At 49.8% G+C, this 114,458-nt stretch overlaps 2 protein-coding genes across 2 annotated transcripts; both read right to left on the bottom strand.

The window, feature by feature from the left end:
- Window positions 1–30,276: 30,276 nt before the first annotated feature.
- On the bottom strand, window positions 30,277–87,685 carry CAPN5 (calpain 5). The gene is made up of 13 exons (XM_086481643.1): window positions 87,646–87,685; window positions 69,978–70,154; window positions 50,944–51,075; window positions 39,884–40,092; window positions 39,287–39,479; window positions 38,443–38,636; window positions 37,652–37,729; window positions 36,366–36,561; window positions 35,233–35,355; window positions 34,519–34,715; window positions 34,027–34,148; window positions 30,842–30,978; window positions 30,277–30,513 (listed from the first exon to the last, which is right to left on the bottom strand). The coding sequence occupies exons 2-13, from the start codon at window positions 70,137–70,139 to the stop codon at window positions 30,331–30,333; spliced, it is 1,926 nt and encodes a 641-aa protein (XP_086337769.1). The 5' UTR covers window positions 70,140–70,154; window positions 87,646–87,685; the 3' UTR covers window positions 30,277–30,330.
- Window positions 45,274–45,753, bottom strand: OMP (olfactory marker protein). Its single transcript, XM_009957345.1, has one exon. The coding sequence runs from the start codon at window positions 45,751–45,753 to the stop codon at window positions 45,274–45,276; it is 480 nt and encodes a 159-aa protein (XP_009955647.1).
- Window positions 87,686–114,458: the final 26,773 nt, after the last annotated feature.

The raw sequence follows: 114,458 nt of genomic DNA, 5'->3' as shown, positions 1-114,458 counted from the left end.
TTTATTGAACCTTATTAGGTTCCTCTCTGCCCAGCTCTCCAGCCTGTCCAGGTCTCACTGAATGGCAGCACAGCCTTCTGGTGTGTCAGTTGCTCCTCTGAGTTTTGTATCATCACCAAAATTGCTGAGGGTACGCTCTGTCCCTTCATCCAGGTCACTGATGAATACATTGAGTAAGACTGGATCTAGTACTGACCCCTGGGGAACACCACTAGTTACAGGCTTCCAGCTGGACTCAGCATCATTGATCACAACCCTCTGAGCCAGTTCTCAATCCACAAATACCTTCAGAAGCCACAAATACCTTCAGAAAACACAGATATGGAGATATCAAGGACAGTCTCTTTCATGTAGGACTCATTTCGTGGGGTTTAAAGCTGTAATGCAGGTTTTATGCTCAAAGAAATGCCAGAGGTGGTACAGACTTTGCAGAACGGATGGCTACAAAGAAACTGTGAGGTTTTGGCATTGCCCCCAAAAGTCACTTCGTCAGGAGCACTGTCAAGCCAGGAGAGCAGATCTGAAGTCTCTGATCAAGCCTTGGCTCCTGCCAAGCTTCAGACTAGTTGGAGACACCTTCCTGGCTTTGGTGTGGAAGTGAAGACAGTTTCATAGCATGAGGTGTCCACAGTGCTTCATCCCTCAGGACCTTAATTTGGTTTCCTTTACCTGCTTAGCTCAGGTCTCTGCTGTTTCTTTTCACTGCTGTTTCTACTTCTCTCCCTATAACCTCAGGAGCAGATTGGGGGGCCACTAAGACTGGGAGAAACCCACCACAGCAGCAATGCTCCTCATGTGGACGGGATATGGTCAGGAGACCACAGCAATACAGATACAATCTTCTGCCAAGACTAGTTTAGTGTATGAGCTTTGTGGGATGCTTGGTCCTACACAAAATACTTAAATTTTGCCAGCATGCTTTACTCCCCAGCAGGTAAGTGGCTTTGATTTCTGTCAGTCTGGCCCAGCAGCTGGAAATTTGCAGCACTGGGAAACCCTGGGTTTAAGATTAGGTTATATGAGGGTTGCCTACATGAGCAAGAAGATGGAGTTGGCAAAAACAGCCATGTGGCAAGCAGCACACATTTATTTGCCACCAGGACAGCAGCGGCCTCAGCGAAGCCCTCCCCATGGGCCAGCAGTGTGCCCCTCGTTAGTCTGTGTGGTCATCTGCAGCCAGGGCCACCACACCTATCTGGTGTCCATTCTGGCTCTAAAACCATCTCTGCTTTAAATAAAAGACAGAACGTGTGGGAACGAGCTGCTGCTGTGCTGCGGAGCCAAACGAACTCGTCAGGCTGCCAAGGCAGGAATTTGGGAAGCCCTGCTTTTCCATCTTCCCTTTTTTTTGTGCAGGGAAATGGACTTGCCACAAGTAATTTGCTAGTGACTAAAGCTGATAAGTTTGGCTGCCTGCAGGCTCCTGCTGGGGAACAATATTGGCTTTTCTTCTGAATTACTGGGCGGAAGACACAGGGCGGGAGCTCTGTGTGTTTTCTCCTTGCTTGGAGCCGTGCACTGCCCTCTGCGCTCAGCTGCCCAGAGCAAACCTGTAAGGGAGATCCTACCACGAACTATTTCGATGGGAGAGTGGAAGGGGTGCAATGCCACGGGCTCATCTTCAAAATTCCTGGGTTTATGTCTGGGTAAGGACAGGAAAACCAAACTGTAGGGGCCAAAAGCGCTGCGCTGATCTATCCCGAGCGATGATTTGGATTCTGTTTCATTTTGTTGGCAAAAGTTTTCAGGGGAAAAGGGGTGGGAGGGGAGAACCGTAAGTATGTTGTGCACACTCAGAAATTTAAAAAAAAAAAAAAGAAAAAGAAAAAGAAAACTCATATATGTGTTTCTAAAATCTTACAGCAAAACTGAAGGATGCAAAATACATATAATGCTGTTACTTGCAATTAAGCACCAGCATAAGCAGCAGCTCTTTGGACCACAGAGAGCAAAGCGGTTCAAGTGTAACTCAGACTGGACCTTTAGGTGGGGTAAACTGGTATAAAGTGACCTCAGAAAGAGCCTCTATCTGCTAACAACTGGGGAACCTTATTTCATTATGGAGGGGTCCTTGCTCACCTTATCCATGCTGCAGAGAGACATTTGCAGTAAGCAACAAGTTCTACACAAACCTGTTTCCCTGATATTTGTCAGCACCTGCTCAGCATCTGAACCCACAGGGAGAGTTAGTCTCAGAACTATTGAGAACAGCAAAAAATGGAAGAGTTTTTTGAAAACTGTGGGTTATTTTAGGGGCCTAGGCTTTTTCTTGTTCAATAATTAGAAGATTTAATCCCAAAGTAATGTATCAAATAATGTTGATAAATCCTGGGAGTCCACTTTGAGATTCCTTATACACTTTCAACACTCAGTCCTTATGAACTAAAAGATGTTTGTATGGAAAACAACTGAGTATCTTCTGTAAAAAAACCTGTAGGAGATTGAACATGCACACTGCATGTTAAGGCTTTGCTGTTAAGGGTTCTTGTAGTACCTGCCTGGAGGCGATGGGCTTTGAACACTCGGGCAATACAAACACATCAATCACAAATGACTCCAGGTTTATTCTCCAGCATCCAGATTTCAGTACAGAAATACTGCTATGTTTTTCCTTCAATTGTAACATCTTAGAAATAACCCCCCATCTGCTAACATGAAGGCAGCATCACTCCTGCTCTGCTCCGGCTTTTCTGCTGTAACACTACGGAAACGAGAGGTAAAAGCCCAAGAATTCAGCCCCATTTTCATGCCAGACCAATCACATCCTGAGGTTTTAATAAGGACCCAAATCCCAGACTAGACCCTGGAACTGGCTAATTAGTGTCTAGATGGATGACATAAAGTGCCTTGATGATGTACCATCTACTTCTCCTCTTTGCTGTAAGTTATTTTCGTGATGGCAGAGGTGACAGAAGAAAAGAATGATGTCCCTGCACCACAGTTCTTCATTCACAGCTGGGTCCACCTAAGAGTCAAGCACCTAAGCTAGCCTTGCTTAGGACTGAGATAGACAAGGGAGAGAGACATGGAAAGGAGATCCACCCTACCCTAAGACAGGTGGGAAGGAAATTCAGAAGCTCCTGCCTAGACAAGACACCTTGTTTTTAGGTAATTAGGAAGATGGTCTGTTTGATTAAAGCTCTGCAAATGTTGAATTCAGACCGATGCAGAAGACTATGAACTTGTAGCTGAACCACAGAGGGGTAACCTCTAGCAGAGAGACATTACAGGCGGCCCGAAGTTATACCATCCTAGACAGAGTTGTTATAGGATATTTCTTAGAGTCACAACTGCTATTCTGAGCTTTCAAATTAGCAAATGAACTTACTTCATTTTAATTCCCACCCCATTTTCCTTGGCATCGCCAACCGCATCAGTCAGTGTTTGCGACATGGGGCCAACGCTTCTGAGTCTTTTGGAGGAAGGACCGAGCTCCTGATCACCCCTACCAAAGTGCAGCCTGTTCTTGTTGGGCCACAGCTCCTGATAGGTCAGGGCAACACTGTAAAGAGCATTTCAGTTGCTCCATGAGATCTTTGGCATTCCTTCCACTCCCAAAGCTATCCTCAGCAATTCTCGTCACTGGTATGAACTGGTACCATGTGGGCTTTGCATGCGGCTTCAAAGGTCCAGTGTTTTCTGCCCAGTTGCAGCCCAAAGCATATTTGCCGAGACAGACACAGAGCTGAATCCAAACTGTTGGGTAGATTTGCTCGATCACCTCAACGCTTGATTGCGTTGACATATTTGAGTCTCAATCTGCAACCCCAACCCAGGACATGTGGCAGTACTGTCAGTCCTCCCCAGATGAGACATGGCAATAAGTCAACCCAGAAGCTGAGAGTGAGAGAGACACGTTATGCCTAGACACAGGGAAAACGCTACAATTCAAAGCCCTAAATTATTCCAGAATATACACGAGACCTGCCATACAACTTGATTCTTCAATTCAATTTCTTTTTAAATGTGCAGAAGGACCTCATTTTTACAGAGCCAGAGCGGCACTGTTCCTGGAAACTGAAAATCTGTTCCTGACTAGATCATTCTTCAAGGCAGGCAGTAAGCTGTTTTAGTCTCCTGCATATCCAGGACTCACGTGCAGCTTCTGGGCCATCCCAGATGAGAAAATAGAAGTGGAACATTGCACGAGGTTAATCTGGACTACACACACACAGAGCAATGATTTCCTCTAAGCCAATCGAGGATTAAGGTTAATGAGTATCTCTGCATCTTGTAACAGTCCTTTTAGGGAAATAGAATAGGATAAAAATAGCCTGATTTGACCCTTTCCCCCCTCAAAAAAATACTTTTATTAGTGCTTGGGGTGATGGAGTAAAAGTAGAAGCGCTGAAGAGAGGAATGCTTCACTTACCTGTCGTAGAATGACCATGATTCCTATATAAACACATCAGCAATCACCAGGAATGGACCTAAACCAAAAGAAATCAGCAATTAATGAACTGACATCCTGACTCATAGACCCGAGCTCAGGGACTGTCCCAGCCCTAAAGGGACAGATGCAGCCCCTAGGTGTGGAAGAGGGCTAGGAGCACTTAAACGCCCAACACTTTTGTAATATTAATTCCAGACAGTGAAAGACAATCCTCTAATACATCCAGATTAATGCCTGCTCCGTGGTGAATGAGACTGGGACTGCAGGTTGCTTATGCAAGCAATATCTTGTAAACTGAGTCCTAGAAAGTTATCCAAGGATTAACCTAGCAAACAGGGTGATACTGATTTACTACAGGTGTCATCAGATCCCATGGTGCGAATTAAAGCACATGTAGAAGTGGAGCCCTGTCCTTACAGACCACAAGACTAGATGGCTTATCATCTTTCTCTCAAAACTGCTTTCAGGAGAGGAAAGAAAATACCAAGCCCTCCAGCATAGCTGCAACTAATACCTGGATTGGACTGAGCATCTCCACACAGCTCCTGCCTGTTGTGCAAATCGAACGTTTGTGGGATTCGCATGGGAAAGTCCCATGCTGCTCCTGGGTTTGTGCTGGCTGGTGTGTGGTGCCACTTCATGGTGCTCCCAGCATTAAATGGGTTTGGTGTATATGAGTGAAACATGCTTTCAAAGAATCAAATTTCTGCAGCGTTTAATCTCCAGGACATCCTTACTACACGGCAATCAGTAATTGCTACATTGATGATGTGAAACACTTTCCAGTGTGGTAAAAATACTCATGTCTTAAAAAGCAGGCAAAAGGGCACACTATCCAAGAGACACAGCTCCCATGAGACACTGGGGATGTGAAGGCTGATGAAGGATGATCTTGCAGGACATAGGACATTTCCCTTCACAGCGACAAAGCAGTCCAGTCTCATCATACAAACCTAAACATTTTGTTTCAGGTTTTAGCCATAATTTTTATTTTTGTGCTTTCCCCACTAAAAGGAGAACATTTCTTGAGGGGCCAGGAGGGAATAGTAAAGTCTTTCCATGCCCCCTCAACCACCTCCAGGTGTGATGTCCCAAAGAGACACAACATGGGACAAATTCAGTCTTGCAAAAAACAGGAGTGACAATGCCCTGGGCCAGTGTCCCAACACACTTTCCTCACAGCAAGCAGAGTGATCTCTCTTCCCCACCAGCAGCAGCTGCACTCGTCCCATTCAGTAATGCAAGTCTGTGGTGCTGATCCTGCTGGCTGAATAATCTGTAGCTTCTCAGCTGCAGTGGGAAACACTGATGTTCCCAACCTAGTTAGAGAAGCAAGATTTATCTCTATTACCTCCTGCAGGGACTGCAAAGGCTCAACAGCATTTCCAGCTATTCCCCTTTTCCTCATCACACTGCCTGCACCACCTCTACATTCTTACCGACCATGTATTTGAAGGAAGGTAACTACCTGTCACGGTTTGAGGCTGGGCCGGCCACTAACGAATGACAGACGCTCTCTACTAACCCCTCTCCCCTCCCAAAAGGGAAAAGGAGAGAGAACAAGGGAGAGAGAGACTTTACGGTTTGGAAAAGAAAACTAAAACAGTTTTAATGGAACAATAACAATAAAAGAAAAGATAATAATAAGAATAAGGAAAATAATGAAATATATACAGTATGTACAAATATATACAAAACCAATACCGAACCCAACTCCCTCCACCCTGATGACAATAAGTCACCACCACACCGCAGGTCTGGCACTGGGGCAGTCCCAGGCTGGACTCGGCAGCAGACAGGGACGGGATACAGGAGCTGGACTCAGGCACTGCATTCAGGGATGCACGGATCAGTCCTCCTCAGATGTTGGCCATCGAAGAAGAGAGGAAGAGACGAAGAGAGGCCAAGACCCTCGTGATCTCTCAGCTTTATACTGATTATGACGTCTATGGGATGGAACACTCTGTGGGTCAGGTTTGGGTCACCTGTCCAGTTCGCTCCTCCGTGCAGGTGCGATTCTTTTCACTCCTGGCACCCCAACACAGAGTACAAGATTTAGCAGTGACCTTGGTCGCCATAAGAACAAGTATAAGCAAGGGCCTCTCTGCATCCCATTCCTTGGTACGAACTATAAACACCAGGCCTTAGCACTGCTGGGAGCAGTCACTGTCTGGAAAAACAGGCTGCTGTTTCAGAAAATGCCGTTAGTTAGAGGAGACTTAACTGAAAAGTTAAAAGCACTAAAACAGAATTAGTTCTGATTTAGCCCAAACCAGGACACTACCCCACTGAAAGTTGTAGGAGTTTGCCATCTAAGTGCCTTCACCACCGTAATGAAAACATCCAGCTGCTGAAACCTTCTACATTGATCCCTCTGCATTGCCCAGAAAAGAAACTGGTGTCCTAAGAGCAGCCAAGTCATCACTGTTCATTAGGAAATACTCACTAGACACATTTTGGCCACAGACCATATTTAGTGAATTAATTTGGCTTTTTCTAGACAGTTGGTGGAAAATCATGTGCCCACTTTAATATCTGAAAGGCTGTGAGGCAATTTTCCTAATTCTCTGTTTGAATCTTCTCTGTAGCACATTAAATTATTCTTCTTCTCCTTAATTCATATGGCTTGAAAATACCTTCTAACCCTGCCAAGTAGCAAGCCCTGAGACAGACTGCCTAGGGATGCTGGTGAGTCTCCTCCACTGGGAATAGTCAGTGAAATCTTGGCTCGGCTCAGAGCAGGCACTCGGTGAGGTTCTCCAGAGGCTCTTCCCAGGTGTGTAACATGACGATCATAGGGGCAGTGTTGAACACTGGGTTGGGTGGCAGTTCGAGTTCCTTGGTTGAAGGACATCTGCTATGGACAAGTCATCTTATAGTTCCTTGCCTCAGTTTCCCTCTCTGAAAAACAGAGATCTCACCCAACAGGGCAGCTCCTAAGTACTCCAGTCATTATTGATTTGCATGCTAATGAGCCAAATGGCCTAGATGAGCTTGCCCCATTGGGTGTCCGTGTTGCAAAAGCCATGCATTGGGGAATCTCTTCCCACAGGCTGAGCTAGAGCCACAGATTCAGGTCTCAGAACAGCTCCTTCAGTCGCTTATCCTTCTGCTGATGAAGCAAAGCACTGTCCCATGGTTACCCTGGCTCCCAGCATAAAAACTGCCCTGTACGTGGGCATCCTGCTCAGCCCAGCCTGTGGTGATGCTGAATAGGTGTCGTGCCAGGTTTGGAAGAGTATTTACATACCTAACACAGTCTGCTTTTAAACAGGACTTTGGTACACAGGTTCTGCTGTGGTTTGATTTGGGTTTTTTTATCTTATTTTCTGAAGGTCTAGCCTTCAGCCCAAGCCACCAGGCTTGCTCTTGTCCAATGCTTTGTAAGCCCCATCATGATGCTGTTGCAAGGGAGGTTGTACACAGCGAGCAGCCAGCTTTCCCTATGGCTTGCTCAGCAGGGAAAACCCCAAAAGGGAAGGGCAGGGGGAGCAGCAGACTGCCTTCCCTGTTCTTCCCACACTGATCAGCAAGAAGGACTGGGCTTGTCTGGGCACCAGGGAGACCAGCTGCCTGCTAATTCACAGGAGCCCAGGTGGAACAAAATGTCCATCTGGACCCTCCAGCCCTCACTGGCAGGTGAGTGTAGGGCACTTCAAACCCACCTTCATCCCCTGTGTGAAGTTCTACAGCTGCTTGTGGTAAGAAAAATGGGCTGGGCTAAACAAAATGTCCCCAGCTCCCCTCCCAAATCACTCACACATAACAAGAACACAAAGACACCCCTCTGGGAAAGTGTCTTTTTCATAAATTTGGTTCATTTTGCAGCTTTCTGGGCATCATTAGTTGAGCATCGTCTGAACAGATCATCTGGGGAAGGCAGTAGGGTGAGTCTGAAGGGGCTTTAAACTACTTCTGGATGCAGAGTGGTGTGTGACATGAAACTATACATGCCACTTGCTTGCAAGCAGTGGTCAACAGAAGCCAAGGAGTGCTTCAGTAGAAGGTCTCCACCATGCGACCTCTGCCATGGCTTTCTTGGTTCTGAAGAGATCCCAATGCAAGAAGAACCTGACAGAGAGCAACTCTGGAGGAAGAAATTCTGAGGAACCTGGACGAAGCCATTATCCTGCAATTGCAAAGAAGGGGGTTGTTACTCTAATCTGTTTAACTGGCATTTCTGCGCTCCTTGTTGGCACTTCAGGACCGGAGTCCAACCACATGACTGGCCATACTGCCTGGGGGATCGCTCTGCAGTGCTAATCCTCCAGAGCACATGTTCACTAAGCATTGGTTAGGAGAAAATCAATTGTTTCATTCTAAGTGTAAATTCTGTTCCTTTTTCCTGAATTTCCATGTCCCACGCGATTTTCCTGTCTGCAAATGCAGTGAAGAAAATGAATAATTAATTTACAGAGTGTGTGCATTCACATTCAATGACAGCCTGTCCCCCTCTGCATGAGCTTGGTGTAGAGCTGCCTGTTGGAGAACACCCTGGGCACTTAATTGTGTGAAAACCCAAGAGAAGTTCATTTGCTTTAAGTCTACTTCACTCAACTGGCAGAATCGTAATGTATCACCTTAGCTGAGCAAAGAGATTTAACACACCGATGCTCTCTTCACACTGCTGCTTTCACCTCCTGCCCTCCAGCAAGGGATCTAAGAAGGATTAAAGATTTTTCAATGTATTTTACTGTTCATCTGAGAAATGGTGGAAAAAAAAGATCAGACCTACACCTTTGGAGACAAGCGCCTTTACAGAATCACAGAATGGCAGGGGTTGGAAGGGACCTCTGGAGATCATCTAGTCCAACCCTCCTGCCTACAGCAGGTCACACAGGAACGCATCCAGGAGGGTTTTGAATGTCTCCAGAGAAGGAGACTCCACAACCTCTCTGGGCAGCCTGTTCCTGTGCTCTGCCACCCTCAGAGTAAAGAAGTTCCTCCTCATGTTTAGATGGAACATCCTATGTTCAAGTTTGCGCCCATTACCTCTTGTCCTGTCACTGGGCACCTCTGAAAAAAGACGGAACCCATTCTCCTGACACCCACCATTTAAGTATTTATGAGGATTGATAAGATTCTCTCTCAGTCTTCTCTAGGCTTTGTCCTTACCAAAAGCAGGATCCAGATCAGGAAGAAAAACGACGGGTCTTGAATGAGGTTAAACTAACAACCCCCCCAATCTTTGGGCTCTCTGACCATTGAATGTGCATGACAGCGAGCACAGAAGGTGATGGCAATGTCTCTACATACCACTCCTCCTATTCTTTGCCCTGCTGGAAGTTGTCATGCTTGGGAAGCTATGACAGTTTGTATTTTTACATTCTTTCTGGAGCCCCGAATCAGAAACAGGGCTTTGGGGTCAGAAGAAATTAGTCTGAGTACAGCAGCCGTCCATCTTCTTGGCTAATAAGTGTCTTCCCTGCTAGCTTCATCAACAAGCGACCTCTCAGCAGAGACAATCCACTACTTCCCCAGGTAATTAGCTCCAAAGGTCAAATCATCCTTAGTGTTTAAAATTAAGTATCTTCTCCTCATGTGTATTTGCCTGCAGCTTCCTGACCAAAGCCAATCCTATCTTACCAACGATGACAGACCCCACAGACGGGCCCACATGGCAAGGTTTTGCCCCGCCACTGCACCTCCACTTCCCTCATGCCCTCGTGCACCACTTGGCTTGGAGCAGTGACCAGGGCATGGAGCAGAGGCAGGCCAGGATGATACACCGTGTCTGGGAAACTCTTCCCAAGAGGCATGTGCCCTTGCTTTCATATCATGCTGGGCCCTCTCTGTGGTATGTCTATTGGTTTGTTGGAGCTTCAGTGCCTGTGAAGGCACTTGCAGCCTACTCCCAACAGCTCTCACTCTGCTTTTCAACAAACTGAACACTCAGGCTCTCACAGTAAGAATTTCAGACCATCTGCTATGGTTTCTGAGCCCATCATGAGTGAATCTTAGATACTTCTGATCTCCTGACATCCAGTGCTGCCTGGGATATCCCTGTCCATTTCTCTTCCTTTTCTGCACAAAAGATGAGTACTCCCATCTGCTCAGGTTTGCCCTCAAAGCCCGTGTGAAGGTTGGCTGTCCAGGACTTGCTGAGAGGTGGGGAGCTTGAGTTAGACCCCCAACTTCATGAAGGAAAGCCCAGACTTTAAGTCTTGCTAGATGAGTGCTTTAGCTACTGGGGTGTTGCCTAAAACATCAGGATCTTCCCCATTCCCCCTGTCTAAGCTTTGGACTGAAACATTTGTGGTAATGGCCATTCACTTATACCTTCCCTTCCCGTGGCACAAGTATCTTCATCCTTGCAAGAAGAAATAATAATTTCTAACTCCTCCAGTGCAGATTGCATGTAGAGTAAAATTCAGTCTTCTGTGTTTGTTGCCAGTCATCTCTTTTAATGCAGAAAAAAGATGCATTCCCATCAAAAGCAACAACATTGCCCTGAATGCAACGGCAACAGGAATTCACCCAGAATATTTGCTGATTTTTTTTACGCACAGGACGGCACTCTCCAAGTTTTTACAAGTGAGCAGACAGTACGAGACTCTTGTGATGGAGATGTGGGGACACGGCGAGCATCACCTGGCCAGCACGCTGCCTGCCACCGTGCTGAGAAAGTTCCTTTGTTTATGTCTTAATTGCCGCCTCCGCACAGACGGATCAGCTTGAGGTCGAGCTGACAGGTGATGTGAGGAATGCGAGGAAGCTGTCACCTCAGCGAGGCAGGTCACAACAGCAATAAGCTGCAGAAGACATGAGAATTACCATTTCTCATGTGACCCGTGCATCCGTGACACAGCCTGCCTGCAGGCTCCGCGTGCCCTGGGAGGTGACCAGCACAGGGCGTGTTTTCCTGGAAAAACTCCGATCCACGTCCACTGAAAGTCAAGAAAATACTTTCTTACAGCCTTTGGGTCAGACCTTGAGTAGCCACTGGATTTCCAGTGAATGCTGGTATCAGGAGACAGAGGAATAACTGCTTTGAACAAGAGGTGAATTTTGGCGTAAAGAATCACGTCCCCATCAGCCATGGGTCTAGCTGCCTGAACAACTGAGGGGAAAAGAGAGATTCAAGAAGAGCTGCAAGCTGACATGTACAGGTATAGGTGACAGTGGGAGGTAAAGATCCATCATGAAGCCCTGGATCCTCAGAAAGGCTCCGCAGCGTCTAGTGACGGATGCAACACCATGCAGCTGAACAACAGCCTGCCAGGGCTGTTTTAGGGAACATGCAGATTCTTCTCCAGCTATTTCTGCAGCATTCAGCCTTACAGCATTAAGAACCACAGGATTAGATACTAATTAGATCTGAGGGTACTCCGATGGGGCTTCTCTTTCTGGTGGGCGGATGCTGTTCCCAGGGAAGACCTGGTAGTTTGTTGGTTGCTTTTTTTTTTTTTTTTTACAAAAAGGGATGTTCCAGTCATCCTGCAGACCTGGGATCTCCAAAGAGAAAATTTCAGCTACTTGAAGTAAAACCAACAAAAAACCACAGCCAACCTGCTAATCAATTAGCCAAATAACTAAAGGGAGAGAAGACTGCAGGCACCAAGGTGACTTACTGTAGTAAATCAGCCCAGGGTGGGAGCAGTCTTGATGCATTAGATACACAGGTACTTTGCATTTCTGAACATTCAAAGTTGTTTTTCGTGCAAGTAGCTCAAGGAAGACAGAGCAGCTCTGATGTACACTGTAGTCTGTCATGCTGCAAGTGCAACTGAAACCCAGGGAAATGATGCTCGTAACTGAAACCACCAACAAATCAGGTGTAATCTACTCAACATGAGCGACAGAGAGGTGTCAGGGGTTGTGCAGCAGGTAGAGTTTCCAGCCCAAGACTTCAGCACCCAAAATCAGGGCCTGATTTTCAACAGACCTCAGGTAGCACTGAAAGCATCTGAAAATCTGGCTTCTCCCTGAAAAAAAAAAAGCACTTAAACCATGTCCTGAGCTCTCTTCATTGGTCAGGTTGCCTATGGGTCAGCTGAAAATGTAAACACTGATGTTTCTTTTGACCCAGCTAAAAAACCCTCACTGGCCAGACCCTCAGCAGTATGAAATGTCTGGGACACAACTGACTTCAGTCCAACTGTGATGGTTTTCAGGACTCCATGAAATGCCAAGGTGGTGAGGCTGGGTGTGAAGGGTTTTACAAGACAGCAAGTGAAAGGAATGCGATCCTCTGTGCCTTCCTCCGCCAGGAGCTGCAGGCATTAATCACAGCCCACGATGACAGCTCCAGGCTGTGCCATCCTGTTCGCCTTTGCAAAGCATCGCACCGGTCAGTGAAAGGACCATGGAGACTCAGCTCCAGCTGCAGGATATCAGAGCTTGCTTGGTCCTCTGCGTGCCAGTACCAATCTCCTAACAGAGTTACCCAAACTCTTTCATATTTCAGATTAGGACAAGATAGACAATTCCCCAGTGAGGCTGGCACTGCCTGTGTGTTTAGCTATCCCGAGGGTGCAAGAGTGCAACACTCTGAGTTGACACTACGTCTTCATAGGACGTGTCTCATAGTATTAGAGGAAACAAAGCTAACCCCAAAACACTTCAGACATCAGGATGTGATTTTAAACAGAGCTCAAGACAAAAAGTTAAAGCTTCTGCAAAGCCAAGAGCCCATCCTGTGAGGCACTTACTCCCTAGGAATGGTGTGAAGCAATGCCTGAGCCTTTCCTTGCCTCCTCATGGCCACGGGCACAGATGAGAAGAGAGCTGGGAGCTAATATTTGCCACCAGTGTTTATCCACATGAGCCTGGGGACCTTGCAGTAAGATAGAAGCGTGCAAATCCTGGAATGGGATTCCATTAGTATATCTCTCTGCCGTGGCTTTCTGCACCAAATGGACACACATTGTCCCCTCCCCTGTGACAGTGCTGTCATTTAGATGCCTTTGTGATTCTCGATCTTTTCTTTGTTCTCCAAGTCCCATCTGACACCCAAAGTGAGACACTGCTCTTCATACGCAGACACTGCATTTGATCAAGTCAGCCAAGGTCACCTCCATGACTATGGGGACCAACAGGTTCTTCCAAGAACCAATTCACTCCATCTGTGGAAGTCAGCATTATTTCTGCCCATAAACTACAGAGGAAGCCTGAGGTGACTGGTTTAATTCGTATGTCCCCTCCTTTCTCCCATCCCTGTGCTCCCTGAGTGGCTGGGAATATGTCAAAAGACCACTTGGCTAACTCTGTAGGACTCATTTGGCCTTCAAACCTGTATTTGAAGGGTCTCGGTAGCAGCGCCACGGGGAGAGACACCTCAGCTGAATGAGTCCCAGCCAAAAAGGACACATCAAAGCAAGAAACCACAGAAAACTCCTTCCTCTGGAAAGGCAGGGAGAATCAATACACATCCTCTGTTCATCTGAGAGTAGTCAGGAAATGGGCATCAATTTTTAAGTCTCCAGCAGGAAGTTCAATAGATTCTCCCTGCATTCAATTCCCCTGAAGAGCCCGGCAGGTAGAGAAGCTGAACAAAAGACCTGACCTTTTCTTCCTCTCTGTGCTTTCACATAGCCAGAGCAGAACAATGGACCATGGCGGCATTTGATCCCAGCTCACCGCAGAGTGCTCAGCACAGCCTCCCAAGGAGGGCAATTTCCCTTTGTGCACCAGCCTCTACCGGCGATTGAGTGTTTTTCAACAGCCACAACAATTAATCAAATAAAGTATCCTTTTGCAAGGAGGTCAGGTGTAATTTCAGCATAATCCAGACCTAGCAGGCCGATCTCTGCAAAATGCTGCACTTGCAGATTGGCCAAACTGTTCGCAATCTGTTTTTAACTCTTCTTTATTCACAGATGAACTCCCAGTCTCGCCAGGGCCTACACATGACAGGAACAAATTAGGAGTAAAGCCTATATTTGAAGTCGAGGGTGATTTAGCACATGAACATGCTCTCAAGACTCTCCTCCTTGGAGCAGGGCTGTCCTGCACAGTGCTGGGCTGTACTGGAAGGCTCCTTGCTGGTCTGGAGCACACTAGGTTGTCTGCAAAGCACTGTGTCAAGATCAGAGCTCAGATCCTGCCCACCCATGCTCTGGGAACCCCAATTAGCCTGGGCTGAGCAGACCAACAATTGTCGGCGGGGTCACCATGGACCTGCTCCTTCATGAGCTGCTCAACCCCTTCCATTGACAGAGCAAGGTATACACACCGATATGGTAGTGGACTTCAGGCTGATGTGTTTTACAACAAACACATGAATTTGGGAGCAGGCTCATGTGTGACATGTCCTGTTTTGGGCCAGGCTCAGGAGGCAGCATTCTTCTCAGCCGTCCAGGCTCTGCCAGCCCTGCAGCTGAACCACAGCCGTTAGCCCTTAGCTCAGATTCAGGTTTAATCCTTTGGTTGTGTTGCTCAGGTAGCTACAAAGACTGCATCTATAATCTGAGAACAAGTCCATGAAGATGCAAGGGAAGATGTGTATAAATACCCTATATAGAATGAGATATATATATATATGATTGACATATATATGTATCTCCCCTAGATACACACTCTGGCCAATCCTCTATTACGGGCTCCAGTTAGGAACAACTGGGCCGTGTTATGAAGGAGATTGGACTGGATCATCTCCTTGGCCCTCCGAGCTTTCTGTCTCATGAATCTACAAGACCACAGGCCTTGCTCCGAGATGTAGGGCAGGAGAAGGAGCACTGCACCCATTGCAGGCTGGGACCAGGGCCCCAAAATAAAATTTCTGGGGTGTCAGGTGGCTTGTCCTATGGCACACTGGAGCTTGTTCCTGAAGTGGTTTCAGATGGATTTAGGTACTTGAGGTCTTTGTAAGTCCCATGAAGGGCTCCCTTTTAAAGCAGTCTCTAGATGATCTGCCGCCACCTAGACAATGTATGGCAGAGGTAAGATCCGAACACTGGACTAATTTCAGTCCAATAATTTAATTCATAACCCACTGCTGCTTTTTTTGCTATAGAAAGGTTCATTAAAGAGAGTCTTTACTACAGCCACTATTTTAGCAATCACTCCAGCGAGGTATTATGCTGTGTTATTCCCTCATGAATACCAGCCTATTTATGGAGGAGGGGATGATGCTATCCTCATTTCACACAGAGGGAAACTGAGGCATGGAGGGAGGACGTGACTGTCCCCAAGGTCATGCAGGAGAACCAGGAAGGTGCGATGTGCCTCTTGCAGACACCCAAGTCGGTGCCTATTGACTTCAGATCAAAATGCCTTTAATAAAGGTAGCTCCCCTGCTCTTCTCTGTCCTTAAATGGTCCTAATAAGTGACTGTCTCACCCTTTACTCTTGCTGGTCTGTAATGGTCTGGCCTCTGCTTTGTGGTCTCTTTCCTTTCAGTGCTATTAGTGTGGGCTGGAGCAGGGCTTCTGCAAGCTGTTATAATCCTGCAAGGTCGTTTTCTCAGCAGGAACCCCTTTGCTGGGATTTTCAGTGAAATCCTCCCTCCGCCAGCCCTGACACTATCCTCTTATCTCTCGGGGTCCTGGAGAAATTCAGGATGGCCCTTCAGAGAGGCTGAGGTCAGCCTCCAAATGCAGGAACTAGTAGGATTAAGTGGGTTCAAATCAGAAGATACCAACCTTGGTTTGTCCTGCTGAGACTCCTGATGACTCCAGAGGGTGTTTTGCTTGAACAGGGACTGTACAAATTAAGTAGAGACTCTGCTCTGCCCTTCCAGGGTGCCTTTGGTGCAATCATCATCACATCCCTCAGGGCAGCGTGAGGCCGTGTTGGGAGACATCACCCCTGTAATAGCCTGGACAAAAGGGGGACCGACGCTCCCTGACTCATTGGCTGCACATGCAAAACGTTACACTAATTTCCCAGCTGGGGAAACTGAGTCACAGGGGCTGTTTCCTGCTCCATCTACTGCTCTTCACTTTTCGGTGGCATATCGAGTTGCTAGGTGTGCTTCAGCACATGTGATGCTCCGCGGTCTCAAGGGCATCATCTGGCTGAGCTGAAGTCGTGATTATTTTTTTGCTTATCTTTGCCAAAGCGGAATTAGACTAAAGTGCATGTAAGAAGGTAGATTTAGATCAGATGTTAGGAAGAAATTCTTCCCCGTGATGGTGGTGAGACACTGGCACAGGTTGCCCAGAGAAGCTGTGGCTGCCCCCTCCCTGGCAGTGCTCAAGGCCAGGTTGGATGGGGCTCGGAGCAACCTGGTCTGGTGGAAGGTGTCCCTGCCCATGGCAGGGGGTTGGACTGGATGGTCTTTAAGGTGCCTTCCAACCCAAACCATTCTGTGATTTTATGCTATACTAGTTGTTGCACAGGCATAAGGTAAAAGTCAGTATGTCCCCAAGCAGCCTGGATGGATGAAAGAACTGGAGGCTCCAGGAGGTGATGTGACTTTGCTCCATGCCAAGTTCCCACCTGGTGAACAGCAGAGCCAGAAATAATGATTCTATGAGTCTATAAAACAAGGACAGAAGTCCTCTGCGAGCAGCAGAGCTAACAAAAGTCTTATTTACAACCATGAAACTCTAAACAACAAGATTTTATTACAGTCAATAGGGCATAGTCCCCCCAAGAAGCCTTTCCTGCGGGTAGGGAATCCAGGACAGCTTTCTCACCCTACCTGGGCGCTCTGGTGGCCGATGGGATTTGGCATCATGTTGCAAGCTGCTAGTTTTCTCCCATGCTTGCCTGCGTATTTTTATGAAGTGTCTAGGGATTTTGTTTCCCTGCTAGAGCTCTGTCAAATTTGGAGTGAACTTGGTCAACACACTACCATGATTTGGTGACACATCTAAAGAGACAGGTAGTGTGACCACACAAGCCTTGTCTCCTATGGAAATCAGACTAGATGAGCAAGTCAGCTTTAATCAGCTACTTAATTTATTCCAGTTTTAACAAGCTGCTCTGTTCCCATCCTTGTTTGCACTATTTTGAGATACTCCTCTGAGGAAAGGGGTGGCTGTTGCTATTTGTGATTTGCTCTCAGCTACACATGAAAAATGGGTGCTTCCTGGAGACGAGTCTCACTCCCTGGGCTGAGTTCAATATCACAGCGGCACCTGAAAAGCTTGAATTTTGTTCCAGCCCTTCTTAATTTAGTATCTTCCCTGACTGCTGAGCTCAGCGCTGGGAGGACAGGACCTGCTTTGCTACACTGAACAGTAGTCTGCTGTGCACAAAACCCCCAGATATTAACAGCACTGGGGAAGATGCAGAGGGTTATTCCCAAGAGCAATAAGGTTGCCCAAACAGCTTTTACCCTGTTACCCACCATCCTAATCTATACAGGTACAACTAACCCGAATGAACAGCAATCCTGATTTGCCCCATCATGGTATCCCAAGCTGACGCGGCTCTCACAGTGATATGGCCAAGATCACGGGGTGGTCTCTTGTCTCCCTCCTCCTGCTTTTGGGTGCGGGCATGACATTTAGCAGTGGAGGAAGCAGCATCTCAGTGCCTTGCTGGAGTAACACAGCTGCATTCTCAGAAACTCTCCTCCTCGTGGGACATTGGACCAGCTCCATCGCCCACAAGCACTGGTGGCCTCACCAGGCAAAGCTTCCCCATATTGTGCTGGAGAGGAGCAATTTCTTACATGAGAGGGATGGTGTCCTTGCAGTATACCCACTCTGAGAGACCTCCCTGGCATGACAGCAGATTGGGCTGACCTGCTCATTAATTGTTTATAAGTCTCCATGTAAAGCTTTACTGAATTACATGAAAGGTCTAATAGTTCCTGCCGTGGATCCTGATCTCTGGGAGGGCTGTTTCTCAGCACCCCAAGAGCTCAGAGATAGTTGATTCTGAAAGCCTGCAGAAACAAAAAGAAATCCTAAAGGACTGTTGGAGAGTTTTGTCCACCCTTTTTTTGGATCAAGGATGCTATAGCACCACCAGCCTGGCATGGGGGCATGTTTGGGAGGTGTATCGGTAACACTGTTGAGAGCTCATGGAGACTCAGTAATTCCCCCAATACGATGTTTTCTCATGTCTGTGCTACAGACCGCTCTGGACCCTTGCAGCTCTCTAGCATATAAAAACCCCCACATAAAGCCAGCTATGCCTGACCTTTTCCCGGGCTTTACTTCCAAAGACACACCACAGAGGCCCGGGTTATTCTGGCTCTGTTATTCCACCGGGATTAAAGGCAGCCAAGAAGCTGAACAGAGGAGCTGAGGAGCAAACTGGGATCGTTTTGCTCGCCCTGACAGCCCTCTGTGTGCACCTTCTCAAAGGGCTTGAGGAATGCATCTTGCATGAGGTCACAGATGAAATAACCACCCTCTCTATTTCTCCAGATAGACACCTTCTGCAGGCTGTAGGAGAGACGAACCCAGTGTGTGTGAGGTTTCTGGAGTTCATCTCAGCTCAGGGCAAATCTGCTGGCCTTGGTGGCGCTGAGCCAGCAAAGCTGAGGGATGAGAGGAAGCAGGACAGAAATAGCTGGGGCAGCACAAGGTAATGGCAACCACCGCTGATGCTGGAAAACACTCAGACGTAGGTGGCAGAAGTTTGATGCGCTCTAGCTAGGCTTGAAGGGCTCCTTCCAACTCACTGCGACATGCACTTGCTGTACCCCTCTGTCCTAATGCAGGAGGTTTGCACGTCACCCCGACAGCCTCAGCGGGGCAGGGGGACCCTATCTCTGATGATGGGAAGTGTTATGGTTTGTGGGTGTTCCTCCCCTTCCCTTTCAGCCCCACTGTAACTGTGAAGCTCTTTGGTCCCACATGAGCACCACGAGACCTTTGCCCAGACTGGGAACTCAGTGCCACCAGGAGGCAAAGCATTTTCTTCTCCCAGCCTCTCCTGTCGGCATGAATCCAAACTCCCCAACACCGACACACACTGGGCACATGGAAAACCGTCTTGCTGACTTGCGAAGCAAGCCTCGGCCTAACAACAGCATGGATCAGCACTGGGATTCATAGGAAAACCCCCGCAAACCCCAGGCTTTCTAACAGCGATCCAGCTGATCACCAGCTTTGTGGCAATTCCCTAAAGGCCTACAAGAGATCTGATACAGAACCTGCAAGAAAACCTATTAATCTTCTCTCTGTGTTGGCTGTCATGAAAGTATTTTCAATGGAAAAGGAAGAGAACAGGTTTTATTTTCCATGACCCACACGATACATGCCACTGCTACTAAAGCGATGAGGCTGACACCCTAACTTCTCCAAGTCAACTAAGTGCAGCGAGGTAAATATCTCAGAAAAATTATCTCAAGGAGGATTTCAGGGCATGAACAAGTCTTGGTGAGTGGAAGAATGAGCTCTACATGAAAAAAGCCCATACTGCATCCAGCTTGTGGGCTCCCCATCTATTGTATTTCTCTGAAATTGGACAACAGAGGGTGCCTAGGGAGCGGTATAAAACCGGGGTGAAGATTTAGTGGCACTGCTCCATAATACTCCCCCAGACACTAATAATTTGTAGCTCAAGAACTTCTAAACCCAAAGAAGGGAAGCTTTTGTCTTTTTTATATATATATATATATATTTTCTAGATTTTGAGTGGCTTTTCATCAACTAATTTGTCTGTCTTTTTAACCCTTCAATACTTTTAGGATCTACAGGGTCCTGCAGTAAGAAGTACCACAGATGCCAGGTTGTGTGAACTCTTTTTTGTTTTGAACCTCTTCTCTGTTAGCTTTAATTGCTGCTCTCTAATTTTTATATTATTTTATATTATATTATCCTTCCTTTCCCTGATTCCTCACCAGTTGACCTACACATTTTTCGGGATGGAGGGACCAGAACAGCACACTGTAGTCCAGTTGCAGGCACACCAGGGACTCGCAAAGGTGCAATGCTGTTTCACTCTTCATTCCCCTCCTAACATCTGTTTTGTCTTTTTTGTTTTGGATTACTTGAAATGAGATAAGTCAACAGAGGAGTAAAATGTGCTCTTTGGACAATGACAGATATCCTGGGGAAACACAAGGGCTTGAGCCCAAGACGTAGGTCGTGGTCCCAAGTCTAGCACAGCCCAGGTAGGGCTCAGAGCACCTTTTCCCTATGCCTCAGTGTGTTGGGCAGGTGAGTCTTGCTCAGCATTTGCTAAGCCCTCTCAGGTGGAAGGTATTTCACAGCTGCAACCTGCAAGCACTATGAGACTAAACCACAATATTCCTAAAAGCCTTTACATTTATATGGTGCTGTTGCCAGCTGCCTTCATCCAGGCGCTGTAGCTACCTGCCATTTTCTGTTTATCCTCTTTTGCCAGCCTTCAAGTTGTGCCCATCCCCTCTCCAGCTCTGTGATGATCACAGGTTGATGTTAGTGTTTCCAAAGTCGGGAACTGCTGCAGTGAGTGGCTTTGTCTCCCTCCCAGCACAGCTCCCACCGTACAACCCAGTGTCAGACGGGAACAGAGGACAAGACCAGCATTCGGAGAGGCTCAGTTCTCCCAAGACTCAGCATAACCTCTTGCAAATCTTCCTTCCTCCACACACCTTGAAGTTGGAGGCCAGGCTGCTTGTGCAGCGGTAGAAACCTCCACCCAAGGCAACCTGTGAGTCTATAATCAACCTAAAGTGTAAGTTTTAACTCCTTTCATGCATGTGGAAACTGTATTCAGGTCATCTGCGCCCCAGGCAAACACTAGGTTATTACACCAGGTTAAATGCAGGAAAGGGGATGGCAGCAGCTGAACCAACAAGCTGTGAAAGGAACTGGCTAAGACTGAGGTCCAAGAAAACCTCAATACTTTTCTGCAATTGCTCTGAGACGGCCAACGGGATCAACCACTCTGTATTCAGATCCCAGCTGGGCTGAGGTGGGAGTTGATACCTAGCTGCTCAGGCTGGGCAGGTCTGGGGAGGATTCAGACAATGGTGCCCAGAAATGAAGGGATCCCCAGAGATTTCTGCCCTTGGTTTTTGAACTTTCGTATATTTATTTGGCACTCAATCTACTTCAAATGCCTGCTTTTCGTTGCATTTCCACACATTGCACTCCCCTTGTGAAGTGGACACAACTGCACTCTGCTGTCTCCCGGTATCCTGACTGCAACAGCTCCTCAGAGCAGGGGCTCTGTGCACACCTCTGGGTGTAGGGGGGTATGAGGGTGCTAATGGGGACAGATGGACACCCTAAGCAAGGACACTGCTGGGGCAGTGCTGTCCTGAGAAGCTTTCTGGCTCTACCTAGCAGCTTGGCTGGGGGACCAGACAGTCACAAACACACCGGGTCGTCCCATATCAGGTTCTCCTTGCACGTTGCCTAGCAGAGAGGAGCATTTCATGATGCAAAGCTCCCTTACACGCTGCCTCTACATCCTGCCAGCCCCTTGCTACGGTGACAGTTGTCCCACTCTGCTTCAGGAGCAAGAAACTTCTGGCTCTGCCCCAAGCAAACAATAAAAGTCCCCATTTCTCTTCAAAAGGGACCAGCAGATCTCATCTGGCAGGCGAGTGGAGGCAGCAACTGCTATCTGACAGTACAGTGTTGGTGCAGATAACCAAAAACATGCCTGGGACTAAGTGCCTGAAACTGCCTCTCCCGTCAGCCCCTTTCTGTCAGGCTTGGAAGCTGTTCTCTGCAGCTCCAGGAAAGGCTTTCAAAAAAACCTACAAGCTGACAATGCCTTCATTAATCACAGCATAATCCTTTCCATGGCAACCCAAGGATTGCGAAGTCACAAGTTAGCCAGCGTAAGACAGAAACACTGCACAGCAGTCCCCAGTCCGCGGAAACTTAGTAGTGAGCGAGACGAATTGACTGCTCTGAGGAGGGGAAATGAGTTAGAAATGCCTTGGAAAGGAGGTGCGTCCCTGGGCTGGATTCAGATCTCACAAATATTGGTGTCAGTGGGGATATACTGTAACTTCGTGAAGGTACTCCAGTCTCACCCCAAAAAGCCCACGAAGATACTTTGGCCCTACTTGTTGGTTTTGCAGAAGCAAAAAGCTTTCAACAAGGTCAGGCAGAAAAGAAAGGTAGTTTGTCACCAGCCCATCACCATGACATAAGCATCAAGTGCAATTTAAACGAACATGTATGGAAATGGGCAGAGCTGAGATTGCAAAGCCATGGGTGAAAACAATTTGAGCATCACTCATCAGGAGGGAAGTGCTGCCCCAGTTTTGCCCTTGTTTGTCCCTCTTCTGCTTTCCCTGGGATGGTTTAGACACAGGGCAGGGGGGGAGACTTGCATAGAGTCTCACAAGGGTGCAAAGGTTTGGCAAAGCTCAGTCCAAAGCTGCAAAAACCACCCCATACCTTCACACCACCACTGTTGGGACATTGCAGTCCCTCATGGGAAGAGAGAGAGACCTGTAGTATCATATAGTGGAGAAGGATGGGAGAGGAGTCTGCTTGCAACACAAGCCATGTACTCGACATCTTGGCGCAAAGCACTTATTAACCCCATGGGACTGGTTCTTGGACATCCTTTTGCCTAGACCATGGAAAAAAGGATTTTAAACCAACACAACAGCCTGGGGCTGTGGGAAGACCACATCCAGCTCCTGTCAGCTCCTTCTGCAGGGGGATTTAGCAGCCAGGGGCAACTAGGCAATCTTAGACCCGCTGGCCTGTTGCCTTTCAAACTCTCCCTCCATGTTGCCTGCAAGACAGGTCCTCCACCGTACACCCTAGTCTTGCCAGAGACGCCAAAAGATGCCAGTTCCACCTTTGTTAGGGTATCATGACTCTAACTATCCTAGGAAAGCCTGAGACTGTTCTTTTGTACGGTGCTCAGCTGATCCAGCACAGCCCAGGCACCTGATATTGTACTCCCAAAACTGGCAGCAAATTGCAAACTGCTTTGTGGGAAGTGCCTGTCCCACGCTGGCTCTCAGTCCCTGCCCAGGGATGGTCCTAATAATTTAAACAGCCTGAGAAGGTCCTGGGCACTGCTTACCAGCACCGGCGTGACCCAGGGGACACACCACCAAAACACAACCCGGACACAAGCCGTGCTGTGCTGCAAGCAGGGGGAACTCTCCTCCTGCTGCTCTCTGAAGAGCAGGTTGTGCTTTAACCGCCTGGGTGGTGCCTTTGGAGCCGGATCACAGCAGGGAGAGGGTGAGGGTGGTTCCGGGACCGACGGGCTTGGGGGGTGGAGGGACACACACACACACCTGGGATCTTGTGCCCCCCACCATCGGGTTTGTGCAGCAGGCGCATCTCCCCAACAGCCTCTCCCCATCCCTAAGCGCTTCCAGACGTATCCCAGAATACGAAAGGGCTGTGGAGCAAAGGGGGGGGGGTGTGTGCATAGCGCAGCACGGGAGGGAAACGACCCCGCACCCCAGCTCGCTGCTGGGTGACCCAAGCTAAATTAAGCAGCAGCAGCTAGAAATTACCGAGGCGCTAATCCCTGTTGCAGGAGCCGAGCTGGCTCGGGGCTGCTGGGCTTTTCTGGCAGGTCTGCATCGTGTCGTCTCCCCCTCCTCCTCCTCCCATCGAGCCCAGCCCCTTCCCCAGGTTTGATCCAGGCGCTGGAGCAGGCTCTCGCTGCCATGCTAGACCCCGCAGGGGGGTACCCCCGCTCCATCCCGCCCCACCGCACCTCACTGCCAACCCCCCCCCCCCCCCCCCGCACCCTTGTCGCACCCCACTGCCTCCCCCCCGCCCCCCCCATTGCACCCACCGCACCTCAGCCAGAGCATCCCCAGCCCTCAGCCTGGTGTCCCATGTGTGTGTCCCCCCCCCCCGGGTGCAGCCTGGCAGCCCCCCGCTCCCACCCCTCCGCCTTACCTTAGCGGGGCATGGCCGGGGCCGGAGCCGGGGAAGGGGCGCTGGTGCCCGGCGCGGAGCCGCGCTGCCTCCGGCACCGAGCGAGGGCAGCGCCTGCCCTGCCCGCCGCTGAGCCTCTTAGCGGGGGAGGAGCCGGGATACAGCCAGCCCCTGGGGAACGGGGAGGGGGGGTGTGTGTGGAGAGGGGGGGGGTGTGCGAGGGTGTGAGATTGTCTGTGATACCTCCAACCCGCGGACGCCGCAAGCGCAGCGCTCCCCGAGCATCCCCACACCCCAAAGATGCTCCTTCCTGCATCCCCGGGGTCTAACCCCAGACCGTGGTAGCCACGAAGAGCTCTGCTACGAGCTAAGCTGCAAGTCCTCGTTGTGCGAAGGGCTGATGGGCTCTCTTGGGCAAAGGGATGGCTGGGAGGATCCCTTTGCCCCACGCAATGGGCTGTGCAAGGGACCGTATTGAGGTTCTGGGGGACGGGACCAGGAGCTGACAGGCATTCTGGTTTGAATGCACCAGCCCATGCTTGTAAATGTGAAAACTGGGAGAGAAAAACACTTGAGGACTAAGAAACTCAGAGCGGAGGTTTTACCTAGAAACTTAACTATGACCTGGTGACTCCCTGCCAAATCTGCGTCTTTTCTCCCTCCTGCTGAGAAAGGTGGGGTTGGCTTTTGATTGTGCTATGAAACATAACCGAGTTTTCTTACCTAGGTACACAGCATGGCATTTTAGCTAGTGAATGGTACAAAACATGCCTTTTTTATTTGCAGTGTTGTCACAGAAGGTGTTTCTAAGCTCCACTTTGGAACAAGGGGGCCTGAAGCCCTCCTGGAGACTGGGACAGCTGTGGTTTATGGTGATACTGCAGAAGTAAGGAGCAATAAGAGAGCGCCTCCTTCCTCCAAAACCACACCAGGAACTCTGCTCAAAATGTGGGAGAAGTCATGTCATGGCCACCCTGTCCATTCCCCAGCCCTTTAAAACTCCCCACTGCTTCCCAACCCCCTCATGGGAACCAGCTATGAATAGACTCAGTTGACTTTAAGCTCAAAAAAGATGATTTATGACCACCTGGGACCATGCCCAGTTTCACTCAAGCCCTAGTCACGGTGCCAACATGGTTTGTGTGGCTGCAAAGGCAGATATTAACTGTGCCCAGGATTGGCTTCGCTCTGGACCACATCCGATGCGCTTGGGAAGGGTCCGGCCTCGGGCAGCCTTGTTTTGTGCCCAGCATGTCCCATGGCTGTGTGGGAAGGCAGCGAGGGAGGCTCTGCCAGGGACACAGGCTGGACATGCTCCTCTGCCTGCACCACTGGGTTTGGAGGTGGGATTTGAAGAGCACGAGGAGCCTTTGGACAACTGCTCAGCACGGACTCTCACAGCTGCAGGTCACAGGCTAACCCCTGGGTATTTAATACCTGGGACATTGGCCAAGGATGTGGTAGAACCTGAGCATCTCTGAGGGGCAGGCAATGAACCAATCCCCTTGCTAAAAGCCCTGCTACCTCTGTAGCCCTTCTTGCTAGTAATCTCTGGTCCTTTTGAGCAGCAGGAGGCTCGTATCCATATGGAGGGGATTGTATACAGGTGTTAGGGTGGGAAGCTGCGCGCTGTAGGGGACCCAACACCAAGAAGAAATATTCCAGCCTCATCTTGCAACCATGGTAGGAAGTCTGTTCCTCCATGAAGATGCTCTTGCAGGTCGAAAGGAGACTCTGAAGTGTCAGTTTAGTTTGTTTAACGTTAGTGAGCAGAAATCCCTGGCAGATGGCAGCGCTGGAGGGATAAGGAGATGCTGAAGGACCCTTGGGGAGCCTGGGCTGGATCCTGCTGGGAGCTGTGCACCACTCTACTACCTGCTGCTGGTCTCCGAGCATGCACAAGCTCCTCACATCCCCACATGGATGTGCTAGGGTCCCACACCAATTCCAGCGTCCCTACCCATGTTGCCAGCCCACATGTCAAGGTGTACCACCAGCACAGGGACAGGTAGGGCTGCAAAATAACCACTTTCACCCCCACTGCCCCAGCACCAGCAAAACTGAGATGTGGGTGCCAGAGGGGAAGCATGACCTCCACGCCTAGAGGATGACTTGTGGCTTAGCCAGGCTTGCATAGACCTTTTTTTGAGTGTGCACAAAGCAGGACTCAGTAAAGCCACCCGACCTACACTAGAGCTCTTGTGCTATATCCAGCAACAAGTAGCACAGCCTCATAGGTGCTCAGCCTTGTCCACTGCTCAGGACATCCTCCAGGAGGGTATTAGGATGTTTGTGAGGTTGAGACGTTTGTGAGGCTCTCCTCTGAAGAATGGTGCTTTCAAGCTGTTTCAGTGATGGAGGCAGAGCAGTGGAATGCTCCTTTCTCTGTCTAGGGTTTGGTGACACCACATCTCCCAGGGGATGACCCAAAGAGCAGGAGGATCGGGATAGGTGCCCCCACCCCACAATAAAAAGGCTTTTTCCAGATGCCTGCTCCAGGCTCCTGAGGGTAGGCTGCAGAAGGACACAGCTACTCCATGCTACAAAGACCTCGAGCAGGTGATGGGAGCTGGGAGCTGAGACGGGAACAAGGTTCCAGGGCCAGCACTTTGGGGCCATGTGTTACAGCAGCAAGACTGGACTCTGCTATGGGCAGGGACAGGCTTTTCACATTTCAAATTCTCCCAATGTGCAATCTGCAGGTTTGTTCTTTGAGGAAAAGTTATCAAAAAAATCACATCCTCCTACTGCTTCACCCATAATTAAGCCTTTTTTTTTTTCTTTTCAATCTGCAGAGATTTTTTCAAGTGGGGTGAGGCTCAAAAAAAACAAGTTCCTTGCATTGTGGTGACTCTGAGGCATAGGATGCAAAGGTTTTACAGCCAGAGGAGGTTACCCTTCCCCTCTGTGGCTTTTCCCAGTGAATGTGAGTGTAATCTTGCGTGAAACCTTCATGCAGATTGCCTTGCCTCCGTCTCAAAGTCCGCAGAGAAAATAATTTGAATGGAGTTTAGTGAATCAAGTAAATTAAAAAGGCCCCGCAGAGCCACCTTGTGCCCATCAAAAGCATTCTGGAAGAACAGAGCCGTTTAAAGGCAGTGAGTCTGAATAAAATATACACAGTTTATTTATACGAGGTTTACAGCTGTACAACGTTGGCTTTGTTTGGACCACTCTCTGATCTTGTGCAGCGTGACACGTCAGTGCCTTTGGAGATGAAGACAAGTCATAGCGTGTTTCAACATGCAGACGTCAAAAAGAAATGGATTTCACAGAGTGTCATGGCAGGCCACTTGCAACCATTGAAATGATTAACAAAAGAAATGGAAAATAAATCCGAGACATGTCGTGTGCCACCTGGGAGGGGCTGGAAAGTGCTTATCAGACCTGCCCTCCCCTCAGACAAAAGAACCCTGAATATTTCTGTTTACTTCATTCGAAGAGAAAAGGCATCAACATTAGGACTGGCATTTCAACAACGGCCCTCCCTCATCTGCTCTACAAACAAGCTGAAAAAAAGAAAGAAAGCAACAAAGGTATTTTTTGTTATTCCATTGGAAACAAAAGGCGAAGAAGGCTTCTGCTCCAACTTTTCAAAATTTTTTGAAAAAGGACAAGTATTACTGATATTAAGACATTTTGGTCCTGATACAATGTGATTTTTTTTTTTTTTTTTTTTTTTTTAAGAAGAAGATGTTAAAAAGCTGCCTTTCCTCTCTTTATGGCTTGATTTGCTGCAGGAAGGAAGGAGGCTGCCCGTGGGTACCAGGGCATCACTGCTCCTCAGCAATCTTCGGCGCCTTGGGGATCACGGTGCAGTTTGGCCCATGTCAGGGCGCTCCTGGCCAAATGGCTCTCGTTTCCTGAAGCTGTCAGTCACCGGATTTCCTGAGAACACAAGGCTAACGCAGGCAGGCTGGCTACCCCCATCTGACAATGATGGTACAAAGCTCCCATGATGTTCTCCCTTAGCTACATAGCTACATAGCTCTTCTCCCTACTAGTGAGGTATCTTTGGACATCACACGTATCACTCACATGCACACCAGCCCCTCTCACATACCACTCTGAACATGAGCCTGTGAGATCTTCTCCTAAGACCTAAATCACGCATTCTGACCTCACAGAGCTGCTTACGTTTATTTCCAGTGACGAGCCCCATGAACAAAACCAGAATAAAATCAAACTATCTCTGAACTGGCCCGCCCAAATTCAAGGATTTGTTTTGACCTTGGGCTCAAAATGTCACTTTACCAAAGTAGGAGCATTTGAGTCAATTCTGCAAAATGCTGAACTAAACTAGGTCGCAGCGATGGCACCGGGGGTTGGAGGGTGGTCAGTGTAAGCCAGGAATAATGGCAGCCTGGAAAGAGCATTGCGTGGGCCACTGCTTGCCTCTAAGTCCTGGAAAACAAGACCTAAGAAAATAAGCATTTTGGCCAAAAACCCACAGGAGGTAAATTCTGAAGATGAAGAAAGGGGAACAACAGCCTGCAAAGGTTGATGAAGTTGTACCGTATGCTTCTGGATGCACCAAGAGTTGAGCTGGCAGCTAGCGTGACTTTGGGGAACAGGTTACCACGTTACAGACTTAGCAGATCTTTAGAGACTCAAATAAAAATAAAATAAAATACAGACTTGCAGCACAAACATGGGCATTTAGTAGGACAAGCAGAAACCCTACGTGCTGTGGCAAAAAGAAGGTTTTCCTGTTCACTTGTCCTTGCAGGCAGAGGACTCTGCTCAGGCCAAAATTTACCAAGATTATATCATACCTATTGATTTCCACTTGCATGCAGGTGACTGCAAAAGATTTGCTTGTTAGAAAATCTGACAGAAAAATCCTTTAACTTGCTCGATTTTTAAAGGCACATGAATAAAAAAACCCCCAACCTAAACGACAGGAGAAAAAAAAATGCTTTGAAACCTGCCCTGATCAGCTGCTGAAAGGCCAGACAAGGGTTTGTATCTTGGATGGTTTATAAGAAGCCGGATTCTGCCACCCAGTGGAATAAGGAAGATAAACCCAGTCTTCGTGGCAAACAGGAGCAGAGCATGGCCCTAGACACAGCCCCAAGGACACATTTCGGTTGTGCTTGTGAGACTGGTTCTAGCACTGTGCAACTCATCCTCCAGGGCAGGAGACTGGAAATTAAAGGTGTGAGATGGACACTGGAATGATTTAAAACTTCCAAGCATTTTCAGGCTCCACTGGGAGCAGTGCTCCTCTCCTGCCCTCTAGGACAAGCTAAAATCGCACTATTTTTCAAAAGAATTTGGGAAAGCGAGGCACTGAGAAATGATGCACTGTATGCAGCAGTAAAGATGGAGCCCATTGAGCAAAGCTCCCCATCCCTTGAACCTGACGCTTTGGCCTTCAGAGGAACTGATCTCCTCTTATCTAAACACTGAATGGCCCCTGCAGACAACCCGCCCCAGCTACTGGGGTGAGCTCTTGGGATGGGGACTGCATGAAGGCATGGAGACAGCAGGCACCACGGCAGTTCGAGAGGCACACGCAGGAGCTGAGTCCAGACCTACTCAAAAACTTGACCCCAGAGAACAGTTGTCCCACCATGGCTGTCAGCATCTTTGTAATCTTCAGAGCTGCATTGCGTGGAACAAGACTGAGGAGGAGACAGCTTGTCCCTAAAATGATGGAGCCCTTAGTCTTGTTTCCCCTGTGGATTCGGGATTGCCTTGGTGCGTTTTCCTTTCGCTTGCATTACGCAAACCCACACCCAGAAAACACCTAAAAGGCCCCAATCTATTTTTCCACTTCTCCTTTGCTGAGGTGCCTCCACAGAGAAGCGATTAAATGGCAGTTTCATGGGAGACGACTCCACGCACACTACTCTAAAACCAAGCAGACACATCGAAGATGCATTGAAGCAGCTGGTGGGACCGCGGTGGCCACCTGTGTGCATGGTGGCACGTGTGTGCCAGCCCGTGTAAACAAACAGCATCAGGGCATCGTGCTCTGGCTGTCAGGACACACAGCGTGCCTGCAGCAATCCCGCGGGGCACACGGCAGAGATGGGGGCTGCAGAGGACGCCAGCAGAAGGATTGTTGCGGTTCCCCAAAAAGGCACCATTTTTTAACATTGAAAACACAAGATTGGCTCCTTTGAGTGGAATGCATGCACAGTTCATATACACTTTGCAGATGGTAGGTCGGCTCTGTGTGTGTGTATATATATATATATGTATATGTATGTACGTATGTAAGTATGTGTGCATGTTTATATACACATATGTGGCACCAGAAGAAGAGTCCTTGAGTACTTAGACGTTGGTGAGGATGTTACTGCTGAGCAGCCTCACAGCAATGGTTCCAGAGAGATCATTTGATCTCCTGTTCCCCTTGTCCTGGAGATGCAGCGTGTGCACTGACTGCCGGTCGCTGGGATCCCCCGTGAGCACCACTTGGCCCAAGAACTCGTCGCTTATTAAGTTGTGGTTCCAGATCTAGGGAAACAAAACAGACATGAGGGCAGCTCCTTGAGGGATGCAGCCAACCTTCATGCACTGGAGAGGAGAAGGAGTTATTGGGGACCTGCTCTGAGCTGGAGCCATGGAGGTGGTGGAGGAGCGGGGGGTTCGCTCTGTAAGTGAGAGGGACGAAGGACCAGATGTCACCGCTCAGCCACTGTGGTGAGAGCTTGAGCTGCATGAAGTGATGACGCCCAGCCTTGGGGAACAAACCCGCTGTGGATAGTGTGAGGAGAGGGCAGATGGGGGGGTTCAAGTGAGAGAGGGTCTCCATCCCTCGGTTCACTGCTCGCCTGCTGGGTACCTGAACAATGATGGGTTGTCCTGGCTTCTTGCGGTAGAAAAGCCCTTTCACATCAAATTCCGGAGACACCGTGTTCTTCTTCACTGGAGAGCGAACTTTTTGCCCTTCACACTTTATGATCACATAAGGGTCAGCTCCTGGGGGGAGAAAAGGGAATTTTTGTTTTGTTGTAGCTCCTGTAATTCCTCAAAGCACTTTTACAGGGGTGTCATGCCGCACTTTCCCTTCGTAGCCCACCAGAGAAGATGGATATCTGCCAAAGAGTTCATCACACCCCAGATGATACCCATGAAGCTCAGCTGTTAGGCTCAAGCTTACTCCTGTTAGGTGACATTGTCCATGGGCAGCAGGTGGTGATGGACTGCTATGACATGGCCACCTCTTCCTTGACCCCATATTCTACATAAACACTCCTTCAACACTCCAAATCCTCTTGACCTTTGGGGTAAGTCTTTCGTGGAAGGCACCACCCTGCTCAACTCTCCTTTCAGGATTCGCTCTGCTGAAGGCAGGCAGAAACAAAGCCATGGTGAAGAGAAACAGGCTCACAGAGATTCTTTCACACAAGGAAACACCAAGAAGTCAAGGGCCTTCAAGCTGCAAAGCCCCACTGTTCCCACTGCAGCTCATATACTCCCAATCGAGGCTAACCTTGGTTTTACTTTAGGGTGATAAGTAGCTACCTCAGTAGGGTCTGTGCTTTTCACCCCTATGCAGAAATCACTGGCACATCTTCCTCCTAGACTTAGTGAGACTCAAATGCTGCAGGGGCTGTCAGTATAATGACTAATGTTGGGGTAGGAAAAATGCCGTGTGGCCAAGGTGAAGAGAGATGGCACAAAGCTGGGCCAAAATTAAGCATCAAGATGTGCTAATTTATGAGATCCAAAACCGGGACTGTTTAGGCACTGGGAAATTTTGGTGAGCAACCAGTGAATGAGGAGCCTTAAGATGGAAATATATTTAAAAGGCTTTTAAAGAGGTGAAGATGGTTCTTAAGAGTATTTGCTGTGGTCAAGAATTCAGGGAGAAGACTGAAATATCAAGAAGAATCATTGGTGGTAGTGAGAGGCAGGGGGAAAAGAAAAATTGGGGATTGAGAGGCAACAAGGGGAAATGAGTGGGAAGTGGAGGATAAAGTGGAAAAGTTATTGCAATATCCCAGCTGGAACAAGACAGTCCTTGGGAACAAGCAGGCCACAAAGATGGAGAGTAAAGTTACCAAGTTCACAGACTATCAGCCCACAGCTGGACAGTACCTGACCTTCCAGCAGAGGGAAAGACTCCCTCACTAGTGAATATTTTCCCCTTATGAAACAAGTGCTTGTTTTGAGCATTTCAGTAGAGAATTAGCTATTTCTATGGAAATTCAACTGCCAGAACGCATTTTCTTACCATAAGCTTTAGTGGTTATGATGGAAACACAAACAAGGTGGATGAGTTTTCTTGTCCAAGGGAAATGTGGAAATGAGGAGGAACAAACCACCCCCTTCTGAGGGCCAGTGATTGCTAGACCACCTCCTTGCTAGCTTTCTGCTTGCAAGGACCTGGCTCCCCTGGTGAGACACAGCTGTTGGATTTCACAGCTGTTTTTCCAAACTAGCCATGTCTTTTGGGATGTCCCATTAAATCTTCATATTCCATCAGCTGGAGCCAGATTCCTATCTGTAAATCACAATTTCCAAAGCAGTGTGAAAGGCCTGCACTGGGAGATTTGAGAGATGCCATTGCACTGGAAAGCACCAAACAGGCAGGCTGTTGGTGGTGGGAGCTGAACAGCTGGAGAACAGCTGGAAATAAGCCGTTCCCAAGGGTCTCTTGCTGAAAAAATGTTTTATGGTTCCAGAATCCACATGAACCCTTGTCTGACGGAAAGATAAATCTTGTTTCTGTGAACAGTTCAGAGACCTCTGGCTACAGATTTCCCTGCGTTGCTACAGATACACTGAGCTGTTGTGAGTAACCCAAGAAAAAAACAACCTACCTAAGGTAAAATTCCCTCTGCAAACACTAGACAGGATAGAAGGACTCCCTTTGTGGCATGTGATAAATAAGCAAATTAGGCTATTCCTTGCCCTAAGGAAGGATCCTGCTCGTTACTTTCAGGGCTCTAGTGATATGCAGCTCTGACAATAATGCTTGGGTGAAAAATAAAATTAATGAAGTTTTTAATTTAGATTTTTTTTAAACATTAAGTTTTCAATTTTTGTACTTTAAATTTGGCTTGAAAGTGCCTGACTAAACCTTGCCACATTCAACACATGTCTTTGACTCAGGAAATCACGGAGAAAGGCTAGGATCTGGTCTGTTCCCATGGCGGAAAGGCATTTGCTTCTCTAATCGCAACCTCTAGACCTTTCACCCCTACTTCAACCATCTCCCATTACAAGTCATCAGTAGCCCTGCATTTCTTGGTCCAGATGCTCCAGGAGGACTGAACATGGGGCTCTTGCTGTGAGATTCTGCATGGCTGCAGGACATGTTGAGGCACGGTGCTGCTGCTGTCTTTCATGGAAGAGAAGTGTTGGATGTCAAAATTGCATCATAGCAGGGTAGGACCATGAAAATGAACCTTCAGAGGACCAGGGAGGCAGATACACAGTGCACTGTGCTGGTGGTGGCTCGGGTCATCTCAGAGGGCTCCTAGGAGCCAAGTGTGTAGCAAGGCTTAGAGGAAATAGAGGGAAATAGAGGGAGAGGTTCCCAATCCACAGAAAATGAAATAAATTTGACCAACCTTCTACTGATAGACATTTATCCAGCCTTTGGTGGTGAATGCTACCCCAACACATCAGCCTGTTCTGTTGCTTCTCTGTCCTTACTAAGAAGCCTTTAAATGCGATTCCTGACTTTTAGAGCTGCTCATACTCAGGAGAAAAACTCAGATTGTTACAGGACCACTGCCAATGGCTTTGGGGATGTTTTGGGTGGATCTCCAGAGGATCTTGAACAATAGCCTGAATGTAACAGCTGCCAGGTCATGTCCACAGCAAGAAGTGAGTTTGATTGTCCATGGACTTTCTCCTCCTCTGGTGTCTGAATCAGGCATGTTCACTGAAAAAAAAATCTGAGGACACAACAAATCCCAGCAACCTCCCACCTCATGAAACCACCTCCACCTTTTCCCACTGAAACAAGCACCTCCCAACTCCTCCAGGACTAAACAGGCAGGAGAAGACCGGTACCTCCTTGGGAGTCCTGATTCTTCAACCCAGCTGCAGCGAGGACATGGATCTGGGATACCACTTGTGGGTAACCACACATCCCACTCCAGCAGGTGTGAGGTGGCTCATCCAGTGTCAGCTCTCTGCAGGGAAAAACACGTGGCCTTTGAGAGGTACCAGGCCTTACCCCATGGGCAGGCCAGAGAGTTTGCTCCAGCAGGACAGAAGGACGATGCACTGTCCTCTGTCAGACTCTGCTCCCCACTCCAATCTCCTCAACCTATGTTTGGGATGCTCTCCCATGCCATGCTTAGAAGCAGAGTGGGAGCTTCTCTGCATGTCCGTGGTGAGACCTGTAAAGATGCCCGGTCTCTTGGCCATCCTTGAAAGGAAGCCAAACGCCATCTCCAGGTGTCTGGCTATGACCAATTCCAATCAGCAAAACCCCATGTCAAAAGCACAGGACTATCTCCAAATAGCCAACTCCTCCCCATCCCTGCTCTTGCTCCTTACCGGCAATCTGAAGGCACATCTGTGAAAATCCTGAGAAGGAATTCGCCTACATGACCAGGGTCAAAAGTGGTGGGGATGATGACGTAGCGGCCTTCCTTTAGGTCCGTCCTCAGGAATACGCTGCGGGAGTTGATGTAAATGGAGCTGGCCACCTTCTGCTGCAGGGTGTGCATCCGGTAGTTCCTGTTCAGCTCCACCTGGGCAGAGACCACAGCAGGATGGTCAGCAGGACAGCACTGGCTGACAATGTATTGGTATCCACCTTGGGGAGATAGACTGCAAGGACTGACCACACAGTGCCAGGAGAGCTGGAGATAAGAGAACCAGCAAAATGGTGCCAGCTGGGCTGGATGGAAAACAAGTTTGGATGTGGTTCTTCCAGCTCTGTTGGCTCAGGAACTCATCTCTTGCATCCCACCTTGACACTAGGAGCCCAGCAAGCAACGCATAAGGATCAGTCTAACATATTTCAGCATTTGGAGATAACAGAGTAACCATTGCTTTTAGCAAGGAGAACTTGTCCATGCTGTCCCTGTTCACCTCTGAAATCTCTCATCATCTCTGGAGGGGAGCAGGCTGTGCTGAAGGCACCCTAGAGGCACCCAGATAATGCTTAAATGAACAATACCAGTGGTCATCCAGGACTGATGTAACACTCCACCACTAGCTAATTTATGGGGGTATTCAGGACAACATGTAGGAACCAGAGTCTACCTTATGGATATCAAAGCCTATGGCCAAGTTCTCTCCTTTGCCCTCTTTGCGACTGGTCCTTTTTGGCTTCTGCTGGATGGAGATCAGGACTTCATCTTCTGCCTTCTTCACATCAAACACATACTAGAAGCAAAGGGAGGAAGGTAAGGGAGGACTTCTACTAAGGACAAGATCACTGGGCATGGATAGGGGTGGAGACACAGTAGAGTTAACCTCAACTCCTCCTCACCCACCTCACTGCAGGGACAGCCTGGCTTCAGTACCAGCATTGAGAGCCCATACCCATTCCTCTTGGGAACCGGCACCACCGTGCCAAGCCAGAGACATTTTTGGATCATCTTAGAAAAAGACTGGGAAATCCAGTCTTTGAATTTCTTGGCAGAATCCAAGGCATCTAGATGCAATCTCGTACCAGAGACTTTCACCCCCTGCAGTCTGCCACAAGTTCTTCTGTAAGGCATGGAAGGAGGAACTGATGTTCACAGAGACCTAAGATGAAGGCTAATACAGAACTGGAAGCAGGAAAACAACTCTCCCACATCCTTGATGACAACTCCTGCAATGGACCAGGCCATCTTTCATCTGCTTGTTAGATGAAGGACTCACATGAACTTCTCTCATGTTACTGAGGATCCCAGTTCAGAGCAGAACAGAACACAAGAGTTTTTTCCAGGAGATGAGCTTCAGAGCAGGGCCTTTTCTGAAGGCCAAGCTTGAAGGAAATAGCCCTATAGACTACACCCGTCCTGGTAAATTTAACAGTGCCAAGGTTTGGGCAAAGGAACTGGAATTTGATCATTCAGACATCCAAACTGTTGGAAATGGTTCTTGGCCTTTTTTGACTGGCACCAGCTAACACTGCTGCTCTGTGGCACAGTTTGCTCTTTGCTTGTGCCAAGATGCTCTACACCAGGCACTTGGATGCAGTCTGCCTGATTAGAGGGGTAAACTCAATAGAGTTGGCCTGGATACTGGTCATGCTGTGCCAGGGGTCTCAGCCAGAGAATAGTCATGAGTGCATTTAATCTACTACAGGTCTGATAGCCATTTTGGCCTTCTAGGTCCCTGAATGAGATTTAAACACTTGGAAGAACATGTGAAGGCTCCAGAAGGTCCTCTGCTCCATGACTCACTTGGGGGTTCTGCAAAAAGGTGTCCTTATGGTTGATACAGCCTCCACAGCGGTTCTTCAAGGGGTCATCGTTTCTGGTCCACGCCCCGCGTAGTACCGCCTCCTCCCAGGTCTTGTGGATGCTCAGGTAGGATGTGTTGATGAGACGGCACTTGATGATGTCCGTGAAGTATTTGCAGAAATCTTCAAAGGTCATCCTAAGTCAGGAAAGGACAGAGCTGGGTTATGCTGCTTCATTCCCCTGAACAGTTTGCTGCAGGGACTTTCCTGATCACCTGTTAGAGACTGAGCATGGCTAGCCTCTGATGGCTGATGAATAACAAAAGAGATGGAAATACCTTTCTCTATGCACACAGTAAATAATTCTTCAGTTTAAACAACAGAGCTACGTGGTTTGGAGTGGGAAAAGCAGAACAGTGGCCCTTCCCTCACACATGGGTACATGTTGTATTGAAACGTACCTGCTGAGGCTGTTAAGTTCAGCACATTCATAACAGTTTCCTAAGTACCCTGGTGAAATGGTTTGGACCCAGTGCGATACAGAGCAGCTTGCAACCCTAGGGTCATGGCCATTCCCCTGTACTCGGCTTTGGTGAGGCCGCACTTCGAGTACTGTGTCCAGTTTTGGGCCCCTCTCTACAAGAAGGACGCTGAGGTGCTGGAGAGGGTACAGAGGCGGGCTACCAAGCTAGCAAAGGATTTGGAGCATGTCTCATATGAGGAACAGCTGAGGGAACTGGGGCTGTTTAGCCTGGAGAAGAGGAGGCTGAGGGGAGACCTTATGGCTCTCTACAACTACCTGAAAGGAGGCTGTAGTGAGGTGGGAGTCGGTGTCTTCTCCCTAGTAACAAGTGATAGAACAAGGGGAAATGGCCTTAAGCGGCACCAGGGGAGGTTCAGGCTGGATATTAGGAAGAATTTCTTTACTGAAAGGGTTGTCAGGCATTGGAACAGCCTGCCCAGGGAGGTGGTGGAGTCACCATCCCTGGAGGTGTTTAAGAGACAGGTAGATGTTGTACTTAGGGACTTAGTGGTGTTGGTACAGCTAGGACAAAGGTTGGACTCGATGATCTTGAAGGTTTCTTCCAACTGAAACTGTTCTATGATTCTATGATTCTATCCAAAGCTAATACCCATGGGCTCAAGGAGGAGGCTTCACTAAAGATTCTAGGACTCAGAAAGCCATTTGCTCTGGGTAGTTGTATGCATGGAAATAACCCATGTGCATCATTGGGTGGGAGAACTCTGTGGGCATGGCCCATGGTGACAACCCCAGGGGGGACTCACCAGAACTCTCCATCATCTTCCACCGTCATCCCCATCTTCTCTCTCTCACTTTTACTCACTTTCTGCCACTCCTCAGAGCTGTGGGAAGAGTACAGGATCATTACTGCAAGGACGAGGGGGCACACAAGAATTCAAGAGGGCCTGTCAAGGGCACAAGGCCTGTCTAAAGCCCCAGCCATGCAACCAGTCCCCACACTGCTCTGGTTAGCTCATCTTCCAAACATGGGGGTTGTGAAGCATGGCTTGGAGCTTCAACTTCCTTCCTGACCAGTGAAGCTGAATTCAACTTGGCAAGATGTTGTTTTGCCAGTGCAGTCACACCACTATCAGTGAAGATAATGAAATGGATTCTGGCTAAAGGCTCTGGTTACACCAGCCTTGGTTCTTCATCCCATCCACAGACACCACAGCAGTCAGCGGTGGCAGAGGTTGATTCTGTTGGGTGCTATTTTTGCTGGAACAAGACTGGGAGTGGAAAGGTGAGCTATAATCATTCTTCACTAGTGTGAACATGCTGGCAATTCCACCACAACACCCACCAGAGTCTTAATGAGAAGGTCTGCCAAGCCCAGCCACCCTCCTGATGACCTCCAGGGACCCCAGGGCAGGAAATTAATCTGCCCTAGTGAAATGGTAGGTTTAGGACATGAGTTGAAGAAGCATCCCACAACTGCCCACACAACGTTATCCTACTGGTGTGGATGTAGTCAAATTGCCTCATGTCTCGAGGCTTGCTCCAACCCAGGTTTTCCCACCAAAAAAAGGTGCTGCTGCTGCCCATTCTAACTCACGTGTCACTCCAAGGGCCGTTCCACTCCCGCTCGCCCCACGGGTTGCGCATGCGGATCATGTCCAGCTTCTCCGACTTGAAGAAGGACAGCAGGCCATGGCCCAAGCGGACCTTCCGCACATCTGTCACTGCATACGCGTGGCCCTTCACCAGTCCGCAGGCCAGGCGGGCCTCCATGTCAGCTGCTGACACGGCCTGGGTAGAGGGAGACAGACAGTGCTCGTACCAGGGGGATGTGACCGCCTTTGGAGGGACTGGGGAAAAAAAAGGAGCTCAGATTTCCCTGCAGGTTTCTCTGAGCCAAAAAGAAGAGCACCAATGCTCAGGGAGAGAGCCCGTTGCCTTGGTGGATAAATCAGATGGCATTTTGGTCTTCATCTGCTGCATGAGGTCTCTGAGCTCCCATACTGTCAATCAATAAAGTTCTTTCTACTGGTTTTAATGAGAGGTCTGGTGCCCAGTGTTTTTAGAGAGGTCCAAATGCAGACACGAAAACGCCTTTCTCTGGATGTGAATCCTCTCCTAACATTTGAAAGGTGGTGGGAAGAATCCAGGCTCTTGGACATATCAGTGAGGAATAAAGAGGGCTAGCATCCAGGCTTGACTCCTTTTGCTATCCACAAGGAAAAGTAGGAACCCTTGGCCATAATTTATCTGATCTTTTTACACAAGAGGAAGATGGGCTGGACTAGGCTGGAATATGGTCTTTGATGGTCATATTCAGGTTGCTTACTTAGAGGCTGTTGTAGCATCTAAGACCAAGAGACCTGCTTCCAAGGCCACACAACTGCATCCTAAAATGCCTATTCCCATGAGACCATGACCATAAAGGTAACATTGCTTACTTTGATGGAGCAGCTGATGAGGCCTCCCCGGTTGTGCACCTTCAACACGCGCTCAAAGAGGAGGTTTCGTTTGGCTTCATCTGCAATGTAGTCCCCTTCGGTCAGGTCAATAGGTTCAGAGACCCCACCAGTAAAGTCTACTAGGGCATCAGCTGTGTTGCCTCCATCCAGGGCCTCATAACAGCCTGACAATCTGCAAGAGGGTGACAGGAATGGCACAACAACACTGGCTCAGCATTTTAAGGGGCCTGGGACAGTTCTTGGGGCAGCCTGGAGAACAGAGATTTGTAATAAAACTTCCAGTGGATGAGGACAGCAAATAAGGGTGAAAAAATAAGACCCATGCTGCTTGCAGCACTCTTGCTGTCATAAGACAAATAAAGGGAACTTGAAATCTCTACAATAGGGGTTACTTAAGCAAACATGGAGTTGGAGGATATTTTGCTTTGAGGGCAAATTAAGGCTAGAGAAGGTTTCTTTCTTACAGTTTCTGTCTGGAGATATGTCCTACTCTTTCACAGGAAAACTGCTGTTTCCACTAGTGCAAACTAACTGAAGAATGAACAGAGAGGAAAAACAGGGTGCCCAGGTACCTACTTGGCATAAGCTTTCTCCACCAAGGCGCACCAGAACTCATTCCTGGAGTTGGAGTGGCAGTAGATAAGCTGGTTGTGCAGTGTGGGCAGACGGTCGTCTATCACCACATCCAGCCACTGACCAAAACGCCAGAACTGGAAGTGGAAGATCCCCACGTAGCTCTCGGGTTTCTCGGGATTCCACTCCTGCTCCTTCCAGTCTGGGATGACCTGCAAGAGAGGAGGCACACACACGTAAGTTATTCCCTTCTTTCGCTCGGTTTGATTTTCACCCTGGAATTAACACAGACAATATCAAAGACAAGGAGGAATATGAAGGGGACGGACTTGCTTACAGCCTGTTGGAGCCAGATTTTGGACCTGGTTCCTCCAATGCACACTAGATTAACGTGTACTGGAATAACTTAGACTTCATTGTGCCTTGGAAGATGGAGCTAAGGATCCTTGTACTGGTTCTCATAATTCTACCCTGGACATCTGCTGCCATCTACTGCTGTAGACAGGCTATTGGAGCAGAAGAGTCCTTGGTCTGACCAGGGATGATTATTATTATGACCACATTTTTGTTCATTTTAGTTTCAGTAGGATACCACTAACAGCGAGCACCTTCTTTGATTCTCTTACTTGATGCTTGTGTGAATTGACTGGCCCAAGAGCAAGTGTTGTACTCATCTACCTGGTAGCAGCAAACAGGGACCAGACACTCTGCATACATATACTCTGCTAAACATGGGGAAAGCGAGATCCCCATCCCCACAAGGTCTCCATTCTTCCATGTCAATAGCTACCATACTCATCAAAGCAAGCATGGGGAGGCGACTTGCTGAAAGAAGGAAAAGAGGGCCCAGGGTGAAAGAAACCCTAGAGCAGCTGAGGGAGCACAGGTTTGGTGTCACTGCCACGTGCACTGCCAGTGGGACAGGCACAAGCAAAATGTAACTGCCAAAGTCCATAGCCCTTTATGGCTGCAGGCACCACTTTCTTTGCTTTGGATGGAAAATCCACTCAACAGTTGGGACAGAAATGGGCACAACCACGCACAGATGCTACATCCAGGACGATCTGCATTTTATTTACAACCAGGAGGCAAGCAGCAAGGAATTGCCCCACCACAGCTTAGCTTCTGTTGAGGGTGAAGGCAACGTGGGTTTACTTCATGGCCAGGGTGGGCGGTGAGGCCATGTACAGTTAATGTAGTTGATAGCTGACAAGTAGTAACCAATTCAGCCGCAGTGACATGACCGACTGTCCACATCTTTGCTTCTTTACTTACCTGTTCCCAAAGCATCATGACCTAAGCAAGGAAAAACCCTAACATGCCCATGGGGAAAATTACGTTCCAATACACCAAATAATCACTGTCGTGTAGAGACAGCTGCGAGTGTTGGGGTGGGATAGGACAGGACACAACTACACTGCATGGAAAAAGGCTCTTCAGGAAGCTCCAGGACATGGCAAGACCCTCTGCACCATGCCTTGGCCCTTGTCCAGCTGCCAAAGCCTTCTGCTTTTTTTTTTTTTGGCTGCTGTCACGAAGCCCTAAAGTTGCAGAGAGACTCCTCAGCTACCTGCAACAATCCAGCCCAGGGCTTTTATTGCTCCTATACTAAAATATTAATGATGCCATCAGCCCTGTGAGCTCACTGGCACTTCTGAGTTGTCTGGATCAATAGAAGCAGAGCAGGCAGAGCCATGAAAAAGAGCCACTTTTGGAGGGTTTGGTGTTCTCCCAGAGTGCTAACAATGATGCCCCAGACTCCCTCGGGGAGAGTGCCAGGAAAGGTCAGACAGCCCTCCATCAGTCCCCATCGATTCTCTCCTGACTGGAGCTTGTCCTAATGAATTGTCACAGAGGACCATTGTGCTAATCAACTCACTATTAATGGGGGCTTAAAAATTATTATAGCATTGATTAGAGGCAGTTCATCAGCCAGAGCTGGGGGTGACAGCTTCCAGCTGGCTGGTTCTGAGACTTGCCATTACTGTCAGTGGTGGCAGGAGATACCAGTCCCCATCATCCTCCTCCATCCTTTCATTTGGGGACAGCACTGAAAACACCCTCTGCCATGGAAAGTAGCAAAAGCAGAGCAAAAGGAGCAAGAACTGGTCATTTTTCTACACCGTCTCAAAGGGAAACAAGAGGAGCCTGATCTTGCACACTGCTGAAGTGCAAGGCATGAGCTCAAACATCAGGTTCCTCTCCCGAACCCTTCCCAGAGTACAGCACCTCACCCAGGTCAAGGATTCCTCCTGTTGCTTCACCCTCTGCCCAAGGTGTCTGTGACTCCCCTGGCTGTAGGGGAGAGGTGGCAGCGCTGGATGTGGTGCCTATCAGGACACCACACTTCAAGGCGTACAGCACAACCCCTGCCTGTGATCTGACACTGTGTATTACCCAAAGGATTAACCAGGGGCACATCTACAAACCCCAGCAGTAGCTGGAGCCCAGATCCCTCCAGAAGATCATCATGCGACTGAGGTCCACGGTTCCCACCCACTCCCAGGAAACTTCCCCAGACATCTCCATCTCTCCTCAGTGGATGCTGGAGACCATGCCATGGACCAGCATTCCCAGGATCCTACTGAGTGCTGGGCATAACTTGGTTGTGTGACACTGAGGCAGTGGAGACCATGTCTCCTTATTCACCCAACTGCGCTGCTTTTTACAAAATCTGGAGCTGTAACAACCTTTAGTGGGACAAATTTATAGTTAAGGGCCTGAGAGACAGGTAAATTGGGAGCCCAGAAGCACCAGGTTCATTTGCCTAAGCTGGTTTAGGGCTTTTCTTACTTTTCTTAATAGTGGCTAATTAAGAGGAAAGGCCCCTGTAACCCTGGAGAAATGTCCCTGATTAGAAGGAGGAGTTGGTAGGTAGCGATTCCTCCAAGCAGGAGCTCTTCTGCTGGGAACTTGCCAGCTCAGGAAGGGGAGGGAGGGACTCAGCGGTGCCAATCTGCTGAACCACGGTACAAAACAGGATGAAATTCCCATGGGAGATGGGACAGAGTGGTGTATCTGAGAGTCTTTATAGGATGCTGAAGCTGTGTATGAAGAGTTTCAGTGACTGGTATAAAGAGGCTCATATTCCCTGCAGTGGATAGAGATCACACTGCCCCACTCATGTCCCACTCTCAGCTCTGATAGAAAGGAAGATCCACCTGAGGATCGCTTCCCCTCTTTTGCCCAGCTTCAAACCCCTTCCCAAACCACACAAACCTGCTAAATGCTCCATTAAGCCTTTCACACCAAGAGAAAAGAAGGTAAACGTTCATTTTACTTTTTACAGGAGATAAAAGGTTGCTCAAAAATACCAATAGTGAGTTGAAAATTGGTGAGTGCTGCTTTATTGTGTGCAGGATTGGGGCAGCTTCCAAAAAGAGCATGAAGAAGACACGCAGATCCTCAGTCCTTGAGGGGAACCCTGTTGACTAGGCTTTTATTTACTGTGGTACGTCAATGCCTAGGGAGTTATCTGCAGCAAGAATTCTACCCCAGCAATGTAGCAATGGTATATTGTGAGACCTGGCATGCAAAAATCCCTTTGGATGTTGGCAGTGGCTCCTGTTATTTGGTCTAATTTTGTAGCCAGCAGCTCTGCTCTGGGATGTACAAGGAGGGGTCTCCTATGGGAAAGTCTGCCAGGGCCCTGGAAGTGGGTTTGGTCCACAGTGGGTCCATGCTATGGCCAAGCAGGGATGCATCCACTTTTATCCCTTCTCCGCCTCTCTTCTTAGGGGCTAAACAAAGACATCAACCTCTCTGGCGATGCCCATGGCATGGCTGTATGATATGGTGGTTGCTGAGCTTTTGTTGTGGGCAAGACTCGAAGCTCCCACCATCTCTCCAGCCAGTAGCTGATCTTCCTTCTCCTCTCTGCCTGGCATACCTTGGGTGTATGATTTTATACGTTATTTTTAGGCTGGGGAGGGCATGGGGTCTGCATTTCTGGAGACTTTGAAGAGGTTGGACTCTTGGGGATGGTTCGTGCAAGTCAGCAGGCCATAGGTACAGTCATCTTGTCCTGGCTTTTCCATCATTGCCCTCTCTATATATCTCAGGAAAATCTCAGATCATACCTTGGTGAGCGCTCACCCACATTTGAGTGCAATCTTAGCAAAGCAGCACTTGTAATAATGTCAAAGGACATTTCTATCTGTTGGTCTCAAGAAGTGTCACCAAAGTACCCTCCACTTTTTAGCGGAGAAAAAGGGAACATCCAAAGTTAGCAGTTTATTCAGAGTCATAGGACAGGCCAAGCACTAAACACCCTTCTGCTCCTAAACTTGCAAAGGTACCATCTCCCCTCTGTGCTCCCATGGCCACCCAGGCACTGGTCCCTGCCTCAGCATTTGCAGAGGGTAGGAGATACTGCTTTTTGGGGACAGCAGCAGCAGGTTCCTGCTCTGTGGTTTGCAAAGTGCTCTGCAGCCTCACAGCTCCCTGTAGATGCTTTGGAACAAATTTATTAATGGGTGCTTTAAGGCCACAACAATGCACAAATTGTTTTTGCTGCAGGGGACTCGTTGCTGGCTCAGACCTACAGCCTGCTCTGATCTGCTGGCTCACTTGACCAGCTCTGCACACACATGCAAGCCTGCTGCAACCCACCTCAGGACCAACAACCTCCAGGCAGCACAAGGTGAGCAACATGCTGGAATACACCTCCCCACAGTGACCCCCAACAAGAAATGGTGGTGGCTGACAGGTAAAGGGTGGTCCAACCTCCCTGCACCAGTTTTGCCCAGTGGGTTTGCAATCTGCAGAATACAGCATGTCCAAAGGTACTTCAGCTTCGTGGCGAGGTGATCCTCCATGGGACTGGTCTTCAGAGACACCAAAGAGCCACAGTCGCAGCAGGAGTCATTGCAGCTTGCAAGCACTCAGCATCCTTGCAAGGAGAAGCACTCAGTCACAGACAAGCCCTCCCTTTTTAATGGCTAGGATGGAAACTGGACTCCAGGGCTGCCTCCAGGTTGTCTCTCCTGTTTCTAGTATGGCAATTTCTTATTTTTCCATCAGGCTTTTTGTATGCAGTTGCCACAGCTGGAGGGCTTAGAGCAGCCTATTTCCAAGCTAGCAAGACCCTGTACCAGTCAGGTCTGGTGAATCCCTGATGAATTTACAAGCATGCAGTCTTATACTCCAGGCAAATACACCAGCAAGCTCATGGCCCTCTCCTCCCCATCATACAAACAGAGGACAGCAAGTATGGGGAAAGTTTCACAGGGCTGAGGGGCTCCAGAAGTGCCGAGCTCTCCTCCACTTTTTCACGATGCCATCCCTCATCAAAAAACAGAACCACGTAAAAACTGGACAAAGAATGGAATTGAGAGGAAAAAAAAATGAAAACGAAAGCATTGCTGGAGCAAGAAGGGCTGAGCAAGAGGGGATCAGGCTTTAAAAACAATGGAGCCCTTCAGCTGAGCTGGTTCAAGGCCGTCAGTGAAAGCGAGGAGGAAATACATCACCTTGCGGATCTGGGCTAACTCCGCTATCCGCTCCCCAAATTCCTGGGCATCTGCCCCATTGCACTCTACCTCCTCGGCCCCTGGCTTCTTCCAGAAGATGCCCACTGGCTCCAGCAGCTGCCGGTTCATAAGGTGGGTGAGATCAGGAGTCCAGTGCTGGGAGGTGCCGGTCACTGTGACCTTCCCAGGTTTCTCCAGCTGGATGTCCCAGCGGAGGAAGCGCAGGTTGTGCTGCCGGATGAAATCCACTCGGTAAACGTGCTCGTTGGGACGCAGCAGCTTCTCACCATCCTGGGGCCTCATGTTTTTTTGCTGCAGGCTCTGGAATCGCAGCCGCATGCAGCGGGTGAGCTGGTCATCACGGACAAAGGGCAGCTCGAGCATCCCCGCCTCGTCTGCCATCGCCTCAGCCGCTCCTCTGCTAGGTCCTCAGCAACGTTTGGCTCTCAAACGGGACACACAGGGGGAAAAAAGCCACCAAGCCCCTGGAGCTGGTGCCCCCTCTCCACGGTGCTAGGCAACCCAGGCCAGTGACGCAAAACACCCTCTGGGGCTTCCTCTGGGTGCCCTCCCGCCTCGTTTGCCGATTAGGAACTGATGGTGCTGCTGTGCACAATAATCTATAGGGAAGGGACATCTGATGTCAGCCTCCCTGGCAACCTCCCTGACAACGGCTGCTAATCCCAAAAGGAAGGCGCGCAGCCAGGGATGCCACCTGAGAGGTCTGGGTGGCAGCGGCTTTCTGAGCGTAGGCTCATGGGATAATTGAGGTGGGAAGGAGAATCTGGAGGGGTCTGGTCCAACCTGCTGCTCAACACAGGACTTACTTTAAGGTTAAATTGGGTTGCTTCAGGCTTTGTCCAGTCCATGTCCATGGATGGAGATCCCACAGCCTCTCTGGGCTCCTGTTCCAGTGTCTGACTGTGCTTATGCTGAAGATAATAAGCTGCAGCTTGTGCTGTTGTCTTTTGTCCTGTGACTGTGCATCCCCAGCAAGAATCTCACTCCATCTTGTCCACACCCTCCCATTAAGTAGCTGCAGACAGCAATAAGCTCCCCCTTTGCCTTCCCTCCTCCTGGAAGCACAAACCTGACTCTCTCAGCCTCTTCTCCTATTGTCCTGTGCTTCAGTCCATCTTGGTGGCCTACATCAGGCTCACTTCAGCCTGCCACTGTCTTCTTCTGGGGACCCCAAAACAGTGCCTAGATGGGGATTAACAAATGCCAGACAGAGAGAAAGAATAATTTCCCTCACCCTGCTGGCTGCACTCATGTTAGTTTGGCCCCATGTGTGCTTGGCCTTCGTCTCTGCAATGGTACATGTTTGACCCATAGTCAACTTGTCCCTCAGGACCTCGTGTCCTTTTTTGGATGGTGCAGCTGACAGGATTCAGGCTCCACACTTCTCCTGCAGCAGCAGGTGGGCACCAGCAGCTCAGCGTGTGTCTGCCTGCCCTCGAAAGGACTGGCACAAAGTTGCAGTGTGTGCTTACCTGTGGGCTTCACCTTAGTGTGCTTGGGAAAAGGGAACTCAGGCATAGTCTGTGCCTTAATGCTTGTCTCTTTGGGCCAGGTGGAGAGGTAGGTCCAAGATGCAAGCAAGTCAAACAACCTTTTTCCAGGTACTGTAGGGATGCTGAGCCCACATAAGCACCAGCAAGACCATTGTGCCCAACCTGGAGCCACTCATTCCTCAGCAATTGCCGGGCACGGTTAAATATAGAGCACTGGTGCTGTGCTGGTGGGTTGTCCAGACAGTGGATAGGATTAAAGGGGAACAGTGGTGAACACGTTCCTCTTGCAGGGTGCTAGGGGACTCCATGAGGCTGTGGATCCTGAAGAGAGGTGCCATGCCCAGCCATGCTGCCCTATTAAACAAGGGCTAAACCACAGACACTGTTTTAGGTGCATCATGGAAAAGGCCTGACTCCTGCAAAGCATGCTGTGGTATCTTTGGGATATAGTCACTGGTTTGGACACTTGGAGAGTGCAGGGGTTTCAGCACAAAGCTTTAGACATTGTGTGGACTCAAGACGTCTGGGTTCTTTCCATCCTATCTATGACTCAGGTTGGCTTCTGCCACATGCAATGTTTTCATGGCACTTTGGGAGGTCAAACTGTGTTAAATGAAGTCCAGGAAACATTTTTCCTAAAATATTTTTACAAAAGGCTGTGCCAGGACTTGCACTGTGTCACACTTGACTCACAGCCACCCAAGATCATCCCTGGAGGCTATCACTTTGAGTTTGAGAAGAAGTCCCAAAAAAGATCACCAGAATCTGGCCTTGGCCAGACAAGCCACAGACACCAGGGGCCTAAGGTGGGTCATTTTCCTGGGAACTGTTCTGCAGTCTGCTGTTACTCCTAAAGACCCTGAGGACAGAGTCAAGAAAGCAAAGAGCTACACAGACCTATCTCAAGGGACAAAAGAGAGGTCTGAGGAAACTTGACCCTTCTGGATGTTCTCTGAGCTCTGGCCTCACTTGTTTACTAGCTTTAAAACACCTTTAGCTACAACTGCTGATCCAACCCTTGGGTTTTAAGAGTTAAAAATGCCTTCAGGTAACCATGGAGACCTTTTTGAGCTGAGCTACATGTGACAATGTCACATGGACCTTGCTTGGACTGCCTTGTTTCTTTTACCCCCACATGTGGTGGCAGTAGAAGAGTAGAAGGAGCAATGACCTTGCACCTAATGGTGAATGGACTTCAGTGGTGGTCCAGCCCCCAGGCATCAAGTGATGTTCCTTCCTTGTCCTGCTGAGGTACAAGATCAGCCATCAGGGTCTCCTCAGAGAGCAATAACTAACCCCAGGTTGTAGAAGACCTACAAAATGGGCTTTGGGAAGTGGATGCATTCAGAGCCATCTGCTCATAGCATCCCATCTGAGACCGCCCTGTGCTCTGGAAGCAACTGAGAGGGAAGGAGAACAGGCTAGATGGTTGAGATGCAGGGCTGTCTGACCCATTTGGCTTCAGAGCCTGGCCCCTCTCCCTCATTCGTTGAGCAATATCAGTGTAACCTGTGGGAGAACAGGGACAGATCCAGACAACCCTTTAGGACAAAGTGCTGCTGGAAATTATTTAAATGCCCCCATTTCAAGGCCTTCATCTCTTTTCATAAGAGCTAGACACCCCTGAAGGGTCACAGAAAGGTGTTATAGAGCCAGATCACACCTAGAGCCAAGCAAGGGTCAGCTGAGACTCAGGAATTTAGAAAACAGCTCTAAATTTAATTCCAGTACCCCATTCCCACTCAGTGACTCAAACAACACAGGCTTAATGGGAAGTAGGGACATGGAGGGAGCCTTGGGGTGAGGCAGAAGAAAGCATGTGAATAAAATCATCTCTTGGGATACACAAAGATGTGCTGGCCTGTCCTATTCCCTTGAAGGTATTCCCCCTCCCTCACCTGAGAGAGACAGTTTCATTGCGTGAAGTGGAGGAAGGGACACACCAAGCCTAAGCTACTTCCTGGTGTAAATGAGGGTTTCATTTGCTAGAAGCAACGGGACACCTGAGCCAAGATCCCTGCATTGATATTTCAGTAATACTGACACCCACGTCAGCATCTATCAACTCCCCCTGGACCCTGAATCAGAGATGTTTTGGTGTCTAATGACACTAAAACTAGGTTTTAAAGTAGGTTTAAAAACCTAGCATTTTGCTGCCTTGTCTGTCCCCTCAACTGTTCGTTGCACCAGCACATTGACCAGTCAGGACTAGAGGTTTGCACTGCAGGCCTTGGGTCCTATGTGTGGAGACGCCCGAGGGTCAAGAAGCAACAGGTACCTCCAGCAACATTATCATAATTGCATGTGCAACTGTACCAGGGACCAAGAGGTCCACTATTTCTGGGCCAACAAAGGGCTCCGTGATCTTTGGCAAGGACCACGCTCTATCCCAGCAGAGCTGGTGTCTCTTTGGACCAATGGGTTAATCTGTGCACTTCATGTCTCCCATTACGCTTTTAAAATTGCTGCTGCAGTTCATCACAAGCTCCCAAAGCACCTCGCAAAGAGGAAGCAAAGGTTCCATCTAATTCAGAGGTGTCCAAAAGCAGGGGTGTGCTGAAGCATGTCTGACCAGAGCCCTGTAGTGAACACCACACCAAATGGACCATCACTGGGAGGAAAGGCTAAGGCAGAAGTCTGCAGCTTGTACTTTGGTCAGAAAGCAAACCTTTCTGAAGGAAAGAGGCGGCAGGTAAGGAAAAGCCTCTGGGAATTAAGGGCATGGAAAATGAGAAGTCACAAACACCCACAGCCAAATTGCCAAGGGAGGAAAAGCAATGCCATTGGCAAACTGAAATAATGAGGTGTCCAAAGGGACCTGGCTTCTCTTTGGTGGGTATTTCCCAGGGCAGGGCTGGAAGTGAATGGTGAAGAGGGAAGACAACTCGCCCGCTGGCCCTTGGGAGACACTGATGCCGAGGAACAAGCTTGAACAACCCTTGCACCACACCTGCAATGAGAGCCAACAGTCACCACAGCCATGATGGAATGAAATCTTACTGCTCATCCAGAAGCCAACGACAGCTATCCTGTTCCCATATAAAGAATAATCTTGATTTTAACAGAAAATGGGGATGCTGCAACAAACATCAATTCCTGAGCTCAGTGCTCATCATCACAAAAACCACACGCAGCAGAGACTGCAGGTACCACAGCACACAGAGCAGATGCAAAGGACCCCTTTTGGGTCCACTGCAGTAGGAGGCTGTGGGTGAAGCAGGTGATGCTGTCTGCACACACTGTAGGACTTTGGTGGCTGCCTTTTGTAGGAAAACGTGCTTGCAACTTGCTGGTCTCTTGTCCTACAATGAGGCACACCTGTATCAGGGCCTGAAGCCCCCCTGCCTTGGCTTTCACAGAACTGACTACTTCTGTAGCTGAGGACACGGTGGAGATGGGCACAGACTGTCCAAAGATGTGGCACTGAGCACCTCCTTCCCACCTGTACCTCTGTGGTTGCTCCCCAGGTCTGCAGCCCCTTGCTCTGGTGCAGCTCCTTGGTGGCTTTCTGGCCCACAACCCAGTCCCTGTGTACCCAACACTCGAAGGAGCACTGCTATATGGTGCAATCCAGCCATGGGACATGCCAGGCGTGGATGCTTTGGGGAAGCAGTGGCTTGGGAGAAACACTGAAACCCTCAAATCACCCTACCTGCCCTAGCACAGTGTCTCATTGCCAAGGTGGGCACACACTGAGCAGCCAAAGAGAGGTAACACCATGAGAACTAGGGAACTGGGGCCAAACGCTGCAGCTGAGCATCCTGAATTCTGTTTTTCTTGTTGTTTTTTTACGTTATCTTGGAGTGCAGAGGGTCAAATCTGGTATCCGGAGGACAAACCAGGACTTGATCCATGTGGTTAAGCAGAAACTGGCCAAGGGTTTGGCTTGAGTGTGATGTGACTGCAGTCATGATGAATAATTCCCCTTGAAAGACAGTCCTTTACAGGAGGTTTTTGCACATGAACAGTTTTTCAGGACCTGAGGCATCCCTGAAGAACCAGTTTTTGAGCTGGGCAAGCACAACGTGAAGTGAGGGTGTCGAAGACAGGCTTTCCCCTGGCATGAGGAACCACTTACCTTCTGCCACAGAGACTCCCGGGATGCCAGGGAGGAGCAAGCAGCCACGAACCAGCAGTTCCCAACCTGGCCCTGGTGTAAATCATGGGAGCTGATGCCATCCACAAAGAGATGTGGATCATTGCAGATTTCCTGTGGGACAGGAGAAAAACAGACACACTGGGTAAGTGAGGAGACAGGGAAATCAGGAGCAAGGCTCCTTGGCAAAAGAAAATCTCCCTCTTCCTCAGACTCCATTTAAATCCCACATGCAGCTTTCTGCTGGCCTCACTCATCACATCAGTGGCAGGAGGACCCTGTCCTGCCTTCTGCTCCCACCAGGACATGGGCAGCATCACTGCTGAGATGACACCAGACCTAGTCTCTATTCTGTTACTCTGTTATTCAGCATAGCTTTGCTTTAGTTATCTCTGCTGATAATGGTACGTTTTCACATCATTACAGCCCTAGTGACACATCTCCTCTTCCAAGTCCACTCTTTGTATTTCTCATAAGTCTTTCAGCTCTCTCTATGCCGTGACTGCTTTACAAGCTTCTCTTATTTTGCTTTGAAGAGCATGAGAGCATCACCCAAACCCACTGTCTTCTGTGTTGGAAATTGTGGATCCATCCAAAAATAAAACCCTGCAGGAGCAGAGCAGAGCCAGGCATTTAGATGAGGAATCGCAGTGCCTAAATGAGACAGTTCACCCAGGAAAGCTCAACGCAGCCATGGTTGCAAGAAGCCAAGTGACCTCACCCGGGAGGTCTGTCCTTCCAGCTCTTAGCACAGCAGATGGAGAAAATCTGGTGAGCCAAAAGCTCTGCAGCTGGGCCAGGAGGATTAAACGCTCATTCTGACACCAAAACCAGCATGGTGGATTGTGCACAGGCACCATGAATGGAGAAACTTGGGTAGGAGGCAGCTAAGAGGTGAGCTCATCCCTCCAACCACTCAGATACCAAAAACATCGCCTTTCCTCTGCCTGGCTCCTGCCAGGCTGCCCTCCTTTCTTCCTGCTCCCACTTAGAGCCTGGCCAAGACAGCACTTAAATAATAAAGGATGTTGAGCAAGCTTCATGTGAAACACTGCTTTTTTTTCCCCCTTTTCTCCTGATCAATCCAATTTGGAAGGCCATGTCCAGCTGGAGGCTGGGAGAGGATGGCACAGACAAAGGGCTGAAAGAAAATTTTCCACTTTGTTATTACATTTAATTTGAAGAGGGGAGAGGAAAAGCAGATTTTCCTTCTTCTCCCACACCTCCCAGTTTTTCAGGCTGGCTGCACCCTGAATAACATGTTCCCCCCAAACTTTGCACTTGCATTGCCTCTGCCCATCACGAGGAGGAAAAGGAATCGCTGCTTCGTAAGCGCCTTCCGCTATTCCCACCTAACCCAGCCAGCACCATACACCTAAAAAATAACCTGTGCTCCACCCAGACACAAACTGGGCAGGGATCAAACCCAGCTGCTGGCGTTGCAGGAGGCTGGGATAAGCGCTAGAGGGAGGCAAGCTGACAGCCACCAAAGGCAAGAGCCACCTGCGCTTCTCTCAGCATCGCTGAGTGCAGACAGGGATGGGAGAGGAGCAGTGGGGCTTAACTCCTGTTCCACACCACCGAGGAAGCACCCAGCAGCAGGGGATGCGTCTGTCCTGTCTGTCGGTGATGGGGATGTCTGCAACATCAGCTCTCGGTGATCCCGTTCGGGGGGGCAGAGGCACCGTGTTTTCCCCATTTGAGGACCACAGCTGCCCTTTCTACCCTTGGGTGAATCTGCAGCGTACAAAAAAGGAGCCATTTGGTATTACATAGATGAGAGAACATGAAAGCATGAAAAACATATCCTGCTTGGCAGAAATCAGCATAGGGTAGAGGGTATTAGAATGATCAGGGACCTTTCCTAAGAGCAGAACTGCCAGTTAGCTGTGATTTCCCCGTCACCAGGAAAGAGTTTGCAAATTAAAACCCTGTGGTTGCTCATTTTAGTAGAGGAAAGCCCCACGTATTTATCAAAAGAGCAGCCTGCCCCGGCACAGATGAGAGGTGCAGCTCATCAGACCCTTCTCTCTTGGACCCGTGGCAGTAATGAAGGTGCCACAACTGGAAACACTCATGCCAGGGCAGGCTCCCCCTGCAAAACACAATTCTCGTTTGACTCAGCTTCTCTACTCACTAATGCAGATGTGTCCCTAAGGGAATATTGCTCCTGAAGGATTCACTCAGGCAGCTCCTCAGATGCTGCAGTAGGTGTTTCCCATTCAGGTGCTTTTGGTCCAGCGTGGTTGGGCTGAAAGCACACACTTGCTCTACAACTTAGCAGCCCATGGACTTTTTAACCTTCTTCCCTCATAATGTGCAAAACCCCATGGCAGTTTGCAGCTGAACTGGAAGTTTCCTAGAAGCACAAAGGCTGCCAACTGCCACAATCCTCTGCTGCGACAAAGGGTGACAGCTTCTCCTTTGACCCAGGATCTTGCATGCCTGGTGCCTGGAGATGCATCAGACCTTGGAGAAGGAGTGACGCTTTGCACGAACGTCAGCCCAGAACAATATACAGGCCCAGCTGGAAGGAAACACCACATGAGCTCTGCACAAAACTTGGGCAAATCCCAAGATGCTCAGTGAGTCTTCCCAGGAGTCCACCCAGAAGAGCAGAGAGGAGCTGCCATGCTTCCCTGCAGAAGGACCATCCAGCATCCTCAAGCCCTAGGACTGAGCTCAGTCCCAGTGGACTCCCAGTGATCCTAAGCACAGAATCACGAAATCAATGCAGTTAGAAGGAACTTCTGGAGATCATCCAGTCCATCCCACCTACTCAAACCAGGGCCAGCTAAAGCAGGCCGCTCAGGACCATGTTCCATCAGGTTTTGAATATTGCCAGGGATGGAGACTCCACAACCTCTTTGGGCAGCCTGTGCCAGTGTTTGGATCACCCTCACAGTAAAAAAGTATTTTCTCATGTTTAAATGGAATTTCCTGTTTTTCAATTTGTGCTCATTGTCTCTTGTCCTGTCGTTGGGCACCACTGAGAAGTCTGGCTCTGTCTTCTTCATTCCTGCCATCATGTATTTATGCACATTGTTAATATCCCCCTGAGCCTTCTCTTCTCCAGGCTGCAGAGTCCCAGATCTCTCAGCCTTTCCTCCTGTCAGATGCTCCAGTCCCTTAATGGCACTTTGCTGCACTTGTACAGGAGAAGGCAGCAATTGCCTCCTTGCTCTAATGCCATGGAGCTGATCTCATCAGGGTAAGACTTAGCTGTGGGTCAGTCTCCCCAGCAAAACTTCCTGAGAAGGTTTCCCAAATCCCTTAGACTGGAGCTTCCCCATATTAAATGACTTGGATTCTTCAGTCCCCACCGAAACTGCTGAGCTCCCACTTGTACATTTTGTCCCTGGTTTAGACTCTGTGGCCTTTAATCCGCAGGGATGACACTCCCTGGGTGCTCTGCCTGTACTGAGGTGAGAGCAAGGGACCAAGGCACTGCTTTGGCAAGGCTGCAATGACCCCCAGGTTTGAACGGAGCACAGTGGGGCCCTGGTGTGCGATGCAGCACCTTCAGGGTGCGGAGCACGCTCAGAGCCGTGAAGCACCATGCCCACACGCAAAGGTGGGCGACGAACTAGAGTGGGAACTAGACCAAAAAAAGCCAAGAAAAGCATTGAACTTCGCTTTCCTTTTCCTGTGGACAGAGCTGAAAGAGGTAAAGTGCTTATTCTGCAGCCAGACTGATGCACAGGGCCTGGGGTTTGTATGTGCAAAAGGAGGAGAGAAGCAGAGATGCTCTGATCATAGAAGGTCATCACCTTGGTTTCCTCCCCTCCCTCCCGTGCAGCAGACAGAAACCAGGTGAGCAATAACATTTACCCAGGCGGGAGCTTCTCCAAATAGCAAACACCACGTCACCTTCCCAGCACCACGACCCCGAGAGAAGAGGGGAGCACATAAACACGAACACCCACACACACCCTGGGGGCCTTTTGGGTTCAGGCATCAGCCACCACAGAACCAGCTCAAATTGCCTCCTGGCACCCGAGGCTTCAGCAAACAGTGAGTCCCTCCTGTTCTTCATCTCGTCATAGCCAGATCCTGGGTGGTGGCTGCTCCTAGTCTGGACACAGGCTATCAACAGCAAGGAATGTGGGGGGGGAAGCCAAAAGCTAAGGCTGCAGGGAAGCTATGGCTTCAATGTGTTGCTCTTAACTCCACCTTGGCCAAGAGAGCCATCCAGGCCTCTTTACTGCCAAGGAGAACCTGTCTTGGAGGATCCCAAGGAACCTAAGCACTACCAGAGATGATCTGGCCTCCCTAAAAGTCCCTGCTGAAATGGCTGCTAAGCTCCAGGCAACAAAATACAACTGACAGAAAGCTTGTGGGGATGGTCCTATGGAAAGATACAGCCTGATAATGCAGGGAGGGTCAAACTATTGATTCAAAGTTCTGGTGGTCCATATACTCCTTCCCACATCCCGCCTCCTGCAAAGTGTGCGGGACAGAGGTGGAAATCAGAGCCAGGGCTGGGAGAGAACTTTGAGATCCCTGTCAATTAGAAGCCGATTGCAAAGGTACCAGGTATGGCTTATGGGAGCCCAGAACGGGCCAGTTTGCTCCCTCTGGCTTTGGGTTATTGAAGTCCATTAGGGAAAAAAAAGACCCAATCAGTGCAATTCTCTTGCACTGCTGGTGTCATTCTGCTTCCCACCAAAAAGCATGCGGGCTTTTCCCCTGCTCTCCCCTTTGGTACTCTTTCCCCCAACATACAGAATTTCCTTCCAATGCATTTAAACCAGAAAATATCATCCTTGTCTGCTCCAGCTAGTTCAGTGCCACACAGGGTACTAATGAGCAAATCACCCTTTAATTGGCTTTGTAATTGGAGACTGTCTTATCATAAATGTTTCCTGGTGCAGATTTCTCATCTTTAGTTTCACTGGGGATCTGGATCGTGTCAAGCCAGCTGCAGGGAGGGAAGAAGCTAAGGGGGAGGGGGCAGAAAATCACCATGTGAGACACAACATCTGCTGCACGCCAGGACCACTCTTTGCTAACAAGATTTTGCAAGGAGCAGGCTAGCTTAATTGCACTGCGGAGCCTGGCTGTTTCGGGAACAATGCTTTCACTCAGACTTGCAAAATCAGCAAGATAATCTACTAGCCTGGCTGTGCTCCCCCCTCTCCCAGGCCATGGGGAACCAAGAGGATTCTGTGTCTTAAATGTCACTCACACAGCCAAGAGAGCAAGAGGCATCCAAGCACAGTGAGCGACGACGACACAGCTGCCACAAAGGTTCCTGTGCTGCCTTGCTGCAGGTGCAGGCATTGGGATGCGATTTTGCAAAAAGGGCAATTAAAAAGTTTGTACCAGGGTGAGGGAAGGGAAGGGAAGGGAAGGGAAGGGAAGGGAAGGGAAGGGAAGGGAAGGGAAGGGAAGGGAAGGGAAGGGAAGGGAAGGGAAGGGAAGGGAAGGGAAGGGAAGGGAAGGGAAGGGAAGGGAAGGGAAGGGAAGGGAAGGGAAGGGAAGGGAAGGGAAGGGAAGGGAAGGGAAGGGAAGGGAAGGGAAGGGAAGGGAAGGGAAGGGAAGGGAAGGGAAGGGAAGGGAAGGGAAGGGAAGGGAAGGGAAGGGAAGGGAAGGGAAGGGAAGGGAAATAGGGTGAGTTTAGAAAACCAGGAGACCATGTTTTCAGAGGGATTATCATAGAATCATAGAATCATGGAATGGTTTGGGTTGGAAGGGACCTTTCAAGGCCATCTAGTCCAATCCCCCTGCAGCGAGCAGGAACATCTTCAGCTACATCAGATTGCTCAGAGCCCCGTCCAACCTGACCTTGAATGTTTCCAGGGATGGGGCATCTATCACCTCTCTGGGCAGCCTGTGCCAGTGTTTCACCACCCTCATCATAAAGAATTTCTTCATTATGTCTAGTCTGAATCTACCCCCTTGTCCTACCACTACAAGCCCTAGTAAAAATTATATCCTCAGTGGTTTGGCTTCACACACATTGAAGGGTAGGTTTGGTTGGTAATAGCTGCACCCTATAAAACTGTTGGGGTGGGGGGGGGGTTTGTATTGCCTCAGTTAGGCAAGCCTAGTGATAATCCACCCAGAGTATCTCAATGTGTACGCATTTGTGTCTGTTATCAGCTCCCACACCATGCAAAGGGCGTTGGGCACTCCACCCACAGCAAATAGGACTTGCTTGTAAAGGGAGGCATCAAAAAATACACTCCCCACCAACCCCATGACTCTGCTTGTGTAGCTCAGCACCATGCTGCGCTGTTTGTTTTGGCACCAGAAAGAGCGAGGACAGCGTCAAACAAGATCTAAAGGTCAATTTGCAGGCTTAGCAGTTTGACAGGTCCCACTGTGGTTTTAGCTTCCAGATATCCAAAGTTCAAAGGCACCAAAGATGTCTCTGTTAAAGCGACAAGACGTGGAGAGACGCAACATGCTGTGAGAGCACTGCACCTCCCCAGGAGCACAGGGAGAGGGAGAAGAACGGGAAGGACACTGGAACAAGTGCAGAGGCCTCAGATGCACCATTCCCGTTCCTCGCACCCACACTCTCCAGGGATGCACTCTTGGAAAGCCTCACCGTTACTTAGCTCAGCACTTCTCCAGTCTCCACCCAGCCAGGACTGATGCAGAGGCCACCACAGCCTGGCTTTTAGCATCTCCACAGGTTCAAACACAGCCCTCTCCAGATCAGTGAGATGACATGCCCCAGGTTACCCCATCCAGAGGCAGAAGTGGTCCTTCTTGGTTTTGAGTTCCAGCACAGTCTGATCACCGCACAAGCCATTGTTCCTTTACGGAAATGATGCCACCTGGCTCCTTTTCATGCTGCATCACCTGAGCCAGCTTAACCCTTATAAGTGCACACAACTACAGCCTTAAGAGAAAACAGAGAGGATATTGAGCAAATGCAGCAGCTCTCAGAGATGGCTCCACCCAGATCTCCTTCCATTAAATCTTAGTACATGTAGGCATGGGCTCTAGGGAGCTACACCAGAGAGGTGGAGGAGGAGAAGTAAAAACAAGCACCCAATGACTGATATACCCCTGTGATTCACCATAGTGCTGCTGTCCACCTTCTCCCAAGTCCCCCCATCCTCTACCACATCCCAGTCTCGAGCTCTCCTATAGGTCTCCTTTGATCCAACTCCCCTGCGACGGTGCTAAGGACTTGCAGGGTGAGGAACAACGCTCCAGCATCATGGGTTTAAAATACACCCACTCTCCAAAGCCCACCCTTTCATTGTGGCACGCTGCACCCTCAGTTGTGCCAGCACTTCTAGTTGTAAGGTCTAATCTCAACCAGAGGAACTGCTTTGGCTTGAAACTATCTGCATCAGGCCCCAGACGTGTTCTTGGGGAGGTTCACAGTCACGTTGGTACAAGCGAGAGACCATGAACCACAGGCATGAGCCATGAGGATGTTCCACAGCTTGCGCCATCAGTCCTGACGCTGGAGGACATAGTGGTGGGGATATGTTGGTGGGAAGGCAGGAACCTATTCAAGTAAGCCCTGCTGTAAGAAACCACAGTATTTCAGGAGGACTGGTCCAAAACCACCTACTCATCACAGGGCTATTGCGAAATCCTGGAGCAAGCTGATGTGGCCACAAGCTCAGCTGCACCGTTCCTGCCTCCAAGTGACATAATTTAGGTTTGGCACTTGTGCCTGCTGAACCCTGCCCTGCCTGAATCCCAGTTCCTATGTCTCACCAAAAGCCAATCTTCTAAAATAGGATTTAGGAATCTAAATCATACAGGGTGGTTTGTTTTGTCCTGTTTTGTTTTTTAATTATCCCAAAAACCAAGTTATTGATGGGAAACAAAAGAACCCAAAGCTGCAAAGGAAAATTACCTCCACCCTCCACTGTGAATATCTCAGATTAAAACTTCCTAACTACTTTTCCACGGGGATACCTCCCACACCTCCTTGAGCCGTACTGTCCCAGGGTGAGGAACCACCCTTTGGTTTGTGATTGTGTCATATTTATAGCACAGCAGCACCTTGATCCAAGACCAAGACTTGACCCCACCACAGTACAAATTAATCCATGACTACGCAATGACAACGAAAAGGTTATCATGAGTTTAAGCCATTTAAATAAATTCCTTCCAGCCCACAGCTATTCTGGTTATTCATATTCTGGGTGTAGCTTTACAAACAGAGAAACCTGCTTTATCAGAAAACCACCCCCTAGAAATCTGGACTCATGAGCTTCTGTTAGCTGGGAGATGGGACACAAAGGGGCATTATTTAGAGAAAATGATTCAATATTCAGCCACCAGGAAAAGGCCGAACTCCAGCCACTGTTGAGAGAAGGAAGTGGAGAAGAACTTGGCAGCAGGGTTGGCCGTAAGCACCCAGCGTTAGCTGGCACTGGCTGGCACCTCCAAGGGAGGTGTTCACCAAAAAAGGACAAAGCCTGTATTTAACAGCCAGCAAGGATCTTCCCATGAGGCCATGGGCTTGAGTCATGAAACTGCAGGAATTCACAGTGACACCAAACTCAAGCAAGCTTCATCTCTCCCTAGTAACATCGCTTTCCCCTGTGGTGATTTCCTCCTGACCTGATTGACTTTCCCAAGCAATACACAGCACTTCCAGGTGAGGAAGCCTCCAACTCATGCTCAGTTTGCTGCCAGTTTACTGAGACACAACAATGCAGGTAGAGCAGCAGCAGCTCCAAGACAGGAACATGCACAAGTTCTCCCAGCAACAGGTGTCACAGGGTCTCCACACAAACTCACTACATGGCTTACATGGTCTGTATACAAGCTAAACGTGTGTGTGGTCAGACTTTCAGCCAGTTTCTCCAGTTATCAAGCACTCTGTTTACGTTTTCCATCATTAATTCTTACATAACTCTCTCAGTGGTATTTGCATCAGATTACAGTCAAGCTTCAACCATCCATGACCACTCTCCATTAAGACAGTTTTTCAACCGTCCATTTTCTTTGTCCATTCCTCTTGGAGTGGAACTGGGACTAATGCATCACTGAGCACTGGTTCCATAGAATCATAGAACGGTTTGGGCTGGAATGGACCTCTTGAGATGAAAAGACCATCTAGTTCCAACCCCCTGCCATGGCAGGGACACCTCCCACTAGACCAAGTTGCTCACGGCTCCATCCAGCCTGGTCTTGAACACTGCCAGGGATGGAGCATCCACAGCTTCCTTAGGCAACCTGGTCCAGTGTCTCACCACCCTCAGGGTGAAGAACATCTTCCTTATATCTAAACTTGCCCTCTCCCAGCTTCAAACCATTACCCCTCGTTCTGTCACTGCAGGCCCTTGTAAAAAGTCCCTCCTCAGCCTTCTTGTAGGCCCCTTCAGGTACTGGAAGGCCGCTAGAAGGTCTCCCTTGAGCCTTCTCCAGGCTGAACAACCCCAACTCCCTCAGCCTGTCCTCGTAGGAAAGGTGTTCCAACCCTCTGACCATCCTGGTAGCCCTCCTCTGGACTCGCTCCAACAGCTCCAAGTCTTTCTTGTGTTGGGGGCTCCAGAGCTGGACGCAGTACTCCAGGTGGGGTCTCACAAGGGCAGAGCAGAGGGACAGAATCACCTCCCTCAACCTGCTGGCCACACATCTTTTGATGCAGCCCAGGATACGGTTGGCTTTCTGGGCTGCAAGCTCACACTGTTGGCTCATGTTCAGCCTATCATCCACCAGCACACCCAAGTCCTTCTCCCCAGGACCGCTCTCAGTACTGATCCCTGAGGAACACGGCTTGTCACTGGTCCCCACTCAGACACCGAGCCATTGATTGCAACTCTTTGAGTGTGACCTTCCAGCCAACTCCTTATCCACCGAGTGGTCCACCCGTCAAATCCATGTCTTTCCAATTTGGAGTTGAGGATGTCATGCAGGACAGTGTCGAAGGCTTTGCACAAGTCCAGACAGATGACATCATTTGCTCTTCCCTTGTCAATTGGTGCTATAATTCCATCATAAAATGCCACCAGATTCATCAAGCAGTATTTCCCTTGGTGAAGCCATGTTGGTTGCCACCAATGACCTCCACATTTTCCATGTGCCATAGCAGAGCCTTCAGGAGGATCTGCTCCATGATCTTGCCAGGCATAGAGGTGAGACTGACCAGCCTATACTTGCCCGGGTCTTCCTTTTTTCCATTTTTGAAAATGAGGGTGATGTTTCCCCTTTTCGTCAGTGGGCACTTCACCAGACTGCCATGACTTCTCAAATATGATGGATTTCTGCCCAAAGATCCAGAAATATCGAAGATGTGGGATGCTTTGTTTCGTCTCTGTAACGAACACACAGGTCACACCTCCCAAGCTGCAGTCTCTTGCCTTGTTGGTCAACACAGCTCCTGTTGGCCCCAGCTATGACCCAAAGGGAAAAGATGCTTCAGCTTACCCTTGCTGACCTGATCTCTTCTTCTGAGATCTGAGTGAGACACCACCAGCCTCAAGGGGTAGAGAAGTGGTGCCAGCTTGGCCCTGCCCCACAGGGACTGGGACCAGTGGCTGAAGCACCGATCTCCTTTAGAGCACCTGAGAAGCCATGGCCAAAAAAGGGGATGAATCGAGAGCATTTTGCAAACTCCCGTGAGAGTGCCACCCTGGGGTGCTGCTTTTGCCTGCGCTTTCTATGCCGAAAGATACTCTCAAAGGGACCTGTTGGTGGGTTTTCATAGAGATGAGGATGGGAAGGGGTCAGCAGATCACACAGGTAGGCACCCTGCTGTGCAGGCTTGGTCCCTGCGAGCTCAACTACCTCAACTATGAGCTCCAGGGCACTGCCACACCTAAAGGTTTTGTCCTTTCTCAAGGGTGCTTTCCATCCTCCTCCACTTCTCCAAGTACCCCAGTTCAAGACTGTCTTGTCCATAGGGGTGCCTGGGGCATAGCAGGGACCTGAGCACCAGGTCCCTACAACCGCACATGACAGCGAGACAACAGGCAGGTTGGGGACAGATGGCTATGGGTAGGACAGTCAAGCAGGGCAGCATCATCCCAAGGAATTCGTCCCCCCCATTGCACAGTGTTTCAGCACACACAGATCTAAATGATTGCATTGGGCTGAGGGCCTTCGCTTAGGAAAAAAAATCTCCCCCTAGCACGCCTCCCTGCACTGCACATTTCAGACTGCCTCATAAACAGGTTTTTAATCTTTGCAGGGCTTTGGGGCAGTATTTGCACAGTCTTTGTGTTAAATTATATACATCAGAGGAGAAACAGTGCCATTATACTTACTGTCAAATTACATTTTTACCTTAAAAGGGGACAACTTGGAGAATTAACGCTCCGTACAAATAATTCAGACGGCGTCAGTCCTTTGGCAGCAAGGAAAGGACAAGCCCTTGCCCTGGGGTGTTTACAAAGACAGATGCTTGCTGCATTTATTCATCCCTGGTCAACCCGCTGATGCTCCTGGACTGGACAGGAGTCCAGGCGCTGCTGAGCGAGGCAAAAAGGAAAGATGATGGAGAGAGGGTTTGTACCTGTTTCTTTACAGGTGTAGGTATCCAGCTGCCCCACATAGGCATTACGGGGTTACCATATATTCAAAGGGAAGAGAAAGGCAGAAGCGAGTGTGCACACAAGATCCGAGGGGTGTACACTGAAGCTAAGCCAATTCACACCAAAAAAAAAAGCAAATCCTGAGGCAGGGACTGGTCTTTACAGCAAGTGATCCAGAGCTGCGGTGGCTTTTCCGCTCCTGGAAAAAAAAAAAACTGGGTTGTGCTTAGAGGAAGCAGGTCATGTTTAGTTCAACAGGGAGTTAATTCAAGGAAGTGTCGTGACCTCTCATTATGCAGAAATCAGCCGATGCATAGACAATGGTTCCCTCTGGCTTTGAATTCACCAGACCAAAGAAACCACGTGGGTCCAGCTGTCGTCCTCCCACCAAGGCTTCCTCCCATTTGTCTCTTTCTTTAACCACTTCTCGCAGCAGCTGGACTCAGCCCTTGGTTTTACCACACCTCACATTTTATTTTCCTTCTGCAAGAGGCAGCATCGTGCCTGCTTTAGTCTTTGCAAGGGGACTTTGCAAGGCCTTTGGTGAAAGGCACTTGTTCCAGCAAGACCGAGCCTGGCCTTAACACAGGCAAATCGTCCCCAAATCCCATCCTCTCTGAGGGCTCAAAAATTAGACCTCTCCGGCAGTGCAGCAACTCCCAGCTTGCACCGAGATTAAAAGCCTGAGCTGATCCAGGGCATAACAAGCTCTGTACCTGCTCTGCAGGCTGAATGTGCCCCTCTGGCAACCCAGAGCCAAATCTGGGAGGATCTGCACCATTCCCTCCCATGGAGCTCAGAGGGCAGTGGACGCCCAGGGCTCCTTTCTGCGACATGTTCTGCTATCATTACGCTCTTCCCCGTTACCAATACGATAATTTCTAGGCACTGACACACAGTTGCATTAAGAAGCAGGCAATGAATCTAATCTACTGATTTTACTGTGCTTTTGCATTTAAGGCCGTGTCCTTCTGATGCTGAGGACAGAGCAGATATCGGCTGGCTAATTTCTTATCAAAGGCTGCAGTGAGCCATACTCACACCAGGCAGCTTATCATCCCCTATCCTGACTGGGGCAAAGGAGGAGAGCGTGTTGGCTTGGCACCACGGGGCCACAGCCCTGGGAGGATCCACTGAGATCTGCTGGAATGCAGTTTAGGGTCAGCCTCATGTTCAGTGAGAGAAGAGACCTTTTAAAATAAGCATAGATAATAAAAAAAAAAAAAATCTTGTCTGTCCTTGAGGGTAAGGGATGGGGAGGAGCTTGTGAATGGCTTGAAAATATAAAAACAAGGTCAATTCAGAGGTTGCATTAAATGGTGACCAAATCCTTTCCTGGCAAGGAGCAACCAGACTGGCAATCAGCTCCAGGCTTTACTGAAAACGACAGATAAATTAACAGGCAAGCGGCTCATAAATTCCTAAGCTGAGAAACACGAAGGTCTGGAAGGACTCCGACTCCTGTGATGGATCACAGACAGATGACAGACTCTGCTTGGAGGAGACGGTCCCTCAGTCCATCCAGCAGCACAGAGGCGACACAGCATCAATGCTAACCATGAGCATCCTCTGGGCAGGACCAAAATGGAGCAAGACAGGCCAAAAAGCTGCAAAAAGTTGAGCAAAGACATCCCTGGAGTGCAGGTGCCAGAGGTTAGTATTTCTGGCAGAAGGTCCAAGTGGGATACAGGGGCATCAGAAGGTTATTGCTCCTTAACCGTTGCCATTTTAACTGTCTCCTGCTTCAGGTGAGCTCTCAGAAGCAAAGAACTTCAAAAACTCAACCTCCATCTTCCCCATTATCTTCACCTTTGTGTTTTTGCCAGCTTCCCAGCCTGTGCTATACACTGGGGAAAAAGACCTTTTAATGCAGAAACCTGCGGGCAGGCAAGTGCCGGTCCTGCTTTTAGTGAATTAGTTCATTGACTCCTTTCCCCTTCCAGGAAAACCCTGCGGGGATTGATTGTATAACCCTCACTCAGCAAGCGAAAGGAGCTAAGTGCTTAATAACGCAAGGAAAAGGGGATGTGAGAGACGCTCTCCCATCCTGCAACATCTCTTCATCTTCCAAACACAGCACCATCGAATTCAAGGGACAATGGATATAATGGACAAAACCCCTATACACAAGTCAGTCTGGATATCTGTCAGCCCAACAAGGAAGTGGCTACTGAGAAATGGTATTTTCTTGGTTTCTAAAACAAGATTCCTCTTGTCTGGCTGGAAAAAAGCAAACCAAAACAAAACAGGGCTGTGAATGAGAGCATCTCTCCCCAGTGCCACAGTAGGGCTGAAAGTACCATGGCCCTACTGCCCTAAGACCTCCTGCTTCCCACAATCCTTCCCAAAATATCTGGCCTCTCTGTCTCCCCCAAAACTACTCTGACTTTCAGACTTTCCCCTCCAAATGACATTTCCTCTGAACCCAGATAAAATAATATTGTCATTTAGCAAGAATCTACCTTTGTGCTGTTTCATCAGTGACAACCTCCCTTGACAATTCTTGCAGAGATAACTCAGCACTTGCAAGCAAATGCTGTAGAGATATAAAAATACTGAGAAACAGGGTTGGAGGGCTAAACTCTTCCCCTGGAGACGGGAGGGTGTAGATTTCATCCAAGAGAGTTTCTCTGGTGATTGCAACCATCCAGGCTTGAACTCACAGTGCAGAGGTGCAGCTCAGGTTCAACCACCACCGCATATCACCTTGAGCCACCCAGTCACTGTGACAACAGCCTGCTTGGAAACCCTCGTGCTTTGTCACAGCCTCTCTCATTACACCACCATCGGTGCAGCTTGGCACTGAGTTGCCACCATGTCCCCTCCAAGCATCTTTGGGATCTCACGTCCCAACCATTCTACATCTTAGTGAAGACCATGAGGTGCTTCTGCAAGGTCCTAAGACACACTGCTGTGGACAGGGAAACACTCAGCACACAGCAGCTCAGTCTTCCTCCCAGGACAGGGTGGAAAAAGCCTTCTCCAGGCTCAACCTTGCTCCCTGGGAAGAGCTGAAGGACCAGAGCATCCAGTTCACGTGGTTCAACATCACACCTGTGCATGGCGTAAGCCTCCCACCAGCCTTCATTTGCTTCCCACAGGGGTATAGTGATGCCCAAATTTGTCCTGGCTAGTGACCAGTCTCAGCAGCAAGTCATCACTTGGCAGACTGAACCTGAACCACATGGCCCCCCTTGCTGCAGAGAGAAAGAAAGGCCTTGCTAAGGCCCCGGGGTACTAATGATGCTAATTTAACTCTGTACCAAACCCATGGCATCACTGGGAGTGACCCATACCCAAGAAGAGAGTTTGGGACCGTTGATTAGAAGAGATGAACTGTTTTCCCACAGGGTAGATGAGCCTCTTCCACCCTGGGCCATCACCATTTTTTTTTTCCCCAGGGGATCAACAGACACAGACAGGCGCCCCAGATCCCACCTTATTTCTGCCACTCAGCCTGCAGCTCATCCATCCCCTTCCCTTCTTCTCATTACCACCCTCCTCCATTTACCTAGCTCCCAAAAGCCCAGACCAGCTCACCAATGCACAGACTAAAACTGCTGCTCCCGTGCTGCCCTGCCAGCATCCCTGTCTCAAACCAGGGGGGCAAAACCCAGAGCTTGAGGATCAGGCTAAGACTTTCTCTGTGGGAGGTACTACTTGCCTGAATACAGAGATCTCCCTCACCTTCGCATGGTAGCAGGCAGAGTGCGAGGGAGAAGGAGTGTCAAGCAAGGAAGTAGGATTTGGGCTTAGCCCAAAACGCTAGGTTTAATTTCTAACGCAATAGCCAAGTGCTGCTGCCAGAAAGAGCCGCTGATGCTACCCTAGCCAGCTCCAAAATCTGCTTTGGCTCAGCAGTGAGCAGCCAGTCTCATTTTTAAGTGGATGCACTAAAACAAAGATCTTTGAGACCCCCTTCCCAGCTCAGGCTGATGCTACGGCTTCCCTCCTTCCAATGTACTCAGGCAATTAGCTTTCTGGCTCCGCCGTGCTGCATCACAAAGATGTCTGGCAAACAACCACCAAAGCCAAAGCCCGATTAGAGGCTCAAACAGCTGCTCACTCTGCAAAGGTCTGGCAGCCAGAGCAGGGCTTGAGGCCAGGGGACAGTAGGGAGGAAGGGAGGGAGGACACCCCGCTGGAAAGAATAAGGCTGAGCCCGTTCCAGGAAACACTGCAATGCCAGATGCAGGAGGAAGTTGAAGCAAAATAGCTTGGGAAGGGTTATACATGAGCTGTTCCAGCCTTGCCTTTTCCCCCCTGCCCAGATAACCTCAAGCAAGTGGGAAAGCACTGCAGAGATTGCTGTTGTGTTTTGTTTTGTTGTTTTTTTTTTTGCCAAAGAAACCTCAGGCTTTGGGAGCACGTGGAGAAGCAGAAAGGATGAGGGCAGGTCCTGGTCGGGGAGCAGGGGATGAACACACAGGGGATGGGCTGTTTAGATCTGTACTAGTGCCATGTAAATATATGGGAATGAGATCCTGCCTCTGCCAAAGCTCATTCCCACCACCTCACTGAGTTATTACAGTTACTTTTCACCTACGAGTGCTTTGCCTGAAAAAGTTAGCTCCCATGTATCACTTCTCTGCATAGACCATAAGCGACAACCTTTCTGAGAAAGCAAACAGTTGTTTTTAATAGCTGATGCCTCTTATTTCCCCTCTCCACCCACTCTGCTCTCAGGCTTGAGGCATGATGAGCTCTTGCATTTTATCATGCAGTTTCCGCAGAAACTCTCCAAAACAAACCATGGCCACAGCCCTGAGAGATAACAGAGGTGTCTACACACCATCTCCTCCCTGCAGACAGTGTCCCCGGAACTGGCAGACTCCATTTCTGGGTCAGGAAGTCCCCAAAACAGCATGTGCCAAAAGCTGGGAGTATCACTCTGTTTTTTCTAGACAAGAATGTAATGTGGTCGCCTCAGGAAAGATTTGCTGGTTGTAATAGAGAGAAGATGCTGTAGGGACTCAGTGTGGCTTAGTAACCGTACCGTGCAATTACCACACAAGCAGAGCAGTTGATTTGAACTTCATGGACATTTTGGACCCATTGAACACTGCACTTAATTGCAGAAGCCGACAGTGTTTCCCAGCTCTCTTGCAGACAGCAAAGCGGTGAGACATACATCAAGATCACTAACACCCAGATGCACTGCGTTTGCTTTCTTGCAGAAGATGCTGGGACCTTTTCCTGAGCCCTCTCCCTTAGAAAGACAGTATGAATTCAGGCAGAATTGGGTCCAGCAACTGAAAATGTCACTTTGCATTGGCTGGCTGGCACAAAACAGTTCTTTTCCCCGTGAAATTCAGTCACTTTTGCCAAAATGGATGACTGAAAGGAAAGAATCTGGAGAAATCCTTTAGATAAAGAGGCCTCTGGAAACTTGTAAGGGCACATGTGAGCTCAAATTCTGTTTTTTTATGGTGATCTTGTTATCAGGGCAGCTAGACAGGTCTGGTCAGACGATCCTACGAGACAAGGCATCAAGCTATAGCTCAGCACAGACTCCTTCTGGTGATGAACTTGTTGGCAAAGCTCCCCTCATCTTGTGCAGAAGCAGCGAAAGAGGGACCATCTCCACCTCCAGTTAAGTGCACGGGACCTTGCTTGCATGTGGCACCCACTTCCAGCACCCATTCCCACTGCCAGCCCCTGCCAGAAGGAGCTTCTGTTCAAACTGCAGAGCTGGCTGCTGGAAAGAGCTTGAATTCACCCCATGCTTCAGTGGGGAGGAGCTTGGACCTAGCTGAACATGCTACCGAAGACCAGGAGGTCCAGAAACCTTTCTTAGAAAGACCTCACGCTCTCTGGAGCAAGGCAGCAACAGGATGATGCCTTGCTGGCTGACCTCATGTCTTCCTAAGCCAGAGGTGATGCTACATGCCTAAACACCAAGGGCTGCAAGTGAGCTGAAAGCCTGAAAAGCAGATGGAGAAGAGGTAGGTCACCCATTCAGAAAATGTCTCCCTCCTCCCTGAAAAGAAGCACCAACAAGTCTATGCATGATAAAGTCTGAATAACCATAGTCATTCGTGACCCGTGCAGCAAGCTCTAGACAAGAGATGCTCAGCAGAAGCAATTTTTGCCCCTCTACAACTGCATCCAAACGTCTGTCACCAGACGTGGGGCTGAATTAAGGTATGTCTCAACACAAAACAGCAAGGGGGTGTCAAATACATCCTTACCCTTTAGTCCCAAAGACAGTTGTTTAGAAAGTCTTGGGCATCACCTACACGTGGGACGTGCAAGGGGTTTTCATGTTGTCCTCCACAATGAGCCCAAAACACAGTGAGCCCTTTCTTCAAAAGGCAGCTGTGCACAGAGCATCTCTCCACTCTAGTGGACAAGGTGAATAAGCTAAAAAGCATGCAGAGCCTTGCACAAACCCCATGTCCAGACAGAACTGGCATGGAAGAGACCAAAGCAGGGCAGAGGGAAGTCAGACCTCTTCCCGTGAGGGGCCCAGTGGGATGCTGGGGGGGCTCAGCCCCTCCCGCCACGCAGAAAGAGTCAGTTCAGCACCATCCCTCCTGCCACACAAAGCCTTTTTGTCCATCCCCACACCAGACTGGCCTCACCCAGACAGACGTCGCTCTGTCTCGCGAAAGGCCAGCTGATTTTCTGGGCTGCCAGCGGGGGCGAGGAGGACAACGGCAGCTCCGGCGACCCTGCTAACGCTGAAACGCCACCAAGTCGCGTGTGAAACAGCACGGGCTGGGCAGCAAGGGCTGCTCCTCCCCGCAGGCAGGGAAGGAGACCTAGGTGCTGCGATATTGCCTCTCCCCAGTCACAATTACCATTGCTCCCTGTATCATTGCTTTTGTATTTCACGGCAGAGAAGTGGCCTCACGATCAACGCCAAGCAGATGGCCGTGCCAGGGCACACAAATCCCTCAAGTCGTAGTGCCCTCCGGCCCTGATGTGCATCTTTTTGGCAGGTGCTGAGGACAGCAGAAGGGAGACAGGCAGCACTGGCGACAGGCAACGTTACCCCCAGCCTCCCACAACCTGCCTCTATGCCAGACGCAGCAGCGTGGAGGACACGCAGAGTGCTTTTCTGCAGAGGACATGCAGAGGACTCCGGTTTTGCACAGGAGAGGAAGGATGGGTTAGACCACCTACCTCCCAAAGACCCAAACCCACCTCACCTATGCAAAGCTTATCTTCTTTTCCAAAGGGACCACTAAGAATATTCAGAGATAACACTTTGGCCTCCTGGACTCACCAGGCTTTACGAGAGCGCCCAACATCAACCTGGCTGCAAACTACCTCTCTGTTTTATGTGCGGGGAAACTGAGTCACAGAGAAGCCACCTTTGCTCTTGGGCCTCACTTGGGGCAGAACACCCTGGACCTGGGTGCAGCAAGTCTCCCTGGCATCCCAGAGGCTCAGGATGCCAAGCCCAGGCAAATAAACCCTGCTGGGGAGAGGAGATGTCGGTTGGGGCTTGGCGCCCTTGGTGAAGGATGTGCTGCGCATTTTTTGGGATGCCTGAGAGCAGAGATGGTGTAAAGCTGTGTTGAGGTGCAAGGGGACACGTTCACTTACTTTTGGCCGCTTCCACTGGATGCCCTGGATCCTTGACTTGTAGAAGAGCGAGTCGTCGTTGGCGGGGAAAAGCGGGTCCTCAAAGAGCTGCTTCCGCCGCTGACACTCCTTCTTCAGGGAGGCGTAGCGCTGGTTCTCATATGGCTTCACCGAGGAAAACATCCTTCCTCACCAGCCCTGAGAAGACAGGCAGAGTGGGACTGAGATGGGGCAGGGTCTGGCCAGGGACACGTGATCCTCCACAGCGTCTGGGTGGCAGGACCAAAAAGTTGTGACTGGAGACAACCACCCACCCTCCGTCTCTGCCTTCCCCCAGATCTGGCTGTCCTACATCGCTAGACCCCATTTATAGTCCCATGAAGTATCTCTGGCTCACTCCAAGAGGTATCAGCACTTTAAATAGGCAGGGGAAATCCTGCATCCAAATGAGGAGATAGAGATGACTCCTCAAAGTTCAAGCCTACCTTGCAGATCCTCTGGACATGGGACTCCCATTTCCCCCAGAGCTGACCAAACATTACCAAAACAGGAACAGTAGGAGATGGTAACCTGCCTTTTAGTGAATTCGGAACTCATTTGAGAAAAACTGTGGTGGGTTGACCCTGGCCAAAATGCCAGGTGCTCACCAAAGCCACTCTATCACTCCCCCTCCTTAACTGGACAGGAGAGAGGAGAGGAAAAAAAAATAACAACAGGCTTGTGGGGTTGAGATAAGGACAGGGAGATCACTCAGCATTGACCGTCACGGGCAAAACAGACTCAACTGAAGGGAAATGTCATTTATTACCAATTAACTCAGAGAGGAGTAATGAGAAATAAACCCAAATCTTAAAACACCTTCCCCCCACCCCTCCCTCCTTTCCCGGGCATAACTTTGATCCTGATTTTCCTCCCTCCTCCCCCCAGTGGCACAGGGGGGAAAACAGGGAATGGGGGTTGGGGTCAGTTCATCACACTGTTGTTTTCTGCCGCTTCTTCCTCTTCAGGGGGAGGACTCCTCATACGTTTCCTCTGCTCCAATGTGGGGTCCCCCTCACGGGAGACAGTCCTCCATGACTTCTCCAGCGTGAGTCTTCCCACGGGTTCAGTCCTTCATGAACTGCTCCAGCGTGGGTCTCCTCCATGGGGTGCCGTCCTTCAGGAACCGACTGCTCCAGCGTGAGCCCCCTCACGGGGTCACCAGCAGCAAACCTGCTCCAGCGGGGGCTTCTCTCTCCCCACGGGCCACAGGTCCTGCCAGGAGCCTGCTCCGGTGCAGGCTTCCCACGGGGTCACAGCCTCCTTCAGGCACCCACCTCCTCCGGCGTGGGGTCCTCCACGGGGTGCAGGCAGTCATCTGCTCCCCCGCCCATGGGCTGCAGGGGCACAGCCTGCCTCACCGTGGTCTTCACCACAGGCCGCAGGGGAATCGCTGCTCCGGCGCCTGGAGCATCTCCTCCCCCTCCTTCTGCACTGACCTGGGTGTCTGCAGGATGTTTCTCTCCCATATTCTCACTCCTCTCCCTCGCTGCAATTCCTGCTGCGCAACAACATTTTTCACTCTCTTAAATACGTTATCACAGAGGCGAAAAACGCTGTCGCTGATGGGCTCGGCCTTGGCCAGCGGCAGGTCCGTCCTAAAGCCGGCTGGTGTTGGCTATATCCGACATAGGGGCAACTTCTAGCAGCTTCGTACAGAAGCCACCCCTGTAACCCCCCCGCTACCAAAACCTTGCCACGCAGACCCGTTACAAAAACGCAGCCTTTGGAGGCAAAGGAGGAGAAGACATCACCTGCAAGATGGGTGTGTGTGCATTTTATGGGGGCTGAGCCCTACCCAGACCACCTCCACCATGCAGCCCCGAATTACATTTCATTATTTCACCAGAGACACCAGTTTCACAGTAGACTTTATCAGATTTGTTTTTAATTAAAAAAGGCCTCCTGGCAGAGCGCCACATGTTTCTGGATTAATTATTCTGTCTTGACAAGCGTCTAGCTTCCAGGGCAGAGACGTGAATTTAGCAATCCAGAAGACAGCAGGAAACCTTTGCCCAAATGCCCCCCAGAGAGAGAGCAGCACCTCTCCATCATCTCTGCATCACCCCTGCTGTTTGGTCACTGGGTACCAACCACTTTGGTGGCTTCTTCATCCCTCCATCCTGCAGGTCGAGTCACCTTCGTCCCACAGCAGGCACAAGGGAAGGGGATGCTCTATGTTGTTCCACTTTACTAAATATCAGACCTTCTTCCAAAGCTCCTTCCCTATTTTTCTCTATATTTATTTATAACAGCCATGCACAATCCTTCTCCCTCCTCAAAATCAGAAGTCCTTTTCAAAAGGTTGAGAGTTAGTGACCCTAGTCTGGAAACACCTAGTCTGGTTTCATAAAGAAACAGGGTTTTGTGTGCCACATAATCCCAACTGCGGTCTCCAACATCATCCACAGTAAAATGAGGGAGGCCTCATCCAGTGGGCCGAGGCATCCAACAAGCTAACCTAACTCATCGCTCCCAGTGAGACATACAGAAACCATTTGCTTGTTATGGTATCATCACATGTGGTGGGACAAGGAAGTTTCCATAAAGGCTAATTGGAAGCAGTTAATCTGTAAACACCCAAAATCCCAGGGATTATATGATCACTCACAGCTGGGTATCAGTTGAGGAGCGGTGTCACAGTCCGTGTTAATGAACTGTAGGATTAGCTGAAGGAAAGTAGGTGATTGAGAGCTAAACCAATGCCTGCGGTGATCAGAGCAATCCTTCGAGAGCATCACCCACCCAGCCAGCCTCCTCTCGTCTGGGAGAGACAAAAACACTTCACTTCTGCAAAGCAGAAGAGCAAAGCATAGGTTTTAATCGACTATATTTATCAGCCTGATTAGCAGCACAAGTGCTCATCACTCAGAGCTTAAGTGAACCCAAAATAACACCCTTGTCGGCTGCTCCACAGGTCTCTGCTGCTGAGGATCAGTTGCTAAAGCAGCTTGTGGGGTGCTTTGTGCCAGCCAGCCACCTTTCTCCAAACCCCCTAGAGTGTACAAGCCTCATGCTCTGAGACGTAGCCACTGCAAATAACTGTGCAGTGGGGCAATCTAATTAAATCCAATCTGACCTCCAAGAGAGGCACCACCCTGGGTAAACTGAATGGGATGGACTGGGGCAACACGTGGATGCAGCTCCCTCAAAGAGATCATTGGCATTGGGTGGCCAAGAACCCGCTTACCCTGATGTCTCTCTACTCCCACGTCCCCGGTGTGGAGGAAGAACATAGTGAGCATTTAGTGATGATCCTCCAGGATTGTTGACTTGAAATTTTATAGTTTATAACATCTTAGCTTGCAGGCCAAAGACAGGGAGACCAGCTCTGCCTTCAGTGCACTGGATGACCTTCTCTATGTGGAAACCAAGGCTAGGACATGGCCTGTGTAGGGCCAGTTACAAAAGTATTAATTCACACAGGAGCCTTTGAAGGCAGCTCAGCAATGCCCTGAGGCCCTGTGCTTATAGCAGCGCTCACGGGATTTTCTCCTTGGCCTCAGGATCAGTTCCCAGATGCTACAAAGAGGTCCAAGTGCATCACCTACCCTCAGAAAAGCCTTAAAAATAAACGGCCTGATATCAAAACCTGAAGAATACACCAGATTTACTCCTTGTAGAAATGCAGGCAGCCTCACTGAGCAGTCAGGGACTGCACCCAGCAGGAGAAGCATGCATCCACCCTGCTAAGAGGGACAGGGAACAAGCTAGCCTCTGGACTTCCACCAGAGGAAGGGGGTGAAGGACATGGTAGACCTTCCCAGGGAGGTCGCGGGGACATCTTGGCAGCGCACGAGCTCTTTTTGAGTGACAATTAGGCAGGACTTTTGCAGTGACAGCACTCGCTGCTACGGAGAGATGCAGGCAAAGCAGCAGTGCTGCGAAAGGATGGTTGGCAGCCGCCTGCTGCACAACTACAACAGGCTGAAGGAGAAGGATGCTGCTGTTAACTGAGACACAAGATGAATTGCTTGGACTGGTGCACGAGCTGAGCTGACAGATGGGAAAGGACATTTCCACGGGAAGTTGTGCAGAAAGAACCGGCGAGATTTAGAAAGAGAGCCTGGAGAGGAGGGGAGGGAGGTCTGGTGCCTTTCTAAAAGCCACGCTCGACTTGAGGCAGGAGTTATGGGTTTGACACAGGAGATGCTGGACGCTGCTCCGCCGCCTGTCCCATGGCTGAGGGCTGGCACTTGGCTGCTCATTCATAAAATTACTGCTCCTCCCTGGGCAGCTCTGCAACGACAGCTTGGAGCTGCGTTTTCCAATGACCTTTGCAAAGCCGACTTCCACGGGACACCCTGGGCAAGGCCTATTGCTATGAGAACAGGACCACAGTCCTCTCGGCCAAGGAGCTCCAGCCTTTCTGCTGCCCAAATTTGCCTGGGGGGGGAAAGGGCCAGCTTCTTGCCCTGCTATCCTACCCCACAGTGACTGTCATCTCAACAGCCATCTGTCCTGGCTGCGGGGCTGCTCTCACATGAGAGGATCGAGATGGATTTGAGTCGCAAAGGGAATGCCCAGCAGAACGAGGAGGCATACTGTTCAGGACCATTTAAGAAAAAAGACTTGCAAAATAATTAAAAGGAAGGGGTGGGGAGAATGTTCTTAGGGCAGTGTTAAAATTCATTACTCTCCCCAATTTGCAGCATTTCATGCTTACCAGGCTGAACTTCAGATCTGCCACATTAAAATGCTCAAGGGCTGTCTGATTACTCCTTGCCTTCTTGCACCAAGCTAGGATGCTCCAGGAGCACAAAAACTGGGCGTTTTCCTGCCGGTATGAATCAACAACCTTACACTTGCACGTGCATGTGTCTGTGTGTGAGCAAGGAGGGGATCTGCACTCACAACTCTTAGCAGAGCTGAATTTTTTGAAACAGTGGTCTGAGCCCAACCTCAGTCCAGCCACGAAGGTGTTAAACAGGAAACTATTTTATCGGAGGTCCGAGCCAGACTTATGACTCAGGGGTGTTGTGGACTCCCTCTTTTCACCTCCAGCATGTCGTTCCAGCTCCTGCCAGCTGGTAACAATCAGGGCTCCAAGCACTGCAAAAGGAAGAAGGATTGAAAGTGCTTTCGTTGGCCAGGACCAAATACTGGCTGAAAGGCTGTTCCTTCCTTCCCCACAAAGTGCTTCCTCTCCTTCCATTCCAGCTCAGAGGCTCCTGTACCACGGCTAGCTCACCACGCTTGTGCTATCGCAAGGCTGCACCCCAGCCAGCAGCAAAGAGCTCTCTGCTTGCAGATTCTACAGTTGTCTGTCTCTAGGTCAGATAAAACACTTTGTCCTCAGAGGACGGGATCTGCTGGCTCATGTTCTCCACCTCTGTTCTCACTAAACAGGAGAAGTCTTCGATATCACACTGCAAAGGCACAGGATCGGCCGAGGAGAAGATGAAGCAGGAGCCAGGCCTGTGGTTGCCCAAGCCCCAACCAGCTGCAGTCTTATGGGGGCAACCTACAACACTGCAGCCCAATAGCAGGGCGTTCAGAGCAGCCAGGCTCTTCCTAAAAATGTTATTTAAATAATTTTTCCCCAGCCTCCTTCGGAGTTTCTATTGACAGACATGGGACCACACTGGGGTTTGCCCTTCCACCTACCAACACAAAAGTCCAGCTCAGCGGAGGAAAAGCTGCTGAGGCAAGGACGGCTTTATACACTTTTTCTCCAGGACCCAGGGAAGATGCAGTTGAACCATGAATCACTCTCTACACTGAACACGAGATAAGCGCTCCACACCCCTTAACCAACACCTCTATGAACAAAAAAGCCTCAAGTCACGGGCTACAAAGTGACAGTCCCATTGAAAGGCCAGCAGGACCAGCAGCACATGGTCCACAGCAGGTCTGAGCTGCATTCCCAAAGCCCTTTCCCACTCGCAGCTGTGCATCCACCGTAGTTTTGCTTTGGACTCCAAGTGGCATGGCCCAGAGCCAGCAGCACCGCGTTAGCATCCTGCATTAGCAACGTCTGCAAGGACTGGAAGGTGAAGCCACGCTGATGAAAATTAGAAAACAAGCTATAATTTCTTCTCAAATTGACTGCAGTTAACCAGGGGAGCTAATTCCTACGGGAGTCATAGGTAGTCCATCTCCAGATGTTTCTGAGCAGAGCTGGATGTCTTTCCAGAGTAGCTGCTTTAGCCAAAATGCAAATTACTGATCGTTTACAGTGGTTACTTGTTGAAACAAAACTGCTGGAGAACGGAAGGCTGAATGTCCCTTTCTGGCCTTTATCTCTTCCCTTCATCCGGTCATATCTCTGTTCTCATCTAAGAGCTAAAAACTCCACTAGGCTAAAGGAGAAACAACCATTTTTACCCGTATTTATCTCAAGCTCTGATTTTTGTCAGTGATTTGCTGCAGCACAGATGGGATCTGTATCTGGACACCTGAACCCTGCACCTTTTAGCCAGAGGGTTAATCTTGCACGCGTGCACACGGGGACAAGCAGTCACCCCTCAAAAACTCAGCGGAGTGGATTTAGTCTCAAAAAAAAATCCTGATGGGGTTAGGGGCTGTTTGTACTGAGTGAGCAAGCCTGCTGCATCAATATGGCTTTTTGCAAGCATGTAACTACAGCAAATGCTCCCTGATGATACCTCCTCCTCCTCTATGGAGTGGGAGAAAGCATCACTCTCCGTCTGCAAGTATCCTGGTCCCTTCTGCAAACTACTCCGAGACCTACAGAGAAAGGTACTGTCTAACAGCCGACTATTACTGCAAAAACCTCAAGAAAAAAGTAATCTTTCATTAAAAAGTGCATTTGCAGCACAGCCATGGCAGGGGCCAGGGTCACTCCTGCTAGCAGAAGAGTAGTGACGTGATCTGGGTTGAAGCTGGCTGGCAACATCTGCACAAAATCAATTGAAGATAAGATGTCACGTTTGGAGGCTGTTTCCAGCAATATACAGCAATTTTTATCAGGCATGCTTATTTCCTCTGTTTTTTATTTTATTTTTTTTTTTCCTCTAGAACACTGCTCCTTCACTGCTTAACAGCAACAAGACAGCACAGGGAGAGACACAGCTGGTCAGCGCAAATCTTCTCCTTCTGCTCTCCCCCAAGACCCAGGGCCATGTGAGCACCAGGCAAACACCACGGGTGAGCAAAACGCAAACCCAAAGCTCGAGGTTTGCAGAAGATCGGTGCACCCGTTGCCACCCTGTGCACCGGCACCTCGCACCCATGAGCAGACCCTGACAAGCCCCTTGCTTCAAGCTACATTTTTCCTGAGAAGGCTGGGGTTAACAGGAGGGTCTGGGCATCCCTGGATGCCTGTCTCCTGCAGGAGCCCGCTGGGTGTGATGGCCAGGAGCTCCCTTTCACTTGGATAACTCAGACCTGGAGAGCTTTGGCTTGGGAGTTCCTCATTCCTTGCAGATATGAGTCACGGTTTGCAAACAGAGTGGATGTTGGAGCTGCAGAAAGAAAGGTCAGCCCTGCACGGTAAACACTCTAATAACCCTGCGTTGGCAGGAACCTTTGCCTGGCCAGAGCATTGCGCACAAAATGCATTTGTGGCACCAGCGAGCCTGGCCCTTCTGCTCAACACAGATGTCAAGGTCACAGATGGGACCAGGACATAGGTCTGAAGGCATCCTGGCACAGGCAGGAGTAACAAGCACAAAGCAAAGCTGGCGGCAGCATCCCCGACCGGACTGGCAAACTCAGGAGGCTGGAGAGATGCAGGACTATCGGGGATAGGGTGGAAGAACAGCCAAATGAGATGGCAGAAGGACAGACTCAAAAGTAGCGGGAAGAGGAAGGCTATTAACATGCCACTGGGCAACCAGCTTTGGCCGAGGGAAGCAGAGAGGAGCCCAAGATATTCTCTGCATTGGATCCACATCACCCCAACCCATTCATGGTTTGGAGAGAACAGAGGAGCTCAGTTTTGGGTACCCCCCAACACGTCCCTAGGTGCTGCTCAAGCTCTGAGCCAGCCTTACGGTGGCAGACACGTGTTATATTGGACTTGTTCCCCAGGCCACAGCAGGGTTAAAAACCCTTGTAGATCAACAGAGGTTGCAGGACGAGCACCGAAAGGTGAATTAATGGGCTTTGCCAATGCCCGGGCCCTGGAAACAGCCACCGCTTCACTAAACCTCCATGCCCCAGCACTGCAACCGTGACCCTGGTTAATAATTGCAAGGAGCAGCACAGAGCACAAGCCACAACAGAGCACTCCTCAGGAGCCCTGGGGCTTCCCAAAAAACAACCCTTCCTGATGGCAGGAACCTTCTCCAGGGCTCCCCCAGGTTTATATATGGCAGCCCGAACCGGAATGGAGTAGCACAAGCAGATGAGGCTGGTATCAACTAGCAAGGGCCATGTTAAAACATGGCGTGGCTCACACAGAGCAGGTTTTCAGGCACTGGAGAAATACAGCCTAGGAAGAGCAGAGTCGTGCATGCAGAATCGAGCCACCTCCAGCTGTGGTTGTCCAGACACATGGGCCTTCCTTATCCCAAGAGGGCTGTCACCCCACAACTGCATCATGTGGAACACAGACCTTCCACCCCACAAGGTAAGAAGAGTGCTGTGCCCTTCCCAGCACCCATTTTGATCACTTTTTCTACTAAAAATAAAATAAAAAAAAACCCAAACAATGCTATCTTTGTAGGATTGTACTGAACATGTATTTCTATTATTTATTCAGGGCTTCTAACTGAATGTGTGGAGCAGCTTCTTTTAAATCTGGTCACACTGACACCACTGGAAGCCCTGCACCTCATCAATACACTCAGGCTGGTTTTCTTGCCAGCTGGGCAAAAACATTATGGTCTCAAGACAGACCTGTACCTCTGTGATGTGGCCAGAGGGAAGGACAGAAGAGTCACAGGGCTTGAGGTAGCCTAGAGGGCCTTTTTCTTGGGCATTAGGGGTCACAGAGATGTTTCCTTACAAGGCCTGGGTAAGTGGCAAATTCATCCAGAAAACTCATCATTAGCACAGATAAAATGCAGCACGTCTCCATGCAAATGCTCCGTCTTCAATAGCTTCTGCAGCCTCTGGGATAATTAAAGCAACTGAACTTCAAAAGATGCAGAGACGTGTGTGTCGGAGGAGCAGAAGAGATAACGGGGCTGCAGCTACTCTGTAGGAAACTGAATGGAGCCAGCTGGATCCTACAAGATCGTCCCTCTCAGACTAGCTGTGCTGTTTGTCCCTCCGGCTGAGCCAAAGCATCCCTCCTGCAGCTTCAGCCCAGATCACATCACAAACGCCATCCCCAGGGCTGTGGGCTTCTTCTCTGTCCCTCACCTTTACCTTGCAGAACCCGCAAACTCTATCCCCTTGGAGGCCTGCAGGTACAACCAAGTCCTTCAGGTCTCATCTTAAGAGACTCCTGGCTATACCAGAAATGTGTCCCTTGACCTGCTCCAGTTCAAACCGAGCGGGATCCAAACATCACCTGCAATTTAATCCAACGAGAACTCCCCACTGCCTCTGGCTCCACACCCCAGGCTTTGCCCCAAACAGCTCCTGGCCCCAAGTCAGGACTCAAACCTCTGCCAAGACAACATCTCCCAGCTTTGGCTAATAAACAGTTTTAGAATTTTCTCTTTGCCTGTCCTAGACCCGAATAAAAGCACTGAGGCACTCTGCTCTTGCCTTCTTCCAGCTCGGGTCCTCCATTTTCAGTTTTCCCCTTTCACAGGCCCTTAACCCCCTTGCAAAACCCTTCCTGAGCCCCACGTCCTATAAATCCCATAGCCACAACAGCAAATATCCAGACCACACTTGGGTATTGTCTGATTTCAGAAGAGCATTCCCCTTATCTGCAAAACCTTCAGGCTGGGCCAGCAAGATCTGCCATTTTTTAATTTTACCTCTTTTTCCCTCCCTGTCTTTAATGAGTTTTTCTTCCCGTGCCTCTTCTAAAGCATCACAAGCACACGAGTCATATTTACAGGCTTGTAGCAACTCGACTTGCTATTGCTTTTGAAGAGGGAAGCCTCTCTCAGGTAGATTGGACCACCTCGAATTTGTGAGATTGATTAGAAATCTTTATCACTGGATCCACCTGGCTCTTGCAAGCTGAAAGGTCTGAACATAAGTTCCTGCTGTCCCCATTTGAGCTCTCCAAATTGTGTTTATGCCTTGGATGCTGCAGCTCCCCTAACCCACCAGACAACTTTTTCCCCCTTATTCCTTCATTTCAGCAGCACTGCTCTTCTCTAATATCGAGGCAGGAGTTTGCCATTCTGCTCTCAAGCTGAAAGCCTGCAGCATTTTACCAGGCAGCGACTAGACACCAGCTTTCCTCCCCTGGGGAGACGAATACAGGTCATGATGCTGAGCACCGCCAGTTACCTCCATTCACTTGCATCTCCCTAATCAAGTAGCAGGAGGCTGGACACCTCTCATGGGCTGCAACTGGTCCACGACCTACAGCTGGATGGTCAAAGCCAACCAGCACCACAGGAGCTGCTGCTACGCGCCGTGGCTGACACACCCCGCAGCATTGCAACGTTTGCTGGTTTGGGGACAGATTGTCTCCTGCTGTGGAGATGCTTTCAGCTCTTTGTGCATTGCAGAAATACCCAGGGAGGGACTCGTTCTTCTTACAGGGGACGGTGACCTCCAGAAAGTGTAGGAGGTCTCCATGCACCAACACAACATGACCTTTTGCAGGGGGTCATGCTCCGGTGCAACGCCCACCTTTGCTTGCTTTTGCTTCCCAGCACTCCCGTAACAGGATAAGCCATCAGGATGTGATGTATTCCCATGTTGTCCTGCTCCATGCGGTCCAGAGGGCAAGGTAGGACCTCTGCAACCACAGAGCTCCACAGGGTCCTCGGGGGCCCTTCCTGGGGTAACACAGAAGAAGACTCTGCCCCTTGCTAGCCCTTCCTTAACACCCTGAGCTGTGCCCTCAGGCAGGCTCCCCAGGTCAAACTAACCCATCACCAAGCCACAAGCACAAACAGTGAGACCAAAACGCTGTTCCTCATGCTTCAACTCCAACCTCATGTTTGGGGGCAAAATCCAAAATCCCCGCTCCTCCGAGAGCATCCACTGCCCTGCGGCACTCACCTTCCTGCGGCTGCCCCTAGGGGACAACTCCCAGAGGCTGGGATTACAGGCAGCAGCATCAGGGGAGACCCTACACAGACAGGATAAAAAGCAGGTGCCCACCCAGGTCATAAGATTTCTTCCAGGTGAGGATTTCTCCTCTTCTGAAGACCTCTTGCTCTGCTGCAGCCCAGCATGGCTGGTGCTTGCTCCTGCTGCCATGGTTGGCAGCCTGATCCATGCCCCCTGCTCTCACCCCACCAAAAATAATCTATCACCGCTCTGGGGTCTATCTGGAAACTCTGCCCGAGGCCAGAGCGGGCACCGCCGTGTCTGCAGGAGGTGGCTCAGGGCATGTCATCACCGCACGGTTAGCAGCGAGCAGGAGAGCACGGGCTGAGCGCAGGGCAGGGCTGGAGGGCAGCAGTTCTGGGGTGGGGATGAAGCCCCTGTCTCCTCTCCCAGCAGGTACCCTACTGGAAGTCCTTGCTCCGTATCCCTTTAGACACCCTCACGCTGCAGCAGCCCTGAGCTGGAGCAGCCAGTCACAGGGTATGTAGGAGATGTACCCAGTGACACGGGGAAGAGTTTCACTTCCCCACACAGGACAGAAACCTGCTGCAGCCCCAGCCACAACCCCCGCCCCCGTGAGACGCATTAAATCGCTGCTCTCCTGCTCCTGCATGAAGACCTGGAGGCCACCAAGGGCAAGACTTGCCGGACAAGCACCATCCCTATCCAACGCAGCAGCGGGCGGCCTGGCGCCCCGCAAAAGCCGAGTTTGCAGCTGCAGCTGTTACCGACGCAAGACTTCCCTTTGCTTGGCAGAGAAATCACTTCCTTCAATCACCCAGGAGAAATCCCTGCAGTAGTTACACATGCTCAGGCAACTGGTAGGACCAGCTCTGCAAGGCTTTTGAAGCAGCAAGTGTGCAAATACTGTGTAGGAAGTTCTTGCTTACCAGGGTGTGGCTTGCAAAAAATAAAACGGGCCAACCCCAAACTCTGAGCAACAAACAGGAGTGCTTCCTTCTTCTTTATAAGGGGGCTGGAGGCAATGGTGGAACAACTCAGGAAGGGCTGGGAAGGGATGGAGTCATCCAGAGCCATCTGCATCCTGCACCAGTAAGCCGGGGAACCTCAAACAAGTAGAAATGCAACGTAAGCTGGGTCAGAGGGTGCTCACTGCAAGGGAGGGGTGTGTTTTCTCACCCGGGGAATTCACTGTATGAATTATCTGGAGATATAACAAAAAAAGAAACCAAAACCCCACAGTACCAACAACAAAAACACAATGGGGGAAAAGGATCTTGGTTTAACGGAAGGCCAGGCAGGAGCAGAGCTGGAGCCTTGCCCTTTTCCCTCGGTGATCACAGACCTGCTTGCCTGTCATGTCGTAACCGTAGCAAGCGGTATTACCTGTACCCTTCCCTGACAGTAAAAGCGTGGCCCTGCCCTGGGCTGCTGCAGTCTTGTTTGATTAGTTATGGCCAGGCTACAGGATAAACCTGGAAGGCAAAAAACAGGGCTGCAGCCTCCCTCATCTGAGGATGGGCTCCAGCCAGCCAGGGAGCCAATTTTCCCCATAAGCTAAGGAGGTCCCTGCACGGTGGGGAGAAGAAACCCTCTCCCATGTATCATTTCAGAGCTCCCCATGAAGGTTTTCCGGCCTCTGAGCATTAAAGTGGTCGGGATGCTTTACCGTTCCTTCTCCCCTTAACCTACATTCACAACCGATTGAAACAGCAGGACGTGACAAAGCAGAGCTGATGCTCAGATGGACGGTGGGAGGACTAAAACTGGTCATTTTTTGCACAAGGGCAAACCAAGGGGCAGAGAGCACTTCTCTGTGCCGGAAAAGTATTTTAAGGTAAAATGCGTCAAAACCTTATTGAATTGGGACATATCCCCTAGAGCACACGAAAGCTGCCTACAGGATGCTCGAGCAGGCGGGGGGTGAGGAGCTCAGTCCAGCCCCCTTTGAAGGGCTGGATCAGGCCCAAAGGAGCCAGTTCTCTGACCTACATGCTGCAAACCCCGTGGGCTCCCAGCACGGCTTTGCAGGGGTATCATCTGTCACGTCTCCAGCACAGGAGGATCCCCAAAGCATGAAGATCTGCAATACTGGCTGAAAACTAATGCTTTGTGCAGAAAGGCAAAAGCTGTTGAAGCTTCCCCTGACCCAGACCGCAGAGGAGAAAGGATTTTTTCCCAGAGGGAGTGAAAAACTCAGTGGCAGCCATTCTTATTTCCACCATCACCTCAAGAAGTTATTCCTATATTGAGGCAGCAGAATAGGGCCTCTCCTGCAATATAAGCCAATTTAGCAGGAATAACCCACAGATGAAAAGGCTCCACGGTGCAAAGGGGAGAGCTAAGAGCAGGGGAAGGGTTAATGTTGCAGCCAGACAGATGCTTGACTGGTAAAAAAAAGCAGCCCTCTCGAAGCCAATGGGTCTGTCTCCGTTTTCTGCAGCGCCCAGAGCCTGCTCTTTTCTCCCTGGGTAATCAACTGGAAGCGAGCAGAGCCGGAGTAATCACCGCACCTCATTCCCCAACCGTGATGCTGCCCGTGGGGCCAGGAGGTGGAGGAGCATTGCCTGGCCCGAAGCAGGTCAATGCAAGCCCATCATTGAGCCTTGGTGCTCCACGAGCAGCTCAGAAGAGCGGGTGAAGGCTGAGGCACGAAGATATCAGCAAATAATGGTACCCCAGTATGTCCCACGACACCACGGTCCCCCCCACGACGTCTTTCTACAGGCTGAAACCCTCCTGCAGCTATGGAAGAGGTTTCACCTCTGGGTATCTGCAGAGAGAGGAGTTGACACCTCTAGTGAGGAGGAGGAGGAGGGAAAGTGCCTGATCCCAGCCTTCAAGGCATAGCTGCATCCTTCTCATTCTCCATCTATTAACCTGCTGCTTCCCTGCTTGGAGTAAGCGTTAGGAGAGGGGTCTTGGCACCTCGGGACTGGCCCCAGTTATCTGGTAATGAATGCACAAGCGTGAGCAGGTTTAGAGGATGCACCCGTTCTTAGTACCATCATAAACCAGCACAAACACTGTCTAAATCTCCTCTCGGGATCAGATCCAAAGCCTTCTTAAAGCTTCAATGCTTTGTTATTAATCGGTGCAGTGACCAGGGAAGGGAGAGCTGGATTTTTTTAATTTTTTTTTTTTTTTTTGGAGGCATAATCAAAGACAAAAAACTATTTCAGTGGCATGTCTGGGCTTCCTCTGCTTCATGCCTGGTCTGGTCCCACATCAGGCGGATGGCAAGACCTGCTCGGCTAACACAGCGTTCCCCAAAGAAGACACCAGGGCAGGTTGTCTGCACCAGAGGGTCCTGGCCTCCTACCTCGACAAGCCCCAAACCCACTTTATATCACAGCCAAGCACCTTAGGAGGGAAGAGGTGTGCCCTAATTCCCACTTTCCTACCCTCCTCTGATGGGATGCAGTCGCAGAGCCTCTAGATAAGCCTCCCAAGCTAAACTGAATGAATTCACACCCATTTGCCGACACTGTCCTCCAGTTTAAATAGCTCTTCTGCCTCCCGGGTGTTCACCCCTTGGATGTATTTATAGGCAGCAAGCACATCCCCTCTCTGCCTTTGTTTCGCTGGGCTTTTATAGCCTTGTATAATAGCTCTCCATCCCTCTGATCAGCCTTACAGCCCAGTTTCCCTGCACCTGCTCCAGGCTGAGTTAATCCCTCTCAAGCACCAGATCTCAGAGCCTGGTCCTTCCGCATTAACTCTTCCATACCCTTGTCCCACCGACACCCTTCACCTGGTTCCCCTCGCCTTTTTTTTGCAACCCTCCCAGAGGCACCCATGACCAAAACAGTCCTGAACATCCCGTCTCATCTGTCCCAACACGATTCAACCTCCAAACATAGCACAAAGCCCACTGTATGGCCTGATATACGTCCATGGGGACATCTCCACGCCCTGCAATTCATCCTCAAGGTCAGCCGGTTCCCTCTGGCCAAGCACCTCATCCATCCCATACGGATGGTGCCTCTCAGCTTGGTTTTGCAGGCAAATCTTCACATGAAAAACGAGAATGAGCTCAGATCTTCCTGTAAAGGCTTTAAGCAGATTTCACCTCTCCTCCGTGGGGTTAATGCGTCCAGCGGTGCCCTTTGCCACCTCCCCTAGCCCCCAGCAGAAATATTCTCCACTGAAATACTCCCACACGCACTAAGTGTGTAAAGCCCTGTCAAGTCCAGGTAAAAGAGACCTGTAGTATCTCCTTTGCCAAAAAAAAATGAGAGCAAAGCTACAGGTTGGTCCAGCACAGCCCCCTTTGGTACCACTCCTGGGTTTCCACCGCCCTCCACCCAACGTACTTAAGGATGCCCACAGTAGCTCTCCATGGGCATCCATCACTGGCTGAAAGAGCCCCCTTGGAAGGACAACACAGCATGGTAGAAAGCAGACGAGCAGGGATTTTGCTGGGCTCATGGCCATCTCAAAGCCTCACCTAAGTCATTTTTTTACCAGAGCAGTCACGCATGGGGGGCTGATGGCAGAAAGCAGGGTTGCACTTGACTCTGCCACGAACCTCCAAAGTGCCTTGGTCATGTCACTCTGCCCCTTTTTATGTGTCACCGCTCTGCAGGCAGGATTGTTGCTTCTGCGCGTCACACGGGGTGTCCCTAGGACATGACAAAGGGGCTTGATTTCTACTCTGAGCAGGGCCTGCTACAGCGAGCCCCGCTGCCTTCCTCACAACCTGCTTTGCCTTTTTTCTATGCCTTCATCCTCAACTTTGCTGCCAAGAAGAAAGTTTTTCCCAACCGATTCTGGCACGTGGCTCCCAGCAAGCCAAGCCCCACACGTGCAGCAGCGTTTGTACCCACACCCCCATTGCAGCGGGGAGATTCAGACCTCACATCCAGCTCCCAAGGGTGGAGGGTCTCTCAAAGAGCACTCAGCAGTCCAAGAGGGACTTTTTACAACCCCGCTGCCTGGCTGACGGGCTGGAGATGAGCCCCAAGCGATACACCTTAAAGAATTACTTAAATAAGGAGGAGCCAGCCAGCGATCCTGGGAAGGGCAAGGGGGAAATAGATCGCACCAGGGCAGATGTGCCTGTAGCAAGATGTTGCACCGAGCAGGAGCTAAGTGGTGAGCACCCAGATCAGGCACTGCTCCTCCATCCATGCCTGTCTCTGCTGCTTTTCCCCCTCCCTGGTTCTTGCTGCCCCAAGGATGCTCCCAACAGGTGATACCTGCTCTCACCTGCATCTATAAGCTTGTCCCTCCTCAATTCAATGCTCCCCCGAGCAGCATGGCCAGCCAGGCTCTCTACATCTGCCTTGGGCTACCCACCACCCATGGGCAGAGTGCAGGGTGGGAGATGCAGCTGCAGGGACCCTGTGTTGCCCTCACCCCAGTATAACATCAGTTCAGCGTACCAGGACACCAGGCTGAGCCTGGGAGGGAGACCTGAGCCCCGTAAGACGTAAGAGTGGATGGAGAGGAAAGGCGCCCCAGGGAAAGTCTGCAGCACGGTCCTTGCTGGATGCAGCAAGAAAAGCAGCTGAGGATTGAACAGCATCCTCCGCTACTCGCCGCGCTCGCTGCCCTGCTTTCATCTCCATTTGCCATGTCTGCCCGCACTCCCCACCAAGCTCAGAGCTAACGCAGCATCCGGGCAGAAATGTAATGGTAATTGGTAATAAATAACCGGTAATATATCCAAGCATCACACACGGGTGGATCTGCAGGGCCAGGCAGGCAGCCTAGGCTCACCTGGCAGCTACTGGAGTGGGAGGAGAGGGACAGAGGACCAGAGCCACTTCTGATGGGACACCCTCCACTAGAAAGCACCAGGCTGGTTTCTCAGGTCCAAAATACCATTTTTCAAAGCAGGAAGAAAGGGAGAAAGGGATCGTGCCTCCCACCCCCGGAATACGGGAAATCCAGACTCATATCCCTGCTTGGAAACCCAAAAAGGCATCAGTTCCCTGCGCCCCACCAGCAGCCTGGCCTGCCCCGGGGCCAGGAGCTTTCTCTCGCCTTAACTTTCCATGTGACTTAGTAAAAGCGCTTGGGTTTGTCCCAAAAAAATGGAACAAAGAACAATACTGAAACCTCAAGATATTTTCCCGGCGCTGAAATCCTGCTCTCCAGCCAGCGCCGAGGCCTCCCCGCTGAAAGTTTCTGTCCAGCTTGGCTCCACCAGCAGAAACAAGCCGGACTGGGAGCAGCTGCGGGGTTTTTAACCACCCGGGGTGCAACTTTCCGATGCACCGGCCCCAAGCACCCCGACTTCCAGCATCCCCCACAACTAGACCTCCCACCGGCGCTCGCTAAAGGCAAGGGCAGCCCCACGCCCCACGCAAAGCAGCGCAGGGGAGGAGGCGGCGTGCCTGCTTTTGGGGTTTTTTTGGTCTCTTTTTGCCCTAAAATAACCTGACACACGCAGCTACCCCCCCCCCCTCCCCGCATTCCCAAAGCCACAGGTGCCCTCAGCATCCCCCGAGGGGGAGGTTGGACCACCGGGGCAGGGCGCGGAGACGCCTCCCCGCGGAGGCAGCAGCAGCGGGGTTTAGGGGGGGGGGGGGGCAGGGACAAGCCTCCCCCCCCGCCTCCCCGGGGCCGGGGGTCTCCTTACCTGCCCGTTGCCGGTGCCGTTGCCCGATGCCGGTGGCCGGTGGCGCCGCTCCGGGCGCGCCGCTGCCCGCAGCGCTTCGCCCCCCCCCCCCCCCCCCCCCCCGGCAAAGCACCGCCCCGACGGGGCGGGCAGCGATCGCGGCGCCTGCGCTGGGACCGCACCGGGGGGGCGGGGGGGGAGGACACGACACGGGACACCGGCACCGGGAATGGGAACGAGGACCGGGAGGATGCGGCGATCCCAACGGGCTGGGAACTGGGGGTGGTTACTGGGAAGCGGGGGGGGGTTGAGACCGCCCAGCAGTGGGAAATGGGGAGCGGCGGCAGCGGTTGGCGCTGGTCCGGGAATCCGCGCCTGGGACTGGGGAGCAGTCTGGTGAACTGGGAGCGCCGCTGGGAAGGGGGGATCTGGGACTGGTAGTGCCCGGGCACAAGATCATCTGGGAAATGAGCCCATCAGCGGAAACGCCCAGGCGCCAGCACCACCAGTACCACCAGTACTGGGAACGGGGACCAGCACCTGGATCACCCAGCTGCTGGCACCAGCCACTGGGACCTCCTAGGCAACGGCACTAGGGCCAGCACTGGGACTAGCATTGTCCTGGCACTGGATACTGGGACAAAGTCACACTGGCTCTGCCTGGGACCTCACACTGGGGTTGGGAACTGGGCAAACTGGACCACCGTGCATCAAAACCAGCTGGGCGCTACACACCAGGGCCACCTGGGCACCGGGCAGCTGGGGTGTGTGAGAACATCACCCACGGAGGGTGCAGGGGAGAGTCGCCAAGGGTTGCAGGATTTGGGTGCAAAGGGGGCATCCCCCTGTCAGGAATGGTGTGGGGCAGGATCACTGGGCTTGAAGATGTGTTTTCCAGCCCAAGACTGAAGTTATTCCCCTTTTCTGTTTTGCAAGAGGGAAACAGAGGCACTGGGAAGGGGGGGTCAAAGGCTGGACAGGCACTTGCTCCCCCTGCACATCCACAGAGGTGGACATGCAACGGGAGTCACAGGGCTGACGACGGGGCCAAGGTGGCCAAATCGTCCGTGCCCCCACGGTGGAAAATGTACATTCCCAGTCCACAAATACATGTCCAAGAGGGAAAAATAAACATGACTCACCCAAAAGTGCATCCCCCACGGCAGAAAGGAGCTGGTGGGGTTTGACAGACCCTCTGTCACAGGCAGCTCTGATCCAATGCTCTGACTCCACGCACAAGCTTTATTGGCAGTATTCAGGGTTTATAGTAAACCAGGCCAAAAAGAGATAGCAAGGGAAGTACAATTAACAGAAATTATTGTAAATGATGGGAATAAACTTTTCACATTCAAAATTGTGGATTATCAGACTTTCAGACAACAAAAAACCAGGGCTAAGTGTTAGCTGCTGCCTGCCAGGGACCGAGAGAACACTTAAGGGCATCTGCTTGCCACATTTTCAGTAATGCAGTGAAATTTCGGTGATAAAATTAGAAAGAAGGCTGTGCCTGGAGCAGCGCTGGCCTGGCAGGAGCTCCTGTTCCCACTGAGGTGTCACCTGCAGCTGTATCTGGTCACCACGAATCGTGTGGATGATTCACCTCCTCTGGGGCTGGCCACTGCCTCAGGTTTCTTAATATCTGAAACCCTTCTGGACTTTTCATATTAAGCTTCTTGGTATTTTCCTGTTAATTTTACAATAATTTCACTATTTACTTGATTTGTCCAATATTTGTATTACAATTATTTTAATTCATTTATTAGTTAAAGGAATAGGAAAGCAAAAAATCTGTAGTTCCACAAATGCTTTCTTTGGCAGCAAAAGCCATTTTCTAAAGTTTTCCTTCTCTTTGCTTGTTTTCCCCTGTCCCCCGTGGATCTCGGAGCTGCTGTGATCTGGTTGTTCTCAAAACCAGGTCAGTGCAAGGGTCTTGTTTCGTGTACCCCTTTTCTCTCCCCTCATCAAAAATCACCTAGGAAAATAACCTTGAAACTCAGGGGGGTTTAGGACCCTGTATTCAGGACTCATAAACCCTATATTAAGTCTGGAGCCTGGCCTTGCGCAGTGCTGAACCATCACTCTAACCATAGTGTGAAACTCCAGCAGCAAACTACAAAGACCAAAAAAAAAGAAAGGGGGGAAAAGAAAAAAAGACAACCCCTCAGTTTCTGAATGTTTGTAAAGTGGAAGAGTAGATCCTACACAGGTCTGCAGCCCCAAGCCCAAAATCATCAGTAATGGCCCTAAAACTAGGTACCAGGGAAGCTAGGACTGAGATGGATGCTGCTGCTCCCTGGGAGGGCAGGGGGAGCAGAGAACCTGTTTCGATTTGTGATGTGCTTAAATGAGGAGACACTCTATCACTGTTAATTAATTAATATCATCATCCATCATTCCTCCCACCAGTGCAACCTCCTGCCCAGTTAGTTGCCATGGGCTTGCTCTAACAGCAGTGGAGGCAAATAGATAAATTCCTATTGTGCTGTTTCACCTATTCGACCCCAAAGCTGCTAAGGGGGAGCAGCTCGCTGCTGGGGACATGGGGACTGGGGGGCACGTGGGGGTGTTTGTCCCCCCCCCCCGGAGGTGATGGGTGAAGTTGTGGAGCACTGGATGAAGGGATGAAAAAGAGGAGAAAGGAAAAATGAAAAACAAGAGAAAATAGGCTCACCCGTGAGACGAATCAGCAGCAGGAGCCTGGCTTTTATTTTGTTAACGGGCTGGAAAGCATTAAGGAAAAGCTGGAAAACATCAGGGAAAAGCTCCTCCGCTGAATTAAGGCAGCGAGTGGGTCCCCAGCCGCTCCCACCTCCCCACAGGGACACGGCGTCTGAGCCCCCTCTCGTCGCAGGCCCAGATCTCACCGATTAACTTGGTTGCATTTTCGATTTCAGCCCCACCAGGGGAAGGAAAATTATGTAAATACAATTTAAAACGACGCTTCGTTGCTCCTCAGCACGATACAAATGAGGCCACGGTGACGGGGTGACACGAGGGTTGCGCGGGGCGGGGAGGGGAGGAAGAAACAGAGATGCTTTAAAACTGGACCCCGAAAATAAGTAGGAATAAAGTGGAGGAGGAAAATTGCAGCTGGTGATTCCTCCAACAAATAGGATTTTGTTATTCCTTCTGGGATTTCAAAGCAGATGAGTTAGTGAGCTTTTCCTCCCTCCCAGGAACAATATGTTGTTCTTGCTCATGCAGGGGACCGCCCAAGGTGAGGTTTGGTCCTGGGGTGGTTCAAGGTGAGGGTCTGCCTGCCCAGGTTGGTGGCGGGAGGTGAGGACTGCCCACTCCTGCCACCCCTGCTCCTATGAGGCCAGCTCTCACCCTCTGAGGGCATGTTTGGGGGAGAAAAGTGAGAAAATGACTGCAGGTGGGCACCTGATTCCTCATTTTCATGCCATGGAGATGCAGGGAGCGACCTCCGATGGTCCCATCTCCAATGCAGGAGCTGTCTGGTAAGAGCGGTCTGAGCACTTTTGATCCCATCAGGTTGCAGTCTTCGGCTCCTCTTTGAAGATATCAAGAAGTAAGCCTACTACAATTCCTCTGGTCATCCATCTGCACTTGAATTTTTCTGAATTCTACAAAGTTGTTCGCCCCGGTTGCAGCCTCTGGAATACCAGTAATGTATTCTCTCCTTTCCCTCTCCACATGATTGCAGCATAATCTCCTACTCACTTGATTTATTTAAGCAGGCCTTCAGATGCTCCAGTAATGGGAGTCATTTAGGTCCCTCTGCAGATATGTATTTATTTATTGCTGTTCATTTAAACTGCAGAGACAGTTGGCAGGAGAGAGACAAGGCTGGGGTCACAAGGATGTTAAATTATTCGCTGTCAAAAATAGCTGGTTGAGAAAGTTAAATTAAGCAAGGTCATTCAAGGTCATAGTCAATCACTGGTGGGAGGAGAAAGGTGTTAATTAGCTATTTTATTTATGGGGGTCATCGTGACCAAAGGACCAGAAGTTGGTAATGAGAAGGGGAACTATAACAACTCCTTCTGGCTTTTGGCAGAAGGAGCTCTTGGATGAGAAGCCAAATGGCTGTCCTTGACCACGATGGAGAAATTGAGGCTATTGAGAAGCAGCGTTGCGATGCTCACGGAGAACCTGATGAGCCCTGTGAGGCACGGGCCAGGGAGTTCCCCCTTACAAAGTCCATCTTGGGGCCGAACTTGGTGATGCTCCTTCCACAAAGACTCTTGGGCAGTGGCTGGGGAGGTGCTTAGCGAGGGTGGAGGTCTCAGAGGACATCTGAGATACTTTGGTCGCTCATGCAGACAAGTCCTTACCCGAGGTTTTGCCACCTCTCTTGGTCCAGTAGCTGTATACCCTTTCTGTTAATACTTGTGTTTCATTTCCCATTTGAACTTCACCAGTGTCTTCTTGCAGCCATTAGACCTTGCAATGTCCTTTTCCTCCTAGTTTAAAAGCTCCCTAACACCAGGCATCTCCTCTCTTTCCATTCTCCTCTACCATGCACTACCATCGACCAGCTAAGGTAGGAAAATCAGTGAGTAAACTGGACAGGTATGACCTGGAGTCACTGGGAGCCAACAGTTCCACACCTTGTAGCTTATTGCATGACCTTCCACTGGAGACCAGCATGACCATGGCAGCCGGGTCTTTGATGATCGTAGTACCTGGGCAGAAGAGACATTTCCATCCAAAGATCCATATCATAGCCTTTCATCATGAAAAGGCCCATTTTTTCTCCTCTTTCTGCATAAAATGCAAGGTGGGAACCATACGCCCTGATGAAACCCACCCTCTGCCTCGCTGCCCTGGTGAACGCATCCGCCGTGGTTCAGGATGCGCCCGCGCCGTGATCCGCACAGCGGCCGGCTGGCAAACAGCTCGCATTAATTGATAACTCTGCTGGGAAATCCATACCATTAAATTCTCCACCTAACCGGCTGTATCAGCGCTTACTTCTGCACAGTCACAAATCAGGCAGCTTTTTAATGGGCCAGCTGCTATTAAGCAAGACAAAAGTCAACCGGCAAGAAGCTTGTTTGAAGAGGAATGAAAACATGACTTCGGGGTTTATACTGGAGGAGAGAGTTGATGTTGCAGCTGAGATCAGGGTGAGAGCCATGGCCCAGAGACATGCTAAGAGGCTGGCCTTCCCCTGAAAAGCTAGGAAGGTGAATCAGCAGAGGAAAGGTTATCCATGATTATATTGACAGAAGGTAACTTGTGTATCACAAATCAAGCTCTGGCAGCACGGGGCTGCTTGAATATTTACTCTTCTCCTCTATCCTGAATCGTTTTTGAATCCTCCTCCTTGGGGGCGACACCAGGTGACACAAGTGTGGGAAACAAGGCTCAGGTCCCCAGTCCCTCGATTATCCAAGCAGTCTTTTGCTCAGCAGTGTATAATTACAGGAGAGCTGGGCTGACTCTAACAGCTTTCCTACCTGCATCGATCTGATCTCCTACATGAGTACTTGCTTGCTTCTGAACAAGCAACTGCAGAGGAAAATGCCCAAGTACTGAAAAAAAAGATGGTCTTGCAAAGCCTGGTCTAGGGATGGGCTGCAATATTAAACCCAAACATGCCAGCCCAGGCCTGTAGCACTTTGGGGTAACCTGCACGTAAGGAGATGAGGCTGGGGGAAGCATCCTGGCTAAACCCCAGCTGTGTTTGCAGCCAGGTGGCTGAAGAGCTAAACTGCTGTGCAGAATGGGGAGATGCCACCTAAAGGGCAGCTTGGAGGATGCAGATGTGAGCATTTCCCACGCTCTTAACCCACTGTAATTCCTTCTGGGCTCCAGGAAATGAATGTGACACGGCCCCTCTATTCCTGGGCTTTCAAAGAGCCTGAACCCATCTTCCCAATAAAGCAGAGAAACCCTCAAATTTTCAAGGCTTCCAGACATAAGCTGGTGGACCTAGGAATAGCAGAGAACTCAGTAACAGCCAATGGCAAGCCTCCATCTTACCTGCCAGCCATCCTTTCACTGGACTAATACAAAAACCAAGTTCTTGTAGAGATAGCAACGGCCAGCACCATGTTCCTTATGTTCTTCCTCAACCGAAAAGAGCAAAATCTTTCCTGAAACCCCAAGGGAATGCCAGGACAAGGTGGGGGTCGTTCATAGCATCATAGAATAGTTTGGATTGGAAGGGACCTTTCAAGGCCATCTAGTCCAACCCCCCTGCAATGAGCAGGGACATCTTTACCTGGACCAGGTTGCTCAGAGCCCCGTCCAACCTGACCTTGAATGTTTCCAGGGATGGGGCTTCTACCGCCTCTCTGGGCAGCCTGTGCCAGTGTTGCACCACCCTGATGACCTATGGGGGCTGTCCTCTGCCAAAGCCCTGAGACATCAGCAGATAAAGGCACTGGCCAAGAGCTCCCACCTTGCCAGGGTTTCTCATCGCACAAGCAGCACTGGAGCGCTTGGAAGTCAATACCATCTCCTGGCCACAAACCCTCCAGGTCATCGTTCAGCCATGACCACCCAGCTGGAGTGGACCGACGGCTCAGCTGCTTTGGCAGGGACGCACCTCTGCCTGGGAGCAGGCAGCGTTATAGAAGTTCAGTCGATGACCTTGATTTTTCCATGGGGTTTTCCACGGTGAGAAGCGAGATGGTTTGGAAAACAAGCGGGTTGCCAGCGATCCCGCATTGCCTGGAGTGGAGAGGAAGGAAAGGAGCAAATGGCACCACTGTCCTCTCAGCTGCTCTTTATTTGAGACAGGTCAGAAGCTGCCCTAACACATGCTGACTCCAAACAGTCCTGCCAAGAGCTTTTTAGGCAGTTTTCCTGCTGATTCTCTTCTTCGCCCTGGAGACAAAAAAAAAAAAAAAATCCAGTTGTTTTTTTTTTTCCCTTCTGTCACCATCTCCATCTTCAGCTCCCAGCAGAAAGACATCTGAAGCTCCCATTTACAGAAGCTCCCAAGACTATTCATGAGAGCCAGGCAAGACAGAGCTGCACATCAAGGCTCTTCCACACAACTCTTCTGGCAGATAAGCACCTGGTTGTGATAATAGGACAAATCCTGATCTTGGCTTCACAAGCCTGTATCAACGCTGGGATCGGTGGAATGATTTACATTGGTGTAACTGAGAGAGAGTTTTGCTTGGTAACAGCTTCCCTCTCCTTCCAGTCATGCTTGCTGTGCAAACCAGTGGCTTGTTTCTGAAGGACTCACAGAAAGGCAGGATTTGTTTTTCCTAAGCAAATCTTAGAAACCTCTGCTGTGTTTTGGGTTTCTCCTTGTCTCCCAGTTGCCTAACAATACTGCCCATTTATAATGTATAGATACAGCAAAGCACCGACTGGTTCCTGTATCAGAAGAGACTTTGTCCTTCCAGATGGTGATCCTCAGGTGTCACTTCTGGACTGTCCTCCTTGGCTTTTGGAGTGGCCAGCTCTGGGGAGGAGGAGCAGGCAAAAGTTGGGCCTCATGGGATCACCCTTGGCCAAGTCCTTGCTACCACATATGTAGAGCAAAGCTCCCAGAGGAAAACAGGGCCAAAGATGACTCAGACAATTCCCTACAAGACAAGACAGTAAGATGAGTGGCCAGTGGATCTGAAAGGACAAATTTCCCCAGGGATTCACTCATTTTGTGCAATATATTTCTGACTGAGATACCTCCAACACCCACCAGGACCTGTGGGTTGGCCACTCACATCCATTGCATTTCAAGGAAACAGAGGTTTCAGAGGGGCTATTTGCCGTGGTGGCCGTGTGTCCCCTTCGCCCCACTGCACCAGGAACCGTGCACCCGTGTTTCCATCAGTCTCACGCCATGAGAACTTGTCACGTGGGAAATTCCCCACCATTTCCAAGGCAGATATTTTCACTCTACAACCTACTCTCCTCCTGCAAGGAACTTCTCTAGAGCATGTCCTGGAAGCTCCTAGGATATTTCCTTCTACGTATCGCTTATCAGCCTAACCTTGACCCCAACATCAGCGTTGCAGCAACTCCAGCACTTGTGCTGACTCCTGCAGTTGGTGAGGAATCCGAATCTAACCTCTGCTCCCAGACTGTCTCTGATTACAGAGCTCGGGGAAGTTGCCTGAGTATTAATTAGAGAGGTCACCTCTATGTTTCGGCTTCATCCGGGCTTAGCTTCAAACACTAGGCAAGCATAAAACCATTAGCACAATCAAGATTTATTTGCTGCAGTACAGGCTGGCTGGAAGGGTGGAGCTGAGGGTGTGGGAAAAAACAACAGAGACGTAATTCTTCATGTAAACCCCAGCAGCAAGGCACTGCTCAGCATCCTTGTCTAACCCCTGAACCACAGTCCAGCTGCTGTGTTTGGGAGTCCACAAGGGCCTTGACTCGGGTACAGCCCCTCAATGCATGCTCAGAAATCATCCTCCTTTCTTGCAGTGCCTAGTGACTGGCTTCTGCCCCTTCCTCCTCTGCAAGTTTTATATTTTAGGGGAAAATACTGTACTGTAGCCAAAATGAGCATGCAGGAGAAGGAGATGTTCCCAAATGTACCTTTTTCAAAGAGATCTCTGACACCAGTAGTTTTTCATTGCTGCCAGTTTGTGAAACGGACTCGACCATCACTTTAAAAGCTCTGGATACACCTTTTTATCACATACTGGGGAAAAGCAGCAATTAGCCAGCACTAGAGATGAGACTGCTGGTCTGCAACGTGCAGAGAGTCCCCTCACACACCAGTAATACCGATGACAACAATACCAATGGCATCTCGTGTGCCTTGATTCCCCTCTTTTTCAAAGTTTTAGAGAACAGGGCTGTCTCAATCAGAAATCTTGAGGAGAACGTGACGCTAATTGTAAATGCTCTGTGTAGCCAGTGCAGGCTCAGGCATTGCACACATGGTGTTGAGCCCTAAATCTCCAGAGGGTTCCTGGGAAGGCTTCTCCACCAACCCCAAAACTACAATATGCCCAAGAACCACCTAAGCTTCAGGAAACCCTGCTGAGTTAGCTATGTTTCTTTTTTTTTAAAAAAAACTCTCATTTACTTGGCCCTCCAGATAGCTTCCCCCCCATCTTTTGCACAACACAGCTGCATTAGTCAAGTAAATGAGTAACAATACAGTTTCTGAGCAGACTTGTGGTGCTGCCAAGAAGCGGTTGCTTTATTAAATCTGTGTCATATCTACTTTCACTCACCCAAGGATGCACGTCTTGGCTGCTGGGCAGTGTACACGAGTTGAGAATTTGGGCTTTTTTTTGTATTTCAGATTCTCAGTGCTGTTTTTAAAGGAGTTGGGGTTGTGCAGTCCATGGGAAGAGCAACGGAGAATGAACCAGGAACCCTCTGATCCTGCAAAAAAGCAGTTGTTAATCCATCTTTCGGGGAAAAATATATCTAGCTCACAGTTAGCATTTTCTGTTTTGCAATGTGGAAGCAAAAGCAGTTAGTCCAATTCTCTCCCAACTCTGCAACCCTACCGGCTCGTGCTGTAGCTGTGCCTGATCTCATTAACGAGGTGCTGCCAGACCTGGCTGGGATTTGGAGAGGAGATCTAGGGAAAAGACAGGTGTTGCAAGAAGTAGCAGGGCTGATTCACAGCTTGGCTATCTTCCCTCTGAATCAGCAGGAAAATAATTAATAGTCCAGGCTAGCAATAAGGGACAGCAGCCAGACAGATGATTATATGGTCCTCCTTACAATCCAAGGTCCTCCTTATTTTTTAATAACTCAAGTAATCTCGCTCACTTGCCAGTTGCAAAGAAAGGGCTGTATTAATTATTAATTAGCAAACAAGTGCATTGTGCGAAGCATTTGCTAAGGAAAAGCAAAGACAAAATGATTAGCCTTACCTTAAATTCTCAGTGGAGCCTCTTGTTTTGTCTGGGAGAGGGTTTTGCAGCCTAAATCCAGCCCCAGGGCTTGCTGTGGTGCTTTCAGTGAACCTCAGGTGGTCTGGGCTATGGAAGGAGATCGTTGCTGCTGCGTGGGTCCAGTGGGACAGGCTTGGGATGCGTGACACAGGTGCTGCATCCTTCGGGAGCCTTTGGTCATGCTCGTAGGGTTCCCAGGGGGATGGCACTGTCTCACATGGGCATCCCTGTGTTTTAAAGGGGGAAAAAAGAGAGAAAAACCAGACCCAGCAGTGGTCATATAGCACAAAACGACCCATCACCATGTATGAGGCTGGGAAATCATACTGCCCAAGGATATAAATCCATGCCAAAGCATCCAGCTTGTTTCCTCTTTCCACATGGTATTTTGATAAGTCTAATAATCATCCCCACGAAGGTGGATGGGGATGAAACCAGGCTTGCCAGAGAGGAGCCTGGATGTGGCATATGGATGCTTATGGGTCGGTGCACTGGTGTGTTACTCATTCTGACATCTCAGTTGAGGCGGGGGAATGGTGGCCCATGCAGCAGCGAAAACCACTAGCCTTGTTGATAAGTTAGTAACCGTGGGAGCGGCTGAGAATGGTCAGGTAGGAATTAGGGCTTCTCCTCCCGAAACGGAGGCAGGATCGTTAGCTCAGCTGAAGTGCATCTATGCTAATGCACGCTGCGTGGGCAGTAAACAGGAGGAGTTGGAGACCATTCTGCAGCAAGAAAACTATGATATTGCTGCCACCACGGAAAGCTGGTGGGATGACAGCCACAACTGGAGCGCTGCAATCAATGGCTACCAACTTTTCAGAAGGGATAGGCGAGGAAGAAGAGGTGGCTGGGTGGCCCTCTGTATTAGGGCGACCTATGAATGCACACAAATTAACGACAGTGATGATAGGGTCGAGTCGCTATGGGTAAGAATCAGAGGAAAGGCAAAAAAAAAAAGCTGATATCGTGGTGGGAATCTGTTACAGATGACACAACCAGGATGGAGAGGTGGATGAAATATTTCATAAGCAGTTGGGAGAAGTTTCACGATTGCTACCTCTTGTTCTCGTGGGGGGCTTTAATTTTCCAGATGTCTGCTGGAAATAAAATACAGCAGAGAGAGAACAGTCCCAGAGGTTCCTGGACTGTGTGGAAGATGACTTCCTGATAGAACTGGTAAGGGAGCCAACCAGGGAAGGTGCCCTCCTGGACCTGCTCCTTGTGAACAGAGAAGATCTTGTGGGGGAAGTAAAGGTTGGAGTCTGTCTAGGGCATAGTGATCGTGAAATGATAAGTGTTTTCAATCCTTGGGGAAGTAAGGAGGGGGGTCAGTAAAACTGCCATCTTGGACCTTTGGCATGACCTCAGGAAAAAAAAAGGAGAGTTCATGACCTTTGGAAGAGGGGGCAGGTCTCTCAGGGGGACTATAAAGAAGAAGTGACGCTATGCAGGGAGAAAATTAGGAGAGCACAAGCCCAGTTAGAACTTAAGCTAGCTACAGCTGTTAAGGACAATAAAAAATGTTTCTATAAATACATTAACAACAAAAGGGGAGCTAGGGAGAATCTTCCTCCTTTTCTAGATAGAGGGGGAAACACAGTGACAAAGGATGAGGAAAAGGCTGAGGTGCTCAATGCCTTCTTTGCCTCAGTCTTTAGTAGTAGAACTAGTTGTTCCTTAGACACCCAGCCCCTTCAGCTGGAAGACAGGGAGCGGGGGCAGAATGTGGCCTTTACAATTACAGAGGAAGTGGTCGGTGACCTACTACACCACTTAGATGCACACAGGTCTGTGGAGCCAGATGGGCTACATCTAAGAGTACTGAAAGAGTTGGCGGATGCGCTCACCAAGCCTCTTTCCACCATCTACCAGAAGTCCTGGCTAACTGGGGAGGTCCCAGTGAACTGGAGAATAGCAAATGGGTTGCCCATCTACAAGAAAGGCCAAAAGGAGGATCTGGGGAACTACAGACCTGTCAGTCTGACCTCGGTGCCGGGGAAGGTCATGGAGCAGATCATCCTGAGTGCCATCACAAGTCATCTACAGAACAACCAGGTGATCAGGCCCAGTCAGCATGGGTTTATGAAAGGCGGGTCCTGCTTAACGAACCTGATCTCCTTCTATGACAAGAGGACCCGCCTGATGGATGAGGGAAAGGCTGTGGATATTGTTTACCTCAACCTCCGTAAAGCCTTCGACACTGTTTCCCATGGAATTCTAGTGAAGGAACTGGCTGCTTCATGGCTTGGATGAGGACACACTCTGCTGGGTAAAACACTGGCTGGATGGCCGGGCCCAGAGAGTGGTGATCAATGGGGTTAAATCCAGCTGGCGGCCGGTCACAAGTGGTGTTCCGCAGGGGTCAGTGCTAGGGCCACTTCTGTTTAACTTATTTGTCAGGGATGTTGACGAAGGGACAGAATGCACCCTTAGCAAGTTTGCAGACGACACCAAGTTAGGTGGGAGTGTTGAGCTGCTTGAGGGTAGGGAGGCTCTGCAGAGGGACTTGGACAGGCTGGGTTGATGGGCCACCACAACCCCACGCAGCGCTACAGGCTTGGGGAGGAGTGGCTGGAAAGCTGCCCAACGGAAAAGGACCTGGGGGGTGCTGGTTAACAAGCAGCTGATTCAGCAGTGTGCCCAGGTGGCCAAAAAAGCCAATGGCATCCTGGCTTGCATTAGGAATAGCGTGGCCAGCAGGAGCAGGGAAGTGATCGTGCCTCTGTACCCGGCACTAGTGAGGCCGCACCTCGAATCCTGTGTGCAATTTTGGGCCCCTCACTGCAAGAAGGACATTGAGGGGCTGGAGTGTGTCCAGAGAAGGGCAACGAAGCTGGTGAAGGGTCTGGAGAGCAAGCCTTACAAAGGGCAGCTGAGAGAACTGGGGCTGTTTAGTCTTAAGAAAAGGAGGCGGAGGGGAGACCTTATGGCGCTCTTTACAACTACCTGAGAGGACACTGTAGAGAGGTAGATGCTGGTCTCTTCTCACAGGTGATTAATGATAGAACAAGAGGGAATGGACTCAAGCTGCACCAGGATACGTTTAGGCTTGACACTAGGAAAAATTGTTTCACTGAAAGGGTTGTCAGGCATTGGAACAGGCTGCCCAGGGAGGGGGTGGAGTCACCATCCCTCAATGCGTTTAAAGGTCGTTTAGATGTGGCGCTTGGCGATATGGTTTAGGGGTGTCCTTGGTACAGTAGGGCTGATAGTTGTTCTCGATGATCTCAGAGGTCTTTTCCAACCTGAACGATTCCATGATTCTGTGGTTCTATGATATACACAGTCAATGCAATGCTTTTTCATTATTACCTGCCTTTGCCAAAAAAAGAGGGCATTAGTGATAAAACAGAGATAGGGGGAAAAGGGTTTCGGAAATGAGAAATTTCTATGTAAACTCTGAAGACAGGGGGGAAAAAAACCCCACATCAGTGATATTTAAAAAAAAAAAAAACCAGTTCAGTGACATCAATAGTTTAGCGGAAAAAAGGAAGATGGAAACATCCCTGTTCACACTTGTTCTTTACAAGGAGAAAAGCCCAAAGGAAGGACAAGGCTTGTATCTCATTAGGGAAAACTTCCCAAGTCTGGCTTTGGACCGGGCAGCAGGGAAGCCTGTCGCATCCCTAGATGCTACATAGGAGGGGCTGGGAAACGAGGGGGCTCTCGAAGCATTACCTGCACCCCACGACCAGCTGGAGAGGTAAGAAGTGGCAGCGCTCTTTTTATAGCAGCCCCCGCCGGCATCGCCTGGGCCCGGCTCCAGCCCCCACCTCCCTGATATTTTTAACGTCGAGGGCTCTGCCTTTCCCTGCAGGAGCTGACACCAGATCTGGCCCTGCTGACCCGGGACACGGTGCTGGCACCGATCCCCCCCGTCACGCTGCTGAGGACGGGGCAGGTTGTGGCAGAGGTGGCACTGGACGCTCTGCCCGAGCCGCCTTGGGCAGGTGGTGGCCAGGTGAGTCGCTGGCAACCGCCCTCGGCCCAAGCTGCGGGAGGTCGGTTCTGGCCGAGCTTTCCCCAGGCGATGCTTTCGGTGATGGAGCTTTATGTCAAAGCTGTAACGGGTCTGCGTGGCAAGGTTTTGGTAGCGGAGGGGTTACAGGGGTGGCTTCTGTACGAAGCTGCTAGAAGTTGCCCCTATGTCGGATATAGCCAACGCCAGCCGGCTTTAGGACGGACCCGCCGCTGGCCAAGGCCGAGCCCATCAGCGAAGGCGTTTTTCACCTCTGTGATAACGTATTTAAGAGAGTGAAAAAGTTGTTGAGCAGCAGGAATTGCAGCGAGGGAGAGGAGTGAGAATATGGGAGAGAAACATCCTGCAGACACCCAGGTCAGTGCAGAAGGAGGGGGAGGAGATGCTCCAGGCGCCAGAGCAGCGATTCCCCTGCAGCCTGCGGTGAAAACCACTGTGAGGCAGGCTGTCCCCCTGCAGCCCATGGGCGGTGGAGCAGATGACTGCCTGCACCCCGGGGAGGACCCCACGCCGGAGGAGGTGGGTGCCTGAAGGAGGCTGTGACCCTGTGGGAAGCCTGCACCGGAGCAGGCTCCTGGCAGGATCTGTGGCCCGTGGGGAGAGAACAGCCCCCGCTGGAGCAGGTTTGCTGCTGGTGACCCCGTGAGGGGGCTCACGCTGGAGCAGTCGGTTCCTGAAGGACGGCACCCCATGGAGGAGACCCACGCTGGAGCAGTTCATGAAGAACTGAACCCGTGGGAAGACTCACGCTGGAGAAGTCATGGAGGACTTTCTCCCGTGAGGGGGACCCCACATTGGAGCAGAGGAAACGTATGAGGAGTCCTCCCCCTGAGGAGGAAGAAGCGGCAGAAAACAACAGTGTGATGAGCTGACCCCAACCCCCATTCCCTGTTTTCCCCCTGTGCTGCTGGGGGGGGAGGAGGGAGGAAAATCGAGATCAAGGTTACGCCCGGGAAAGGAGGGAGGGGTGGGGGGAAGGTGTTTTAAGATTTGGTTTTATTTCTCATTACTCCTCTCTGAGTTAATTGGTAATAAATCACATTTCCTTTCAGTTGAGTCTGTTTTGCCCGTGACGGTCAATGCTGAGTGATCTCCCTGTCCTTATCTCAACCCCACAAGCCTGTTGTTATTTTTTTCCTCTCCTCTCTCCTGTCCAGTTAAGGAGGGGGAGTGATAGAGCGGCTTTGGTGAGCACCTGGCATTTTGGCCAGGGTCAACCCACCACAAAAGCACAGCTGGCGCTTGCAGGTCCCCCTGGAGCAGAGGCGGGGGGCGGTTACTGCCAGCGAGGAGCCGTTCCTGCAAAGGGCGCCGCTCCCGAGGGTCCTGCCGTTGTCCGTGCTGCGAGGTCGGGCCGGCTCTGCCCAACAGCCTTGGCTGGGCTGGAAGCCCCGTTGAGGAAGGTCTAACATGGCGTTGCCACTCAATATTGTTCATCTCCTTGCCACCAGCCTAGAAAAGGGGCATTTTCCTCTGATCTCTCGTGCCCCAGGGGCCAGCCCCGGTCTCACCCAAGTTTCAACCCCCCTTCTGAGCTGAGCTCACGGACAAACGACTCCTCCCGAGCTGTTTTGCTGCGGTTGGCTTTCCCTCCTCTCGCCAAGCTGAGGAGCGCAGCGCTAAGAGCCTCACTTCGAATCCGTCTCTGGCTCGTGGTGCGTTTAACGCTTTTGATGGATTCAGCGGAAGACTCACTGGGGGTGCCCTGGTGCTGCCGGTACCGTCCCCTGTGCCTACGTTTTCCCGCTTAGGCCCTTGCCTGTGTGCCGCAGGGCTTCTTGGGGAGGGGCTGCCTTTGCCACACACGGCACCCGGAGCAGAAGAGATGGATTTGGACGTCAGTCTCAACGTTAACAGCCGTTGAAGGTATCGCCTCTGACTCAGCGGTGACCACGCTGCGCCTTGCCGGGACAGATGTCAGGCGTTGCTCTCGCCGTGTTGTCCAGGCGCTTTCCTTTGGCCACAAAAAGAGGCTCCTGCCCGTGACAGACCAGCCCTGATGAAGCTGTTCTTACAGTCTCTGTTGAGAAACGGGCGTCTTGGCTTTCCTGGGGACCTGTCTTGCCTTCACCTCAGCGACCTCCTTCCTCTGCTGTTGTTTAGCTTGATATTAAGTGCGTTTGCACTTCTCCTGTGTTTAACACCTCCTTGTCCTCCTAATGTTCCTCATAATAGTTGCAGGAGTCCTGGTAAGTCTGTCCCCTGCACTGGGCTGTATCAGCTCTTTCTGGTTTCAGTCTTCCACGCTCAGCCCAGACCCCAACTGCTTGACCTCAACCAGCAGCCAAGCCTCCCTACCCCAGCCTGAGCTGCTCCCTCCCCTGCAGTGGAACGGGGGAAGAATTAGGAGAACAAACACAAGAACTAAAGGGAAATCTTGGGTAGGGGCAAAGCCATTTTTATTAGTGAAAGAAAATGAAGCTCCAAAACCCCAAGAGGTGCCCAGGTGCTCGGCACCAGCAGCTGAGTGGGGCAATGCCCAGGCAGGGCCCAACCGAGGGCTGCTGTGGAAAATCCCCCCCAAATCTGGGTGGACAGCACGATGCCCCCCAGCCTCCTGCCCCATCTATTCCCGTCTTGCCCAGCTCCTGGGGGCCCTGCAGAGGAGGTGGATGAATTTCAGTGTTGGATGAGAGGGGCAGCTCCCAACCCCATCCACGTGGCCCTGGAGGTTTCAACCATCATCTTGGAAAGGCTTCGTTGGGCATGGGAGCTGGGGGGATGGAGCATCATGCTGTCCCTAACGGGTTCACCCCATTGCCCCCTTAGCAAGGGGAAACAGGGTGACCCCCAGGCACAAGCACCCCTGTGCTTTTGGGTATGGCTCCCCCTGCCACAGCATCGCCAGGTGCCAGTTTTTATTTGGGGGGGGGGGGAACATGAGTTAATCAGTGAAACAACTTAGCCGGGGACACGGGCCATCGTCCCTTCCTCCAGGCACCTGAATCAAGGAGGTGTTGCTCGAGTTGTACCCACCGATTGAGGTTGTCAACCCGGGGTCTGCCAGGAGAAATCCCACAGCCTCATTATCGGGGTCAGCAATCACTTTTTTAAACCCCATTTACTTGGCCCTCCAGACAGCTTTCCCCCCAGTTTTGCACAACGCAACTGCATTGGTCAAGCGATTGCAGAAATCACACTGGCCGCTTGTGAAGAACCAGGTAGGCTACTTCTCATTAGCCAAGCCGATTAAATTAAAAATAAAAAAGAAACGAGGCCTTTAATGCCAGCGCAGTAGGGTTTTACTCTTCACATTGACATGGACCATACCTTCACAGCTCATGTGAATCCGTGTTTCTTTCTGGGGCCGACGCATGAGACTTACAACTGCTGTCATACCTTCATGAATAACACTGGGGAGTCCTGCTCTCCCTAATTTGCTGACTTCTGAATTCAGGCTGATGTTATCAGATGTGTGTGTGAATACATATATATATATATATATATATACACTTAATATATAGCTCTCTAAGCAGAAATAGCCAAGCTGGACATGGATTCAGGCAGGAAAACACCAGGGCTTCATTTGAAACTGGAGGCTGTAAAGGGATGTTCTCCTCCACCTCCAGCCTTCCCACCTGACGATGTTTCTGCTCCAGATACTCATCACCAACCTTGCTGGAGTTAATTGCCTACAGCACTCTGTCTAGCGCTGTTAAACCTACTTAAAGCAAGAAAGGCCAGGTTTTTATGTTGATTCGGGGTTCTGTCTTTAAAACGGTATGTCCTGAGTGGTGTTTAAAACATTGATTTCTCCTAAAGCTTGGTCCATGCCAAGCTCTCATTGTGGGTTTGGGCTGGGGTTGTTGCTGTGAGGGTTGTACAAACCTGACACGGGGCTGCTGATGTGTCCCGTGACGCTTACTGGAGAGGAAGGGGTCTGCTGGGATGTAACATGGATCATGGTACAGGAAAAAGGTCTTTTACTCCATCCCGAACGTGAACACGACGTGATGTAAGCGTACGGACAAAGCCACTGAGTGTCAGGTGTCCTGGGCATTACCGAAGAGCCACAACTGCTCTGGAGGGGTGTACGTCAGCACATCGGCTGCAGAGCAAATTGATAGCGAACTGTCAAACTCAGGGGGACGTGGCAGAGAGATCTCCAGCAGAAACAAGTCCACAATGTTAATCAGCCCTCCCGCTTCAATTAACGCCAGCAGCAAGAAAACACAGTTGGAGTTTGTTGGCTTTTCAGATAACCTGCATAAAAAGATCCCTTCTGTAACGGCTCTGCTTTGACGCTGTTGCTTGCAGGTTGGTTGGTGGTTCTCACCTTGTAACTAGCCCTTCGTCTTGTTTTCATTCCAGCTAAGGTGGGACGTTAAAAACAAGATTCAAGAAAAAAACAAATAGAAGGAAAAAAACCCACCAACCAAAAAAACCACCAAACCCTTGGAGGACTCCAAGCCAACAAAATCCTGTTCGGCAATGATGCACAAATACCTGGGCAGGTTTGCCTGGGTGCAGAGTGGATTTGGCTGGCCTGTTCATCACTTCTCTTCCATGAGGAGAAGCAGCTGGACTTGGCCCCAGGCTTCTACAATACTGCAATATTTTAACAAATTTACCCTGTTCCGCTGTTCAGCAGTGAGCCAACGAGCCAGCTATGGAGAAAAAGCAGTGCTCAGGTTAGGCACCCACATAAATCACCGCAGCTCTGATGCTCGGCCAGCCTATAAATCTTAGGGGTTTGACATCAGTTTACATCAGCAGAGTAACTCCATTAATTCAATTTCTGTGAGATCATGCGAGCAGCTCTTCATTAGCATTCACCTACCTGATCTCGGCGATGAGAAGCCACTGAGTCAGAGCCCTCAATGTCTCCAGGTGTCACTGGGTGCTGCGGGGGCACGGTCCACAGGAGCTGTGCACACACCAAGCTCCGGCTGGTCCCCGTGCTGGCTCTACGTACGTGTCAGTGCCATTAATCACCGCTAATTCCATTAAGTCGGCATGTGCCTCTTGCATGCAAATTACAGTCAGTCTTAGTGAAGGAGACTAATGAGGTTGGACATTTTTCAGCGGCTATTTGGATTGCCATAGCAGCTGGAAAGTGCCACACTCTGAGACCCTTGGGTGTTGCATGCGAGCACGGTGAGATACCTTGAATTTAGGAGCCAGGGTGCTGAGTTAACGGTATTGATTGCAAAATAGGTCTAAAGCAAGTCCATGAAGTTTCTGCTTGTAGACTGGGATGTCTTGTCCACCACACCTCGTGCTCCACACAACATTAGTTCTGTGTTGGAAAACACAGGGTCCCTCACGTGCACGGGGTGAATGAGGACATCATCCCAGCTCTGCTCCTGCTCAGGGTGCCAGGGACCTCCTTGAGCTCCAGGGCTTGCCACATTATCCCCTCTTGGGCTCTCAGGCGACTGAGGCCAAATCCAGATATTTGTCCTTGTCCTGCCTCTGCTGATCCTCCCTCCCATGCCAGTACAACCATGGTGGAGTCGTCCGTCTGTCCTGTGCCCATGAGGGCCCATCAGAGGAGCCCTGCTGAACCCCAATCTGGTGTTGGACCTACCCCTTCAGGCAACCCAAAATTGCCCCATCTTAGCTGCTGGAGAAGGGGCTGTTTGGGGAGGCAGAGACAGGGCAGATGGCCCTGATGTTCTCCAAGGACACAGAGTTCTCCAGGGCAATGCCAAATCACCGATCTCACCTTCGGTCAGTTCAAGTCGTGTTTTCTGTAAGTTCAACAGAATCATGTTGAGTGCTTGGTCCCTCTGCGTAAGAGCCAAGCCAAGATCACTTGGGCCGACTGAGGCACATTTGCAGCAAAGAGGAAGAGACGGATCCATCATAGCTCCATTATCTCCACCATCTCCATAGCACTAAAGGTCCAGGCTGGATCACCAGCTCCTCTGCTGAACTGGCAGCAACTGACTCCATCACGGGTATAGCACCCAACACAGCCAGCTCTCCACTTAGACCCACTGGGATTAAAATGTTGCAAATATATTGCTTCAGTTTTAGCCTTTGAACAGGGTGAATAAAGAAAAAAAAACAAGGGGGGAGTGGGAATGGGAAATTAATAAAGCTGCAAGTCAACCGGCAGTCTTGAAAGGGAATTGTCAAGCTCAAAATTGAATTTTCTGGTTGGGAGGAGGTCTTTGACAGAACCACAATGTTTTTTACCCCCGGGGAAATGCCAAAGTATTACTCAGCTCTAGGCTAGCTGCAGGCTGAAAATGCAAAGCTGGATTTCACCCAGCCCAGCATTCAGGCAATGCTTGTCTGGGGAGTTTGAATGCGCCTCTGTGTTTAGCACCACTGAGCAAGCATCAAGGGGAGGTGGCACCGGTACCCCCAGACATTTACACCACTGGCTATGAGGTTTCCTGCCCTGTGGTTTGGCCCCCAAATACTTAGTTCAAGGTTGTCTCTGCAGAGACGCAGCTGCAACACACAAGCAAGAGAAAATGGGGTCTCCAAGTAGGACCTGGGAGAGCTGCCAGAAGCGGGGGAAATACCTGATGGTCACTACCTGACCCTGGCTGCTGGGGTGTGATGAGACTTGCTGGCTCCATGATTTCTGCCTGGAGAGGTTCTGCCCTGCAGTGATTATCCTCCTCCCTCACTGAAAGAAACAGGAAAAGGAGAAGGCAAAGGGTGTGCAAACTGCTCCAAGCTGACGGCACGTTCACCTGACTCCTGCCTTTTCCTCTCCAACCCATGTCCATAACTGGTGTGGAGCGGGGAAGGCCTTTGAAGGTGAGAAGACCCTGCACTGTTTGCAGTCAGCACTACACCTCTGAGCAAGGTCCAGTGCTCAAAGGGCCCCAGCACAAGGCAGTAAATATTAGAATCACAGAACGGTTTGGGTTGGAAGGGACCTCAAAGATCATCTAGTCCCAACCCCCCTGCCGTGGGCAGGGACACCTCCTACTAGACGAGGATGCTCAAGGCTCCATCCAGCCTGGCCTTGAACACTGCCAGGGAGGGAGCATCCACAGCTTCCTTAGGAAACCTGTGCCAGTGTCTCACCACCCTCAGGGTGAAGAACTTCTTCCTTGTATCTAGGCTAAACCTGCCCTCTCCCAGCTTCCAGCCATTACCCCTCATCCTGTCACTGCAGGCCCTTGTAAAAAGTCCCTCCCAAGCCTTCTCGTAGCCCCCCTTCAGGTACTAGAAGGCCACTAGAAGGTCTGCCCGGTGCCCCTTCTCTTCTCCAGGCTGAACAACCCCAACTCTCTCAGCTTGTCTTTATAGGAAAGGTGTCCCAACCCTCTGACCATCTTGGTAGCCCTCCTCCGGACTTGCTCCAACAGCTCCATGGCCAATTCAAGTCCTGTTTTCCATAAGGCCAGGAGATATTGGGGAACCCCAGAGCCTTGCACTGGAGTTCAAAATGAAAGTAATCACATCTCCATTTGAAAACGTTTCCGTGTTTGCTGGATGGCTGCAGGCAAGAAGCCAAGACGACCAAGCTTTGTGCTGCTACCACGGGGGCTCAGACTGTGGTAGCTACAGGCAGGCAGCTTCCTCGTCAATCCAGGTCGTACAAATCCTGCTGTTCTACTTGTGCACCCACTAGCCAAGACATACAACCACCCATCTGCTGAACAGCATCAAGATGAACCGGCCAGCCCTATGCAACACAAAAGCCAAGAAACACTTGGAAAAGCTGTATTTAAAACAAAATTCTTTAATAATTTGGACTATAAAGACACAGATTAGTGCTTGACTGCAGCATGAATAACAAACGAAATACATTAAATATTTCAAAGCTACTGTGCTTTGCAAAACAAGATACACTGATACACATGAGCCTAACGTTAGTTACCAGCTGGTTTGGTACGAAGAATCAGTTCAGTATATCAAAACTGTCTATAAACGTTGACAATGCAGCTGTGTTTAACAAGTCAACTGCTCTTCATCTGTCACGTTGTCGTCATCTATCTGCAACAATATACTGAATTTCAGGAGAAAAAACACACCTTAGAACTAATAGTGTCAATGTTAGAAAATTTGGTCACGTAACACGCGGGGTATTTCATGTCCATTACAGCTGGACAGATGTTATTTGCTAAGACAGTAAACATCATCAGTGCATTAAGCTGAATTCAACAGTCAACATCAAATAGTCAACATCCATTTGGAAGATCAAGAGAAAAATCAGTTCCTGTTCAGTCTAAGGAGTAACTACAGCTTATGCTGCTTCAGACCCTCCCTTCCAAAATCCAGGGAGCAATACTATACACAACCAAAATTCTTCCGCAGCAACTGACCAAGGCTTTAATTTAGAAAACCTTTTGATTTTCTGTGAGCGTGTGTGAAAGCCCATTCTACTCAACATTGGCTTTGGAGAAACATATACATGTTCCAGAGCTTTGGGGAAAGGAGGGTGAATCAGATTGTGCTTACAGCTATTCCTGTGGTCAAAGAATCAAAAGACCCTTCATCTTTTCTTTTTAAAAATCTCAACAATCTGCTCAAAACGTCAGGCAGATTCAAATGGTATGAAATACGTGCAAAAAAAAATTCCAGGCACTGTTTTAGGGTCTTGCATTAGCTGGATCCTAAACTTGGTTCTTTAAATCTGCAATTACATGCCTTAAATCTAAACTCTTTAAACAAGCAAAAAGGGAGAGTTCTGAAGTAAAGAGATTCAAGTACCAACCCTGCTCCCAAAATTGTACATACGAATCCCCATATCCCCAGTTCTGTTTGGAGCATCCGTCTGGGAGCTCCAGCAGTGGGGCTCAGCATAAAGGGCTTGCTTGATCGCTGCGCCCTCCCACTGCCCGTCACTGAACTACACACACTACGATAAAACACCGGCTGCGGGGCTAAATCCCTCAACCAGCTTTCCAAATCTGAAGAGACAACAGCATCAGGGACGTGGGGTAGCCAGGCTCAAGCCTGAGCCAAGCAGAGGCAGCCACGTACTGGGTAATACGTTTCTGGAGAGCGACTAAAAAGAGTGCCGTGCCTCCTGCAGTAGGAGAATTTTGTAACAAAACCCAAACCGACCTCCCACCTACCAAGGACGTTGTCTTAGGGACCCCAGGAGAAAGCACAGCCTCAGCTCTCAGAGAAGACTTGTGACCAAAAAAAAAAGAGATCAGGCACTTGGCAGCCATAGGCAGTCATGAGTGAGAAACTGAACAAAGAAACCCAAACCCAGTCTTAATGGTTATAAAGTGTATTCTCTGGGGTTGCATTACGGACTCTCAAACAAAGCTGGCAGAGGACGTTCCAGATGGATAAGAAATGTATTCATTCGTGTACGGAACAATCCGTGTCACGTTCCACCCTCATAAAAAACCAGCTGAATAATCTACAATGAACTGAATGTAACAGCGCCTACATCACTTCTATGGGAAAGAGTGAGGAGTCAGCATGGAAAGTTAAATGTATAAACAGCGAAACATTCAAGCCTGTTACATAAGTGCAGTTATCAGGAGGGTAGTTGATGTAATGCTATGGGATTCTGTGCTTAATCTTTTGTTTATTCTCTTTCCATGTAAGATTTTTTAAATCTCCTTCTGGCTTTCACTGCTCATGGGTAACAAAGACTCCACCATTTACCCCCTTCATACTAAAGTCTCACAGTTAAACAGCACTTTACAGTTAAAGCCTCCCACTGCCTACCCATAAAGTGCAGGTGGTGTTTCTTTAAAGTAAACTGGTTTACCTCAATACGTTAATTTAAATTATGGGGCACACGTTCCGCCAAAATGAAGGTGTGTTCCTGGATTCTGAAGTTTACTGAAGAAAACAGCAGTGCTGCTTCATTAGAGCTCATCTTCCACTGAGAAGGGTTGAACTGTCTCACCACCCGCTATCAAATGCCAAAAATAGATCCACAGAGAAAAACAGGTTTCAAAAACCCCAGCGTTACCGAAATTCTTGAATGCAGACTAAATGAGGTGGTAGTGACTGTGAGAAACACTCGTGATACTGCAAGGGTTTTCTGTTGCTAAGAGTTTCACATGGAGGAGTTGGCTGAAAAAACTCAATTCCGCTGTTCAAAACCAGGTGTTGGAAGCAAACGCACTACAGCCAAAAGAACCCACGGCATTTCGAATCATACCATTTCCCTCCAGCTAAACAAGACAGCACAATATTAGATTAATAGAGAATGAAAACTGATTATTAACCAGTATTCCCATTGCATCTCTTCCCAAAATCACGTAAACCAAGTTATACTGTTTGCACCTTAGCTTTAAACGTAACCAAACTGCCAACTGCACCCGTCTGAATTAAAGTCCTGCTACTTGTACGTCTTTCTAAAGCAGCCAGACCTCTGCACGCAGAGGAACACCAGACTGAGCACAACCCAAGGGTGACAGACCCCCGACACGTTAGGATGTTTACAGGGAGCGAACAGTCAGCCACGGATCAGAACAACACCGTTGTGAACCACGGGGGCTGCCCGGTCCAAGTCAGGCTGCTCTAACGTCTGCACATTCAGGCGGACAAAATTAAGGGCACAGGTATCGTACAATACACAACAGAGGTAGGTCAGCAAGTGGTAGACTGCATATTCCCGTTCTGACTGCGGGGTGGTCTTCTGAACGCTCCCGGGGAGCGCATCTTCCCTGTACTCAAAGAAAAAGCGTTAAAATGAAGTCTGGAGATGACTAATACTGGTAGCCAACAACACCGCCTTCGAAACACGGAGGAGATTCCTCCCGATGGCGGATTTCTGTTTACCATGTCCTATCTTCAGTTCTGGGTAACGCGCGTCTTGAGCTGCATCCAGAAAATCTAGATTCCCGGCATAAGGTCTGGCGTTGGTCTGTACTGGGAGAGTAATTTTGAGGTGTTTTTTCTCTTATTTCCAAGGAAGAATTTTTCAGCTCGCAGTTTGCAGAACTACTTGCTGCTGATGTGTGCAAAGCCGATGGTCGTAAGGTGGTAGGTTCTCTGGTTCTTCACAGAATAAGAGAGTTCATTGCTATCAATTCTGTCCAACACATCCTGTAGGATTCATATTAAACGACGCCTGCTACTTCTATAATTCCCTTTAAAGCAGCTGCTGTCTGAATCCTACTTGAAAAATAAGATCAAACACGTCCCACCTTGTAAGACACAGTGCAAGAAAAGTTGGGGAGATGCTGCTCTAAGGTTTGTAGAAAGAAAATCAGCATGTCATACAAGTGATATAAATAAAAAGCAATTTAACAGACATTTAACACATTACATCAGTATGGATGTACGTCTTTCCAGGCACTAGAAAAGGCAGTCTGAATCTCAGTGACATGCAGATAAAACTGGCTTGCCGTTTTCAGTATTACTCACAAGATCAGTAAGGCAGTGAAACCAAAGCACCCATAATTTTCAGCTATTTATGCTTAGGAGGATACACATGTAATTACATTCTTCAGGGTCTAACATGACCAGAAAGAAAGCTGCTGGAAGGGTGGTAGAGGTGTGCATGGTTTTGGTCATTTGGAATGAAGGAAGAAGCCAATTTGCTTTTTTTTTTTTTTTTTAAAGATAAAAACACCAGTGACAAATGATATGTGAATGAAAAGCTAACAGCAGCATAAAATTCAAACAAGAGCTTTTCCAACTTCTTTTTTTTTTTAAATCCTGACACTTTAAATCCAGAAGATCTCAAAAGAAACACATACACTTTCCTAGTTGCAAATGTGTAGAAGAATCAACAAATTTCTTTAAAATTTACCACTGTAGAGACGCCTTATCAAGAAGAAAGTGGCCTTTCAGCACACTCTGGCTCCTGCAATTACAGGGAAACCAAACAAGCCCCCAGCTCCTCCAGTAACAAAACTTAAGGCCACTAAAATAAAGGTTTTGTTCGTTTCCTTAAAAATAATACCACACCTAGCTGATGTCACAAGTGACAGTTGACAGATCTCATCGCTGCTCCTGTTATGGGACTCCTTCCCTAACTTAGGAGAACATGTAAACATACTAGTAAGAAAATGGGATACAGCGTACAGAAGCATGCTTGAGAGAGCCTGGAGGTGAATAGGCAGGCACTTATTTTTAAGCTACATTTTTAAAACAGTTCTCAAATCTCTTTGCCAAAAAATATGCCTTCTGGATAATTAAAGACACTCGATCCAAGCCAGCACTGTCCTACCTCTGTGCTAGTTACTCCAACATCGCTCAGTCTGAAGGGCACTCGAATTTCCCAACGCAGATGCTGATCTTGCCTATAGAACTGGAGCCTACTGACAACAAATTCGTTCTAAAATTATTGTGCAGGAGTTTGTAGCGGTTTACAGGTTGAAATGCACTGCTATCCGCACGTGCTTAAACCTCACTGAAGTCACTCAACGTTAAGTACCTTTTTCTAGCCCCAAGTTTAGGTCTATTTGATCCCAAGAGTCCAGGATCAGTCAAACAACAAAAGCCACAATTTTATTTGGAGATTCACATCAGTAGGAGCGCTACTGACGGGCACAGAAGATGCAGTAAGCTTCAAATAGAAAAGAAAAAAAAGACATAAAAGGGAGGAGACCATTTTAGTCAGTGCTGATTGTACAACAGCCAGGACTTTGTGATCTGGGAGACAGCTTGATAGCTACACCACCGTGCCTTGCGGCTGGGGGCACGTTTTGAAAATGAATACAGGATGGGATTTCCAATCAGTCTGAGCATTTCCTGGTTTTCCTTCATGGCAAGAAGGATAAATCCCTCCGAGCATCAAAAGCAGACAAAAATTGCATAGTATGGCAGCCGGGAGGCCCAGGGACAGACTCTGTTAGTCGCCCCAAGATCTGAAGAGTCAAAACCACAGCCTCCAATATGAGGTATATTTTGAAACACTGTTAGTTTAATGTTTTCTTTATGCTTCCTTATTAACTTCCATCAGCTGGGTAGATAAAACTTGCAGAAACCAGAGGGTTTGTGTCCCCCCCCCATTAATCCCCAAAGTTTGGTTTTAAAAAGCTGGTCAACTTTCCACAGAGTAACCGTGTGGCGGACAGATTAAAAGCAAGCAAAGTGCTGCCAACTGTATTTTGGGGTATCCTCAACATCAATCTTGTTGTTTACTCTTTCTTCAATATTTCTGAATAAGAAGATGCTTCTGAAAGTCAGACCAATATTTAAGACTCGTAAAA

The sequence above is a fragment of the Leptosomus discolor genome, chromosome 1 (genome assembly GCF_034619465.1).
Source record: "Leptosomus discolor isolate bLepDis1 chromosome 1, bLepDis1.hap2, whole genome shotgun sequence".
In the NCBI taxonomy this organism is placed as follows: domain Eukaryota; kingdom Metazoa; phylum Chordata; class Aves; order Leptosomiformes; family Leptosomidae; genus Leptosomus; species Leptosomus discolor.
This window is presented reverse-complemented; position numbering and strand designations above follow the sequence as displayed.

What these genes read in the sequence shown, in the direction of transcription:
- OMP (XM_009957345.1), bottom strand. Translation starts at nt 45,753, where the DNA reads ATGGCAGACGAGGCGGGGATGCTCGAGCTGCCCTTTGTCCGTGATGAC.
- CAPN5 (XM_086481643.1), bottom strand. Translation starts at nt 70,139, where the DNA reads ATGTTTTCCTCGGTGAAGCCATATGAGAACCAGCGCTACGCCTCCCTG. An exon ending in GAAGATGATGGAGAGTTCTG is followed by an intron (nt 36,562 to 37,651) that starts GTGAGTCCCCCC and finishes TTCCTGACTTAG; the next exon opens with GATGACCTTTGAAGATTTCT. An exon ending in CCTTTTTGCAGAACCCCCAA is followed by an intron (nt 35,356 to 36,365) that starts GTGAGTCATGGA and finishes CTTTGCTTCTAG; the next exon opens with TATGTGTTTGATGTGAAGAA.